The sequence below is a fragment of the Balaenoptera ricei genome, chromosome 17 (assembly GCF_028023285.1).
Source record: "Balaenoptera ricei isolate mBalRic1 chromosome 17, mBalRic1.hap2, whole genome shotgun sequence".
In the NCBI taxonomy this organism is placed as follows: Eukaryota; Metazoa; Chordata; class Mammalia; order Artiodactyla; family Balaenopteridae; genus Balaenoptera; species Balaenoptera ricei.
This window is the reverse complement of record NC_082655.1, coordinates 43875171-44019349: the sequence shown is the minus strand read 5'-3', so window position 1 is coordinate 44019349 and position 144179 is coordinate 43875171. Positions and strand designations below refer to the sequence as shown.

General features: G+C 37.7%; 1 long non-coding RNA gene across 1 annotated transcript; it reads right to left on the bottom strand.

Annotated features, from left to right (window-relative positions):
• Positions 1-52075: 52075 nt before the first annotated feature.
• Positions 52076-100387, bottom strand: LOC132352058 (uncharacterized). The gene is made up of 3 exons (XR_009498572.1): positions 100321-100387; positions 52850-52953; positions 52076-52133 (listed from the first exon to the last, which is right to left on the bottom strand). It is a non-coding gene; the product is annotated as an uncharacterized LOC132352058 (long non-coding RNA).
• Positions 100388-144179: the final 43792 nt, after the last annotated feature.

Below are 144179 nucleotides of genomic sequence, written 5' to 3'. Positions count from 1 at the left end.
AATATTTGTATATCAAATGTTTATCAAAGTTTTTATCTATAACCATAAAAAATTGGGGGACAACCACAATTTGAAAAATAGAAAATTGATTAAATTATGGAAATTAAGAAGCCATGAAAACCATGATCAAGGAAAACATTTTCTCATGTTTTAAACCAAATGAAATTTTATGTGAAATCCTAATATTGAAAGAATATGGAAGTTAAACTTCTCTGATTACAATGGCCCAGGGAACTCAATGTCACCAACTTCCACTGCCTAAACACAGCTCACAGTTAAAAAACTACTGCTTAGGAAGAATAATTGATGTGAAATTTAAAAAAAAAACCAAATAGTCTGTTATAAAATCCTACAGGAAATATGGGAAGACAATCTCATCTTAAAATATATAACAAAATATTATCAGTGTTTATTTCTGAACAATAGGATTATAGTTCATTTACTTTTTCTGCTCTTTTATAGTTTGTAAATTTTTGAAAACAAAAATATATTAACTTTGTAATCGTGGAAAAAATTATTTTAGATAATAAGTGTAATAATACTTTTATTTTCAAAGTCTAGCACTACTTAAAATATGATATTCCCACTCTTTCCCTGATGGTCATTCCTGCCAAGTGCTCTAAGGAACAAAAAGGAAAATATCTGCAATGCTTCTGTGGCCCTAATCCTAGGACTTTCCTTTTCAGATGAATTAATGTAGTCCAGGGAAATGAATGCCAATACCATGTTATAAGAGACACGATAATGATTATACAGAATTTTATTTTTGAAATTTTGAAAGAGTACATTATAAAGAAAAATCATTCTCCAAGTGAAACTCTTAAAACAAAATTAGCTCCTACAAATGTTTGGTTAAGCAGGTGCTATCTGAGTTTGCAAGTGTCAAATAGGTGGTGTTCTTTTCCAATATCAATTGTGGTGCTTTGATGTGTTTTCTCCCAGAATAAATAAATTTTCTTTAATACGGTCTCACCAATAAGCAATCAGTTATGCCTTTTTGGCATGTGTGAGAAGGATTGGCTTAAAGGGAGTCTGCCAGGCTATCCATTGCATCATCTTACACTCTTAGTCCACACTGAGGCAAAAGCAGAGGAGTGCCTCTCATGCTCACTCTAAAGCTCTCCTTTTGGTAGAACCTGCCCGTATCAGCCAGCTTTTTGGGCTGGATTTGCAACTATTGTTATAATTCTGCCTAAAAATATCCCCTTTCTGGACTGCCCCTGTGATTCACTCTTGTTTACATAACAATTTTTGTTAAACATATATGTGTTTTGCCAAAATGTTTTTAAAGATATTTTAATATCATGTCATGTATGGAAAACATATCAATTGCCGGGTGTAGGTAAAATTAGAATAAAGGTACCTCACCAAAGTTTGGTTAGGTGATGTTATCCACTACACCTCTGCCCAGAAAGGCTCGGGGCATTAGTCCTTGTCTCTTTGTAAAAAAGGGAGATTGGATAGTGTTACAGGAATGTTAGGGGTAGAATAGCTCTAAGACATTTTCCTAAACTTACCCTGAAATATTGAAAGAGAATTAAAGGGGAATAATTTTTTGATGTTATGATTCAGTGTTATTCAATACCATGCCTGTGGACCACCCAACAACATCCTTTGTGCTTTCAATGGTATTTGTCTCCTACTTTAGGAATTACTATTCTAGAATGATGCTGCTGTGACCATATGTAGTCACTAACTATCATCTTACCTAACATCTCTCAGGGTCTTTGCTTTAGCTCATTCACTCTTATCTCAGTTTTGTTCTCATGCTCAAGGGAAGGAATGAGATTCAGTATCTTTATGGCTTTCTCATACATTTTCTTGTGTGTCTCTGTAAGCCCTTTAATTTTTAGATTTTCTTGAGACAAACTCTATTTTCAAATTCTTCCAAGTGTTTTACTTGCCACTAAGCATGGTATATTTTTGAGGCACTAAATAACTAATAAATACTGCCAACTCTTACTTTACTACACTTATGTGCTGACAGTTTAGTATCTGCATGAGTGCCAGATGATGTCATTGCTGTGAGCTTTAAGAGTTTCTTTATTACAGCCATGCTAGCATTATTTTTAGCACAGCAGGTGTCAAAAAGGTTTATTTTGAAAGAAAGAAAACATAAAAATGAATTATTTATGTGAGTTAAATCAAAATGTACTTGATATAAATGTTTAATCAGTTTTTCACCAACTTCTTTCCATATGCTCTGCCCTGCTCGATGGTGCAGTTCTAATGGAATTACTAAATATATCTTAATAGCTCAGCATACAGCATTATGCAATGGTACTTACACAAGGGGAATTTTTCAACTTATATTAAACAGGTCAAATGATAAAAATTCCATAGAATGCTCACTGTTTTTCAGAAGATTATTATTCAATTGGCATAGAAAAATTCAGTAAGTTTGTGCTTAAAATGTGCTACGTTGACCATATTTAAAGTTTCTCATTCCTTAAAAAGGATGAGAAGATTAGAAAATAACTTTAATTTTGACTGTAATTGCAAATGTTTTTTTTTTCCCTTTGCTTTCATAAGTAATCAGCAGATTTGCTGTTGCTCCTGGAATATAAATGTTACAGAATTAAAATAAGGATTCCAAGAAAGACTACACCGTGACTAAGGACAACTTTTATATTATGAAAGAAACTGAAAACCTGAAGGCAAGACCCATATTTTGTAGTCTATGCCAACTTCTCAATTGACCTTGAACTAGTTGCTTCCGTATTTATTTTCTATAAATTACTTACTCCTTTGAGATCAGTAAAATTCAACTCTTTATTCTTATTATGTGCCAGTTTTTTAGCCAAATTAATGTCTGTTAAAAACTCCTTATTACTTTTATATGCAGATGCTTCACACATCAAAATCCTCCATTTTTTAGGGCTATAATCTAAGAGACAATCACTCAAGTAAAGGGTCAGTGTCCAAGTCAGACACTGATTTCATTAGAGGGTTCTCAAACTTCAACTGAGCTATTATGATAGTAATAGTCAAAATTATAACATTAGTGAATATTTCCTGAGAATTTTCTAGGTGCCTAGAAACCATTCAATATTCTCTACATGCTGTGCAAGAATTTCTCCACACGACCCTGTACGGTAGGTGCCAACCATAACCCTATTTTCCGAAGAAATACTGGGAACACTGAGAACAAAAAGTGAAAGTAAGAATATATATTAGAAATAGCAGTTGAGCTTAGGATATTGAAGACAATTTTGGTTTGGGAGTGAGCAGGTAAACCTACGGCATGACTGTGGGTGAATAATTCCAGTGATAAAAGCAATACAAGTACATGCATGTAGTCTGCTCACCACACTTAATAAAAATGGACCAGCAGCAGAGAAGTCAGGGAAAGACAGCTAAAATGATTAAAGGACTAGAGGCTTTCTCATGGAAATAGACTAAAGAGATTATAGACTTTCAGTGTAGAGAGATAAAGGCAAAGCAGGGATTTTTAAAAAAATAATAAAATGGAGAATGTGGATTCGATAGGTAAAGAATTCTTTACCAAATTCTGGAGTATTGGCTGTAGAAGGACCTCCTTGAAATTTGAAAAAAAGTACATTTAGAAAAAAAGTGGAAGCACTTATGGTGCTAATATATCCAATAAATAAACATAAAGTGCCTATTATTAGAGAGTGTCAAAGAAAAAGCAAATGAGTTCAAAAGGGTTTGGCAGAATGATCTAGCATCCAGCTGAACACTTTTTTTTTTTTTTTTTTAATGAAAGCTTCTTTCTTTCTTTCTTTCTTTCTTTTTGGCTGTGTTGGGTCTTTGTTTCTGTGCAAGGGCTTTCTCTAGTTGCGGCGAGCAGGGGCCACTCTTCATCGCGGTGCGCGGGCCTCTCACCGTCGTGGCCTCTCTTGTTGTGGAGCACAGGCTCCAGACTCACAGGCTAAGTAATTGTGGCTCACGGGCCTAGTTGCTCCGCGACATGTGGGATCTTCCCAGGCCAGGGCTCAAACCCGTGTCGCCTTCATTGGCAGGCAGATTCTCAACCACTGCGCCACCAGGGAAGCCCCAGCTGAGCACATTTTAAAGAAGTTATAAGAATATTTCCCTAATTTTCTGCAGTTAATCTCACGAAGTATCAAAATATCCTGCCACATAGCTGTGACAGCATCTCCAAACCCAAGAAATATGGAACCTGATTCCCCAAAGGGGATTTATGACAGAAACAAACTACAGAGACAGAGACTTTGCTCTATGGTGTGTACTGATAATACTGACACTGTTCACCATGCTGAGAATGATTTCTCCCTGACTCCCTGGCACCATGGACATGGTTGGGATTTGTGTTGATGGGAGATGTCTTGAGTAATCACGGTGGATGATATTAGCATGGAGAATCTGGTTTCCTGAGACTCTCTGAACATGGTTTTGAGCAGGAACACTTGTCCTAGACGTCTCTATTTCCTACTTTAATCCCTCTCTTCTTGTCTCTACAGTAACAGCAGTAAGTAATGGCTAATGGAGGAAATAACTGACAGTCTATTATGCGCTGAACACTGGGCTAAGGCTTTTCATACATTGCTTCTTTTCATCCACTGTCCACATGTAAAGAGCCTTTCTAGCTTTTGTCTGTTCAGCATCCAGCTGCCTCTTCTTCTGGTGACAGCACCCATATCAGACCCAAGGTTTTCCACTCTATTTATAGGACCCCAAGTCCCCCTGGCTTCCCAGGTGAGAATGAGTCCCAGGCACAGCTAGGTAGAATCCCATTCTTCTGAGCCTGGTGACAGGCTCAGAGACAGACAAATGTTCCAGGTCAATCTCATGATAATTTGTCAGGGGAGGTTTGGTAGAACAATTGGGAAAGAAAGGCTCTCATTCTATTGAGGTCAGTACGTTAGGGGTGATATGAGCCTAGAAAAACAGAGCTGGAGGCTGGAAGAGGAAACATGACAGTGAGAAGGAGAGCAAAATTGAGAGCTTCATGCATGTGTGTGTGTGTGTGTGTGTGTGTGTGTGAAAGAGAGAGACAAACAGTGAGCTAGAGAAAGAAAAGGCTGAGCCCTGATTTCAGCCCCTGCATCTAGATAAGCTTGAAGTTTACTGGAATGTCAGCCTCTGAATTTTTGTTTCAGCTTTCTTAAGCACTTTTGAGTTGAATGTCTGTTACTTGCATAGTCCTGACTATTAAAAAAAACTTTATAAAGAATGTATTATTACCATTTTACAGATGAAAAAACTGCCTTAGAAAGGTTCATTCAAGGACTCACTATTCTACCCGGTACTGTCTGGTCTCTAGAAGTTTTATTCCAACTTCTCAGATCTTGATTTTCAATTTTTATAATCGAATCTGTTCATTCATTCTTAGTTGCATCTATAACTTTTTCTAATTATTCTTAATGAAGAATTTTTAGATTATACAAGCAATAGACTAAAATCATGGTCATGAAATGATCTCTTGAAGGTTTTCGTTGTTCATTGTCCTGACTTACCTAGGCAGAAATCCACCTGAAAAATGGTTTGCATTCACAATTTCTTCATCTCATGGTTTGTAGAACACTTGTAAATGAGATGTGAATATTTATAGACATTTGTGACATTACTACTGCATTTAGAAGCTTTTATACCAAATTATAGATTCATGTAAAGGTTATAAATTAGAAGCTTTACAGAAAATGTCTAAATATTTATGAATTTAACTACATTTAGGAATAAATTTGCAAATTTTACATTTGCTACTTTTTTCACATTTATGAGCAAATATGAGTTTTCTAATAATCTGTCAAAATGAGTCGGCACTCAGAAAAGCACAAACCCCAGATGGAAATGTTGTCTTCATTTTCTCTGAGCGTCTCCCTCCCCCTCTGTCTCTGTCTCTGTCTCTCTCCTCACCTTCTCTCCCCCACTCCTTTCTCCACCAGAAATAAAATATGCAGAATCCACCAAGGAAATTTCAGTGCTTCCAACAATCCCTGGTATTTATGAGTTGTTAATCATATTAGCTCTTTATTTTTCACTCTCTAATCAGTCATGCACCAGCCATCAGCATCCAGGAAAAAAAAATGCACTCTGGAAATTTTGAAACATCATGACCTAACTATTTAAGTTATGCCATGTTCTGATTGAGCACACTTGGCTCAAACTCAGGAAAAGCCACCAGATTTTGTTGGTCACATCCCTGGGCAAGTGGACATAAATAGACAATCTCAAGGTTTTCTGCTCCTGCATACCTCACGGCTGGGAAAGAAGGGAGAGAGGAGAGCATCTCAACTTCTTGTGCTTCAGGTGAGACTGCCCCTCCCCCTCACTGTGCTGCAGCCCTGAGAGCCACATGGAGCTGAGCAGTGGAATCCAGGCCACCCACCACATGACCCGCTTGCATCCAGGGATTTTTCCTGCACCTCATCATGACCACTGGACCTGGTCATCATGAACAGCCACACCAAAACTGAAATCTCAACTACATGCATCCTAGTCTTTGAGACATCATTTCTTTGGCTTCTCTGAGACTTTCAATTCATGAAAATGACTGTCTCATCACCATCCTCAGTCTATCATATTACCACTTTCCTCCTTACTCAGCTAAGAGTCCATGGTCTGCCTTTATACTCATCTCCTTGCAAACACTGCTAACTCCTTTTATTCTCTCTCCCTTTTCCATCAGGCCAAGTTCCAACCTTGGTTAAACCCAAGTACCTAACAGGGTGGCTGAACATTACTGGAGACTAACATACCACTAGACTGACTTTAACTTCAGGAAAAAAAATCAAACTAGTATTCAACCGTGCCGACTCACACTAGCTGCAGAGGTTCCATCCTTCTCTTGCCATGGTGGACCAGTTTAGGTAACTCAGGCCAAAGTCACACAGTATGGACATAGCCTAATGGGGCTGGTTCAGGGATGGGCCTGAAATCCAGTGAAAGTGGATTAGACATAAGAAGAGATTTCATGTGGTTTCTCACTCATTTCACAGCGCAACTAGGACCTCACTCTCAACTTCTCCCTCTCCATCTTGATGATATGAATTGCAGGTATAAAGTCTAGATTGCTTTAGCCACTTTCCTGCCATCAAAAGAGCAATACTACATCTGCATGAGGCTAGCACCATGGAAGATTGAATAGATAGAATGAATGAACTCAGATCCCTTATATTTTCTAGTTGCTGAATCATTCAGTGCTGAGATTCACCTTACCTCCATATCTTCGAGTTACATTAGGCAATAAATACCCTTTATTGTTTAGCCTGATAAGAATTAAATTTTCTCTTACATGCTATAAATCCCAAACTGATAGATATCCTTACTATGATTACTTTCTTGCTCTCCCAAAACTCATGATTTTACAGTCTTTTCTTTCATCAAACAGGCACATAAAGGGTTGTTGAATTAACACTTGCTACATGTTGTTAAACGGTTCCTTGATAGTGTGAAAGTAGCACATGGGAAGTAGCCATCGACAGTGATTTTTATAGTATTGGGGATACACATTTTGAAGTAGCTCTCAGACTCAAAATTGTTCTTTTCCTTTCTGGAGCCAAAGTGGTCTCTAAAACTCTGCCCCCTTCATCTGGGAAGGGATGATACCCTCCTTAGCTGAAGTTGCCAACAGTGTAGAGCGCACATCAGAAAAGACCCACATTTAGTTATTTCATTAATATAAGTATGAATCTGTGTAGTAGACACTAAAAGAAAAAAGAACAAAAATTCTGCATAATAATAATAGCAACTACCATTCATTTAGGATCTATTACATGGTAAGCATTGTGCATTTTACCTAAGGTACTCTAATCCTCGTAACAGTTCAACAATAGGCATTTTAATCTCCTTTCTACAGATGGTGAAAACAAACTGAGGTTGATCAACGTTATGTGACTACTCAAGCCCACATGGGTAGTAGTGGGTTGAATGGTGTCCCCACAAAGATATGTCCATGTCCTAACTCCCAAAACCTGTGAGCATGACCTTATTTGGAAAAAGGGTTTTTGCAGATGTAATTAGGTTAAACATCTGAAGATGAGATCATCCTGGATTTAGGATTTCTAAATCCAATGGCAGGTATCTTTATAACAGAAAGGTAGAGGAAGATTTGAGTTACAGACACAGAGGAGAAGGTGATGGGAAGATGGAGGCAGAAATTGGAGCAATACAGCTAGTACAAGCCAAGGAGCGCCAAGGTTTGCCGGCAGCCACCAGAAGCTAGGAGAAAGGCATGGAATGAACTTTTCCTCAGAGTTTCCAGAAGGAACCAGCCCTGCTGACACTCAGGCCTACAGAACTGTGAGAGAACAAGTTTCTGTTGTTTTAAGCCACCTGGTTTGTGGCAATTTGTTATGGCAGCTCTGGGAAACTAATAAAAGCATAAACTCAAACCTGGCTCTTAGGAGTGCAAACTTTGGCCGAAATACTACATTGAATAAAAACTGCTTAAAACCTGTATTTTAGATGAAAACAGATAAGAGAATTGAGTATTAAGTGAAATTATCACAGAAGCTCTACAAAAGAAATGATCGTTCTGATGCATGCCGGTCCCAGCAAGACTTATAGAGGAGCCTTTAGTGCAGAACGAGAACAATACAAAACATAACGACCACGGGGTTTTCACAAGTTTGTTAGTCAAGAGAAATTGCAATTTAGCACCAGAAAGCACTTCAGCTGCATTATTATTCATGATGTGTGTGTGTTGTTCCTGAGTAAATAAGTATAAACAGACACATGTATGCTTAACTAGTTGATTCATATTAGAACATAGTATGACGTTAAGTATCAGCTTTTCAAAGTTCTGAGTGTAAACATTTATTTTTAGGAAGGGGATTAAACAGGTATTGAGCAACTCCTATACCAGGTACTTCATGGGTTATCTCAGTCTTCGTAGCCAGCAAGCATTGTTCCCATTTTCAAAAATGAGAAAGCTGGGCAGGCCATCAGTAGCTTATGTAGCACCTTTGTGCAAATTACGTGAGTGTGCCAGATGGCTTAGCAAGAGCAGCCCCACTTTGTCCCTTGGCTGCATCTACATTTGGACCTGTGCAGAGCAGGAGCTGCACAGCTGCCCACAAAGGCCCCCAAAGCTGAAGCCCAAAGAAGCAAGGTAACCATGCTCAGGTCCAAACTTTAGTAAATGTAGTTGCTATGGTTTGAACACACTTTTCTTTGAATCCAAATTCTGCATTTTCACTACTACATGATGACGTCAAGTAGCTTCAGATTTTACTACAAAAAGTATCTAAATGATCAATGGAAGTGACAACTGTAGTTAATATGCTGGGGCAGGCCAAGCGAGTCGTCCTTCTGAAGAATGGGACCAAAAGACAGACTCATATTCCCCAGGTGGGCAGGACCAGCTATGTAATTTGCAAAATTAATGTAGGACCCTTTTTAAAAAGTATTAAGAATTTCAATAGGGTAACAGCAGAACATTAAAACAAAGCACAGGGATTTTCTCTAAGTGTAGGGCCCTTAGGGCCCCGTCAGGTGGCACATCCATGAAGCTGGCGCCACAGCTGGGCCATGTGAAGTGGAACACCTGGGTTGTAGAGTAGCAATCAAAAAGACCTTGGTAGAGAACATCTCCTGCCCAGGACAGCACCTTTCTGAGAAGTTGGATCCAGTAATACTTTCTCAAGCAGGAAGAATCTTTAATGCCCTACTCTCAGTTCTTACACAAGTAGGCTATAGCAGTTTACTGGATAGATCCCTGCATTCCCTTAATGTTAGGGAAGTAGAAATTCAAGTGCTTCAACAAAGGTATTTTTATTGCAGTGATCTCAGAGAAATGGGTAAGAACCTCAATTGATTTATGTACATATAGGATCCAAGCTAATAACAAAAGTGATGCCTCAGATTTGAAGGATGGTGGAATGGGAAGGAGGAATATCAAATTCCACTGCCTCCGGGGAGGCCAGAACCTCTGTTTAAGTATACTTTTGGAAGTCTCAGAAATGCCACCTTTGGTTCCTGACAGATACCAATCGTATTTGAATGGTCTTTTAGATCAGTGTTTTGCAAAGTGTGTAAATGGTAATTGCATAAAAATAGCGTTACGGTCAAATAAGTGAGAGCTTTGTGCTAAACGGAGTGTTTTACTACAGGATGTTTCTGAGCCTTTCGAAGGCTCACTTGCTGGAGTGGGATAAGGGATGCGACTTCTGCATCGAGCATCTTGCAGGACTGTGTTCCATGAAACACACTTTATGAAGCGCTTCTTTATGTGAAGCTGCATCGTAGGCGGCGTGCCAGAGAGGGCATTTTCAAGCTCCATAAGTCCAGGCGCACTTGTGTAAGAGCTCGCTTACCTAGGAACTTCTGATTCGGCCATTCTTAGCTCATTGCTTCCCTTCCCCAGGTCCCGGGTGGAGGTTGGTACACCTGTTCTCACAGTGCCCTGGCACTCGGTGCTCAGCTTTCACCTGAGGAGCAGATTATGACTGTGGAGATCGAAAAACAGTCTGAGCTAATCTTAGCCGTAGGGTTTACACTGTTGTAGGGATCTTTCTGAAGTTTCTGCAGACGTGCGCTGCTCAGAGATCCAGCTAACACTCAGAATGAGGCTCCCGGAGTCTGCGCCCCGGAGCCGCCGTCGCCGGAGCTGGCAGCGCGCCCGGCTGCTCCGTGTAGCCCGAGGAGAGTGGCTGCGTTCACCGAGACACCGGCTGCTCTGCTCTTCCTAATTTTAAATCCGCCCACAGAGCGGAAAGGGACTCACAGTTCGATAGATAACTATTTAGTGTGCGTCAAGAGTAACTGAGCTTTCCATCCCGCTACACTTGAAAAACCCACCAGGCTGTCAGAGCAGCATTCGTGAGCGATCGCCAACCCCGCCGGCAGCGCCGAGCTGCGGGGACGTCTGTGTGCCCAGCGCGGGCATCTCAGCTCAGGGAGCCCAGGAATAAAGGGCGGAAATACCAAATACCAGTGTGGTCTCTGATGGGATCAATCACTTTGGGCATTGTGTGTGTGTATATCTGTTCATAGAAAGGGAAATTACAATCACAAGTGTGTTAACTAGGGGTTATCAGTGGGGGCGGGGCAATATACCGATGGGAGAGTGAGAGATACAAACTACTGGGTGTAAGGTCGGATCAAGGGTGTATTGTACACCACCGGAAATATAGCCAGTATTTTGTAATAACTGTAAATTGAAATTAACCTTTAAAATTGTATTAAAAATTTAAAAAAGAAATTGCAAGTGTGTTTTTACTAATACCTGGGCTGTGATAAAGGAATAATCAAGAAATTCAACATGTGAGGTTCAAACTAACTTTTCTTTCTTAGCCTCAAACTTCATTTTATAAATCATTTGAATGATTATTTACAACTCCTTAATCCTCTCAAATGAAAGCAGCAAAAAAAGCAACCAGATTTTATTCAGGAAACATTTTCTTACCGAAGGACCCATGATTTTTACTAGCATTGGTTTCTTGAATACTAAGAGCCACACTTCCGATGATTCCTGAGCAGCAGATATTGATGCTATAAACTTTAATCAGCTTGCAACTACGGTCACTGTTGAAAACACTATAGGACTTAAATGTTTGGAGTTGAAAGATCTGCATTTCTTGCTGCATTATATTATTCATTTGTTAATTTAACATCTATATTGAGCCTCCATTTTGTACCGAGAACTCTGATGGTCCTATGGGAATAAGTAGGGAACACAATAGACAAGGACCCCAACCTCAGGCTTCTAATTAACAGCTTGAAGTTGTTTGCTCCAGGGTATGATTTTGGAGGGGCTGCAGTGACCACTGCTGCTACTGGCCTCAGCTTTCCCTGGCTTCCGGCTCCCCAAGTCCTCAGAGCATCATAGCTCACATCCCGCTTCACTGACTCACACCTTCTCCAATTCCTCAGCCATTATGATTATGTCAAGAGTATATGATTATGACTGAGGCAGGAGTACATCATTTTTCTCAGTATTCTTCTTGCCATGGGTGGAATTATTTTAGGAGCTTGTGGTACTTCTTTTATTTTCATAGGCTTTGACCCTGGTCTTTTCTGGCTTATTGTTGTCAGTGAGACCCAGAGTATAGACATTTTTACAAATAACTCCTAGGTTCCTGGATTACCCCCTTCAAGTCACTATTCCTCTTGTCATGTCAACCCAAACTGTTGTATCATTTGACATTCCTCTTTAGTTCAGATCTGCTAGGTTACTCAGGTTAGTAATTCCATCCCTTTTTAGGCATAGATCCTTACCACCTGACCACCAACTGGACTATCTGCTGATTAGGAGCCTCCAATTGTGACTTCAATTGTTCTAGACTTTTGAACTTGACCACTGAAAGTCAGACTCAAAAGCTGGAACGGACTCTCCAGCCCAGAGTTTTGTCCTAAGCTTTGGTCCGATTGTTAGCTTTCAACTCCCTTCTCTTCCTTCTTGATTGGTGCTGGTCTACGCCGACCATAATAATCTATACCTGCCATCCAGACCTGGTGGGAGATGGGGTGGGAGAAAGCTTTTCTGGAGCTGGGAAGGTTCACGGCAGAAAGTTAATTCTTTTTTTTTTTTTTTTTTTTAAGGTGTAGGCTTATTTATTTGTTTTATTTTTGGTTGTGTTGGATCTTCGTTTCTGTGTTAGGGCTTTCTCCAGTTGCGGCAAGTGGGGGCCACTCTTCATCGCGGTGCGCGGGCCTCTCACTATTGCGGCCTCTCTTGTTGCGGAGCACAGGCTCCAGACGCGCAGGCTCAGTAATTGTGGCTCACGGGCCCAGTTGCTCCGCGGCATGTGGTATCTTCCCAAACCAGGGCTTGAACCCGTGTCCCCTGCATTGGCAGGCAGATTCTCAACCACTGCGCCACCAGGGAAGCCCCAGAAAGTTAATTCTAAGTACAGGGAACCCATATCCTTTATATTCTTCAAGCAGGCTTTAAGTTGTCACAGTATTTCATTCCTCCTAAGGAAAAGGATGATCACATAGGCAGAAAAAATTTACTAACACTGAAAAAATTTTCTTTGCTGAAAAGTATAAGAAAAAAGAGTGTGTATAGAGGAAGAAGGCAATTCTGTCTGGCTAGTTTTTGAAGACCAAGAAACAGAAACAGCTAGAAGCTATCCAATAAATGATACCTTGGCTGAAGGGGGAATAAGAGGAACAAGGAATGAAAGCAGATGAAAGTCGTGGTGGCTGTATTCGTTTTTGCTCAGGCTGCTATAACAAAATATCAGACTGGGTGAGTTAAATGACAGAAATGTATTTTCTCACAGTTCTGGAGGCCAGAAGTCCAAGATCAAAATTCTGTCAGCATTGGTTTCTCGTGAGGCCTCTCTTCCTGGCTTGCAGATGGCTACCTTCTTGTTGTTTCCTCACATGGCCTTGCCTCTAAGTAAGTACAAGGAGAGAGCTCTGGTGTGTTTTCCTCTTTTTATAAGGACAACAGTGCTATTGGATTAGGACCTGAAGCGTATGACCTCATTTAACCTTAATTACTTCTTTTAAGACCCTATCTCCAAATACAGTCAAATTGCGGGTTAGCACTGCGGCATATGAATTTTGGGGAGAGACAATTCAGTCTATAACAGTACCTAACAAATAAGCAGAATATAGACAGGCTGAGCGATATGGGGTCATGGGCACAGTGGTTAAAAAGACAGACTCTGGATGCAGACAGGAATGGGTTTGAATTCCAGTTCTCCAACTTCATTCATTTATTCTTTTATTCAATGGTTGAACAAATATTTATTAAACATATATGTATGAAGACCCTGTTAAATAGTTTAAGCACTCTGGGGTGAATAGAGGCATCAACAGATACAGTTCTGTCCTTATACAAGCTACAGTCCAAAGGGATGATCGTCCAATAACCAAACCATACAAACATATAATTACCAGCTGTGAGATCTTGTACCAGTTACTCAGGCATACTAAGGTTCAATTTCCTCATCTGTAAAATGTGTCAATAATAGTGTCAACATTATAGTGTTTTGTAGGGAAATGAAATGACAAAATGCATATAAGACACAACACAGTGCCTGACATATAGGTAGTGAAAACTACCTGTAAGTTTTCAACGAACAGTCACTATAGCATTCTGCATGTGAACACTAATTGAGAATAAAGATATGGGACAAATTTTCCTTTTCTAATTCTTGTAAGGCCACGTATCACGCGTCCAGAGGAGCGCTGGGGACCCTCGTGGAGCCTTGTGTGAAAGATGGTGTTCTTCAGTTCATCTGCTCTTCCCGACTTTTAAATCAAGCAATCTGCTCTTTGCGTGTTTCATCACATGATGAAGGGTGGAAACCAGGATGATTAAACGTGGCCCTACTGTGTTTTCTCCTTACTCAGCAGGCACAAGTTCGCACTGACAGCTGAGGCTGGAGGTGGCAGCCAGCCTGTTACAACCACTTCCCCAAATCCTTTAGAGAGGTGAGCATGAAATATATGGAAACAAGACAATCCAGTGTGGAAAAACAGTTTTGAATCCAGGGTAGGAAGTCAAGAAATTGGAGTCCCAGTCCCTGTTTTGTAGTAAAGAATGACATGACCCAGGAGATAGCTCGGTGAGTAATTTTCCTCTTCTGTTAAAAAATAAATAAATAAAAAAAGTTGAGGCGAGAGAATTCTAACTCTCAAAACCTTAGGCTTTAAATAAGGTTAATGATGAGGATTAGTAAAACAGCATGGGGACATGGCTTTCTTTTATTTGACATAAGGACCTTGATAATCAGACCAAAAACAAAACAAAATAAAACAAAAACTAATCCTTTCAAGATGGATTTAACATGCTGAAGTGGTGACTTGTATTTACCCCAAGTACGTTTTTCCTTCCTATCCATCTTCAAGTAGATAGAGCTCTAAAGCCAGTTGATCCTTGACTGCCCCATACAGCTGTTAAATGCAGGGGTTTTGGGTCAGGCCAGCTTGGTTTGGAGAGCTGCTCATAGGCCTATGCCTGGCACACAGTAAACTCAATAAATATGTGTTTAAATAATGTTGAATCCATAAGCCCTGACTCTGCTCTTCTCCAATTGTAAATCACTTAGCCTCTCTGTGCCTTGGTTTCTCCACTGTAAAATGGGAATCGAAACAGTGCCCATCTTGCAGAGTTGTTATAAGGGTGCAATGAGATAATGCAGGCAGAACACTGCACACAGAGAGTGCACGAAAGGTTAGTTGTTGCTGTCGCAAAGAGAATTAATTGTCTCAGTGATTCTCTGGCTTGTTTCCATTCAGCAGTTTTTCCAGAGTGGCAATAAACACAGGCCAATGTCCTTGCTACAAGTGAGATCTCTGGCCCTGATGAGAGAAGCTGTCAAATCCTGAAAAGAGGATTTTGTTAGCAAAACTGCTTGTCACTTCTTCACTTCACCTCAGGGTCCGCACCCTTTGTTTCTCTTTTCACTGCATACCATTCAGATCAAAGCATTCTTGCCCCGCTTATCCTCTAAAGCACATCATATCAGTAGGTTAATAGCTGAAGGTCACGGGCCTCCATCTCTCTGCACCTTGTCTGGCCCAGGCTTGGTAGCAGCCAAGGCCCCAGCTGGCTTGGGGGCGTTGCAGTGGGCGCACTGTTTGTGCACCCGGCAGATGTAAAAGGCTTGGTGCAGTGATCTGGGTGCACCTGTTGGTTTGTCACCATCTGTGAGCCAAAATGTTAAAGAGCCACACCCTCGGACGGCCAGTGGAGGAGAACTTAATCTCTTCCCCCACAGGCCTCCCAAGACAGGCTGCTGATCACATCTTACAAAAGAAGAGAGGCAAACACAAAGAAGAAACTGTCTGAACTCCGCCTGGGGGAAACCTAATCTTCTGTCATTGCTGGGTTTTATTTCTTTGCTAACAAGAAAGGCCTTTTCAAATAAACCTAGGTAGTTATTACCTGATAAGAAATCCTGTTATAAACTGCCAATTTTTTTGAAAAAGGAAGATATTGGTTTAACATGGATACTAACATTAAGCCAATTAAGTGGTAATAGTATTTGGATGACTACTTAGTGAGGTGGAGCTATTGCAAGGGGGCTAAGGGTTTGCCTCCTCTGAGGGAGATAGAACTGGATGTCAGGAGTAAAATGACTGGGAAACAAGCCCAGGATCAACAATTATCTAGGAGTTTAGGTCTTGGAGTCTTGAGGATTAGAGAAACAATTCTCTAAGTAAAACCAGGAATTTGTATGACCTTTATCAAATCATGGGGCGGGCTTCACCCACTCGTGCTTATGTCCCCCTGTCCAGATCTTCACTACACAGAACACGGCTTCACATTCCAAAAGGGTCAAGGACCACGGCAATTGAATAGTCTTCAGCCAGTGGATGTCATTTCAGAGTTAGTTGCCCTTCTTGATCAGTTAAGTATTGCTAAAAGCATTCTGAGGTGGCCAGGATCTTTTACGGCCAACCCAAATCTCATCAAAAGTTAAATACTCAGCTGGAATATGCATCCAGCCACTTTCTTGAATATATACCCTGGATAACTCAGAGTAAATGTTAGCATGTATACTTGTCTTTGCTGAAAATCAATAGGGAACAAGAATCGTGTTTCCATCCAAAGTTGTAAAATAAGGAAGGTTTATTTTGTAATTTATGATTTTAAAAAGAATTTTAAGTTAGAAATGACTTCATCTAGCTATCAAGATTGGCTTTTTTTTTGTGGGAAGGAGACCACTTGAAAATATATTGGTCACATATTTTGTATGGCCTCAAACTTTTCATGTTGATTCTCTATCCCTTTCTCTCTTTCCAAACTATCATTCAACCTAATCTTTAAGGAATATTGAACAGAGTTAACACCTTTATACCAATCCCATTAGTGTACTGTTAAATTAATGGGTTCATTTCTGCCCTCAAGCAAGATGCGGATTATAATCTTGAGACAAACTACCTTTAGGCAGTAGGCATCACTTTAAAAACCTGAAAGCAGGCAACATATGGCACACTACACAATTTAAAAGTGTTTAAGAGGTACATGTTTCCACCCTCCATGATACAGGCCTAGTTTTAAATAAAACATAGCGTCATCTGGTTCACGCTCAAACACTGAAATTGAAATTATTGGCCATACTGTCATTTTCAAAACAATAGCTAACGGTTTGCACATGTGCTGTTTACAGATCCACAGCCTGTAAACAGTCACCCACCACAACTTTGCAAAGGTAAATGACAGCTTGAAAAATTCCAAGTCTCCAGAAACTCCTGGGATTTCCTCATTTTCCCCCTTCTCATTCATCCTTTCTTCCCACCCCACCCCCAATTCTAATCACAGACACAACAGCACTTCCTCCGCCTGCGCATGCGTAGCTTCCTAACCATGTCACTGCCACCCCCACCCCCACCCCCCGCCCCCCATGACACATTTTCCTGCTGTTGAGACCAGCTGGGCTGTATTAGTCATGCTAAAGCACGTCATGTAACACAGCAAAATATCAGGCAGCCTAGTGTCATGGGAAAAGTGAATCTACTTCGTTATCTACCTACGGAAAGGAAACAGAACTATCACTGAAATGGGTCTGGTCTTCCCTTCCGTGTAAATATATATTCTATTACTATCATTGAGGATAGTCCAAGATCTTGGTATGGATGAACACGGTAGGTTAGGAAAGCATAGATGGTAATACTGTAGCACATACCTACGGTTTGGGGTCTTTTTCCACCCTTGTTGTTCACACACAAATTCTGTAAATGTTACAAGATTTTGATTTACATAAATAAAGGGGAAGAATACTGTTATCAAACTAGGAAGAGGTTGTGTGAGATACCGCTTTGGAGATTTATAGGGAAAACAATAACATGTTGTGTAGCACTACTTCTCAAACTTTAAGGTACGTTGGAATCACATGGAGAACCTATTAGAAATGCTGTTTCTGATTCTGGGGCCTGAGAGTCTGGCATGTTAGTCGTTATTAACAAGTTTCCATGTGATGCTACTGCTGCCGGTCCTAGGAACACACTTTGATTAGTAAGGTTGTAGAGAAAGAGCAACATTTAGAAAATGTTGACGAATACAGGTCATCCACTGGCTGAGCTCCTAAGGACTGATGTCAATTAGGAGTTTGGGATTAACAGATATACACTACTATATATAAAATAGATAAACAACAAGGACCTACTGAATAGCACAGATAACTATATTCAATATCTTGTAATAACCTATGTTAGAAAAGAATCTGAAAAAAGGATATATATATGATACATATATAACTGAATCACTTTGCCATACACCAGAAACTAACACAACACTGTAAATGAACTATACTTCAATTTTTAAAAAATGGTTTTAAAAAAAACTGATCTGATTGAGTTGGAAAACATCTAGACCTAGATGATGGTAAAGGGGAGGGGCTATCACAGGATCTCTGGGGACTCTTTGATGGGCATAAAGAGAAAGATCTGGGGAACAGGCATAACAAGAGGCAAGGAGGATGCTTAGGTTAAGTTTTCATTTTTTTATTCTTAAAGATCTGGGCAGGTCTGGAAACCCTCAAAATTCTTTTGAGGAGGTATATATTGGCATCTCATTTTTTTAAAGTAGAGAAGCAGAGGTGCAAAGTGGTTTTTCATAAAGGATATCAAAAGATATGTAAAAAAACAGAATTGGAACTAGATTCTGGCTTGGTAGCAGCATTCCTAGTAAAATACCTGGGGGGGAAAAATGAGAAAATAATTTATCCAACAGAAGACGGTTTAAGAAGTTATGGTAATGCAAAAAATTAGTTTTGCATTGTTCCTTGAAATAATTTACATCTCATGCCACTAACTATGGGAGCTTGAAAATACTTGACAGTTATACAATTATGTTATTTTTATAACAATAATATTTTTAAGAGAGAAAAAATTTTGAAAACCTTAAAATATCTGTAGGTGCTCTCCTTCACGACGCTGAGAAACATGAGAACTTTGACTCCCTACGTTAAAATTAGACATGAATTCTGGAAATTAAAAAAAAAAGAAACTGGTCATTCTTGTTTTTATTGTTTAAATTGCATTATGATGTTGCATTAGTTTCCTTGGACTGCGGTAACAAATTACCATAAACTTAGTGGCTTACAACAACAGAAACGAACTCTCTCACAGTTTTGGGAGCTAGAAGTCTGCAAGGGTCTAGAGAAGGATCCTTCTCCTCCTCTTCCTAGCTTCCGGTGGCTGCTGGGTGTTCCTTGGCTTTAGATGCACCATCCAGTCTCTGACTCCACTGTCACACAGTGTTTTCTCCATGTGTCTCTTCTCTTCTTATAAAGACACCAGTTACACTGGATTAGGGCCCACCCTAATTCAGTATGACCTCACGTTAACTTGATTACATCTGCAAAGACCCTATTTCCAAATAAGACCACATTCACAGGTATGGAGATTAGGACTTCAACATATCTTTTTGGGGGATAAAATTCCCATAACAAGTATTATAGCATACACTCTTTGCACTTTACAATGTAAATTCCTAGTGGTTTTTTTTGTTTGCTTTGTTTTTAATAAAGCAAGGGTGACAGTCCTTTTTGATACTGAAGTGCTATGAAGAGGAAAACAGTTGAAGAAGTTTCATTTTTAATGTAAAAAATATTAACTAATTAGACATGTAATAGATATTAGAAGTGTTTGCTTTGTTTTAGAGCTAATGCAATTTAAAATATTTATTCTTAAGATTTGTTTGTGTTTTTATTTGGCAGTTGTTCCTTTACTATTTATTGCTAGTTATGTCTGGAAATGTAATAAAGTGCTTTATACACTGTATAGTTAATAGATTGTAGGTTTCTTGAGGACAAATATTGTCCCATTAGTTTGATGTCTTCTCTGTTCCTAACAATGCACTCTTGGTACATGTTTATTGAATATGGGTTGAATATTTCTTATATCAAGTTATACTGAATTATTTTGAAGGCAAAATAGCACTTGCTTAATCATCATTAACATCTGAGTGCTGCTATTATCTATTGGACTTTGGGAAAAATGCTTATCAGGAGAGTTGAATGAGATTTTCATAAACATTTATTATGTATAACCTGTTATTAGCACTAAAATATACAATAAATAATCACAAACAATAAGTAATTGGTATTACAAGTTCGTCTTTAAGTCCCCAAGTCTGGAAGCTTAATATCTTACCCACAGGGTGTCCAAGTTACTTGAAAGTCATGGTGTTAGCTAATGTCCCGCCCAGCTTGCTTAGTTATAAGATATTAACTCAAACAAGTCACTTGCATACTGACTCTAGTCTATGATTTATAAGACAGAAGTGAAGAAATTTGAAATGAAAACTTTTCTAATTTAATAATATTCTCCCAGAATCCTTCTCATAACCTCTTTCCCTGGCCCAGCTGCACACAAGCAAAAATATTCAAAGAAGAATCTTTGTGGTTACGATTCAAAAACTCATCTTGAACTTAAAGCTAGCAAATGTCAGCAGTTTCTTGTTAGTTTGTCCTAATGTTCTCAGAAATCTAAACTATGGTATCTTGCCGCATTTAAAATTCTTCCCTGCTAGCTGCAGTCCCTAATAATATCCTGGCCATGTACCTTCATCTATATTCATGAGAGTGCAGATGCAGCCAAATTAGTGGCAGCAAAGCACATTTTACAGTGTAGAAAATACAATCTGGCTTCCTTTAAACATTTTTTGACAAAAAGTTTTATTAAAAAAAAAAAAAAAAAAGAAAACCAGACAGATTTAAATTCACCACCACCCATCGCAGGAGTCTGTTACAAATGCACAGCTGGCTTGATGATGAGTGACAAATCAAAAGTCAGAGAGAAACTTCCCGATCATCTGAGCCCTTGCCACCCGATTAGCAGAAGAAAAACAGGGCAGATGGAGGGAGATGCAGCAGTTCGGAGGGAACAGATGGCCACTACGAACTTGATATATGAAATTAATAACACTTTCTCAAATACAATTAGTAACAGGAATACATTACCTGAATTTTCATAACTGTGAGCAAGCTGACATTAAATGAGGTTTTTCAGATTAACAGTTGATGTGGCATTGATATTTGGAGGAAAATAAAAATATGTAGCAATAAGAGAAACCTCTTGCTTTTTGGTGCCATTGATCGGAATGTTGTAACATATGAAAGGAGAAATGCAATTCAAAGAAATTCCATATTTAATTTTCACTAATTGGGATTTTTTTTTTTCTAATGTAGCCATTTGGGCCACATAATGCATGAGATGCTTAAAATCCTCACAGATGTATGCAGCATCTACTGCCCTAAATGAATTATTCTTTAGGAAGAAATTAACCATTATACATCTCCCTACAGATAAACTTGGGCAAAAAACAAATAGAAAGGGACATGGGAGTAAAAAAAGTCAAGGTAAGATGAAATAAAGAGGTTAGCTTTTATATTTTTCAAATTTACTCATGGCAAAATAATTAATTCTAGGAAAGTCATTAAGCTTTCTCTGTTTTGATGCCCAGACTCTAGAATGAGCAAAATGCTGGTGCTAGATTCCTCATTCACAGGACTTCCAACAAAAAAACTCTTTTTATTCAAAACTCATAGGAGTGGTACTTTGGACTGTGTTAACCAGCCCTCTGGGAAGCCAGAAATCCTGTGAGCTCAGGAGGTCAGACTGTTGTGCGGAAGTTTCTGAGTCTCCCATTGAGGCAGACGTGATGGTGGTCGGGTCTTGCTGGATGAAGCCCAGCCCTGGTCCCTGCAGGAGGCTGAGGCAGCCTGGGGTGTTACAAGATGAGACCACAGCAGATGCACAGGCTTTCTGGTTGCAGCAAAGGGCACACCCACACCCACACCCACACTTATGGTGAGAGCTGCCACAGGGTCAAGGCCCACAGGACAGGTGGGCTTGATTGTCTCTGGAGAGGTGTAAAAACTGGGTCTGATACAGGGATAGAGCAAAACTACACAAGTACACCAGCCATATGCACTCATCTAGGGTGGCAAGAGGGGTCTCTCACGAGTCCCAGGAGGCAAATTATTAGCTCTACTACAACATGAGGGTGGCCGTTTCCACAGCTGGTGGCTGCAGAAATTGGCAGAGAGAGAAAGTAAGAACATCTTCTCTTCCCTGAAAGGAATAACCCTGGGTATTCAGGTAAACATAGAAATTACAAAAAGAAGCCTGTTCCATGTTAAGGGGCTAGTACGCTCCTGTATGTAAGGAGAATGGAGACCACAGAAATCAAGACAGACTTCCCTCTCCCAAACCATGCAGGAATACACACTTTACAAGACAGTCAAAACAGGTGCAACTGGGAAAGCCTAGAAGAAAGGAGGAACACAGGGCACTTGCTTAGGCATTAAGTAATTTTAAAGTTATATCTGAATTTAACCTGTGGTTTCAGCTGTAAAGCCAAAGAGCAGTGAAATCTTGGATACGTTACATCCCAAACTTTATACCACCTAAGGTGTTTCCATGTATGAAATAAAGGGCTTGGGTTTTATAAAAGGAGTATCAGATCTCAAAATATTTTATTATATAAAAATCTAAATGTTAACGTACCTATGAATATTTTGTTAGTTCTTTCAGGTTGCCTTAACACGTCCACTTGTAACCAAGAATAAGAAAGTTACTAAAAGGTTAATACTAAATTTTCCCAAAGGTTTATTTACTAAAGGAGAGGATGTGGTTTTTCAATGTGAACATGTTCCCCCAATATCTGAAACAAATAAAAGATCATCACACACATTTAAGTTAGGCTAGGGAATTAAAGGTAAGTATGAATTGGGTAGGCATGTTTCTGAATTTGGGTTTCCCCAGAAGCAGACCTTGACACAAAACTTGAGAGCAAGTAGTTTATCTGGGAGGTGAGTGGGTGGGTGCAGAGGAAGTAAAACAGGGAAGTGAAGACAGCCAATAAATGTCACCAACGCGGGTGACTGTTTCTTGATCTCACTGGGAAAACTCTGGAGGTCCTTGTCAAACACACAGCCCAGTGTTAACCCACTGGGGGGTGGGGGAGCTGGGGTATTTATGCACCAGCTCCTGTCAGCCATTGGTTAAGGGCCTCTCCTGGGGACTGTTAATTCCCATGCACTTCTGGTCTGTGCCAGTGGCCGAGCAGACTCCTGCAGCTAGAGAAACCCCTCAGGCAAAGAAGATAAGGTGCTGGCAGTTGGAAGTTGGGTTGTTGCACCTCCGAGCATTAAGGGCAAGTGGATGTGGCAGAGCATGGGAAGCATCTACTATAGCAGCAATGATAAAAATGCTGTCAATAATTTCCCCACCTAATGGCTATTTATTCCACTAGACTGTGTGACCCAAGACTGTATATCCTCCTCCTCTTCTCACCTTTGGGAAATGGGCAGAATCCACTGCGCATCCAGACATCAAGCAGCTACTCCTGGAAATTGCCCCCCTGCAGCCTCTGCAAATGAATGACAACCCTCCTTTCATTCCAACTCATCTGCGTATATATGGGTATTACCTGAATTGCTTCCAGCCTCCTGAAGGTAAGAATCTTCATTTTCTGAATGGTCCTCACTCCACAGCTGACTTTCCTCACTCTGAGAATGAGGAATGAAACCACAGAGGATGCAGAAAAGTTACTCTCATAATTATCTACATGCTAGCAATGGCAGGGGAGTGTTCTGACCTCCCCCATTTTTTCTTATTATTCCCCTGGAGACATAAATCTTGGGTGAAATTCAATTAGAATTTTCCTTTACCTTGGAGTACAAAAGGAAGTCTCTTCTTCTTTATTGAAATATGCCAATTGAGGAGAGCTAGTAAGAAGGATATCTGAATAGAGGGGCTTTAAACGGGGTATTTGCTTGTTTTCCATTCTCCTTTGTTGCTGATGGGCAGCATGCCTTTCCAAAAAGGTCCTAACAACTTAGACATGCCAGGTCCACATGCTGTTAGGCTCATCTGTTCTATGACAAAGAAGCCTTATTACACGGGAATGCTGGAGGACTTACTTGAGTCTCAAGGATCCCCCCTAAACTCTGATTAAAATTATCTCATATCATTTATTTTATTCTCTAAAATTAAAAAATTTTAACTTGATTCCTAATAAGTTATCTTCATTGGCTCAATTATTCAACAGATATTTGTTGAGCAGTTCTTATATGCTTGGCACTGAACCAAGGAAATATTTCAGATACAGCTTTCTGCCCCTGAGATGTTTACATTTTCCTGAGGGGAGTCAGACATTAGCAATAAAGTTATTAAGAAAATTAGGCAATATATAAGAAGGCAATAAGTTCTATAAAATAAAGACAATATATAGGGCAGGGGAAGAGGGTCTAGGAGTGACATGGTTGTCAGGAGAGACCTCGTTGGGAAGTGCATTCACACATAGACTTAAAGGAGATGAGAATACGAGTCTGAGTACCTGGTACACTTCTAGAACTAGCGATACAGCAGTAAATATGAAAAAATTCTTCCCTAGAGAAGCTTATATGCTAGCGGAGGAGCTCAATCATAAACAGGTAAATAAATATAAATTAATGTCATGTGATAATCATCAAGAAGAAAAATAAAGCAAACTAATGGGATGGAGCAGGGATTTGGCAAACTTTTTCTGGAAAGAGCCAGATAGTAAGTATTTTAAGTTTTCTGGCATAGCTTCTGACACAACTAACTACTCAACTCTGTCATTATGGTGTGTAAGCAGTCATTGATAATAAGTCAATGAATGGGCATGGCTGTGTTTCAATAAAACTTAATTATAAAAATACACAGTGGGCAAGAAGTGGCCTGTGGGTCATAGTTTGCTGACCCCTAGTCATGGGAAACTTTGAGAATATGATATTTTAGCAGAGACCTGAATTAAATGAACAAAAGTCATATGATAATCTAGAGAAGGAGTATCCCAAGCAGAAGGAAGCACAGGTTCAGAGGCCTTGAGATGGTAGCTTGATTGGCAAGTGCGAGTCTTGAAGTCAAGCGAGCAAAAGAAAGAAATCCAGGAAATTTGGATCAGAGTGTGTGGTAGATGGCGTTTTGGGTCACAGTACTTTACTCCTCCCTGTATGCACATCCTGTGCTGTGTGGTATTGTAATTTCTTCCTCTAAAGGGGAGTAGCTTTGACTCTGCATTTAGCCATACCAATAGAACAAAGTAGAAGTGACAATATGCCAGTTCTGAATCCAAGCCTTCCAAGTCTTTGCCTGTTTTTTCCTCTTGCACATCTGCTAGTGCTATGAGAAAAGCAGCTTTGGGATGTCCTTCCAGCCCCTAGAAGGGAAGAGCCACCCAGTCAAGCAATTCCAGTTGAGTCCAGCCTGGACGGGTCAACTCTTGGCCAAGCCACAGACACATAAGTAATAATAAGTGTTGTTTTAAGTCCCTGAGTTTTCAGGTTGTTTGTTATATAAAAATAGTTACGTGATATAGAGAAATAGCCAAGGGGCAGATTATGGCAGCCTCGTGTCTATGATAGGAACTTTGGATTTTATTCTGTGAGAAGGAAAAACCATTTCAATGTTGAGAGCAGAAGTAAGGCAAGACTTGGTTCATATTTTAGATGATATACTTGGGTTCCTATAGGAGAACAGACTGCAGAGGTGCTTAAGTGGAATATGGGAGACTAGTTAAAAGGGTTTCACAGCTGACAGATAATAGGAGCTAAAATCAAAGAAATGGAAATGATGGAGAAAAGAAGTGGTTAGATTTGGAATAGATTTTGAAAGTAGAGCCAGTGTGATGTTTTAAAATGGATTTGATGTGGTTTATAAGAGAAAGAGAGTAACCAAGGATGGCTCTGAAAATGTTGACCTGAATAAATGGCTGAATATTGGTACATTTGCAGAAATAGAGGGTATCTAGAGGATGAGTTGGTTGAAACTGATCAACAGAAAAGTGAAAAATATTTTAGCAATATTAAACCATTAAAACTAATTTTGAACAAGGATTTGTAAGTATACTGTGTGAGCTAATATATTAGTCAGTTTGCGCTACAGACCGGGTGGCATAAACAACATTTATTTTCTTACAGTTCTGGAAGCTAGAAGTCCAAGACCAAAGTGCCATCATTGTTGAGTTCTGGTGAGCCCTCTCATACTGGCTTGCAGAATTCTCACCTTCCCACCATGTCCTCATGGCCTATCCTTCATGTGTGCACAGAGAGAGAGAAAACTCTCGAATCTCTCCTTCCTCTTATGAAGATGAGGACACCATTCCTATAGGATAAGAGCCTCGCTCTTGTGACCTCATTTAACCTTAATTACCTCCTTAAAAGACCCCATTTCCACATACACTCATATTGGAGTTTAGGACTTCAACATATGAATTTGGGGAACACAGCTCAGTCCATAAAATCTACCTTTATTTGTAGTATGTATGATGAGATAAAGCAATTTGAATTCAATGCCAGTTAACATTAACTTTTTTGTCCCCTTAACAGAAAAACTTTTTGAAAGAGTTCCGTATATTTTCTTCCCAACCTTTCCAGTCAAGGTCCTTTTCCACCATTCCACTATTTCTTTCATTAGGGTCAGCACTGATAGCCATACAGTTCATCCTGTGGTCCCTTCTCTTCCCTCTGTTTTCTTGGCTCCTCTTCAGATTTGACACAATTGAGCATACCCTATTTAGAATACCCTCTTCTGTTGGTTTGGGTCACCCGACAGTCTCCTTGTTTTCTTCCAACTTCTCTGAGAACTGCTTGCAGTCACCTTTGCTCACTCTTCTGTGAGATGTTAGGATGCCTCAGAGCACAGGCGCAGACCCACTGTTCTTTTCTAGAGCAATCTGGCCCCAGCTCTCATCAGCTCTCAGGACTTTACATAAAACCTATATGCTATTAGTTCCATATTTATGTATTCAAGTGTGATTTCCATTTTGATTCAGACTTTTGTGTCCTAATTGCGTCCTTGACTTCTCCACTTAGTATTAACGGACATCTCAAGCTCATCAAGTCTAAAAAAGAGCCCTACACCAAACCAGCTCCTACCAGTTTTCTCCACCTGAGTGAATGGCACCGTCATCAGCTCAGCTGCTCAGGCCTAACACTTGTGAGTCTTCCTTATGTCCATTTGTTTCTCTTATCCCTCATGTCTAATCTACCAGCAAATCCTGTCAGCTTGATCTCCTTCTTCTCTTCCAGCAGCTTGCTAACATTTCCATTGCAACCACTGATTCGTTATTGAAAATAAAATTTGCAGTTTAATAATAAAGTTTGCCAGCATGTTTAGTTCAACTGTATGACTCCTTTGCAACCCTGTCATTAAAGTCTATGGCTAATACGGTGAAGAAATGAAGAAGAAAAAGAATACATGTGGTTTAATAAGCAAACCTTGCTAAGATCTTTTAAGAACCTAAAATACAAGTGTAAGGAATGGTATTTAATATCCCATGATATTTATTGACTTGTGGAAATCCAAGCAGAGCAAAAAATAATACATCTGGGAGAAAATTCCTTTTAGGGGAATTTCACTATTACTCAGCTGGGTCATAGGTTTTGAGATGAAAATCCTGTAGAAAGTCAACTCATGTGACACTCTATCCTTTGAAGTCTAAAGGAGGAGACCATTCATGATAACCAGGGACCGACCACTCTGTAATCAAACATCCAGGCCCTTAATGGAGGAATAGTAGAATATTTGGGGGGAGATGCTGGATTACTTTGTGGAATTCTTCAAATTTAACTCCTTCTCCTACATATGAGATGGACTATATCATTATCACTGCTGCAATAAGATAAACAAAAGCTACTAAAAAGGAAAAAAATTAAGAGAAACAGTCAAAAGTAAGCAGCACTCTTAAAAATCCATAAAATCATAATGCAGTTATAACCAATTACAGGTCTGCTTTCAGTTAAAAAAGTGCCAAGAGCCAACCACAGAAATGAATCAGAATGGAAATTTAATTGAAGACTGTTGGCCAGCGGCCATTGAAAGGACTCTTGAGAAAGCTGATAGAGATCAGTATTGAAGCCATATTTGATTTACCTCAGGAATTATTACCATTCAGACCAGTGAAACCTCCTGCTCTAAGGTAGGGAGAACAAGCTCCCTGTGCTGTGTTATTCGCTTCCACCACTGCTCAGAAAATTCTATCATCTAAGGGAAGTAGGGCTGGCTAAATAGTTTGCAGGGCCCAGTGAAAAACAGAAGTTTGGGGTTTCTTGTTCAAAATTCAGTGCTGCTAAAAGTACTCAAATTTTTCTTTTCTACCAAGGTTTCTCTCTCAACCTCTTATGATGTTTTCATTACCTTTTTAATGTTAAGTTAAACTCCCTCAGGCAGCTGAATGCAAAACAGGGTCAGTGCAGACCTTCACAGGCAGCTGAGGCCTCAGCCTGAGTCACCAGACCAATTTGTCAATCTCCCTTTTCCATGCCAGCCCCCCAGCCACGAGGGACAGGTGACCCTAAGGGACTCCAACCTCCATGGCAGGACATGCTGGGTACGTTGACCAGGAGTGGATGAGACCCCCTCGTCTGCAACAAGTCACTTGTCAAATGCCCCGTGGTGCTGATCAGCCTGGACGAGGACAGCCACTTCCATACCCTGCCCCGAGGCTCTGTGAGGTGCAGGCACACCTAATCCCAAACCTCCCCATGTTCATGCCCAGGCCCCTGCCAAGGGTGAAGGGCACTGGTGGAACGTGGGCCTTCCCCCACTTACTGACCCTGCCGCTGGTTGAGGGTGGCAATGGTAGCAGGGTAGGAGGGTGAAGTATGGTCGACTCAAGGCCCAGTGGGTGGGGAGTGGGCTGCCAAGAACCCCTACCAGGGAGGTGGGGAGGCAGCAGTAGGCTGCACCACATGTTAGCTGAGGCTCCAAGCCCCCCACCGCCCACCCCATGCTCCATTGTCCCGTCAAACTCCACTTACAAAACACAAATTCAAAGATAAAATTTTTAATAATTCCAAGACAGTGACTGTTGAACATGGATCCCGAAGCCCAGGTCCTTCTGAGCCCAGGTCCTTCTGAGCCCAGGACCATGGTCACACGCCCATGAAGCTGACCTGATGGGAAGTGGATTTGCTGGTGACATCACAGTGCCCTGACCCTGGAGGATCTTAAAGCAGCTGTGTACCTCCACCCACTCTGGTTCTCATCCAACATATACAATCTTTTTTTGAAAAAGAACTTTCTACCTTAGTGAGACAAGAAAGACAAGGCATTTTAGAAATTTTAAAGACAGTGTATCTTTTATTTTATGTGCTTATATACATCATATACAGCAGTATTAGAAGGCCTTGCTGAAGAACACAAATGACTAATTTAGAGTCTGCTCCTAGGCAGTGTCATTCTAATCAAAATGTAATTAAGGCATTGTTCCAAGCAGTCTTGGCTGGGTTCAGTGAGCTTAGACAGACATGGTTCTCTGAGTCCTTTACAGCCTGGACTGGATTAACAATCATCAAAGCCTCAGTGCGACCATATTTCTTCTTTTCTTTGTGGCTCCATTATCAGTATTGCTACTCAGACCACATCCAGCAGCCCCGTGTCCCTTCTGAGGAATCAGTGCACAAGTTTATACTGCTATGTTCACAATATTATTTTAGTTGATACTTTCCATTATGGTACATACTGGAAAAACCTAATTAAAAACTTTAACTAATAATTTTGAAATTCTTCATTGCTCTACACATACAGTCTACTAGTTTTAATATTTTTTTCTTTTTTTGTAGTGTGATATTGCTTTCTCGGGAGAGTGATCAGTTATAATCCATCATATTTAATTATTATAATTATTTATACAGTTACATATATAATTCTAAGTATAAATATATATAATTATGAAGATATATGTGCAATAGCTCTTTAATGCTTACTACCTCTTAACCATACTAAAACTTATTTAATCTTCAAAACAGTCTTGAGAAGTACTCTCATCACTATTTTACATATGAAAAAACTGAGTTTCTGAGTGATTGAGTAACTTGCCTAAATTCATACAGCTGGTTGGCAGTAACATTTTTTGAGGTCTTACTATGAGCCAGGCATCGTGCTAAGTATTCTACATAGTTTATCCATCATAGGTTATTTAATCCCCAAAACTATCCTCCGGGATTATACAAGTGTTACCCTCATTTTACAGATGAAAAAACTTGACATCGGTAAAGCTGCTTTTCTCAAGGACACACTGCTATTCCTACTGAGTAGAAGAGCCAGGATTTTACCACAGGCATTTGGACATCAGAGTTGGTGTTTTCATCCATGACACTGTTTGTGGAAGGTTGTATTTTACAAAAATGTTCAGAGCAATATTTCTGTTCCCAAATCCGATTCCAGAATCTCGCACTCCCTCATCAAGATATGGAGTCTATTTTCCCTCATCTTGAAGCTACGTGGGCATTTTGATTGCCCTGATAAGTAGCAGTGTGGGGGAAGTGATGCCGCATGTGTTTTGAGGCTACATTGTAAGAGGCACTACAGCATCTACCTGGCTCTCTCAGGGGGCTCATCCTTGGAACCCAGTCACTGTGGTAGACAGAGTAATGTTCTCTACTGATCACAGGACTGTTGCAAATATCATATTCTTTGGAAAAATTTCCATTTGTATGATTCCTGAGCTTCATATGAATAATTGAGGACATTGATTCCACATTATATAGCATACAGAACACACACAAAATCATAGAGGATCATCTAACAAATAAAAGTACTCCCTGGATTCCAATATTTTTCTTGAAGAAAGAAAACATCACAGATATACCATGATCATTAATTTGGCATTTATTTATTATTTTCAGCCATGCATGCTTTTTACACTTTTGTTCCATAAAGAAAAAATATTGTGTTGCATCTTTCTACACTTCATATATGTCATCATCAACCTGAAACTTAATTTTTGGTCACTAGCATATTTTTAAGATTTATTCATTGATACTCATAGGTCTGGCTTACTCATTTTTAATGGCATACACTTTTTGTTGTCAATGGACACTTATGTTTTACATTTTGTTTGTTTGTCTTAGCTTTTCATTTTAACCAAAAATGCTTCAGTCGGCATTCTTTACACATCTCCTTGGGCGTAGCCACTAGAGCTTGCTGTAGTACATATTGAGGGGTGAAGTCAATGAGATAAAGAAGATATATATCTTCAGTTTTTCTAGATATTGCCAGGTTGCTCCCCAAATGATTTTTATTTTCATCACAATGTATGAGAGTTCCACTGTTCTGTATTCTTGCTCACATCTGCTATCAAACGTTTTATGTTTTGCCAAACTGTGTCTGAAATTATTTCTAATTGTGGTTTTCCCAGATTATGAGGGAGGTTAGGCAAACTTTCATATGTTTCTAGGACAATTTTTTCCCTTTTCTGTAAATTACCTATTTATACCCTCTACTTATTTTTCTGTTGAGGAGTGTCTCTCTGTGTGTGTGTGTGTGTGTGTATGTGTGTGCATGTGTGGTTTTCTCATTTGTAAGCATCTTTAACATTTTTGGATAGTAACTTGTTTTGTTATATACTTTGCAAAAGCCTTCTCCCACTGTGGAGTATCTGTGGAGACACAGTGTTTATGGTGTCTTTTGTGTAACACTGGTTTAAATTTGAATATAGTCAGTGTTATATGTTCTTCAATAGTGTGTGCATTAGTATTTTACTCTATCTCAAGTTATAAATATATTTTAAAATACTTTCTTCTAAACTTTTCATGTTTTTTATCCATCAGAAATTTACTTTTTTGTGTATAGTGTGTGTAGGGGTTAAATTTTATTTTTTTCCACAGGGATATTTCATTTCTTAGCAGCATTTATTGAATAGTCACATTATCCCCATCAGTTTTTAGTGGAATCTCTGTCGTCTTAAGTTTTCATGTACATGTGAGTTGGAAATACGCTATTATACTTTTATGAGTTTTTAGGAGCTATCACCTGTTTGGAACGTCCTTCCTCTCTTGACTTGCAAATATTCTGCTCTCTAAGTCCTACTTTAAATGTCACCTACTTATGGGATGGCTGTCACCTTACTTCCTCATCTCTGTGTTGATTACAACCTCATTGCAACATGTATTGCACCATAGATATTTATGTGAAAAGAGTTTTTGCTGCCAGATTTTTAGCTTTCTTGAGGCCAAACACATTGTCCTGTCAAACACCTTGCAGATATTTAATAAGATTAACTAAATGAATAAATTAATGAGTGAATCTTCAAAACAGAACAGCTTGAGTGACACTTGGTAAATCTGAATAATTCATCTTCATATCTCTAGCCTATCTTTTCCCTTGTTTTGCTGACTTTGTTTTGTAGAGATTTTAACATATCATTATGGATGAAATTCTTCTTTCTAAAAATTGCTTCTTATGTCTATAATTTGTGGTGATATGATCTTACCTATTAGATTCTTTATTTCTGTTTTATCTTTGTTTTGTTTTGTTTTTTAGGAATGATATCTGAGGACTAAATTAGCAACCTCACCTACATGGTGATCCTGCTTTATCTAAAAATCCCCAGAGTTGCCATGTTGAGGTAGAACGCAGCTCTGCACTCTAAGCTGCTATTTGGTACATATAGCTAAAATCTATAAGGCAGCAGTAAACTCATCCAAGTTTACTTAATTATATTTGGATACTCTGTTGTCCCCTATAAAATGTAGAGACTCCAGAAACAGTTATTGGACATTTGCATGATAATAAACATATGTTTCTTCACACACCTACTCTTGAGAAGGTTTTGTAAGATCTAGGAACCCCACAGTCAATAAGAAGCATAGCTGATTTCTGTACATTCTTTCCCCAAAGCATACATATCCTATGAAGCAGGCTAGGCAACAGCATTGTCAACATGACCTTGAAGTTGCCACAGTTCCTTGTTTCTGACATTATTTAAAAGCAGATTGAGACCACCAATTGTTGATGTTGTTTTCACTTACAGGAAACACTCGAATGATTCTTTATTGTTGTCAAATTTGCTATTGGCTAAACTCCAACAACTCAATAGAGTGAAAAACACAGTCTACACAAAAGAGTGTGGTCATCAAAATCTCACACTCAGCAGTCATTTAGGCTGTAAGATTTACCTTAATCTGTGAGTGTGGAAGGTTGGATTTCACATGGTTACAGGTCAGCAAATCATGCATAGTTATCTCTGCCTTGTTTAAAGAAGTCTGATTACAGCCTATTCCCACACTATTTCTTTACCAAGTTAAGCTGTGTCTCTGATATCTCTAATTCCCTTAAGGAAAGAGCAGCTATTTCCAAGATTTCACCCAAATTATTCTTTTAAGCCATCCTTAACACCCTGAGCTTTTCTCTAGATCTTTCTTTTCCTTATCCCTAGAAATATCCTTTTCATCATTGGCTTTTCAAGGTGTTCAGCCAACACAATTTCTAAAATGTTTCCTTTCAGTTCCTGCCCTGGTTAATCTATGAAACCCTTTAGCTTTCATTCTTACCTTCTTAAGTGTTTTCTGATGAACTTCCTTTCTGAGCATTCCTTGCCTCTACCCTCCTATGCTTCCCTTTCCCTCCCACCACACACAAAGATTTTCCACTTCCTCCTCAGCCATATGGGTTCCAAATTTTTTTATTCCCCTCTGTTCATTTCCCTGTAAAAAAAATCTGTTTTATCTCAAATTAGTGGTTTAAGTACCAAATTTACTTCTAAAGAGCATAAATAACTCTTATCTACAACCTCTGCCAGACTCTTCCTCTCTTTAGAGTTCAGTTTCCTTGTCTGTAAAATGAGATGGTTGGAAGAGATCTGTAAGATCTGTTTCAGCATAAACATTATGTGACTCTATGCATCTAAGAAAATCTGTCTTCTTTGGTACCCCTCAATTGACTATGGATTATTTACCATAGAATAGGCTACCTTTGTCACATGTAATGTCTGGAGCACTGTGGCTATCAGCACATTAATTGTAAAAGTGGATCATGAAAAAGAAGAGCTGGCCAGTTCTAGCATCACAGCTGTATTTGTCTCAGTGAAGCAGGCCTGGCTGGGAGACTAAGAAGCAGCAAAAGCACTCAAAGCTGCTAAAAGCTGAACTGAAATAGATAGTCACAGGCAAAGATGCAAGTTGAAATATCTTTATGACATCCCAGAAGACAATAACCCAAGGAGCCAGGGCCAGCATCAGGGCTTCAGGGAGAGAGTTGACAGAAAAGAGCAAAAAGAAATTTACAACTTGGTCATCAGAAAGATGCTTTCTTTCTTTAATAAGACATATCCTCAGATTGTGAGTTTAGGGTCAGTGAGACAAAAACACAGGTAACTGCAAAGTCTGCTAATGGATGCAGAGTCAGATTTAAAGGTGTGGGGCATGGAAGGGAGCACAAGCCCAGAGTCTTCAGTCTTTTTGTCACCTGCTCCCCCACCCCCTCCCCAAAAGGGCACAATTCTGAATGTAATGGGCAGAAATAGATGGACTTTATTTTAGGATAAGATACCTGTTAGACTGCCTCTCACTTATTATATTCATAATCACATGATGAGACTATTATGCCATTTAGGTGATAGAAGAAATACAAGTATATTTCCTCCATTCTGTTTGGTTGACAATACATCAAGAGACTGAAAATGATTGGCTTTAGAAGAGCAACTCTTTCTAAACAAATTTTTGAAAAGAATTTTCTATTTCTTGAAATGAAAATTGGTAAGGATTATACCTTCCAGAAGTTTGATTTATTGAACAGCCTTTTTCATTTTTCAAATAAAGTAATAAACTTTTTTTGACTCAAGAATATGCGTGCTAAAGTCCTGGAAAATGAGTGATTGGATTGAAAAGCTTTAAAGTTAAAAAAAAATTATATAGCTCCTCTATACAAAGTAAAGTAGCCATTATTCCTAGTTACATTTTGCAGATGAGGATATGAGGGTTCAGAATGATTAAGTGAATTGAAGCTGGTCACAGAGCAAGAAATTGAGCTGGGACTTAAACCTAGCTCTTTTGACTTTAAGCCCTATGCCCTAATACTACACTCCTAGCAGCTTTCACCAAGACTGCAATGTATTTAGAAGGGCATATTCTTGCACATCCTTAACTTGCATGTGCTTAGTAAAGTAGTCATGAGACTGTAACAGACATAATGGACATCTCAGCAGAATCACCAGATGACCACCCATCCCTGTCCTCCAGTGCTTGCATCTCCCCTCTCCAACCCCTGCTTCACATTCAGCATAAACTTTACGTGACTCTTTTTCCTTCCTTTCTCCCTCCTTCTCTCTCTCTCTCTTTCCTTCTTTTGTAGTTTGCTTTTCAGGATTTGTGTTGGCAATGGTGCCATTTATACCAGAGCTCCCCGAAGAAGGAGGATCCATTCATTGACTCCTTGATTCAGTTTCTCCCTGTGTATTAAATGAGCAATCACTCCTTGCAGGCCCTTGTGAGAGGTTCGTAACCGGGCATCACAGAATGTTTATGTTAATGGATATAACAGTTTAATCGCCTTTGCCTTTTGTAATTGGAAAAGGTTTCAGATGGTTGAGGTTTGGAGGAAATTAAGAAAATGAATCTCAGTTTAAATAATGAAAAAGTCCTGTATGAAGAAGCAGCGCTGATTCTCATTTGGCTCTAAAATATAGCCAAGCTCCCTAAACACATGCTTTCAAAGATCCATGTGGAATGAATGCTGCAAAACCCAAAGTCAATGTTAGCTGGTGCAGCATCTCCCCATCAGAGTAAACTCACCCAAGACTGATTCTTTCAGCCTCACCTCTTCTTCTCGTCCCTCCCTCTGCTTGCAGGAAAATGCCTGCTGATGGCACTTCCTGGCACGACGGCCATTCTGATATTTTCAGTGCACTTTGCCTTTTGGTGCTCCCTTAACTTGGTGACCCGCCGTGCTGGCCAGAGCTGCATTAGCCAGATCCCGCCCGCGCAGGAGAAATTCCTTTCATTCATCAGCAGATAAGGAGTTCTGACAAGCCTCTCTGAGGAGCGAAAGGGGGAAACATGCACACAAAAGATTGCCCTGTAATACTGAGAAGCGCAAAGTGAAGGAACCAAAGAGAGACCAAAGGCAGCTTGGAGGCAGCCAGGGCAGACAGGGAGTCTGCTATCAGAATTAAATGCGATGCAGTCCAGAGCTCCCTCTCTGTCTCTACCTGTTTCTTCTCAATGTCACTATCGGCCAACAGTTTGATACAAAACAGATCCCCAGAAGGATTCCAGTAACTCCTCAGGACCACCAGGGCAAAAACAAAAACATTCAGGGCTTGACACTTACCAGGGCAACTTGCCAAGCTTATCACACGTGAAAAGAGCTGCTGGGAGAGAATAATCTTGCTCATGTTCACAAGGCTGGGTGTTAAGTCTCTGAGAACCCAGTGTATTTTCCATCCAGGGCAGCCCAGAAGGGTGGGGAAAAGCACTTTTCTAGGAACTGCCAGAAAGGGCAATTACATGTTTTATGGAAGTAAAGGCTGAAGGAGAACTTGAAAGGTCATTTGGGGGGAAATGGGGAGAATTAGTCTACCTTCTTGCCTTCAAGTCTAACTACACTGGAACAACCCCACCTTGCAAGGATATTTCACACATTCTTTATGTAAAACTTTACGTAAATCTTTTCTGCAAACCTGGCCTTGCGGGATTCTGACACCTGACCTAACACTTTCATGATGCGTTTATTTCTCTCCCTGCCAGCTTCGTCGGAGACACCGCCTGCACACACTGCTAACCTCCCTGAGTGTTGCTTACTGCATGCAATGCGGTCCTAGACTCCTAACATGATCCTCATAAACGCCCTGTGGGGTGGATGCCATTACTGTCCTCCTTTCCGTATGAGAAAACTGAGGCCCAAAGAATAAATCTGAGGTCATATGGTTAATGAATGATAGAGCAGGGATTTACTGCTCTATCCATGATATCCATCTTCTCATTGGATATTCATACTTTTAAACATTTTTTTCATATGGGCACTTTCTCCCTTTCTCTTCTCAGTCTTCTCTGTTGGCTAAACAATCTTTTAGTCTCTAAGCCTTTCACCGCCTATGACTTCATTCTGATGTCTCTTCTCTGGGTTTCCATCTCACTAAGAATTTTTTCCCCCCCAAACTGTGCAAAACGTCTAATGTGTATTGTTTTAAGTTTAAATATAGGTCAGCTTGTATATGTTATATAGTATATATGCTATATCACATTGGTATGTATATTTTTTAGGAGAATCATCTATCTAACCTGCATTCTTTATAATTCTTTATAACTGTTATCAAGTTTCAAGTTTCTGGTCTATTAAGATAAACCCCTACATCTCAAATTGGAACCCTACCCCTCAGAGATGGTTTAATACATTAGCAGCTACACCCATGCATTCCATCCCTTACGCAAATTTATTAAGAAGCTTTGCAGGGCTTTGGATTTTATGCTGTTGCTTCTTTCCTTGGGCCGCAGGCAGCCATCACTGTTTGTTAGGATCATGGCAGAACAGGAAAGTCTCTGTAACCTACCTGGATGGCAACCAGGTCCATTTCTTCCTCAACTTTGAGAGGTACCTGGTCCATGATCTGACGAATCACACTCTAATCAAGAAGATGATAAGCTGGGCTTTCCACTAGACAAAACTTTCATTCATTGGTCCAACTACTATGTACAGAGTGCCTACTACTATCCAGGAGTGTTCCAAGTGCCAGCACTTCATCAGTGAACAAAACAGAAAATAAAATCTCTGCCTCTGGAATTTTAAACTCTAGTAGGGATTTATAGATATATTAATATCTATATTAATTATGCTAAAGAATTTGGTAAAGGAGAAATAGGAAGTTCACTCAGGTAAAACTGATTTAAAAAGTCTTTGTTACATACCTGATATATGTTGTACAGTGTTGTCAGGTGGTGGGCTGGGGATGAAGCAGGGGCCAGACAGACCTACTTCCAGCCCTCATGTCACTTATTTTCTGGTGAACTGTGGCTATCATTTAATTCTTTGCTCTCACATTCATTCCTTACCCTTTCTTTGCTCCTCAGGAGGTGGGAGTGCGAAGGGGGATAGTCCCTTCAGCTTGTACCTCCTAGGTTAACTTGTCAGAAGACTTTTGACTGGTTCTTCCAAGCGCAGGCACTGGCTAAATTTTGAAGGAGGTTGCTGGCAGCCCTGCTTCTTTCTCGTTCTCTTTGTCTCAGGAGACAGCTGCCTTTCCTACGGACTCCAACTCCTGCTAGCCATGATCCTAAGCCTTGACACACACTCCTTGTTTCTGGGCTCTGGTAAAACCACCTCCTCCTGGGTCCCTCCATCTCTTGAGTGGGAGTGGCCTCTTATTCTGGGTTGCTTCACCGCCTGCTATTTAACTTCGCTTTTTCATAATCTGTGTGACCAAATCTTTGTATAAAATTCCCTCTCTTTGAAAGACCTAAAATGGTTTCTGTTTTCCTCATGAGGACCCAAGTAGAGAAGAGAGTTTTGATCAAGATATTATAAATGTGATTAGCAGAACAAAAGGGGAAGTGTGGGCTACTATGGACCAGACAGGAGGATATGCTGATTGGTTATGAGTTCACAGGGTTGCCACAGCAAAATATCACAGACTGGGTGGCCTAAATGACAGAAATTTATTTTATCACAATTCTGGAGGCTAGAACTTCAAGACCAAGGTGTTGGTTCTGAGGTCTCTCTCCTTGGCTTGCAGATGGTTGCTTTCTTTCTATGTCCTCACATGGCTGTGTCTCAGTACATGTGTGCCCTGGTATCTCTCATAAGGATATCAGTCAGATTGGATTAGTACCCACCCTAATGGCCTCATTGTAACTTAGTCACTTCTTTAAAGACCCTGACTTCAAATACAGTCACATTCTGAGGTACTGGGGGTTGAGGCTTCAATATATGAATTTTGGTGGGGGGGAATACTTCAGTTCATAACACTGACCTAGTTGAAAAACATCAATAAATAGAGTAGCAAGGAAGCCATATATACATTTATTTGATTTTCACATATTTGACATCCTTTATGAATACAATGTGCTAGCCACTGGATATGCAGGCTTGATTAAGAGGAAGGCTCTCTCTTGCCCTTAACATCAGGTAGGAGAGATGAACAAGGAATAGAACAATTAAAATATAATGTAATTCATCTCAGGATGGGTTAAATATGGGGAGTAGCTGGAGAATAAAAGCAGGATCATCTCACTCTGTTAAGAAGGTCAAGAACAACTTCCTCTGAGTAGATGTCTTCTAAGATGGGTCTTAAAAAACTAAAGTGTTAAGCAAGGGAAGAGAAAACTGAGAATGGGAAGAAAATTCCAGGCAGATGCAAAAGCATGTTTTCTAGAGATTAGACCTGTGCGTGGAGACTAGCATAGCATAGCTGTGCATCCTTCATGAAAGTGAGAGGACAGACTTTTCTTTGTAGCTTTGTGAGAACTGAGAATACTTCTCAATATTCATTGAAGTAGTGCTCTTCATGGCTCTTTTAAAAAATATTGGGAGTTGATCTCCAAATACGTTTGAGCTAATGTTTTGCTTCCTTGTATTTATTCTCTTTGATTGGTTTCCATCTATGAGAGAAGGTCTTGGCACTATTCCTTGACCATGTGTCTCTGACTTTGATGTGGCCATCTCCCCTTTGGCCCCTGTGATCCTGGGGGCCCAGCATAGTGCAACTCCCAGGAAATCGCTGGGGGTGTTTATTGGAGCAATGGAAAGGACTGGGAAGGCTTTAAAAACTTTGCTTTGTAACTTTATTGCATCTACATCTTTAATGAGGATGTTTATTCCTTTCTTAGCCATATCTCTGCAGTTAATATAGTATTACATAGTATTGAACACACATGGTTGGCCCAAAACCAATGTCAGAAATAAAATTTAAAAAATAAAGTTTTCTCTTGCTGCTCTTTTTTTAGCTTTTTCATTAGATCTCTTTCCTCACTGCCTGAGGGTATTATTCTAGAAAGTTCAAATTCACTCTTATGTAGGTTTCTGGCTTGAAGAATAAGCAACTTGTCCAATGACATTATGTAGGAAGGAGAATAATTGAAAAATAATGTTCATAATGTTATAAAAAAACCTATGGACATTTGAAGATTTTGTACTTTATCACACATGCCATAGATAAAAGTCTTACAGAGGTTCCCCTAAAAGACTCATTAAAATTCTCAGATGGAGACTTTTTCTTAGGAAACGCTTTGGTTCAGTAACTCTAAAGAGGTTTTCTCCACATATTATTTCTATTCAGAGCAAAAGGACATTTAAATATTTATTTAATCATTGTCTACTAGTAGTAAATTTAAAAGTAGATCCCTTCATTTTTCATTGGGACTAAACAACATGCTATTGACAAGAGATACAAATTATCACATGCATCTTACTAGCCATTAAGATTTAGAACAGGGCTTCCCTGGTGGCGCAGTGGTTGAGAATCTGCCTGCTAATGCAGGGGACACGGGTTCAAGCCCTGGTCTGGGAAGATCCCACATGCCGCGGAGCAACTAGGCCCGTGAGCCACAACTACTGAGCCTGCGCGTCTGGAGCTTGTGCTCCGCAACGAGAGCCTGCGACAATGAGAGGCCCGCGCACCGCGATGAAGAGTGGCCCCCGCTTGCCCCAACTAGAGAAAGCTCTCGCACAGAAACGAAGACCCAACACAGCCAAAATTAAATAGATAAATAAACTAAAAAAAAAAAAAAAAATTTAAAAAAAAAAAAAAAAAAAAAAAAAAAAAAAAAGATTTAGAACATTTGACTTGTGGATTTTCTGGGTCATTAGATTCTTTTACAATTCCACCTCTGAGGAGGAAATAGATTCTACATTATAGCAAGAAAGCATTGAGTTAGACGTAAAGAAGAACTTTGTGTGTTAGGCTGATTAAACACTGGAGCAAATTAGCAGGAAAGCTTATGGAATTGCCATCTGTGGAGATATTTTAAAAATAGAATTGAGAATTTTCTTCTTTGGATGATTTAGGAAATGTCCCTACTGGCAAGGAGATGGACCAAATGTGCTCTTGAAATCCATTTTGTTTTTTCATTCCTAACAGTCTTTCTATACAGTTCTTGGAAGTATTTATTTCCTAAATAGAATGAAGAACAGAATGCTTTTAGCAAAGGTGGTATGTGTGTGTGTGTGTGTGTGTGTGTGTTTGTGTGTGTGTGTGTGTATCCATGTCTTTAGGTAGAAGAATGGAAGGGAAGGGAACACTGTTTTATTTAAAAAAACAAAGCGATCATTTCCTAACCCGTCATTTTTACTTATGTCAAATAAAAGGGGCTTTCTTGGACTTCCTAGAAACTTGCCACTTTCCTGACCATTCCCTGTCTTTACTATTCCCACACTTCAAATGTAGGCTTAATCCAGTGTCCTACTCTCAGCTCTCTTTCTCTCTCACTCTCCTTCTCTTCTGAGGCAACTCTATGTATGTTCTCCTGAGACTTCTGCTCTTGGATGACTTGAAAAATCTGCTTCCACAGCTATGACTACTTCTCTGGATTTGAGACCTGCATTCCAACATATATATACATATACACACACATACATAAGAAGACCTCTCAGCAAATTCAACTTGACATGTTCCAGGCTGAAGTGCTGGTAGAAGAAGAAAGGGTGCTTTTAGAGCCTTAACCTCCACCCTACCCTCTACTGTTCCTCCTGTGACCTCTTCAACCCCACCCACCCCCCGCCCCGACCATCCCAGTAGTTCTTCCTCCCATGTTCACCATCTGGATCCTCTTATCTCTTCAGCTCATCTTGAGCAGTGACATTCCCACAACTCATGATCAAATAGTCACAGAAAGTCATCCCAGATCCTTTCCTCTAACACCAGGCTGTCCTCACAGCTTACAGCTCTGTGAGCCCATTTGCCTTTCTCAAGCAGGCTTATTCCTCTTTACTTACAGTATTTCTTCTTCTCTAAATAACCTTCCTATCTTGTCTGTGGAATTCTACCTCTCCAGTGTGGCTCATATTTCCAGTCTTAGCTCATCTTCTTAGGAAGTCTTACCCAATCCTCCTTGATGTGCATTTATTGTCCCCCTGTCCAAGAACTCTGAGCACATTCTTTATATGACTATGGAAAAGACATATAGCACAAGGGGTGGACCACTTAGTATCTGGAGCTAGATTGTCTACATCACATCCCAGCTATGAGACCCCGAAGAGTGACTTAACCTCTTAATGCCTCAATTTCCCCAGCTCTAAAAATAAAGATAAAACTAATACTGCCCCATAAGAGTGAGGATGGAAACATTCAGCTGGCTACTTGGGAGAATAAAGAGCTGAATGATCCCTCAATCAAGGAGCTTATAGTTAATTGCATATATTGAATATGCAATAATATTCAAATAACTGTAATAAGCTGTGAAAGTGATGATCATCATTATCACCATCATCATCACAAATACTTACCAACCTGCCCAGCACCGTTCTAATCTGAATGAATTATTCAGTTGATATACATTAGCAGATACGTAGTAAAAACTCTAATAATAATTAGGCAAAGCAAGGTCATTTAGATTGGCTGACTTTTCATCTTGCTAGGGCAGGGTAATTCTCTATAGCATATTTTTAAGTGTTTAATTAGTTTATTTTTAAATGACTGAACTTCTTTGGCTCTTATCACATCCCATGAAGGACTGTTCTACAATGTACAAGATGTACAAGAAGTTCCAGGAAATTTCTTTTTCTAAGATTTACTCTTTCTCCAATCATTTCAACAAACCCTCATATCCCATAATTTCATTATAAAGAAGTATTCTCATTGTGCAGTAATTGTGTCTAGTACTTATAGTTAGTCATCTCATTGCTTCTAAGTTTTTTTTCCTTTAAGATGTTAAACCACATGCATTTACTCCTTTATTGTTCTAAGACATTAGTCCTAAGTAGTCAAATCATAGTTATCTTTGAATCTTTTTTTGTCTTCAAATTTCCTCCCATTTGTTTAAAGTTCTGTGGTAAACTCTCAAAAACTTAAATATCGCTTTATTTGGAGATAATAAAAACGTAAAAATAATAGGAAGTAAAAGAAGAGGAATATAAAAATAGTGATGCCTTATATCAGTTTACTACCTTATCATGTACAAAACACTTTTTACATCAATTACAGTGGAATTTCATCTTACATGGAGATTGGGCTTTCAAACCAATATGTAAGATGAAGATTGTCTACTGTGAAATTACCTTTAAAAATCTCTTAGGAAGTGCCACATTCTATATCAACATACCATTTCCCAATAAGTCCAAAGATTTCTTTTTCTTCTGCCATTGGAACAGATCGCTGTTTCTTTGGTTGAGCTCCAGATGAAGCAGTTGGCTTGCATTTAGGGACCATGTTGCATAAAAAATAAGTATCTTTAAACACTAGAATCACACTCTTGCACCATCAGGTGCTCACATTATGAGGAGCAGCCTCAGGGAGACAGAGGACCGAGCAGAAACAGCCCCCCATGTCACTCTCACCCCTGACATGTGCTCAGGCACTGGAGGGCTGGGTGGATGGTCCATGCTATTTCACATCTCCCTCTCCATGTTGCAGTCTCTGTTTATCTCTCTCTCTCTCTGAGTTTGATTCCCTCTCTCTTTCTTTTTTGGAGATATCAGGGGATAGGCATAGAGCTGAATATGTTTAAGTCAAAAAAGGTTCATGATATGCTTTCACTGTACCCCATTTGATTATCTTAACAGCCAGATGAGATATCTATGTATTATTATCTTATTTTACCCGTGAAAATACACTAAAGCTCAGAGTACGGTTGCCAGGTTTACCAAATAAAAATATGGGGTGCCCTGTTATATGTAAATACCAGATAAACAATGAATAATTTTGTAGGATAAGTATGTCCTGTGCAATATTTGGGTCATACTTGTTCTAAAAATATTTTCTGTTTACCGGATAAATTACAGAATCCCGTATTTTACCTGAAAACCTTAGTTCAAAGGCATTACTTGGCCTCAAGTCTTCTAAATTCTATACCCTCGCTAAGCTAATGCATATTTTGTATGCATTCATTCTCTGTTTACACATGAACAACTTATTTGTCTACATTGTGTTTATGTTGGGAATGACTTTCAATTTGTTCTATAAAATTACTTAATAGAAAAAGCAACACACAAATATATGTTCTTTTAAGACAGTCCATAAATCGACTCAGATTTGAGCTGTATTAGTCCATTCGTGACAAGAAATCGAGTATCTCTTTGGTTTATACTTTTAAAGATGAAACACCCAGTGAATTCGATTTTAGGGAATGATGTGAAACCCAGGGAGGGAAAAGCTGTAATATAATTAAGACCTTTGCTGCTCAGATGGAATGGAAAATGTTTAAGCCAAAAAAAAAAAAAGAAAAAAGGTCATATTCACATGTCTAATATATTGGGCTTGCACTCATTATGACATCATTAATAGCCAGTTAGAAAGTTCTCTTGGTGTTCAGCCTTCTGAGTCCATTTCAGAATAATTGCTATTGATAGCATTTTATTGCTGCTGTATACTTTGCCAGCACCAAGACCAGTGGATTCGGATCGAGTCTACAAGGGATGCTTTAACAAGGCAAGCACATTGTTATGTTATTTTTACTATGCCATGTTACCTGGCAGGCAATTATGGTTCTGGACTTTAACATGGTTTTCCAAGAATAACAGTCATCTAATGTTTTGTTTGGCTAAAGCAGGATTTGTGATCAGCCACCTGTTAGAAGAAAAGTAAGGCGTTTCTGTAGATGGAAGGTTTTAGGTGTATCATACAAGCTTTTAAGAAGGGAGAGCATGTTCTGTTGGTTACACTAGTAACAGAGTAGTAGTTTAAGTAGTACAGATCTTTTGATTATCTTTAAAACACCACCAAAATGCTGTCACCTGTGGGCAAGGGTGGAAGGCTCTGACATTTGTGACATTTAAATTGGAACCCCTCTAGCATTGTATCTTAAATTGGTGGTCAGATTCCCTGCAGAAGATTAGGGAAACATCCCAAGGGGGTCATGTGGCCATAATAGCTGACTTGAAAGCAGCTATTTAATCAAGAAGCAAATGCAGAGTAGTGTAGTGTTTATGAGCTTGTGCCCTGAAGCAAGCACACCTGAAATAATTATTAGTTCTGCTCCTTACTAACTCTGTGCCCTGGGAAAGCTTGCCTCTCTAGCCTCAGTTTCCCCATCTGTAAAATGGGAATACAAATGCTATCAGGTTGTTTTGAAGGAATTAATGTAACAAAAAGAATAAAGTACATACCATATAACAAATACCTATAAATGAAGTTTTATTATTAATGATAAACTATACAGGTAAGGAGATTAAGACTTTTCTGTTTGCTTGTCAACTCTTTTATTCACCAAACTTTTAGTGCTGTGTGACACTGCTTTATGTGTTCCAGGCTGATGTTCTGTCCCTGGCACTTTTCCACATCCTTTCAACCCGATAAGCTACTCCCTCACCAAGAGGTAGAAGGATATACAAGATTGCAAAGTAAGTGATAGTAGGAAATAATGTTCCTTGTGTCCCTAACTGTATACCTCATTTTATATTGTTTAATACGTACAACATCTGTGTGGGATAGCATCTTATTTCTTTGTTATAGATGAGGAAACTGAGGAACATAGAGTTCTAATAGCATACCTAAGTTAGTGGACGGCAGAGCTGGGGTTTGTGCCGAAGTTTGCATGACTGAAATGCATTCCCTTAACCACATGTACAGTCAGAAGAAAATGTCTAAGGGCCTCACCATCCTGACTTGTGAAAACAAAACAGCCAAACCTTTTGTCATTTCTTTAGTCCCTAAAAATGATCTTATTTTGCATCAATCTGATAACTGAAAGCTAATTCCTATATCTAAGTGCCATTATCAATTCCCTAGTTCTCTGCCATGAATATGCATTCATTAACATTTATGTAACTAGTCCCTCTTATTGCTGACGTGATCAGAACCAAAGGGTTAATGAACTAAATCACCCTTGATAAAATAATCTCTGCAAAGACCACATGTGGTAATTCTAATGAGCTATGCTCTTTCTGAAGAGTGTGAAGGAAACAGAGAAACAGAGTTCTGGAAGTCAAATTAAAAATCAGTATTAAGAAAGCCAATCCAGGGCCATCACACTACATTTTAATCCTACACTATTTTTTCACCAAATATAGCAATTTATCAATGGATAGTCATTCTTAAATATCTGCAGAGCAATTAGATTTAAACTTTCCTAAAGGGAAACTGTGTTACCAAAGGACTTGCAATTTCTGTAATCTTCAAATTGTGACTTTAAATCAATTATAAAAGTCAAAAATCTTGTCTCTCCACCTGTTTCTGAAGATTTCAAATATGAGGTATTCATTTCCCCACTTGTTAACATGGGAATTTCTCAATATCTTTTGTTTTGAAATACTAAAATATTTTATGAACTACTTTTCATAATTATAATCATATACTTTGTAGCCTAATGGGGAAATACAACATGCAGTGCTCAACCGTGAAAAGAAACACATGAGATTCCAAGTGAAAAAAAAAATCTTTCGGCTCAGGAGTGTTCATGTCAATCACAGCCTGAATCTTCTGATCAGTCCTTCTGTGTTGGGGGCGGCATTTGTAAAAACATTGGACATACTTAGAGGAATGCCTCGTTAATATACTTCTTTAAATGTTATTTAGAGAAATAAAAAGTAAAGAAGAAATTGGAGATCTGCATGTTCACATTATACCTACTGAGGCTTATTATCAATAGAGTAGCTAACACATGCCTTTCCCTGTGCCCCTGTACCTGAAACAAAATATCATTTACACAGTCAACAAAATACAAGCAAGAAAGGAAAGCCATTCAATTGCCACAGTAGGGATGAGGTCATCACCAAGAGGACATTCGTGTCAATGAAGAAATTCTCACCTTATAACAGGATCCCAGGTGGTCAGAATTCAACCCTCACCTCTTTCTCCTGCACCCTGTTCCCTTCAAGGAGCAGCCTTATCCATTCTCTGTCCTGTCAACTATTCTTCCAAGGGCCTCTCTTTCCATCCTCTTGGATATCCATTTACCACCCTAATCAACCTTTTATGACCTCATACCTTTTTTTCCTTTTAAAATCCTCCAGCTTCCTCTGTTTTCACTGCTCCTAGTTCACACCCCATAATCTGCTCAAAATGCTCTAGAATCTTCAGCAAGCATACACATTTTTTTTCTCACTCTCTGGTATGTGCTGGAGAGGCCACAGAACATTCGAACGGCCTTTTAAAAGCAGTTGGTAGCCCTGAGGAAGGGGGATACTGGCATGAGATTCAACACCTAAAGACACTTGAACATGGCATGCCCTTTGTACAAGAGAGAGGGGTCCTTATTGTGTAGTACCAGATGCGTTTAAAGTCAGAATATTGTATTTGACAGCCACTTTTAGGTGTGGTACCATAAGCAAGTCCATTCTCTTTTCTTGTGCCTCAGTGTTTTTAGCAATGGAATAAGAATGAAGGTCTAGGCTTTCTGAAGCAGGAAAAGGACAAGCACTGAAAAGGTGAAGAAACAGAGAGGGTACAGTTAATTCTTTCTGCTAAAAGCAGGACGTGCCATATTACCGAAGAGTCAAGTGTATGAGGAGGCTCAGTAACTATTTTTAACTTTGGTTTGGGCCAACAGTTTGAGTCATGTTTTCTTTTCTAGGTTAACTTTGGATTTTTTACTCTATTTCTCTTTTCTAGTGGACACTGATATGCTGTTATCAACACCAAGGACTTAAATCTTACCTAGTTTCAAATTGAGAGGATGATGATTGAACCACTCTCTGGTAGCGAACGAAGTGTTCTGAGAGCCAGCTAACATTCTGAAGTTGACTTAACAGGCAAACCAACCCAAATGGAGTGCACATAGGCTGACCATGATGACTGACAGTGAGAGGGAGCAGAGGAGAGAGGGGTGAAGGAAAGAACAAAGCAGCAGATTGAAGAAAGAAAAGAAAAGAAAATACGTTACCATAAAAATGTTAAAATATTAAAACAATCCGTTTAGGACTAAAAACGTGAAACAGCTCTCATCCATCAGAAACACAGCTGGTAGCACCTCTCACTGCAGGGCTTAGCCAGGGGGCATCACTGTGTGGAATTACTTTAGAATTCTGTTGATTGTTTAACATTGACCAATAGCTTCTGGGAAGGCTTTAGAATATTTCAGGAATCTTCCAAGGAGGCAGCATTTAGGAATATTTTAATCTACCTGAATGTAAAGAAAACCGACAGAGACTGAGCTGAATTTTGGAGATTAGTAAATATACATTAAAATTAATATTGAGTGATAGCAGCATAGCTTCAAAGAATACACCGTTTTGAATTGAGGAAAAAGTTAACTTGATCAGTGTCTGGAAGGGCATATTATCTAACAGCGTTATCATTTGGTTCAGTTTCACTTGCAAACAGAGAAATAACTCCCTTCCTCCCTGTGAAGAGCTTCTGCAGAGAGAAGAATTTTCAAGTTGGTCTTAATAAGGATCACCAGCATACAATTTGCTATTCCTAACCAGTAGTTTCCAGCAATGTTATAACATACTATGTATTGTACCCCAGGAAGAGGAATGTTTTCCTGGGGTACAATACATAGTATTTCTAACTGAAGGATCATCACACAGGGAAACTTTGTTCTTTTCTGTATTGGAGTACAGTACACCAGTACTTGAATTTTCAGAGTGATTTGGAGAAGATAAGAGCTTTCCAAATAAAAGTAAATTTATGGGATTTAAAAAAAAAAACATTTTTCTTCCCTATGAAAAAGACAAATGGGTGATATGAGCTCATATTGAGGCAGAATTTCATAGCTACAAATTAATGTCTTGGGTTTTCATTGACTTTTGTTTAGCCAAGTGGCCCTCAGACTATCCTGGATTGTGGGCATCTTCCATGAAGTCAAAAGATTTGTAGGTCACATTTATCACTTTCTCTAAAAATATTTCAGGAAATACTAGAATATACAAATACGTGTATACTTAAAAATATACAAATATATACGCTTAAATAGTGAAGTAATTTTGAAGAATAGTGTGCCTCAATGTATCATCAATGGACTTATAAATAAAATGTCAGAAATAGAAATTTAGACAATTACATCCTAAGTTGTCAATATAAACAACGGCTTTAAATTATAACAATACCATTCTGAATGGACCTGCAGAAATCCTTGGTTTTGTGGCTGAGTTGTGCATTGGCTGTGCTTTGATAGTAACTGATATCAGGGTTTGAAGTGTGAATTATGTTGAATGATTTTATAATCCAATGAAAAAAGCCCAGAGTCTGGAGTTAGAAGCTCCATGTCCAAGACCTGGAAACACCAATAATAGGATGTACGGTCCTGAACAAGCCTCTTAACAGTACTGAGTCTCAGTTTTCTTATCAATAACTGGGACTATTTAATAGGTTAATGCAAAGATCAAAAAAGAAAATATACATTAAAAGTATGTATATAGCATGAACACACTGAGAAAATAACTATTTTAATTGCTAACAATAAGTAATAACTTATTTTATTAAAGGAAAGTGGTAAAAAGAATATCTCCACCTCCTACTCCACTGCAAAAATGCTTAGTATTAATGTCAACATCTTTGTAAAGAGAAGAAAGAATCTAAGGGAAAATTTTGAGAATTTTTTGCTGACTATAAACATTTTTTTCTTTATGGAGATATTAAACTGGTTAAGATAGTAAAATACGTAAAATTTATTTTCTTTTTCCCCAAAAAAGAGAAAGTATTTTAGTAAAACATGTAAACATCTTTCCCTCAAAAGCATCCTAAGATGTGAGCGAAGTAGCATAGTCAAATACATTAGCAATTGTTTTGAAAGTAACAATGCAACTTAAGCATAGAGCTTCTCAGAGTTTGAGAGCAGCCTGGGTCACTCTGATGATTTGAGGCTTCCAGATATATTAAGAGAATATGGGTGTCATAACAGGGTTACAGAAATTGTAGTATATTTTAGCTCTTTATGTTTAGCCAAGTAATACTTTTAAGAACCACAAAAAATACAATGACTATGTGTTTACATCTCTTCAGCACCCTCGATGACCAAGAGGTACAGCATAAATGATTTTTCTGCCCTCTTTCCAACTGTCTCCCCATCCTGTAGTAACCCGGAATTAAGCACATTATTTTCAAGAGGTAGCAGCTGTTTTTGAGTATGGAGTATGTACTGGGCAGCTGCAAATCTGCTCCTTAGAATGGATAACAGTGTTGCTCCAGATAGTCTTATCCAGCAAGAACGATCTGGGTTCAGTAGAAAAATTCAGTGTATATGAGTAGCATCCTAGACGTGCCTCTATTTTTATCATCCTCTGCAAGGATGAATACATTTCTTTTATTTCAGAGAGTGTGCATTGAGTCACTTCCCTCATACATATTTTAAAGCAAAGAATAAACTAAGGCAGCCTGTACATTTGCCTTCCATATATATACAGATGAAACAACTTCCACATGGGCTTTTAATTATGTTGTCCCAAACTAATATTCTTTGAAAAAGCAATTTTCTCTCCATGGAGTTACCCCTGTAAATTGGCACATGACGGGAACAAGGACTCTTTAAACACTAATATTCACATCCATTCTAACCAACCGCAATGCCAAGAAACGCTCTGAATCTTTCAACGGACCTCCCACATTCTCAATAGGATGTTTTCTGTGCATGGTGATCCACAAATATTATCATTTCATGACAATGCAGTTTCATCAAGGTACGTCTCAATCCATGGGATACGAGTCCCACACAACAGACGGAGAATTTGGCGCGCCCGGTGCACGCTGCGTGTGTTACTTACTGGTTATATTGCAGTGGTCACACTGAGTCCCGTATGGCGCCGTATTAACGAATGGCATGCAAGCACCTTCTGTTGAAACATCTGCGACAGGGAAATTTCAGGCATTTTTCCAGATAATTTTTGTGCTCTGGACCAAATTTCCATTAGGACTATAAAACCTGGCAAGCAGTCCTGTTGTGTATGATTTTTTAATAAACTGGGACATGCCTTTGTTAAAGGAGTGAGGCTCTTCGGAGACTCCTTTCTATTATAAAAAGTTCAGAAAAACATATGACAGATCACAAAACAACATCTCTTAACTTTTTTTTTTTTTTAAGTGCAAGGTTCCAGGCTTTCATCGACATATAAATAAATTCACAGCTTTGGATGGAAAAGCAAAAATGCTGATTTTCACATCTTGGAGTAGATGATTCCAGTGGTGGTTTTCCTTAAACACATGTTTGTTAAGAATGCATACGACCAACAGAGATTTTTTTTATGTATTTAATTTTTGATGCTTGCTGCCAAAAAAATATCCATGCTAGAGTTTTTAGTTGTTTTAGAAGACCCCATGTCTCACAATTAGAAAAAAAGTGAAGAGTTCGGGCACATGCTAATTTGTACTCATAAACAATGTGAACTTAACAACTAGCATTGTTCCTTTTTTTTCACTACTTCAAATATGAGTGTTTCCATTTCTTTGCTCACTGCCAATAACCACCCTACTAGAGTAATGGAGACTAGAAAACCTCCCTTTTGTAATTCTTTAATTCCCAATGCCTTGCCACAAACACTAATGCAAAACAAACATGCTTGGCAGTAAATACGTGCATTATCATTATGTAAATAGGCATGTTATCATTATACTTCAGTGAGGCTGTTCTTTGTAAAGGCTTTTTTTCTTTCTAAATATATCATCCGGTTTAAGTTATAATGCATATTATACCACTGGGGCTATCAGGGAGAATTTGTAGAGTGTATATAATATAAAAAAATGTTTACCACCTATGCATATTGTGTGTGATACAAAGACTACTAAACAAACAGACTAATGCAGCTGCACCTCGTGCAATTCCACCCAGCAGTGCACAGAACCTTTGAGATTAATATCCATCTTGCTGTTCAAATTGAGTACCACATTATGACATTTTATACTGACAACATTATAAGCTGAGATGATATATTTTAAACTCAATGAGATGAATGATCTAGTACTAGCAGAAAATAGTCTGCATATCTGAACCTTATATGAACTAGGAACGACTCATGTCACAGTCTGTTTGAAAATGTTACAATGTTTGCATAAATCCATTGTTTATGCATAAGCACCAGGGAACTGGAATCCTGAGGCAGGCAGTAATCTGTAAAGGTCTTCTGGCGCTTGATAAGCATGCAACATGCATCTCACATTCTCCTTGGTGAATTGCAAATGTTTATGTAAGAAAGTGCATATAGCTGCATATTATATGAAAAGATCAAGGCAGATTTCTTCATTGGGGTTTGGAAAAGAGCATAGAGAGAATGGGCATAAGAAAAGGAAGGGTCTAGTACATATCTAATTTACTTAAGCCCCTAAGGACAAGCAAAACTCAGCTGAAGAAGTAGATTTTTAATCCCGTTATTTGTCTTCACATTCCATAGCTGTCAACGTTATTGGACCTATCAACCATTTATTTTATTTTACCTATGAAGATACAGCAGTGAAAATAATTAAAACAAGGATGACGGTCTTCCTTTTCTTCCATTATTTTCTCTTTTCTGGAGCAAGTAAGCTGTTAACTCTGAAACAAGAAGACAATTATAATAGTTATTCTTTGTTTAATATAATGTTGTTAAAGCTTTTTCTTTTTTTAAAGTCTCCTAAAGGAGTATGCCATTTGACACAGAGTTAAAATGATAAGAGCTCAAACAGCTTGAAGATTTGATTTCTGTAAATTTAAAACTCATTAGCATTAGAATCTGATTTACAGGGCTTCAGAATAAATAAATTAGGTGATGTTTTTCATTTGCTCACCTCACCCTGTACTAAGCACTTGTTCTGTGTAAAGTCTTTTTCCTTTTTATATGCATTACCCAATCTTAGTTATCATGCACAGTATACCACTGGGGCTGGAGACAACACAAGGATGGCTTTGAAGAGTTTCAAATATTCACCACATGCATCAGACTTTCTGCTTTGATCCAAGAAAAGACCATTTCTATTCTATCATAAGGTTAAAAGGTGGGTAGGATTTGAGAAGTTGGGCCCAGGAGCAGATATGGCATAGGCACTAACATGATGTGCCAGACAGTGTTTGCTGTCTTCATGGGAGAGAACAAGTCTCCTTCCTCACTCCAGGCCTTTGTGCTTGTTCTCTCCACTTCCTTCCCCCCTCCACCCTAAATCTTCCCTCTCCCACTTTATCTGGCTCATTTCAAGTTGTGTTAGTCCTCCAGGGCTGCCATACCAAAATACCACACACTAGGGAGCTTAAACCACAGAAATTTATTTTCTTACACTTCTGGAGGCTGGAAGTCTAAGATCAAGGTGCCATCAAGGTTAGTTTCTGTCGAGGCCTCTCTTCCTGGGTTATAGACGACCACCTCCTTGCTGGCTTTCCTCTGTGCACACAAATACAGTTACATTGAGGGTTAGGGCTTCAACACACGAATTTGGAAGGGACACAATTCAGTCCATAGCACTAGTCATCATTCAGGTCACAGCTAAGATCAGCTTTCCTCCCAGAGGTCTCCCCAACTTTAAACTCAGGGTCAAGTGGCAGTTTCAAATTAAGCGAGAGGTCCAGTACTATTTTGCGTGTCACAGTAGCAAGCCTGATGTTCTTTCTACCTTATGACAATTGGACTTAGTTAAGGAGCTATGATATGTGTCTTTGAGAGTGTCACGGTAAAGATGCTCCATGAGTCAGAATCGTGTGGATCAAGGTCCCTGACCAGGGTGTGAGGAACTGATGAGAGAACCCCTCTTTGAAAGTGGACCCACTTTTTGCATTTGTGAAAGTAAAAACTGAGGATTGGAAGACTTAAAATTAGGGAATGATAATCCACGAAAATGGGGTTTCAAATGTTGACAAAAATGTTAGCTTGGCGTCTGATGCTTATAGCCTGATTGGGTTGACGGAGAAAGACTTAGCATTCTTAAGGGTTAACTTGCCTCTGACTGGGAGCAGATTGAGGGCAGTGTCTTATCCACAGTTTATTCAAGATTCAAAAAGTCAGTCACATGTTGTTTTACCTCTTCCTTGGTTTCATAAACTTGAATGTGTAATTATGTAGCCATCACCATTAGTTTCATTTTCAGGAATCCTATCTGGCTTTTGCAAGCTTCCTGGGGAGGGTGGTAATCACTCAGGTTTATGGGCTTCTCCACAGGGCCTCTCTGAGAAGCCATTGCTGCCTCTTCCCCAGATCATGATTGAGATTGTATCAGTGTCCAACAAGCCTTGGTGACCTAATAGAGCTTTGTCTCGATCAATTAAATTACATAGATAGCTGAGAAGATCTCTGTCAGCGAAAACAGGTAGAGCAGTGGTTTTCTCCTCTAGGAGGCATTTGGCACTGTCTGGAGAATTTTTTAGTTGATACTCGTTTTGGGAAGGGGACAGGGAGAGTGACACTGATATCTAATAGGGAGAGGTCAGGGATGCTGCTAAACATTCTACAGTGCACAGGACAGGTGCCACAACAAAGGATTATCTGGCCCCAGATGTCAATAGTTCCAAGTTTAGAAACCCTGATGTAGAGGTTAATAAAAAGGGGCTCTGTATTAAAATAGTTACATGAATAGTTTTCCTAACCAAAGTTAAGTTCACTCACCTGTAAAATAAAGATAAAAATATGCATTTCTTAGCTCTGTTATAAGGATTAACTGAGATAATATATTCAAATATTTATTTTTAGTTTAGCATAAACCAGGTGGTGGACAAACTCTAAAGTGCTTGGTGCAATGACATACACTCAGAAAGCAACAAGGAAATGTCAGAACTATTGTGATACATTTCTAAATAAGTAAACAAGCGTTGCAAATAGATAGCATTGACTAGATTATGGGGGGTATGTGTTGGGGTTGGTGGATGGGTAGGTGTGTTAGACTGGGAAATTATCTGTGATTGCCCCGTTGCTCTGAAAATGAAACTATCGGATGATAAGTGAAAAAAGGGAACTCGATTCACCAGCCAAATCTCAGTCACATCCATCTCTTGAGAGATCAGTGAGCCCTGGGGACAAGGAAGCAGCACTGTGAAAGCAGTAGAAGGCTCAGGGGACACAAAAAGACAGGGACAGGGATTGAGGAATCTGAGTGAAAGTGAGAGTCCCAGAAAGTACTGGGAAAAATTACACATGTGGGAGGATGGGAGGAGGCTGGGTTGGAATTCTCAAACCAGTTTTGTCTATGGCTACAACCTTGACCTTGATGTCAGAAGGATCTGATCTTTCCAATTGAAAAAGAACTCATTTTCCTTCTATGAAAACACTTGGGACACAGTAGGTCTTCAATCAAGGCTCTACTATAGTTACACCAATCTCTCCAGGAGTTTTTCTTCACATCAGGAAACTGTCCCGCACCCCTTCCACATTTTGGATTACCTCTGTGACGTAGCATCCCTCCTCCTGGGGCTGTGTGAAAGAGAAAATGATGGTTGCATTTCTCGAGGGATATTAGCTTGGTGTGGGACATTGGTCTATTGGTGTCTGGAGTTATATCCAACATGAATTGAAAGTTAGAGGAAATTTAATTGTTTTTAAAATAGCAAATATAAAAACATTTGAAATTCCTAAAAAAACCACTGGCTAATTGAGCATAGTAATGAGATTAATGAAAAGCTGGAAAGTTCTTGCTGTTAATTTCCTAATCAGTATAATCATAAAATGACTAGCTTTTTAGGAGACATATCCATTTACAAAAATTCTACGTTAAGAAAGAAATTTTCTTCTCAGAGGGTTGTTTTCTTTTTTTATGAACTGAAATGTATTTCTGACCCCCTTTTAACTGACGAGCTCTCCCAGAAGTGGGGGCCCTGAAGGCAAGCAGAACTCAATTCCAAATCCACAATGGTCACCCGGCGCCTGCATTTCCCCTAACTCCTTTCAAGTTGAACACACTTTTCAAGAAAGGGGAAAAAAATACAAATGCTGGAGAAGCCTTTTATAAACAAGCCATTTAAACTTCAGAGACAATTAGCCCCCTGCCCATTTTTAACCTCTGGGTTTCATAGCCTCAGCTTTCCTGATAATTTACTTTTGAAATTCTCAGGCCTGTTCTGCTGGCCCGGCCGAGCCCTGCCTTCACATGTGTCGGCTGCATGGAGATGTCGAGCTGCCATGGTCAGTCTGACGAAGTATACATAAGCTTTTGGCACCATGTCTCTGCAATATCAGGGACGGTCAAGGAGGCGCCTGTTATAAAAATACACAGTGAAACACAAGTGAAGGACTGCTCTTTCTCAAAGACAAGCGTAATGCATTCCTTCTGTTTAGGCTCATTTTCCAGCCTTTCACATTCTTTGTGAACAAGAGTTATAAAACAACCCTGATGCAGGCCAATTATTTTTACTTTGAAGACCATTAATCAAGATTGACTAAGAAAATGAAGACAGCTAAGCAAAATTTCATATGTGACTAGAGTGAGATTAAAATAAAACCAGATGGGATGGACAGAGACGCTAAGCATGTTTTTTTCTAATTTTTGGACTCATGTAATAAATGTCTTTTACAAATTACAGCACTCATTTTCTTACAGTAAATCAAATCAGGCCATAATGTACAAGTGGTCTCATTGCTGAAATGTCAAAAATAGAACCTGCCTTGTTCTTGCAGAGTAATTCCTCAAATGTAAACCAGCAGTGCGGGCTAACAGTCTATCAGCCATCTACCTGTGTGCAATCAGACGGTACCTGATGGATGTGATTCTCATGGCCTCAGAGCAAACCACACAGTGAATTCACAGGAACCTCACCGTGAAATGATGAGAGTTTTAAATCAGAGTCATCAAGTAGTCCAGGGCCGTATTTGTTCAGAAAAGGCAGGTTCAAGATCTTTTAAATATCCAGACTCTCTGTCATGAAAATGACTAGGAAGGCCACAAACTACCTATTCAGAGACTTTAAAGTGATTTTCTCTCGATCTTCAGGATCTGCCACTGCTAGTAGATTGATTATTTTAGTCACATGAACACACGTTTTGAAATACACATTTTATGAACAGAATAGTAAAATGTGTGTGTTTAAAAATAAAATGGAATCCTTCTCCTGAAATTTTCGGTGCCTTTTTCCCCCTAATTTTGCAGGGATAACAAGGTTCTATTTCCCTTACTTCATACAGCAGCAGTATCTTCCCCCAGTGAGGAAATGACTGAAAATAACCAGCTGTTTCAGGATCTTTATCAAAACACACATAATCCTAAAGAATTCTTCGCCATTTAGCATTGTCAGGTTAAAAAGTCTGCCTAGAAAATAAGACTAAACTTTCTTTTCTCAGCACTCAGTGCACCATTTCCACAATATATTTAGAGAGGACACATGCATTTCTTAAAGCAGATTCAAAATAATCTGTTAAAAAAATGAAGTAAATTTCAACTATGGTAAATTTTCTCAACTCCTCAATGCTTCCTTTCTGAAATGAAGAAAGCGATTTTGAATTCTAAAAAGGACTTTTAAAAAAAAAATTATTTTCCTGACAAAAACAAAATAGAAAATACACAAAATACAAGAACCAAAATACAAAAAATATCTACCCATGAGAATGCAGAGGGTGACCTACCATTCCCCCTTTACAAATTTCTAAACAAATCTGGAAACATTCGTCCAAAATTCCTCAGAAAACAATACAATTCCCTAGATATTTATGATGATGGGATCCTCAAAAGTCACATTAACACTGTGTTTTTCTAAGTGGGCTCACCATTTAATTGCTTCCTATTTAAAGCCTGCTGGTGAATACTTTTGTAAACAAAGTTTCTTATTGATAAATGGAGCTAACATCAAGGAATTAAATTGGCACAAATAAACTTCTAAAAATTATTTATTTTTAAAGTTCAAATTCTTGTGTGGATTTCTTTATCAGTGACTCTAGCAACCAGATTAACTCTCCATAATATGCTTATTTGTAAATCTAGGAATAAAGGACTCCACACATTGATATGTCCCTAACTCATGCAGAGTATTATTATGAAAATTTTCTGCCTTGATTTTTTTCTTTTTTTGTCAAAAAGAGCTACTTTTCTCAATGTCTAAATGTCTGTCAATTACAACTTCATTCTCCAAACCTAAACCTTAAAATCCCCCAATTTTAACATCTTGGAGTTCTTTTAATATCACTAACCCCCATGCTGACTTGCCTCACTAGTCCCCTCCAGTCACCAAGCGCTGTCTCCAAAGTCAGCCCACACAGGCAAGGCTTCCCAAAGTCTAATAAAGAGCAGCTGGCCATCTGGGGGAAATATGTCAAAGGGGTGGCGGTGTTATTAAGTCATCAGCTTTCTATGCAAAGAGGAGCAAGTGTGCCTAAAACCTAAGAAATGGAGCAGAATAGATGAACTTACCACACCAAGAGGATCCTTTCATTCTCCCCCACTTTACTCTAAGTATTTTAGCTATTCCTAGTTCCATCATTCATCCTGAAGTCAAAAATCTAGACATTATTCTAGATTCTGCTCTTTCCTTATCCACATCCAATCCATCATTAAATGCTACCAACTTTGCCTTCAAAACACATCCCAATTCTCAACATTTCTTACTACTCACTGTTGAACTCCTAGCCAAGTCCCCCCATCATAATCTCTTACCTGGAGTATAGCAATAAACTCCTCCATGATCTTCCTGCCTCTCCTCTTGCCCTTGTGATTAATTGTCAAGAGAGTAGGCAGAGTGATCTTTTCAAAGTAGAAATTAGGTCTCATCTCACATTCATCTTAAAAACTTTCCAATTGTTTCCTTTCCCAAATATGCACCCTAATTCATAGCAATGGCGACACCCTAACTTATTACAGTGACCTAAACAACCTTATCTTGTCGGTCTCTACCTACCTTTCTTCCACTTCCACTGTGGCTTACCACATTCAAGCCTAACTGGATCTTTCTGGTTCCTGGAACAAGCCAAGTTCATTTCTATCCTGGGGCCATTGCACTAGTTATGTCCTATATGCAGAACACTAAAGAAAATATATTTTGCCAATATTTTGTATGGCTGTCTGCTTCCTGTCATTTAAATCTCTGTTTAAATGTCACTTCCTCAGAAGGGCCACTTTAATAACACTCTGCCTAAATTTCCCCCAGTCATTATCTGTCACATCACCTTATTGTGATTATCTGCCCTTTTTCTTGTGGATGTGTTCATTTATTTGGTCACTGTCTATCAACACAAGGATATGAGCCCCATTATGGCTGAGGCCTTGTCTCTCTCATTTACTGCTGTATTTCAAACAGCATTAGATCTGTGACTGGTCTTTAACAGGAATAAGTTTGTTGAATAAATGAAGGAATGAAAAATGGAAAGGAAAAAGAGATATTAAGTCAGAGCACACACACAAAAAATAGAAGTGAACAGGTTGAAAATGAGGTATACACAGCTGAAGTTTCCTTCCGAGTTGAAACCCACAAATGTAGGGCCTCCTCAGCAGCCTCTCCTTTACATGGAGAGTTTGTTTTTAAAGAGGCAAAGTTACACTAAACATAGTAACTCCATGGGAATGACTTTTTAAATCCTCCCCTTCTTGACGGAAAATTTCTAGCTCTATCCGCATCACCTTTTCCCTCAGTTCTCTATGCTTTCCTGGCTTCACCACCTTGTTCTGATCTTCCCTATTTGCAGTCCTTTCAGTGCACTGGTGCCAAATCAATCTAACTAAAAACAGTTTGCATGACGTCACCTCTCAGTGCAAAACACTCTTCAAGTGGTTCTCATTATCTAAGGGTAAAGGTCAAACATTTTAGTTTAGCACATAAGACCATCGAACTCTACCCAGACATCCTTCCCAATCGAATATATCCCCTAGTCCAGCCATAGTCCTCAGCCCCTTGAACTCACCTTGATCCTGATATTGGTCACATAATTCCTGCTGATTAAAATTTTTTCTTTCTCTTCGACTCAACTTTTAACAAGTGATCATGATCCAAACAGAATCCCAAAGGATCTTTTTTACATCCTAATATGCTTATTATTATTTACTATATATTTACTATATCTTTGGCCATTATCATACATTACTTTCAAATGATCGTTATTTTCTCATTTACACAAGTCTTGGTTTTCTTGAAGGTTGAACATATGTTTTTCTTTACTTTCTCCCTGCACCTGAATTCAGCTTTGACAGTGAATATGTTATTGGAAATCTTAGAGACGAAGTTTCCTCATCTGGAAAAGGGGAATAATAATAATAGCCTTGTAGATTTTCTAGAAAAAATAAATGAGATAGTGCATTTAATAAGTTTAGCACAGTGTCTGGCATATATAAAGTGTTACTCTTTTAGCCCATCACAAAGAGGCAGGTTAACAAACATTAATTAGCCAAATGATTTTTAGAAACCACATAAAACACAGCTGATCATGACATAGATTTATTTATACTGCAAATGTACCTCTCCAAAACATACATCTAGTAAACACCAATAAGTTAATCTTTTTTAAGAGGATATGACATCTGATTTCTAATACCACCACTGTATTTAGTAACCCAATGCTTCTTAACCTACTTTAGAACTGAAACCCTACTGAAAATCTGATTAAAGCTCTTGATTCCCTCTCAAGAAAAATACATGTACGTACAAAATTTGGTATAAAATTTCAGAGAAATTCATGTCCCCTTACAGACCATGAATGAACTTCTGGGAATCTATTGGACCCTAAGCAAGTTGTGAAATCCAGTGTCAAGACTGATCACTCTTCCCATTCCTTGCTGTTGAAAATGCTGTGTTGAAAACCAAACACCAATCTATAACAGAATCATAAACTCAACTTTAAAAAAAAAAAAAAGACAAAATTAAATGAGCTAAAAGAAAACCAAAATAAGGACTTCCCTGGTGGCACAGTGGTTAAGAATCCACCTGATAATGCAGGGGACACACTTTCGAGTCCTGGTCTGGGAAGATCCCACATGCCATGGAGCAACTAAGCCTGTGCACCACAACTACTGAGCTTGAGCTCTAGAGCCCTTGAGCCACAGCTACTGAAGTCCGAGTGCCTAGAGCCGGGCACCGCAACGAAGAACAGCCCCCGCTCACCGCAACTAGAGAAAGCCTGAGCGCAGCAACAAAGACCCAACATAGCCAAAACTAAATAAATAAATTTATATATTAAAAAAAGAAAACCAAAATAATGAAGAAATAATAAATATGTTTTTAGTAGGTGTTGGGACTAGGCGAAATGAGTGAAGGGAATAAAGAGGTATGAATGTCCAGATATATAATAAATAAGTCACGAAGATGTAATTAATGTACAGCATGGTGGCTATAGTCAATAATACTGTACTGCATATTTGAAAGCTGTTAAGAGGGTAAACCTTAAAAGTTCTCATCACATACACAAAAAAATTATAACTGTGTGGTGACAGATGGTAACTAGACTTATTGTGCTGATCATTTTGGCAATGTATACGAATGTCAAACCATTATGTTTTACACCTGAAACTAATATAATTTTGTATGTCAATTATACTGCAATACAAAAATCAGGTTGAACTTTAAAAATAAATAAATAAATATGTTTCTCTCAAGACTTTTTGCAACAAGTGCAGTATGATGTCTTTATATTGCGTTTCAAAAAACATGGACCACTCACTTTAGGTTGCTTCCTTTTTACATATGAAATAGAAAGCTATGAAATCAAAGGAGAGTCCAAGTTTAACTTGAAATTTGAGATTCAGTTCTCATCAGCTTCCTTCCTTCCTTTCTTCCTTCCTTCCTTCCTTCCTTCCTTCCTTCCTTCTTTGAAGTAATTTAATGCTTTCTACTCTAACAGATCTTATAGTCTTGTGAAAAAGGTAACATTATTAAATGCTCATATGAATATATATATGCAGTCACAATATAATATGTGCCAAGAAAGACAATCACTGGAAGCTATAAGAGTATATAACTAGAGGAGATGACCTAATTTAGGGATCAGAGAAACTATCTTGGAGAAAGACATATTTTAATTGAGATTTGAAGGCTGAGTAGGATTTAATTAGGTGAAATGTGCAGGGTGGGCAACTGCATTATGTAATAGGAAAATCATCAAGTCAGGGAGGAACATTTTAGGAACTCAGAGAATACCAGTGTCTCTGGAAGGTGGGAGAATTATGGAAAACATTGTAAGCCATGTATTTCTATTAGGGATACTCAATTTCAAGTAACAGAAGATCCTACTAACAGGGGTTTAAAAAATGTGGGTTCAATAACAAAAATTTTAAAGGTAGGCAATTACCAGCATTGGTTTAGCCTTCCACTGATGTCACTGAAGACCCAGAGTTATTGTTTTTCCTCCATCCACAATTAGTGTGTTGTCTTTCATCCTCACACTTGCCATCTCATGGTCATAAGACAGCTGCTGAAGCCCCAGGTATCACAACCATATTCAAGGCAGGAGGAAGTGAAGAAAAGGTGGCAGCACCAGCTACATCTTTCTGAAAAAGCAAAAGCAAGTCTTCTCAGTCCCCAGCAGATTTCCAGTTATACCTCACTGGTTAGAAATCTGTCACATGCCTGCCTCTAACTGTAAGTGCAAGGAAGTCTGGAGAAGTGAGTATTTAGCTTTTCCAGCTTTCTGGAGGAGATGGGTCAGGGAGAACTGAAATGGGGACTGATGTAGGGGTGCAGACAATTATGCCTGCCACTCATGTAAAGGGTTTTATTCTTTATCTTAAAAAACAAAATGAGGGAAGCCAGTAAATGTTCTAATTTAAAAATGCATCATCATTTTAAAACATGTCTCTCAGCTGTCAGGGGGAAAATTGATTGGAGGGGACAAGAGATGATCTGAAGTGATGTTAGAAAGATATTGATTAAGGTGAGAGAGGGCTGAGCTCTGAACTGAGGTGGGGGCGGCAGAGAGAAGAGGGACTCAGGATGTAGTCAGGAGGTTTAGGATGGCCTGGATTATTCATAGGAGTTTTGTGTTGCTAATGCAATCATATGTGTGAATTCACTGTGAAACTATAAAGTTTTATACCAAATTGACTCATTTTAAAGTCAGAATTTTACTAACTTGTTAAGATACATGTTGTCCTTGAACTTAAAACTCCTCTCCATTAGTGAAACTCTTGGGAGATATAAAAGCTGGTTGATTTATTTGGCATGTTAAACTTACATTCTGATCCTCTTTCCTTACAGAAGTCAAAACTGCACTTCTATTTAGTGATGTAGAAAAGACAGAAAACATCCCTAGGCCACTGTATTTGCTCCCTCCAGCTTAATAAATTAATTGTGCTTTTGTGTTCATACCAGGGAAAATCCAAATGCAGTAGATGAAGGATATCCTTAAAGGCATGAGGAAAAACTTCAGTCTCCCTTAAGTAAGGCAAATCATTCAAGAGAAAAAAAAAATGTTGGGGGCAGAGAGGCAGGGAATTAAACCCACATCCTAATATAAATCTCATGGAAAAATATTAGAATTTCTCAGCTTGTCTATAACTGCTATTAGAATTCATTCCTGGGCTGAGATTTTTTATTTCAACTTTCACATTAACAGTCCAAATAAACCCCTGATTAAAGAAAAAGGATTACATTGAAAGGGCTGAAATAAGCTTAATTGTAGAGGTGTGATTAGTGCCACAGTGACAGACTCCCAGGTAATGATTTTTAAAATTTTATAGGAAATCTTTAACAAGATGATTGCCTGACTATAAAATGTCTCTGTATAAGAAAATAGTCTTTGAAAGCAGCATTGGGCCCTGTTGCACTAATATATCCATGAATGGCAACATTTCTTTTACAGTTTTGATGAATGCTAAAGTAAAAACTTTATTATAATGATTTTGGACCCAGAACTGTGAAAATAGTGGGCAGAATATGAACACTTTACCAGATCAATCAATTTTCATTTAAAATTCTACTTATTGTGTATGGTATCAAACTATGAAAATGTAACATTTCAAACCAGTGATTTCTGTCTTACCAAAATTGCAGTACTTTTTTGGGTTTTGAAGTAGCTAGAATCAGTGTTAGAAAAGGCATGGTATAACCAAAAAAAAAAAAAAAGAAGAAGGAAAAGTTTTAAACCTGTGTTCCAGTATCTTCTATCTATTCATTCGAACTGCAAAACATTTACACATGGACAAAAGAGTGCAAAGACACTGAAATAGAAAGACCCCAGATATTTCCAGGTATTCTCCTTAAGAAATGCTCAGGCTCAACACGACCCTGTGCCCATTTGTAATGAAAAGCATATAAGTTTGTGGGAACAGAGGAGAATTCATCTTATGTGGATGTGGATACAGGAAGGGGCTTCGGGAAAAGGTGACATATTAACTAGGCCTTAGAATCTTCTTACAGTGGGATTGAGGCAGTTCAAGGGGAAAAAGAACATTAGGAAACAGGGCTCCTTTAAGGGCTCAAGCTATGTGATGTTGCCAAAGTACAAAATGTGATAAGCGATGAGACAAAACAACACTGATCAACTTTGACTCCGGCTAACTTGAGTAGAGAAACAAAATGCTGGAAGGGTAAAGGATGGCTCATAGAGAGTCTATATCACTCATTAAGGAACCTGGACTTAATTCTGGAGACAATGGAGAACTTTGTGGAAGGTGCTATGGTCATATTTAGGTTTGAAATAATTCACTTGGATGACTCTGTGAAGGGTAGATTTAAAGGAGACTATTAGAAGTCTCTTGCTGGTGAGCTGGGAGAAAGGTTTGAGAACAGCCAAGAAATACTTGGGAAGTAAAATCTGCAAAAATAGAGACGAGCCAAGGATACAAGGTCGAGGACTCACTGAATCTGACCCAAGAATGGTGGAAGCAAAGCTGGTGTGATGGGAAAGGTGACAAGTGTTCAGGTGTGTTGAGTTTTAGGTTCCTATGGGATATCCAGGTAGAGACGCCAGCAGAAAACCAGATGCTTGAGTCAGAAACTCAGGGGAGGTTTCTGGGCTGAAGAGAGTGATTAAGGAATCATCAGCAAGCAGCATACAAGAGGAGGGCATTAGGCTGTTGGAATTTTGATTGTTAATAATAGCACTCGGGGAGAGCTTGTGGCATGAAAGGAGCAGCAGTTCCTGTCTATATTGTGGGATTCCTGATTCCTTGAAGATCAAATGAAAGAGTATATAGAAAAAGAGTATAGAAGAGAAGTACGTTATGATTATTCTTGAATTTGGACTCAAATCCTTAAATTATATACATTAAAAATACTACAAAGTTGTAACCATATTAACATAAACACTCACCAAAATACTTTTGTGCTTGTGAGATAGATAGATATTAGGAAGAACAAAAAAATATTGCTAAGAAAATTATATAATTCCATTGAAAATCTATCCTGATGAAATTATTGGGAAAAAAGTTGATGATGAAAATAATACCTTATATTTGAATAATGATTTCAATTTTTCAAAGGCGTCAGGTTTCACTTCTTCCTTGTGTTTTTGTATATGTGCCCTCAAGAACAAATCAAAATAATTAGAGAAACACTCTTTAAGGTTAAAATTTCCAGGGCATTCCTCAGGTGGAATTGGTCCTTAATAATTTTAGAACACTATTGGATTTAAAGAACTGGAGAGGGGAAAAAAAGCTCACAATATTTTGGAAACTAAGCCCAGTGATTTTTGAAACTAATTACTGGCCTTTAGGTTATATCAAAGGAGAAGGTAGAGGTTTAAGATCATTTTCTTTGCTTATGCACCTCAGTATTCAGTTTTAACTCCATCTTCTCTTTTCTACAGTAAGTGACCCAAATGTCATCTTTTCCACTTTCCCCAGAAATAATTTTAAAGTTGGTGTTCAGTACTGAAATCAGGATTTCAGTAAGATTGTGCATCATGTAAAGGGGAAAAATGAACCAGTTGAACTGCACTCATTTAGTGTGTAAAGGCTTCTTGTCCATTTTTATAACAGAACAGAGGAAGGTGCAGCACTCCCTTGGGCTTTGTTGAAGCCCATCAAAAGGATTTTATTAGTTTAGTATTTTTAAAAAGAGACATCTTGTTGGTTTTAGTGTAGTTAGGGTTAGAGTTAGAGACTAGCAGAGGGGCATGTTGTTTGGAATCAACTGTAAGAGCCTATGGCAAGCTAGTTACCCATTTCTTTGAAACTCAACTGTGAAGTTCACATAATGACACCTATATCCTTGTACTTTAAAGAGATAAATTAAATGATGTATATAATGGGCTTAAAAAAGCAGCTGGTCATTTTTTCTCAATAAATTAATAGACATTCCTATAGCTAATAATAATAAATAACTTTCACTATAAGACCTCCTTCATAATTCAGTGACATTTACTTTGACTGCCCAGCATGTAAATACCTTTATAACTTGCGAAGAGTCGTAAAATAGGTGAGAGATTGGGCCATACTTCCCACTATGGAAACTTATGTTAATACATTGTCTCCCTCTGACCAGCTAGATGTTCCCACTCAGGACTTAGAGAAAATTGGAAATCACAATGTATAGCCATGTACGGCCAAACAGGATTTTTAAAAATCTCTGGGTAGCTAGATACTGATTCAGATTGGCATTCTCTTTTAGTACTTTTAAAGTATTGTTTTACTGAGAATCTGAACATTGAGGTAAATATTTACTCAAAGCTATTTTTAATATTTTCTTACAAATTTGTTCATTTACTGATTAATTCCTTTTAATTTATTTTCGTATATTATATGTAGTAGGTTAATATTCATAATTTATAAATACATTTAATTTTTATTTATTATTTATTCTTCCTGTAAAGAAAGAATCAGTGACCTATGAGCTGGTGCTCATTTTGCTAAGCACTTCATAATATAGAGAAACAATACAGAAGGTGAGACGATAGAAAGAATATTAGATGATATTAATACATATGAGAAAGTCAAATGTACACTTGATGTGCCTAATGTCTGAAAATGTATTGAAAATTGTATCATTCCAGTTGTATTGAATATAGTGGGAAAATTCTGCCATATTTCATTTTTTTAGTACTATTTGTGCCTTTAAAAACTCATTGAATATTTTGTTTTCCTTCCTAACTTTATATTTCTGAATTCAGGAGATTAGGATTTACTACAATGCTTAGTTTTTATAACATTCACATAAAGGCCAATACTTTTCCCATTCTTATTTAAAAGTTTATTTTCTACTGTATTTCTTTATTCTCATTGCCAAAACGTTTTAAACTTATGTTCAGGAAACACTGGGAACCACTAAGAGATAACGTCTCCAACTCAGTTATAATGTAGATCCACTTTTGTCTGTTTTAGGGTCTTGGTTTCCAAATATCCCAAACATTGTACAAATGTTAGTCAGGAGTCCACTTCTAAGCACACATTAGTCACTCAGTAATTTAAGATTTATTGGTTCTTTTAGTTCATGTATTGGCCTGACCATAATAAATCAATGTTTGGACTCTAAGCAGAAGATAAGACACATTTCTATTTTGGAAATCACTGGGCAAAATTACTAAAGGTGGCAGATTTTTATTATATCATTCCACTCCCATAGAACCATGGAGAAAAAAAGTTTGCCATAAAAGCAGTAGTCCAATCCCTCTCTCCCATAGAACTTCCATCTAGAAATGAGATTGTAATGTGTAGTAGGCAAAATAATGCCCATGCTCCATCCCCCAAGACGTCTATGCCCTAATCCCTGGAAACTGTGAATATGTTATGTTACATGGCAAAGGGAGATTAAGATTACAGATGGAATTCAAGTTGCTAATAAGATAACCTTATAATAGAGAGATTATCTTGGATTACCTGGGTGGGCCCAATTAATCACAAGAATCCTTATAAACAAAAGAGGGAGGGGGAAGAAACAAAGAGATATAAGGTCAAAGAGATGCAGCATTGCTGGCTTTGAAGATGGAGGAATAAGGCCATGAACCCAAGAATGTGAGCAGCCTTTAGAAACTAGAAAAAGCATGCAAATGGCTTGTCCCCTGGAGCCTCCAAAGGGAATGGAGACATGCTGACACCTTGATTTTAGCACATCGAGACCCATGTTTAACTTCTTACCTGCCTAACTGTAAAATAATAAATATGTATTGTTTTAAGCCACTAGGTTTGTGGTAATTTGGTATGGCAGTAATAGAAAATTAATAAACTGCACTTATTATCATATAATTTTCTAAACTAAAGCTATTGAGTGAAATACCTGCAAGTTGAAAAATGAGGAATCTGCTCTAGCCTAGAAATTCAAGTTTCTTCCCATTAAAATGTGTGCTGTTACAACTAAAGTGGCCCCAAATCATAAGGTGTTTGATTTGACAGAGGGTGGTCAAGGATCCCCTCTTTCTTTCATTTCCCTCTCCAACAATTTCTCTTTTTCATTCTCCTTATCCATTTGACTTTATCAGACTTCTATACCTAGAAAATGTATTTATTTGGGGAAAAGTATATCATTTATGTCAATTATTTATTATCAACTTTAAATTTTCAGTAAACACACTTATTTATTGGTTACCTAGTCTTGGACCTATCTGTTAGGATAGGATGAATCTCTCATTAAGATTGAGGAGACCAGTACTTACAAGGCCAGGTGATGAAGTAACTAAATAGAAATCCTTATTATCACTAAAGGCCAAAGTTATCTCAGGAAGGGATTTTTCTTTCAGTAACACGTTCTTGACACAGCTATTCCCATCATCCCACAGTATTTGTTGGCCATATTACCAAAGAAAATACCTAAACTGAAATCATCAGAAGATACAGGAGATAGATAGTAGGCTTTATGAATAGTCTATCAAAATATAGTTTGGGGTGTGACTTGGGTGGCCTGGAAAGGCTGTAATGGAGTCATCGCATCTTCCTAGAAAGTCTTTAGCAAAAGTAATTTGTTTTCAGTTTGAATGATTATATACTAAAAATTATAAGTCTTAAATGGTCTCACCAAAAAAAAAGAAATGGCAATTTTGTGACAGGATACAGTGTTAGCTAATGCTATGGTGATAATCAGTTTGTAATACATAAGTGTATGAAATCAACATTGTACAGCTTAAATTTACACAATATTATAGGTCAATTATACCTCAATAAAGCTGGACAAATTTTAAATTAAAAAATTTATAATAAGAAGTTTCTTCTATATTGTTATTGTTTTGTTTTGTTTTGTTTTCTTACCAAGTCTACTAAGTAGAGCATTCAGCTGGTAAGAATTAATTTTGCCTAAATTAAATATGGAGGGGTAACTAGAGCCCATTCAACGAACATCTTGAACTATTTTTCAAGCATTTGGGATCTGGCAAAAAAATACTTCACTCAGTAATTTTCTGCTTAATTTTTAAACCCTTGTGTTTTTAAGGGGAATTTAATCCGCATGTTTCTGATCCATTTACCATTAACTGATCAGGCTGTTTTTTTGTTGTCATTTTGTGGTGGGGGGAGGTGTTTAGGGACACTTTCAGAGACTGACAAATTTCTTGAAAAAAGTAGGAAAGCTCTATTCTGCCAGAGAGGCAAGCAAGTGTCAAATCAAAAGAACTGAAAGAGGTTCTGGATTCATGTAAGCAATGCAGCCTGACTCAAAAAGAGAGAAACTATTTTCTCACAGTTTTACTGCTAAGGATTAAAGACGTTATGAATTCAGAATCACAGACATGAGTAGGTGCTTGCAGAACTTGGATTTACTCACCAGTCTGTGCCCTGGTCTCTGGTTCTGAGAAAAAAGGCAGCTCCTTACATCAGGGGCAGAAAGAAGAGCTAAAAAGAGATGTTTCTAGCAGCCAAGAAAACGATTATTTATGATTAGGTACACAGTGAAGAGAGAAAAAAAAAAATGAGTGGGTGAAAGAGAAAAACAGGGAGGAGAAAAATAGAGGGATATTTCTGAAAATGTTAAATTGTGTATGATTTCCTTTTTGCTCCTAGATCAGGGGTCCCCAACCCCCGGACTGTGGACCGGTACTGGTTCGTGGCCTGTTAGGAACCGAGACGCACAGCAGAAGGTGAGTGGCGGGCGAGCAAGGGATGCTTCATGTGCCGTTCCCCATGGCTCCCCATGGCTCCCCATGGCTGGCGTTACCGCCTGAACCATTCCCCCCGACCGCTTGCATGGAAAAATTGTCTTCCATGAAACCATGTCCCTGGTGGGGACAGCTGTCCTAGAGGACTGTTGGCTTTAGACCTCATGGCTGCACAGACCCCCAAATACCTAATCACTCACTGAGAGTGCCCTCTGACCCTTGATAAATTTGGAATAGAGAAACTTAACCTATACTGTAACCACTTGTAATAAACTGATTTTTTAATGAAACAATCAACATTACTTGTTCTATTTTCATCCTTTCCTCAAAATACTGATTTACAGAAACTTTTAAAACACACCTTTTGTCATCCTTTTTAATTTGACTTTGATTCTTTCTAAACTTTTTGCATTACTTAGCCTATTTTGGAAGCAAGAAGTGCTAGTTTAAAAGAAAAGGTATTGCATTATTTTATATAAGTTTTGTTTTATGTACAAAGCTTTATACAGGTGTGGTGTGTGTGTGTGTGTGCGTGTGGCCACACACACATCAGATTTTTAGCATCAAAATCATTTACCTATTTTCAGAACTTTGTTCTTTCTATCATTCATTAGTATTGCAGCTGTACTGAGTTGAGTAGAAAAATACCATGCCTGAGTCATAACAAGTTGTATAACGAAATTCTATTATCCGTTCAACAAATATTTATTGAACACTTTCTATGTACACAATATTGTGATAAAGAATTAACACACTGGAGCACAAAGTAGGTTCCTGAACTGAGGTGTTTAACAGTTAGAATATAATTTTAGAAAATGGGGACTAAGATGATAGTAAGCTTCCAGTTCACAATATTTAACTGCAATAAAATACATATTTTGTGTGCGTGTGTGTGTGTGCATGTGTGTGTGTAAGGAAACCGCCTTGGAAGCAGCACTGAATTGTATATATAGAAATTAAGATTTTTTAAAATTCTCAACCTCTACAGCTCTAGATCCCAGTATCTTAGTAAACATCTCTTAGTTTATATCAAACTATTTTAAATCATACCTTCCAGTGAGATGCCAACCATGGCAGTCAATCTATGAGCAGTCCTGCCATTTCATGAGAATGACAAGTCAACCGTGAAAATGACAGAGGGGAAAATCATGAAGAACTGTTTTACTGCCTAAAAGCGGTCTATCATTTTCAATGTTTTTAGGTTTTTGTCCCAATTAAAATTTTTGAAATGAAATACTTGATACACAGAAAAGATTCAGATTTCACAAATCATTAATGCGTAGAAGAATGACCTTATTTTTCTACATGTCAGAGTAGCACGCTTGAATTTAACACATGTCCAGTGGCCAGCAGATAAGACCATTCCTATAAAAGATCTGTGTTCACTCCCCCTTAAAAATGGGATGGCAGCTCCTTCTAGAAAAAAAAACGTTTGATTTAAAAGTTAACAAGGGACAGTGGTCAGAAGGGAAGTAAGTAGGCATGCTACTTCTTTATTTAAAGTTTGTGTGGATCTTCAAAATGGATCAACACTGCTAAGGTCTCCTAATGTGGTAAGAGAGACAGAGTAGTAGAACAAATATCTTTGTAAATAGAACAAAATTACATGTCCTATTTCCAAGAGTTCGAAGAGGTTAAATGAGTTTACAACTATTTCCTGCCACAAAGTCATATATTTTATTTACTCTTAAGCTTTCTCATATAATCCATTGGGATGTCGAAATTCTGGATGAGCTGAGGTATTTTGAAATTTTTAGGTGTTTTAATTTAAAAATTACAAATGTAATGCAAGTTTAAAAACATCAACAATACAGATGTGTTAACCTCCTAATCTCTTACATGACATAATCAATGTGAACAATTTGGTATCTGTTCTTCTATACTTTATCCAATGCATGAAAAATCATAGACACACCAATAGAAATACAGACAAAGGTCACACTTTTTTAAGGAAAAATAGGATTAAATTATAGCTGGTACTATTCAACTCCTTTTAAAAAAATTAACATCATATCTTGAATAGCTTTCTAGACCTTACGAATATCTATGTAATATTCCATGGTGTGGATATGTATTTCATTCAACCATTTTCCACTGATGGGTACAAAGGTCATTTCCAGTGGTTTGCTGTGACAAATTCTGCTTTGATAAATATCCTTATATTGTTATGTTTTTATTCCAGTAGACAATTTGTAGAAGTGGAAGTTCCTAAAATTGTAAAATATTTCCTTTTGAGTTTTTCTGATGAGGACCACTGTGATGCAGTGCTTCACCATCTTATATTTTTTCCCTTGACCGCTTTCTTCACACACTAATCAAACTAATTCTGTTATATATGCAAAGGGAGAACTGTTCTTTTATAAACAGAATTTCTGTTACTTTTCTACCTTCAGAAAATTTCTTAAAATTTTAGCAGGTGCTAAATAATTGTTAGTTAAATAAATTTGCAAGCATTCCTTCTTCCTCAGATGAAGGTGTCTAAGTGGATATGTCTTCAACATTCCAGTCCTTTCCCCTAAAACAGGGTTTGAAAAAGTTCTGGCAGGGGTGGAACTGTGGAGAGGAGGGGTTGGGAAGGACCAAGGAAGCTGATAGTGAGTCACTCATCAGAACACAAAGAACAAGAACAGCCCAGAGGAGAAATAGAGAGCGAATCAGACATCTGGACAAAAGCCATGCCCGTGGATTTGGCAACTACAGAAAAGGACTTAACCAGGAAAACCACCGTAGTTTGACGGACTGAGAGGTGTCTGAAACTCTTAGAACTGACTTCATGTAACTGCACTGCTAGCAAATCTTTTTTTTGCTTGTTTGTTTATTTTATTGAGATATAATTGACATGTAACATTATGTAAGTTTAAGGTGTACAATGTGTTGACTTGATACAGTTTGGAACACAATGTGATCACCATCATAGTGTCAGCTAACATCTCTATCATGTCACATAATTATTTCTTTTTCTGTGGTGAGAATATTTAAGATCTGGTCTCTTAGCAACTTTGAACTATATGATACAGAATTGTACCTTATTGCAGCTTTAGTGAGCAGGACTGAATCAGGAACAGGATCTTTGCCTGAGCTTGTAAGTTAATATTTGTCAGTCCCTTAAACAGGATGGCGAAGGAAAGGGAGGAGAAAGCAAAGACTGCTCTGGCCAAACTGCACATTCTCAGCCAGGCTCCAGGCAGATCCCTGAAGAGGAGGAATGGAGCTTTTAGGGGAAACTTTTGTTTTGTTGCAAAGGGATCACTATATTTGCTCCCACCATCGGGGTGAAACCAGGACAAATGGCAATCCTGTTTTCCTGTTTACAAAATATCTCGCTTCCTTAGATTGTATTTGAGTTTTATGGCTATCTATAGAAGTGGAAATTGAACCAAAGCCAAACAGGACTGGCTGTATTTCCCATGGGCCCCTGCACAGTTGAGCAGGCTCTGAGAGCAGGCAGAGGCCCATCATCCACAGCAAAGCACATGGTGACACAATTATAAAGCCTGTCAAAACACCTAGAGGCCTTGGGGCAGGAAGGAGCTATCATGTGACCTTTCACATGGGTTCACAATGTCCCTAGAGTGCTGCTCCAGTTCTTATTTTAATTATTTCTAATTCTCAGGGGTTCTTCACTATTAGCAGTGATGTTACAGCGAAGGAGTTACACATTTTTCTGTGTATCACATATATGACTCCTTTATCAACCCATTAATATATATTTACTGATGCCTGTCATATACCAAGCACCATGTTGGGTGTCATGGAGGATTCAAAAGGTAGCAAAATAATATTTATTTTTCAACACTTGTATCTTTCTTTTCTCTCGTCTCTCTCTACTTCTCTTCTTTTTTCTTTTTAGTTAATACAGGAAAATCTCAAAGAATTAAAAGCCTATACAATTGCTCATGTCTTTTCCTGATGAGCTGGAAACAGGCAATGATTCTTCGTTTCTTTCTATTATTTATTCTTTTAATTTAACTTTTCTTGTAATTTTGTAATCATGTATATTGCTATGTGATATTCTAGAGTGCTTGAATTTACTACTGAATCTATATTTATTCTTCAGCCATAGAGTGAGCCCACTTTATGTGTATGTGCTGGCCAATGTGCACTCAAATTAAATTTTCAAGGAAGTAAATAGTCTGATTAAAAATTATATGTGTGTGTTTTGTGTAGAAATAAAAGGCAATCTAGAGCATTTTTAAGAAATCATTGAAAAATAGTTCCATAGGAGTACAAATGGTGATAAAGAGAGCTCTTGGGACTATTTTTAGGGAAAGTTTCCTACTTTGAAGAGAGAGATGAACTCATATGTATGCTCTCTCTCAACCTTGTCCTCTTTATCTACCAACTTATTTACATGTACAAAATTAAATCTCTCCTCTTCCTGTTAGTCTTACAGAGTAAAATGGTCCTGTCCCTTCCAATTGCTGCATTGAATCAATTCTCTTTTACCTGTTTTTATGATTTCCTCCATCAATTATCTTCTCTGTCCTGGGCCTTCAGCCTCATTTTTCTATTAGAGTAACATAATAGCTTAGAAACATAAATAAATAAATATCCTGCATCTTAAATAAAAATCCTCCCTTGACTACACACCATTCTTATATCAGCCCTTCTCTCCTCTTCCTTGTAATTCTTATTTCTTGGGATTGAGTTATTGCTACTTAGCCTTATGCATTTCTTCATGGACTCAAGTCTGGCTTTTACTGCCAACACCCCGCTGAAACACTCTTGAAGAACAATCCTAATTGTAATGTTCAGTGGACATTATGAGACAGATGTCTCTGTTTCATCTGACAAGGTTCATTACTCCCTTTGTCTTGAAACTTTCGACTATAGGTTTCCATTACACCACTCTGCCCCTCTGTCTTTAATCAGTTTATGCATCTCTGAGCACTCTTTCTTAGCCGTTTCCATGAATTTTGCTGTCATTCTTTACTTCTTAAACGTTAATATTCCTCAAGGTTCTGCCATCAAATCACATTTCTTCCACTTCCTGCAATTTCTTGAGCAAATCCACTTTCAGACTATTGATTGCTAGCAAAAGTGGTAGCACACTCTGGTAGTCCTGATGGTATTATGTCAGCAATACTCTAATATCTCTCTCCAGCTCTGAAGGGGTCCCAGAACCTGCTGGTCACCTCCACCTGGTTGTCCTATAGGAACTTCTAGTTTCATGCACTGCCCTAAATTCTTTGGAACAAGTCAGGATATCAACAAATAACTTAAAGAGATGTGCTCATTGTCTAATTCATTATTTCCCTCCCTCAAACTTTCTCCTTCTTCCTATAATTAATTCTTGACCGAGTCAGGAACACACCATTCACCCAATCACAGCAAATAGAAATTGGGACTTGAGGGCTCATCCTTGAATCTTTCTTTTCCCTAGTCTCTTATATCCGAATAATCACCAAGAGCTGTGCATTTCACCTCTTAAATAAACTTGAGTCAGTTTCTTCATCCCCATAGCTACTTATATACTTATTTAGCAAGTCCTAGATTATTGCAATGGTTTCCCAGCCTCTAGAGCTATGTGCTCAAACCCAGCCTCACACAGCGGACAGAAGAATGCATTCAAATTCAATTCTGACCATATCACTTCCCTAACAAAACTTGCCAATGGTTTCATATTGTTTGCTTTATTTCTTTGTTCTAATCTTACATGACCACCTGTCTCAAGCTTTGCTCTCCCACAATACTGAGTTTTTGGTAATTTCAATCATATGCTATACTGTCTATCCTGTCGGTGTCTTTGCTCAGGTTGACCCCTCCATTTAAAATGTCCCTATTCCCTTCACCTGGTTAACTCTTCCTAATCCCTTAAGACTCTTCTAGAGCATAACCTCTTTCAAGAAACCTTCCTTGAGCTCTACTCATATTTCTTGTTGGATTGGGTAACTTTCTCTCTACTTCCACAGTAGCTTTTATGTATCTTCAGTAGATTTGTCATTTTATGTTGTAATTATCTGCTTATGTCTCTCAATGAGTGAAAGCACTATATTTTGTGTATTTATTTTTTATCTCCACCACTTAATTCACTATTTGTCACACAACAGGCAAAAGACAACTAATTTTGTTAAGTTGGGGCTTAACTTGAGTCTTAAATTATGAGCTGTATTTAAATAATTGCAAGAAAGGAAGGATTCCAATGGAAATAAGACTTTGAATAAAGATTTAGACACAAAAAGGTCCCTGTACTTCCTGGAGTGTGAAGCTCCTGCATGCGTGTGTGTGTGTGTGTGTGTGTGTGTGTGTGTGATATCGGAGTCAGGGCTGGGAAGACACCTGTTAGTAGGCTGGCTGGCTGGATTGCAGAAAATATGAAAGTGCTGGAGTGTATACATTTTGGACGTTGTAAACAACACAGAGATTGTTTTTTGAATGATGGAACAATTGATGAGAATGGTGTGTTAAGAAGATACTTTCAGCAATAGTGTGTTAATTAGGGCTAGGAGCAGGATGAACAATTATAAAAATAGTTCAAGAATGAAGTGATAGGATTGGTTCAAGATGGCAGAGTAGCTCACTCAGTAGCTCATTCAGTGAGCTCACATGCGCTCACTCCCTCTTGCAAGAGCACCAGAATCACAACTAACTGCTGAACAATCATCAATAGGAAGACACTAGAACTCACCAAAAAAGATACCCCACACCCAAAGACAAAGGAGAAGCCACAATGAGATGGTAGGAGGGGCGCAATCACAATAAAAATCAAATCGCATAACTGCTGGGTGGGTGACTCAGAAACTGGAGAACTCTTATACCACAGAAGTCCACCCACTGGAGTGAAAGTTCTGAGCCCCACATCAGGCTTCCCAACCTGGGGGTCCATCAACGGGAGGAGGAATTCCTAGAGAATCAGACTTTGAAGGCTAGCGGGACTTGGTTGCAGGACTTCAACAGGACTGGAGGAAACAGAGACTCCACTCTTGGAGGGCACACACAAAGTAGTGTGCCCATCGGGACCCAGGAGAAGGAACAGTGACCCCATAGGAGACTGAACCAGACCTACTTGCTAGTGTTGGAGGGTCTCCTGCAGAGGTGGGTGGTGGCTGTGGCTCACCGTGAGGACAAGGACACAGGCAGCAGAAGTTCTGGGAAGTACTCCTTGGCATGAGCCCTCCCAGAGTCTGCCATTAGCCCCACCAAAGAGCCAGGCAGGTTCCAGTGTTGGCTTGCCTCAGGCCAAACAACCAACAGGGAGGGAACCCAGCCCCACCCATCAGCAGACAAGAGGATTAAAGTTTTACTGAGCTCTGCCCACCAGAGCAACAGCCAGCTCTACCCTCCACCAGTCCTTCCCATCAGGGAACTTGCACAAGCCCCTTAGATAGCCTCACCCACCAGAGGGCAGACAGCAGAAGTGAGAAGAACTATAATCCTGCAGCCTGTGGAACAAAAACCACATTCACAGAAAGACAGACAAGATGAAAAGGCAGAGGGCTAGGTACCAGATGAAGGAACAAGACAAAACCCCAGAAAAACAACTAAATGAAGTGGAGATAGGCAACCTTCCAGAAAAAGAATTCAGAATAATGATAGTGAAGATGATCTAGGACCTCGGAAAAAGAATGAAGGCAAACATCAAGAATATGCAAGAAATGTTTAACAAAGACCTAGAAGAATTAAAGAACAAACATACCGAGATGGGGGAGGAGAGAAGATGGCGGAAGAGTAAGACGCGGAGATCACCTTCCTTCCCACAGATACAGTAGAAATACATCTACACGTGGAACTGCTCCTACAGAACACCCACTGAACGCTGGCAGAAAACGTCAGACCTCCCAAAAGGCAAGAAATTCCCCCCGTACTTGGGTAGGGCAAAAGAAAAAAGAAATAACAGAGACAAAAGAATAGGGACGGCACCTGCACCAGTGGGAGGGAGCCGTGAAGGAGGAAAGATTTCCACGCACTAGGAGCCCCTTCGCGGGCAGAGACTGCGGGTGGCAGAGGGGGGAAGCTTCGGAGCCACGGAGGAGAGCGCAGCCACAGGGGTGTGGAGGGCAAAGCGGAGAGATTCCCGCACTTCCCGCACGGAGGCTCGGCGCTGACCAGCACTCACCAGCCCGAGAGGCTTGTCTGCTCAGCCGCCGGGGCGGGCGGGGCTGGGAGCTGAGGCTCGGGCTTCGGTCGCAGGGAGAGGACTGGGGCTGGCTGCGTGAACACAGCCTGAAGGGGTTAGCGCACCACAGCTAGCCGGGAGGGAGTCCGGGAAAAAGTCTGCAGCTGCCGAAGAGGCAAGAGACTTTTTCTTCCCTGTTTCCTGGTGCGCGAGGAGAGGGGATTCAGAGCGCCGCCTAAATGAACTTCAGAGACGGGCGCGAGCTGCAGCTAACAGCGCGGATCCCATAGCAACAGGGGCGCAGAGGGAAAAACGGAGAGATTCCCGCACAGAGGCTCGGCGCCGAGCAGCGCTCACCAGCCCGAGAGGCTTGTCTGCTCCCCCGCCGGGGCGGGCGGGGCTGGGAGCGGAGGCTCGGGCTTCGGTCGGATCGCAGGGAGAGGACTGGGGTTGGCGGCGTGAACACAGCCTGAAGGGGTTAGCGCACCACAGCTGGCTGGGAGGGAGACCGGGAAAAAGTCTGCAGCTGCCGAAGAGGCAAGAGACTTTTTCTTGCCTCTTTGTTTCGCGGCGCGCAAGGAGAGGGGATTCAGAGCGCCGCCTAAACGAACTCCAGAAACTGGCGCGAGCCGCGGCTATCAGCGCGGACCCCAGAGACGGGCGTGAGACGCTGGGGCTGCTGCTGCCGCCTCCAAGAAGCCTGTGTGCGAGCACAGGTCACTCTCCACACCGCCCCTCCCGGGAGCCCGTGCAGCCCGCCACTGCCAGGGTCCCGTGATCCAGGGACAACATCCCCCGGGAGAACGCACTGTGCGCCTCAGGCTGCTGCAACGTCACGCCGGCCTCTGACGCCGCAGGCTCGCCCCGCCTCCTGTGTACCCCTCCCTCCCCGCGGCCTGGGTGAGCCAGAGTCCCCGAAGCAGCTGCTCCTTTAACCCCGTCCTGTCTGGGCGGGGAACAGACGCCCTCAGGCGACCTACACGCAGAGGCGGGTCCAAATCCAAAGCTGATCCCCAGGAGCTGTTCGAACAGAGAAGAGGAGGGGAAATCTGTCCCAGCAGCCTCAGAAGAAGCGGATTAAAACTCCACAAACAACTTGATGTGCCTGCATCTGTTGAATACCTGAATAGACAACGAATCATCCCAAATTCAGGAGGTGGACTTTGGGAGCAGGATATATTAATTTTTCCCCTTTTCCTTTCTTTTTTTGTGAGTGTATATGTATATGCTTCTGGGGGAGATTTTGTCTGTATAGCTTTGCTTTACAATAGCTTTATTTTACTTCACTATATTATAGCTTCTTTCTTTCTTTTCTTTCTTTCTTTCTTTCTTTCCTTCCTTCCTTCCTTCCTTCCTCCTTCCTTCCTTCCTTCCTTCCTTTCTTTCTTTCTTTCTATTTTTTCTCCCTTTTACTCTGAGCCGTGTGGACGAAAGGCTCTTGGTGCTTCAGCCAGGCATCAGGGCCGTACCTCGGAGGTGGGAGAGCCAACTTCAGGACACTGGTCCACAAGAGACCTCCCAGCTCCACGTAATACCAAACGGCAAAAATCTCTCAGAGATCTCCATCTCAACATCAAGACCCAGCATCACTCAATGACCAGCAAGCTACAGTGCTGAACACCCTATGCCAAACAACTAGCAAGACAGGAACACAGCCTCATCCATTAGCAGAGAGGCTGCCTAAAATCATAATAAGGCCACAGACACCCCAAAATACACCACCAGACGTGGACGTGCCCACCAGAAAGACAAGATCCAGCCTCATCCACCAGAGCTCAGGCACTAGTTCCCTCCACCAGGAAGCCTACACAACCCACTGAACCAACCTTAGCCACTGGGGACAGATACCAAAAACAACGGGAACTACAAACCTGCAACCTGTGATAAGGAGACCACAAACACAGTAAGATAAGCAAAATGAGACGACAGAAAAACACACAGCAGATGAAGGAGCAGGGTCAAAACACACTAGACTTAACAAATGAAGAGGAAATAGGTAGTCTACCTGAAAAAGAATTCAGAATAATGATAGTAAGGATGATCCAAAATCTTGGAAATAGAATAGACAAAATGCAAGAAGCATTTAACAAGGACGTAGAAGAACTAAAGAGGAATCAAGCAATGATGAAAAACACAATAAATGAAATTAAAAATACTCTAGATGGGATCAATAGCAGAATAACTGAGGCAGAAGAAAGGATAAGTGACCTGGAAGATAAAATGGTGGAAATAACTACTGCAGAGCAGGATAAAGAAAAAAGAATGAAAAGAACTGAGGACAGTCTCAGAGACCTCTGGGACAGCATTAAACGCACCAACATTCGAATTATAGGGGTCCCAGAAGAAGAAGAGAAAAAGAAAGGGACTGAGAAAATATTTGAAGAGATTATAGTTGAAAACTTCCCTAATATGGGAAAGGAAATAGTTAATCAAGTCCTGGAAGCACAGAGAGTCCCATACAGGATAAACCCAAGGAGAAACACGCCAAGACACATATTAATCAAACTGTCAAAAATTAAATATAAGGAAAACATATTAAAGGCAGCAAGGGAAAAAAAAACAAATAACACACAAGGGAATCCCCATAAGGTTAACATCTGATCTTTCAGCAGAAACTCTGCAAGCCAAAAGGGAGTGGCAGGATATACTTAAAGTGATGAAGGAGAAGAACCTACAACCAAGATTACTCTACCCAGCAAGGATCTCATTCAAATGTGATGGAGAAATTAAAACCTTTACAGACAAGCAAAAGCTGAGAGAGTTCAGCACTACCAAACCAGCTTTACAACAAATGCTAAAGGAACTTCTCTAGGCAAGAAACACAAGAGAAGGAAAACACCTACAATAACAAACCCAAAACATTTAAGAAAATGGGAATAGGAACATACATATCGATAATTACCTTGAATGTAAATGGATTAAATGCTCCCACCAAAAGACACAGGCTGGCTGAATGGATACAAAAACAAGACCCATATATATGCTGTCTACAAGAGACCCACTTCAGACCTAGAGACACATACAGACTGAAAGTGAGGGGATGGAAAAAGATATTCCATGCAAATGGAAATCAAAAGAAAGCTGGAGTAGCAATTCTCATATCAGACAAAATAGACTTTAAAATAAAGACTATTCCAAGAGACAAAGAAGGACACTATATAATGATCAAGGGATCGATCCAAGAGGAAGGTATAACAATTGTAAATATTTATGCACCCAACATAGGAGCACCTCAATACATAAGGCAAGTACTAACAGCCATAAAAGGGGAAATCGACAGCAACACAATCATAGTAGGGGACTTTAACACCCCACTTTCACCAATGGACAGATCATCCAAAATGAAAATAAATAAGGAAACACAAGCTTTAAATGATACATTAAACAAGATGGACTTAATACATATTTATAGGACATTCCACCCAAAAACAACAGAATACACATTTTTCTCAAGTGCTCATGGAACATTCTCCAGGATAGATCATATCTTGGGTCACAAATCAAACCTTGGTAAATTTAAGAAAATTGAAATCGTATCAAGTATCTTTTCCGACCACAACGCTATGAGACTAGATATCAATTACAGGAAAAGATCTGTAAAATATACAAACACATGGAGGCTACACAATACATTACTTAATAATGAAGTGATTACTGAAGAAATCAAAGGGGAAATCAAAAAATACCTAGAAATAAATGACAATGGAGATACGACGACCCAAAACCTATGGGACGCAGCAAAAGCAGTGCTAAGAGGGAAGTTTATAGCAATACAAGCCTACCTCAAGAAACAGGAAACATCTCGAATAAACAACCTAACCTTGCACCTAAAGCAATTAGAGAAAGAAGAACAAAAAAACCCCAAAGCCAGCAGAAGGAAAGAAATTATAAAGATCAGGTCAGAAATAAATGAAAAAGAAATGAAGGAAACAATAGCAAAAATCAATAAAACTAAAAGCTGGTTCTTTGAGAAGATAAACAAAATTGATAAACCATTAGCCAGACTCATCAAGAGAAAAAGGGAGAAGACTCAGATCAATAGAATTAGAAATGAAAAAGGAGAAATAACCACTGACACTGCAGAAATACAAAAGATCATGAGAGATTACTACAAGCAACTCTATGCCAATAAAATGGACAACCTGGAAGAAATGGACAGATTCTTAGAAATGCACAAACTGCTGAGACTGAACCAGGAAGAACTAGAAAATATGAACAGACCAATCACAAGCACTGAAATTGAAACTGTGATTAAAAACCTTCCAACAAACAAAAGCCCAGGACCAGATGGCTTCACAGGTGAATTCTATCAAACATTTAGAGAAGAGCTAACACCTATCCTTCTCAAACTCTTCCAAAATATAGCAGAGGGAGGAACACTCCCAAACTCATTCTACGAGGCCACCATCACTCTGATACCAAAACCAGACAAAGATGTCACAAAGAAAGAAAACTACAGGCCAATATCACTGATGAACATAGATGCAAAAATCCTCAACAAAATACTCGCAAACAGAATCCAACAGCACATTAAAAGGAGCATACACCATGATCAAGTGGGGTTTATCCCAGGAATGCAAGGATTCTTCAATATACGCAAATCAATCAATGTGATACACCATATTAACAAATTGAAGGAGAAAAACCATATGATCATCTCAATAGATGCAGAGAAAGCTTTCGACAAAATTCAACACCCATTTATGATAAAAGCCCTGCAGAAAGTAGGCATAGAGGGAACTTTCCTCAACATAATAAAGACCATATATGACAAACCCACAGCCAACATTGTCCTCAATGGTGAAAAACTGAAACCATTTCCACTAAGATCAGGAACAAGACAAGGTTGCCCACTCTCACCACTATTATTCAACATAGTTTTGGAAGTCCTAGCCACAGCAATCAGAGAAGACAAAGAAATAAAAGGAATCCAAATCGGAAAAGAAGAAGTAAAGCTGTCACTATTTGCAGATGACATGATACTATACATAGAGAATCCTAAAGAGGCTACCAGAAAACTCCTAGAGCTAATCAATGAATTTGGTAAAGTAGCAGGATACAAAATTAATGCACAGAAATCGCTTGCATTTCTATACACTAATGACGAAAAATCTGAAAGTGAAATTAAGAAAACACTCCCGTTTACCATTGCAACAAAAAGAATAAGATATCTAGGAATAAACCTACCTAAGGAGACAAAAGACCTGTATGCAGAAAATTATAAGACACTGATGAAAGAAATTAAAGATGATACAAATAGATGGAGGGATATACCATGTTCCTGGATTGGAAGAATCAACATTGTGAAAATGACTCTACTACCCAAAGCAATCTACAGATTCAATGCAATTCCTATCAAACTACCACTGGCATTTTTCACAGAACTAGAACAAAAAATTTCACAATTTGTATGGAAACACAAAAGACCCCGAATAGCCAAAGCAATCTTGAGAACGAAAAATGGAGCTGGGGGAATTAGGCTCCCTGACTTCAGACTATACTACAAAGCTTCAGTAATCAAGACAGTTTGGTACTGGCACAAAAACAGAAATATAGACCAATGGAACAGGATAGAAAGCCCAGAGATAAACCCACACACATATGGTCACCTTATCTTTGATAAAGGAGGCAAGCATATACAGTGGAGAAAAGACAGCCTCTTCAATAAGTGGTGCTGGGAAAATTGGACAGGTACATGTAAAAGTATGAAATTAGAACACTCCCTGACACCATGCACAAAAATAAACTCCAAATGGATTAAAGACCTAAGTGTAAGGCCAGACACTATCAAACTCTTAGAGGAAAACATAGGCAGAACACTCTATGACATACATCACAGCAAGATTCTTTTTGACCCAGCTCCCAGAGAAATGGAAATAAGAACACAAATAAACAAATGGGACCTAATGAAACTTAAAAGCTTTTGCACAGCAAAGGAAACCATAAACAAGACCAAAAGACAACCCTTAGAATGGGAGAAAATATTTGCAAATGAAGCAACTGACAAAGGATTAATCTCCAAGATTTACAAGCAGCTCATGCAGCTCAATAACAAAAAAACGAACAACCCAATCCAAAAATGGGCAGAAGACCTAAATAGACATTTCTCCAAAGAAGATATACAGATGGCCTACAGACACATGAAAGAATGCTCAACATCATTAATCATTAGAGAAATGCAAATCAAAACTACAATGAGATATCATCTCACACCGGTCAGAATGGCCATCATCAAAAAATCTAGAAACAATAAATGCTGGAGAGGGTGTGGAGGAAAGGGAACACTCTTGCACTGTTGGTGGGAATGTAAATTGATACAGCCACTATGGAGAACAGTATGGAGGTTCCTTAAAAAACTACAAATAGAACTACTATACGACCCAGCAATCCCACTACTGGGCATATACCCTGAGAAAACCATAGGTCAAAAAGTGTCATGTACCACAATGTTCATTGCAGCTCTATTTACAATAGCCAGGACCTGGAAGCAACCTAAATGTCCATCGACAGATGAATGGATAAAGAAGATGTGGCACATATATACAATGGAATATTACTCAGCCATAAAAAGAAATGAAATGGAGGTATTTGTAATGAGGTGGATGGAGTTAGAGTCTGTCATACAGAGTGAAGTAAGTCAGAAAGAGAAAAACAAATACAGTATGCTAACACATATATACGGAATCTAAGGAAAAAAAAAAAAAAAGGCCATGAAGAACCTAGTGGCAAGACGGGAATAAAGACACAGACCTACTAGAGAATGGACTTGAGGATATGGGGAGGGGGTGGGGTGAGATGTGACAGGGTAAGAGAGTGTCATGGACATATATACACTACCAAATGTAAAATAGATAGCTAGTGGGAAGCAGCCGCATAGCACAGGGAGATCAGCTCGGTGCTTTGTGACCACCTAGAGGGGTGGGATGGGGAGGGTGGGAGGGAGGGAGATGCAAGAGGGAAGAGAAATGGGAACATATTGTATATGTATAACTGATTCACTTTGTTATAAAGCAGAAGCTAACACACTATTGTAAGGCAATTATACTTCAATAAAGATGTTTAAAAAAAAAAAAAAAAAACATACCGAGATGAACAATACAATAACTGAAATGAAAACTACACTAGAAGGAATCAAGAGCAGAATAACTGAGACAGAAGAACGGATAAGTGACCTGGAAGACAGAATGGTGGAATTCACTGCTGTGAAACAGAATAAAGAAAAAAGAATGAAAAGAAATGAAGACAGCCTAAGAGACCTCTGGGACAAAATTAAATGCAACAACATTCGCATTATAGGGGTCCCAGAAGGAGAAGAGAGAAAGGACCAGAGAAAATATTTGAAGAGATTATAGTTGAAAACTTCCCAAAAATGAGAAAGGAAATAGCCACCAAAGTCCAGGAAGTGCAAGGAGTCCCAGGCAGGATAAACCCAAGGAGAAAGATGCCAAGACACATAGTAATCAAATTGAAAAAATTAAAGACAAAGAAAAATTATTGAAAGCAACAAGGGAGAAATGACAAATAACATACAAGGGAACTCCCATAAGGTTAACAGCTGATTTCTCAGCAGAAAATCTACAAGCCAGAAGGGAGTGGCATGATATACTTAAAGTGATGAAAAGGAAGAACCTACAACCAAGATTACTCTACCTGGCAAGGATCTCATTCAGATTCGATGGAGAAATCAAAAGTATAACAGACAAGCAAAAACTAAGAGAATTCAGCACCACCAAACCAGCACTACAACAAATGCTAAAGGAACTTCTTTAAGTGGGAAACAAAAGAGAAGAAAAGGACCTACAAAAACAAACCCATAACAATTAAGAAAATGGTAATAGGAATGTACATAGATAATTACCTTAAACATGAATGGATTAAATGCTCCAACCAAAAGACACAGGCTCGCTAAATGGATACAAAAACAAGACCCATATATATGCTGTCTACAAGAAACCCACTCGAGACCTAGGGACACATACAGACGGAAAGTGAGGGGATGGAAAAAGATATTCCATGCAAATGGAAATCAAAAGAAAGCTAGAGTAGCAATACTCATATCAGATAATATAGACTTTAAAATAAAGAATGTTACAATAGACAAGGAAGGACACTACATAATGATCAAGGGATCAATCCAAAAAGAAGATATAACAATTATAAATATATATTCACCCAACATCGGAACACCTCAATACATAAGGCAACTGCTAACTGCTAAAAAATAGGAAATCGACAGTAACAAAATAATAGTGGGGGACTTTACCACCTCACTTACACCAATGGACAGATTATCCAAACAGAAAATTAATAAGGAAACACAAGCTTTAAATGACACAATAGACCAGCTAGATTTAATTGATATTTATAGGACATTCCATCCAAAAACAGCAGATTACACTTTCTTCTCAAGTGCACACGGATAGATCACATCTGGGGTCACAAATCAAACCTCAGTAAATTTAAGAAAATTGAAATCATATCAAGCATCTTTTCTGACCACAATGCTATGAGGTTAGAAATCAATTACAGGGAAAAAAATGTAAAAAACATAAACACATGGAGGTTAAACAATACGTTACTAAATAACCAAGAGATCACTGAAGAAATCAAAGAGGAAATCAAAAAATACCTAGAGACAAATGACAATGGAAACACAGTGATCCAAAACCCATGGGATGCAGCAAAAGCAGTTCTAAGAGGGAAGTTTATAGCTATACAAGCCTACCTCAAAACAAGAAAAATCTCAAATAAACAATCTAAGCTTATAACTAAAGGAACTAGAGAAAGAAGAACAAACAAAACCCAAAGTTAGCAGAAGGAAAGAAATCATAAAGATGAGAGCAGAAATAAATGAAATAGAAACAAAGAAAACAATAGCAAAGATCAATAAAACTAAAAGCTGGTTCTCTGAGAAGATAAACAAAATTGATAAACCATTAGCCAGATTCATCAAGAAAAAGAGGGAGAGGACTCAAATCAATAAAATTAGAAATGAAAAAGGAGAAGTTACAGCAGACACTGCAGAAATACAAAGCATCCTAAGAGACTACTACAAGCAACTCTATGCCAATAAAATAAACAACCTGGAAGAAATGGACAAATTTGTAGAAAGGTATAACCTTCCAAGACTAAACCAGGAAGAAATAGAAAATATGAACAGACCAATCACAAGTAATGAAATTGAAACTGTGATTAAAAATCTTCCAACAAACAAAAGTCCAGGACCAGATGGCTTCACAGATGAATTCTATCAAACATTTAGAGAAGAGCTAACACCCATCTTTCTCAAACTCTTCCAAAAAATTACAGAGGAAGGAACACTCCCAAACTCATTCTATGAGGCCACCATCACCCTGATACCAAAACCAGGCAAAGATACTACAACAAAAGAAAATTACAGACCAATATCACTGATGAATATAATGCAAAAATTCTCAAAAAATACTAGCAAACAGAATCCACCAACATATTGAAAGGATCATACACCGTGATAAAGTGGGATTTATCCCAGGGATGCAAGGATTCTTCAGTATATGCAAATCAATCAATGTGATACACCATATTAACAAATTGAAAAATTAATCCATATGATCATCTCAATAGATGCAGAAAAAGCTTTTGACAAAATTCAACACCCATTTATGATAAAAACTCTCCAGAAAGTGGGCATAGAGGGAACCTACCTCAACATAATAAAGACCTTATACGACAAACACACAGCAAACATCATTCTCAATGGTGAAAAACTGAAAGCATTTCCCCTAAGATCAGGAACAAGACAAGGATGTCCACTATCGCCACTATTAGGCAACATAGTTTTGGAAATCCTAGCCATGGCAACCAGAGAAGAAAAAGAAATAAAAGGAATACAAATTGGAAAAGAAGAAGTAAAACTTTCACTGTCTGCAGATGACATGATACTACACATAGAGAATCCTAAAGATGCCACCAGAAAACTACTAGAGCTAACCAATGAATTTGGTAAAGTTGAAGGATACAAAATTAATGCACAGAAATCACTTGCATTCCTATACACAAAAGATGAAAAATCTGAAAGAGGAATTAAGGAAACACTCCCATATAACATTGCAACAAAAAGAATAAAATACCTAGCAATAAACCTACCTAGGGAGACAAAAGACCTGTATGCAGAAAACTATAAGACACTGATGAAAGAAATTAAAGATGTTACAAACAGATGGAGAGATATACCATGTTTTTGGATTGGAAGAATCAATATTGTGAAAATGACTCTACTACCAAAAGCAATCTACAGATTCAGTGTAATCCCTATCAAATTGCCAGTGACATTTTTTACAGAACTAGAACAAAAAAATCTTAAAATGTGTATGGAGACACAAAAGACCCCGAATAGCCAAAGCAATCTTGAGGGGAAAAAATGGAGCTATAGGAATCAGACTCCCTGACTTCAGACTATACCACAAAGCTATAGTAATCAAGACAATATGTTAGTGGCACAAAAACAGAAATATAGATCAATGGAATAGGATAAAAAGCACAGAGATAAACTCACACACCTATGGTCAACTAATCTATGACAAAGGAGGCAAGGATATACAATGGAGAAATGACAGTCTCTTCAGTAAGTGGTTCTGGGAAAACTGGACAGCTACATGTAAAAGAATGAAATTAGAACACTCCTTAACACCATACACAAAAATAAACTCAAAATGGATTAGAGACCTAAATGTAAGACTGGATACTATAAAATTCTTAGAGGAAAACATAGGAAGAACACTCTTTGACATAAATCACAGCAAAATCTTTTTTGATCCACCTCCTAGAGTAATGGAAATAAAAACAAAAATAAACAAATGGGACCAAATGATATTTTAAAAAAGCTTTTGCACAGCAAAGGAAACCATACACAAGATGAAAAGACAACCCTCAGAATGGGAGAAAATATTTGCAAACGAATCAACGGACAAAGGATTAATCTCCAAAATATATAAACAACTCATGCAGTTCAATATTAAAAAAACAAACAACCCAATCCAAAAATGGGCAGAAGACCTAAATAGACATTTCTCCAAAGAAGACATACAGATGGCCAAGAAACACATGAAAAGCTGCTCAACATCACTAATTATTAGAGAAATGCAAATCAAAACTACAATGAGGTATCACCTCACACCAATTAGAATGGGCATCATCAGAAAATCTGCAAACAACAAATGCTGGAGAGGGTGTGGAGAAAAGGGAACCCTCTTGCACTGTTGGTGGGAATGTAAATTGATACAGCCACTATGCAGAACAGTTTGGAGGTTCCTTATAAAACTAGAAATAGAATTACCATATGACCCAGCAATCCCACTACTGGGCATATACCCATAATTCAAAAAGACACATGCACGCCAATGTTCATTGCAGCACTATTTACAATAGCCAGGTCATGGAACCAACCTAAATGCCCATCGACAGACAAATGGATAGAGAAGATGTGGTACATATATACAATCGAATATTATTCAGCCATAAAAAGGAACGAAATTGGGTCATTTGTAGAGACGTGGATAGATCTAGAGACCGTCATACAGAGTGAAGTAAGTCAGAAAGAGAAAAACAAATATCGTATACAAACACATATATGTGGAACCTAGAAAAATGGTACAGATGAACTGGTTTGCAGGACAGAAATAGAGACACAGATGTAGAGAACAAATGTGTGGACACCAATGGGGGATACTGGCAGGGTGGGTGGTGGTGTGATGAATTGGGAGATTGGGATTGACATATATACACTAATATGTATAAAATGGATAACTAAGAAGAACCTGCTGTTTAAAAAATAAATAAAATAAAATTCAAAAAATCAGAATGAAATGATAATAATTTGGGGCTAGAATAGTGGTATTGGAAATAGTGGGGATGGAATATATACCAAATCATTCCAAAAAAATTACTATGATGGCTAAATGGCGGGTTCAAGAAGAGCACTGTGAGTTCAGGGATAATGTTCATTTTGTTCAACACTGCATGCTCACTGCTTAGCACTGAGCTTGGCATACAGTGGGTGGTGAATAAGTGTTTTTTAAGTAGAAGAATTAATGGATAAATGAGGTTTAACCCTTTCACATGCATATGACAGCATAGAATTTTTTGTTGTTTTGTTTTTGATTTTTTGGACTCCCACCAACACAAATACAATGGTCTGAAGTAGTGGATTTAGAGTAATGATGGAGTTATGTGACTTTGTTGTAATTTAGATCACTTTCATTCTCTCCCAACTGCTACAGGAGTCCCAGGCCTTAGCATGATTAATGCTACTGTTTTGAAATCAGCTTTAGAACTTTGATCTCAGGTTCTAAATATGCCCTTGTTGTAAACAAGCAACATATCTAATAATAACCATATCACCTGTTCATCTAAAGGGTTTCATGTGTGTTTAATTAATAATTTAGAACAAGTGTCACCATCGTTGCCTCAGTCTAGACAGGGGACAATTATATCATCTACTATTTCTTCTGCTTGAGGAATATATAAAGCTTTCAGAAAAGGTTATTAAGGGTTCAGATAATTAAAGTTGTATTTTTTTGCACATTAATGACAATTTATATTTGAAAACAATTAGCATGAGTTACTTGTATGTTCAAAAAATCAATTTCATAGAAAAACCTTTATAATGGTGTGAAGATATGTATTCAGGGATATTAACTGCAACACTGTTAACAATAGTGAAAGTGTGGAAATTACTTAAATATCCATCATAAATTATGATACACGTTCTAGGTAGAATCCTAAACGATTTTTTTTTTGATGGAGTATATTTATATGTACTGATGTAGAAAAATGTCCCAGATACATTGTTAAGTGGAAAAATTTCAGAATTATGGAGCAGAATATTTAGTGGGAAAGCAATTCATGTGAACAATAAATACAGATCATGTAACTATATGTGTATACACACACATACACTCACACATTATACCACTAGTGACATTAAAATTACCTGAAAGGATTCCTAAGAAAATGTTAACAGTGGTTAATTCTGGGATTATTTTAAGTATTTTATAGCATTTTTACAATGATCACATATTTATTGACTGAAAACAATAGTCACTTCTGTGTTTTCCAAGTTATGCTGTGGCTTTTCCTTGCATTTGAACTTCTAGAAATTAATATTAAAAACAAAATAAAAGAATCACCTTTTTGTCTAGGCTAAAAAGTAGTCAAAGAAGACATACAGATGGCCAATAGGTACATGAAAAGATGCTCAACTTTGCTAATTATTAGAAAAATGCAAACCGAAACTACAATGAAGTAACACCTCACACTGGTCAGAAAGGCCATCATTAAAAAGTCTAAAAACAATAAATGCTGGAGAGGGTGTGGAGAAAAGGGAACCCTCCTACGTTGTTGGTGGGAATGTAAATTGGTACAGCCACTATAGAGAACAGTACAGAGGTTCCTTAAAAACCTAAAAATAGAGTTGCTGTATGATCCTGCAATTCCACTCCTGGGTATATATTTGGAGAAAACTCTAATTTGAAAAGATGCATGCACCTCAGTGTTCACAGCGGCACTACTTACAACAGCCAAGACATAGAAGCAAACTAAATGTCCATTGATAGATGAACGGAAAAAGAAAATGTGGTACATTTATACAATGGAATACTACTCAGCCATAAAAAGAATGAAATAATGCCATTTGCAGCAACATGGATGGACCTAGAGATTATCATACTAAGTGAAGTGAAAGTCAGAAAGAGAAAGACAAATATCGTATGATGTCACTTATATGGAATCTAAACTATGATACAAATAAATTTATTTACAAAACAGAAGCAGACTCACAGACACAGAAATCAAACTTATGGTTACCATAGGGGAAGGGATAAATTAGAAGTTTGGGATTAACAGATATAAATTACTATATATAAAAGAGATAAACAACAACATTATACTGCATAGCACAGAGAACCATATTCAATATCCTGTAATAAACGATAATGGAAAAGAATATGAAAAATAATATATCTATGTATATACATATATAACTGAATCACTTTGCTGTACACCAGAAACTAACACAACATTGTAAATCAACTATACTTCAATTGAAAAAAAGTAGTCATTCAAATGAAGGGTTGCCGTAAGTCTCCTACATATGAACGAGTTCCATTCCAAGAGCAAGTTCGTAAGTCCAATTTGTTCATAAGTCCAACAAAGTTAGCCTAGGCACCCAACTAACACAATCAGCTATATAGTACTGTACTGTAATAGGTTTATAATACTTGTCACACAAATAATGCATAAAAAACAAACAAACACAAAAACTGAAGAAAACATTTTTAATCTTACAGTGCAGCACCTTGAAAAGTACAGTAGTACAGTACAACAGCTGGCATACAGGGGCTGACATCGAGTGAACAGGCAAGAAGAGTTACTGACTGGAGGAGGGAGAGGAGATGGGAGATGGTAGAGCTGAAGATCGTTGGCAATAGGAGATGGAGGGTAAGCTTCAATTTCACTCATGCCTGACGCTGATGGCAGAGGTTCTGGTTCCTTGCTGGATTCAATTCTATCTACCCTCTTGAAAATATGATCCAATGATGTCTGGGTAGTAGCCCTTTTTTTTCTCATAATAGATGACATGGTAGCACTGGACTGCATTCTGAATGGCTGCTGCAACCTTCGTGTATCGTTCTACATTCGGGTCCTATGCTTCAAAAACTAACAGTGCCTCCTCAAATAAAGAAAATCCCCTGCCATTTCCTGCGTCGTGAATGTCTTCAGTTCTTCAGTTACTTCTTCCTCTTGTCCCTCTTCGTCTTTTCTCTGGGCCTCCTATTCCATTAGATCTTCATTAGTAAGCTCCTCGTGTTGCACAGCAAGGAGTTCAGTGAAGTCGTCCTCTTGCAGATTTAGCTCCAGCTTCTCACTGAGGGTCACTAAATGCTGAAGACCTGTTTGGACTCCTCATCCACTTTCTCAAATCCACGAAAATTGTGAACAAACTGTGGGCAAAGGTTCTTCCAAACACGATTCATGGTGACAGCTGTAACATCATACCAAGCAAAGTCAATGTTTTTTATGGCCTTGTAGATGTTATAGTCCTCCTAAAATTGTCACAAGGTTGTTCCTGATTCATCACTTGCCTTTACTGCCTGGTGAAAGTGTGACATAAATAATATATCTTGAAAGTCGCTATAACTCCCTGGTCCACAGATTGAATAAGTGACATAGCATTTGGTGGCAGATGCACCACTTTGACATTGGGATGAAAGTCGTCCATGAATGGGGTGTGGCCTGGAGCATTGTCAAGCAGCAAAAGAATGTTGAATGGGACATCCTTCTCCAAGCTATATTTCTCTACCTTTGGGATAAAGTGGTGGGAATAACCAGTCCTGGAAAACGGCCTGTGTAACCCAAGCTTTGGGGTTACTCTTCCACATAACAGGAAGAGAGCCCTTGGCTATGTTTTTAGGGCTCTTGGGTTCTCTGAATGATAAACTAAGAGAGGTGTCAGCTTCATATTGCTGGAAGCATTGCCACCAAACAACACAGTTAGCCTATCTTTGCTGCTTTATAGCCTGGCATCAACATTTCCTCCTTACTGATGTAACTTCAGTCTGGCATCCTCTTCGAGTACAGTCCTGTCTCATCCACATTAAAAACCTGCTTGGGTAAATACACACCTTCATCAAGAATTTCTCAAAGTGTTTCAGGAAATTTCCTGGCAGCTACTGTATCTGCACTTGCTGCCTCGCCACTTACTTTTACGTTATGAATGTTGGTTCTAGCTTTGAACTGATGAAACCAGCCATGGCTGACATTAAAAGATGCACCTTCTGATTCTTCACTGTGTTTCTTCTTCAAGTCTTCATAAAGACTTTTAGTTTTCTCTAGAATCAGCATTAAGCTGAATGGGACTCGATGCTGATGTTGATCCTACATCCACACACTGAGAAGTTTCTCCATCTCCTTCATCACTTTTCCATGCTTCTTCTGTATTATTGTTGACATCATCGGCAGAGCAGACTTCACATGTTCCATGATCTTGTCCTTGTTCTTTAGAATCGTGCTGATGGTTGAACTATTCATGTTATAAGAATGAGCGACATCTACCATCTTTTCACCTTGCTCCACTCTCTCAGTTATTTTCACTTTTGTTTCCACTGTTATTGCTTGGTGCTTCTTAGCAGTACCAGCTACATCACTGCTGCTTTTACTCTTGCTTCCGGACATCCTGTGCTTGAAATAAAGTTACTGTACTATTGTACTCTATACAGTACTGTAAAGTACACAAAAGCACAACCACTTGTAAAGGATGCATACACGTGACAATGTACGCCAGACATGTGAACTAACTTAAGTGATTGGACATGCGAATGCACGTTCGCATCTTTGAAAGTTCACAACTTGAAGGTTTGTATGTAGGGGACTTTTACTGTATAGGGATAAACGTAGGTGTATATCTGATGTCAATTTACATGTCAAATATTAGAAGTAAGAAAGTAAAATAGCACATTCCAACAACCTATACTCAAGGATGATATTCAACTATTCAATAATCCATAGGATAATACTGACCAATCAGAAGCGGCACAGGTGTTAGTCATGAAGACTCAACCCTTTAGTTGCTGGATCGTGGGAAAATCTGGGGTGTTTGGAAGGTCCTAGGGTGGGCCAGGCTGAAAATCTTAGGTAGCATCTTGGAAGCTTGGGAGGCAACTCCATTCTCCACTTTCAAGTCTATGCCTAGATTCTCTTCTTGAAGGTCTATCCTTCAGATACTAGCTCAAAGGTCACCCTCTCTGTGAAGTCTTCATTGGTCCCTCTTCTTCTCTCCCAGGGAGAAGGGAAGTAAACTGTTCCCTCTGGCTGTGAGTTGCTAAAGAGTGCTGTTTATTCCAATGTTGCACCTCTTCTTCCCCACCGCATACAGCTACAATTTGGCTCCATGAGAACATAGATGTGTCTTATTAATGTTGCATTCTTGGTAACTAACCTAGTGCCAAGGACATGATGAATATATTTATTACATGAATAAATTAATAGTAGTAGAGAGAGGAGACATGGCATTAATCACTACCTTCTTTATGCTAGATTCTAGCACATTACATGCATCAACTTGTTAATCTTCCTAACACACAAATGTGCCACTATTTCACCATTTATCAATGAAAAAACTGAGGTACCAAGAGGGCCAGAGACTTGTCCAAGGTCCACAGTCATAATGGCAGAGGCAAGATTGGATCCAGGTAATGTTGCAGACATCATGAATGATGAAGCCTGTACTAAACACAAACCTATCCAATTACTCAGATAGCTTCATGGGATTTTGACAAGCAAGCCACTCTCAGGTACTAGAAATCTTGTCACATGACAGAAATCTGTGGTCACAAAGTGATGTGTCAGTCCATGACAGGCAATTCAATGCTGGATATTAAATGTGCGCAGTCCTGGACAAGGGCTAGAATACTATTCAATATAACCAGCGGGGCTGCAGAGTGAAAAGCAAGAACATTAGCCTTAGGAATAAATTAACTCAGAAAGGAGATAATGAGTATGCTGGTAGAGGACACAGACCAGGGTGAAGTGAACTTCTAGCTCCCTGCTAAGTTGCTAATAAGAGAATCTCAGAAAATATGTGTGTATGTGTATGTGTGTGTGTATACATGAATATGTATGGACACATGAGTGTGTGTTAAAATAATAATAAATGAAAGTAGCCCTATATAGCCTCACTGTATAGCTTTACATATACTAGTGCATTTAGTCAAAGAACAATCTTAGGGAAGCCGTTACTGTCTCCCTATTATAGATGAGGAACCCGGAGACGTAAGTAATTTGCCCCAGTTCACAGAGTTAGGGAGAGACAGAGCCAAGATCTCAACCTAGCAACCTAATTATCATAGCCTTTCCGCTTAACTGCCACGCTATTCTCTATTTTAAAAATCATAGCCAACCATCACAGAGCCGTTGTTATGTACCTGGCACAGTTCTAATCTGTATTAATAATAAAAATGTATTATGTAGTAACAAGCATAAAGAAAGCACTCAATAAATGTAAAAACGCAGTGGCACAGGTATTACTTGTATCCACATTTTCAGAGAAAAAAGCTGAAGCCCAGAGAGGTTAATTAATCTAATGCAGTTTCAAATAAATTACGTAGCTAGGAAGTGATGGAGTTACTATTTAAATACACTCCAATGTTTCAGTAGTAGAGGAAAATTTCAGGGTTCATTATGGAAGCCGCATACCTTAAGTCTGAAAAACAGATCAAGAACAAGGCAGGAGGCAGCTGATATCTGGCTGTTTGGCTGGGTGCTAATGGGTGTCCCAGGGTAGCGTTACCATCTTGAACATCCTGAGATGCACAATCATGTCATCAGTCTTTGATTTTTTTTCCTATACATTTATAATGATATATTTTAACTTTCATAAACTTTAAAAAATAAAAATAAAAATATTGATAATCAATGCACTTGCCCTCAGCCATGTTAAATCTTAACAGTTTTACATATGTATATCATTATGATTTAGATCATACAGATGTAGATATTTGTATATGCCTCATCTCAGTGAAGTATCCACCCACATTCCCACTCACCTCAGGATAGTAACCTCCACCTCATTTGTTTGGTGTTTGTAATTCTCAGGAATTTCTTTATATGTTTACTATTCATGGGTGTATTCATAAGCAAAATGTAGTATTGCTTTTCAAATTTTCAAATATCATTCTGCATTGACCTTTTCTCAGCATCTAAATCATGCGATAGAATATGTAAATTTTTTTGATCAAATAATGAATGGATTTTTAAAATTAATCTATGTTGAATACAAAGAATGCTGATATCTTCCTTTTAACTGTAGTATATTGTTCCATTTTTAATGCATCAACATTTATTTATGTAATAAGTATTCATATTAAATGTAAATACTGATAGTTCTGAATTTATTTCTGTTTCTTATAACATGTGTTTCTTTTCCTTGACAATGCATTTATTCACTGTTTGGTAGGAAAAGACAATGGGAATCTTTATCTTGTTTCTTACTTTAGAGGAAACGGTTTCTAATATTTTACATGAAAATTTGTCATTTTCTGTACAATTTTGATCCATATCCTTTATCAGGTTAAAAACTTTCTCATTTATTCCAGTTTGATTATAGCTTTCTTAACAAAGTGATGCTGAATATTATCAAATGCAAATATTTCTATATCCATTGAGATGATTTTGCACATTTTTCCCTTTAATCTACGTGAGTTGCTTTAATAAATTTTCTATTATTGAATTATCCCTCTGTTCTTGAAGCAGACCTCACATAGTTGTTATTAATGAATGGATCAATATTTTTAAAAATATTGCTGGGCTCAGATAGTGTACATTTTATCTCAGACTTCTGAGTCTGTAGTAAGTCAGAAAAGTCTAGAACCTTTCTTTCTTTTATTCTTCTAATCTGATTTTAGAATCAAGGTTATTCTAGCTTCATAAAATAAGTTACTAAGTATACTAATGAGTATGCAGAACAAGATGTTCTAAAAATAAAGTAAAACTCACAGCGGCACAAACAAAAGAGCGGCAGTAAGCAGGCTTCTGGGCTTCACAAGATTACCCAAGGACCAAGGTTCTTTCTTCTATTTTGTGGCTCGCCCATCTCCTAAGCTTTTGCCACCATCTGAAAGATGAAAGCTGATTTATCCACACCAGGGCTGGACATTTCAGCTCATGGGGATGGGGTAAAAGAGGAAATTGATGGCAGATTATATCATCCTGAAAGGATGTGACCTGGAAATCTCACACATCACTTCCATTCAGATCTCATTAGCCATAATTTGGTCATAGAGCCACACAAACTTCAAAGGTCACTGGAAAATGTGATCTCTCATTGGGTGTCCATAGTCAGCTAAAATTTGAGGGGGATGATAGATATTGGGGATAATTAGCAGGCTTTTCCGCAAGGAACAGTCAGCATAAGATTGGAATGATCTGTCCTTCAAATATGTGTGAGAATGAACTTCTAAAACTTGTGCAAATTTCTTTTTGCAGAAATATTTATCTAATTATTTTAAAGAAAAGATGGGTTTACTCAGATAATCATTTCTTTTTGTATTAATTTTAGGGTATATTCTTCAAGAAAATTGTCCCTCATTGAAATGTTCAAATTTATTGGCATAAAATTGTATATGGAATTAATTTAAGATTTTTAAAAATATTGCCATATTTGTAGTTTTCTTATTTTTTTCTAATACTGTTAATTAATGTTATCTCTCTTTTTACTTGATTAGCCTTGTCAGAGGTTTGTGAATTTTATTAATCAATAAAAAATAAACACAGATTATCATTTTGTCTGTCCTATCACCTATTTTTTCCTATTTCATTATCTTTATTTTGTTCCTTTACTTTCTATATATTAATTTTTATGCTTTATTATATCTCTACTTCTATTTTCTTTTGTCATACTTTATTTTTATAATTTCTTGAACTGTTTAATTTGTTAGTTGGTTTTCAAATTTGTCTTAAGTAATTGCAAAAATATGCTTACAATTTCCTTCTAAGAACCAGTTTGATTTCATCTTGCAAATTTTGATATGCAATATTTTCTTTATCATTAATTCTACATATTTTCTAAGTTCCATCATAATTTCTTTTTGACCTATGAGTTATTTAGAAGTTTTAGACTCCCCAAATGTGTGAGTCTTTTAAAATTATCTCTTCATTATTTAAAATTTAATTGTATTGTAAACAGAGAATATGGTATCATCCAAATTTGTTTTCTTCTGTTTGTTGTCTGTTTTAATAATATAGAAGTGCTTAAAATGTTTTTTTTTTCAATTATGAGAGTCTCAGTTTCTAAGAGATCTTTTTATTGTTTTCCTTTATAGCATATACACTACTCTAATAAAGCTATAAACTTTTTACTACAAAATATATTAACAAAACGCTTTCCAAACAGCCATTCTCAATGGTCTATTCTTTGGCAGAAAAAATGCCTTTCTCTTGCATGGCCAAATGTGGGTGCTGTGACAGGTAAAACTCTTAATTTCAAAAATAAGGCTGAAATCTTAAGACATCTTCTTGTAATTTACAAATGATAGGTTTTATTTATTTATGTGATCTTCTGGTTTTATGGTTTCCATTTCAATTGATGGAAGAACTCCAAGAAGGTTATTTTCTGAGAATTCCCTTGTGGCTAAGGGAAAGGAGAAGAAGCATTGATGATAATGGTAACCATAGAAGGATTTGAAGAGAAATAATGTATCAGGTCTGTGTTTACAAGTGATTATTCTAGCAACACTGAAAGATGGATTGGAAGTGATAAAGATACAAAAACCAGTTAGGGGGCTGATGCATCTGTCAAGGATATGAACTGGAGGAGTGAGAGGGAAGTGGGGTCCAACAATGCTGATTGCTCAGTAGATAGTGAGACTGCAAAGTAGGGGCACCAAAAATATTTTTGGAATAGTTTGACATCATAGAGTTCAAAAAAGACATGAAGCTTTTCTTTATGGGAAAAATCCAAATTTTGTTGGACTTTCATTTAATCTGATCTTACTAGAAAAAAAGTTCTACCTTATGGCAAATAAAGCATGAAATTGTGTAGTGCATCTTCATGAATTAAAAGCATGGGATTGGGAATCCCATTGGCTGGTTCAAATATCAGCTTCTCCTATGACCTGCTGTATGACATTGGGCATGCTATTTAACTTCTCTGTGCCTTAGTTTTGCATATCAAAATTAAGTCTAATAAAAATACCCACTTCACAGTAAAACTGAGATAGTATATATAAAGTGCTTATCATAGAAGTTGTCAAAACACGTTACCTTATGTATCATTACTATTATTTGTATAACTCATTAATGTTTCCTATTTTTAAATGCATACATAGAATTTCATTTGGATCAATGGAATTGAACAAATTCAATGATGTTTGCATACATTCTAAAAATCAAATCAAATCAACTGGAGGTGTGTTTGACCATTCTGCTAATGAAGTTCCATATTCTACAAGAAAACTAAAAAATCATAACATGCATATTGCAATACTTGTGGTGGTGGAAAAAAATACACTTGTTTCCCCACTAATTTTTGTAACATTCCAGTGAGAATCTCATTTAGAATGGAGAACTGAAGTTTAGAAGAGAGAAAAACCATGGTTACTTCACAGCTTAAACTCAATTGAAGACAGTGGTGTGTGAGACAGGCATCATCATCACCTCACAAATTTTGGTTCAACAAATATTTGTGGAATAACTACTACTTGCCTGGTACTGTGTGATTTGAGTCCTTTTTGGGTTAATTGGTCAAGCTTTTTTCTATGGGTTCAAACTGTACAATGAACTCTAACCAGAAAATTTACAAACACATGCTTCTCATAACAAAAATGCCTAGGAAACTGAGTGGCACCTTTCTGATTCACAACAGCCTGTAAAATCTTAAATCTTCCCAACCTAAATTATTCCAAAAATATTTTTGTTGCCCCTATTTTGCAGTCTCACTATCTACTGAGTAATCGGCATTATTAGACCCAATATCCCTCCCATTTTCCCAGTTTACATCCTCAACAGCTGCATTAGTCTCCTAACTAATTTTTCTACCTTTATTTTCATCACTTCCAATTCATTCTTCACAGTGTTGCCAGAATAATCTCTGGTAAACACAGACCTAATCATATGTCATTTCTTTTCCAAGCTTCCCATCAACATCAAAGATAAAACTCTTAATTTCTTAGCAGGACACTCAAGGTCCTTCCTAAATTTGGTAACGAAATATTTTCTTGAATCATTTCCAGATATTTCACTCCTGTCCCTCCTAGCCTCCAGATCTCTAGCCAGAGGACTCATCATATGTGCCATGTAGTTTTACATCTCCTTACCTTAACTCTTGCTGCATTCTCTGCCTTTTCCCCATTCTCTTTCACTGACATTATGTTTTGTCATTTCACTAATTTGTTACAGTTGCTTTTGTCCTTCAATATCTTACTCAAATGTCTCTGATTTAGCTATTTCCAACTACCCTCACACTCATAGCAGAAACAATGACTCCCTCTTTGGATTTCCTGTGTAAGTTAGTTTAAAAACACATAAATCACTTTCTACACAGTATTATGATTAGAGCTTGTTTTCTTGTTAGATCTGAGTCTTTTTGAAAACAAGAACTGTGTCTTCTACCCTTCCCCCTTTCCAATTCTATGGAGTTGAATTAAGCATGTTTTCTATGTGGTGCCGCCAGTCTCTGGACAGGAGAGGAGCTCTAAGCACCACTCCATTTCCATTGGAGCCTCTTTTCCTTCACTCCCTTTCTTGTCTTCCCCAACTCCCAAACTCTGTTCAGAGAGAAGGTGGAGCTAATTTGGTTGGTCAGAGGGAAACACTGATGGAGTCAAAGGTACCACTTCCTTGTTGATAAAGACACTACAAGCTGTGCCCTCCAATCCCTCCTTCACTGTAAGTACCAGGTCTGGTCCTGGTGGGCAGCTGTAGCTAAGATGGAGACAAATGGGTCCAGAGACTCCTCTTGATTCTTGAGACTGAGCCAAGTCCTCAGCCCAGCTGTTCAGAGAGCTTTGTGACAGGACACGGGGGGCCAGCCGACAGGAATTGAGGCATGTTTAAATTTAGCATTTGTCATCACCTCTGGGTACATGGTTTCTTGGGAGTCTCATGTGGAAAAAGAGGTGGGGGCCAGAAATAGAAGTTGGAAATTCTAGGTCATTTGATTCTAGTATCTTGTAATGCCATCAAAACTAACCCTGATCGCTAACAGCAGAATAGGGCAACCATATTTTGCATACTGAGATTATCACACTAAAAAATTCCTCTGTTCTCTGACTTACCTTGCGAGGTTCAATTGGTTTAATCCATAAGCCTCCTTACCGCAGAACTTTTCAGTGTGTAGTGATTAGGTGGGATACCAATTGGGATGAGGTTGATAATAATAAAATCATGTTATTTAATAACTTTTTCTTAATCTTCCTGGAATTTTTTGGGTAATTTTAAAGAAATTGCACCCTCATTTTTTTTCTGCTTGTGCCTATAGAGGTTGTTTCTTAGCAATATTTCAAACCTATCGTCTGTTGACCCTTACTTTCTCACACGCTCATGAGGGTAGAGCCAGTTCTTACTAAGTCAAGTCTAACATAAGGTGATCATTCTTTCCCAATCTGCATGTTTAAAGGGTGAAGTTATAGTCTCTGTTCAACCTTATATATAATGCTTGACTTGATCTCAAATTTATCACATTTCAAGCAAGGTGCCACCTAATTTTAGTGGGTACTCGAAGGGAAAGTGGGTCATTCACTTCAAAGCTGAAGCTATAAGCTATTCATGTACTGCACCAAGTCACAATCTCTTTTCATGTTCCATGTTAAAACTGTAAGCAGCCACATGTACGTCATTGTAATTGATACTACAGCACTGCTCTGCCTCGGCTCTTTCATCTTCAAATGTATATAAACATTCCCCTGGTCTCACAAGTTTCTATTTCTTTCATTGATAACCGATGTTTATGAGCTGGGCATGCTGTCCCTAGTAATGAAAGACTGCAGGCTGCAATGAAAAGTACCTGGGCTTCTTTTTTTACAATACAGAACAAGAGCATTTGTTGTTGTTGTATTATTGTATTTCTGAATAAAGTCTCTCTTCGCACTGTAAACAAATCAAATGAGCTTGTGTTGGATTTTATTCATCTGAATTGTGGTTAATGCAGTCCTCAGCTATGGCATTACTTATGGCCTGCCCAGGACTGCTCAAGAGCTGGCTTTGTGATTTACCTGACTCAGTATGTGATCAAGCATCTCCATTATTGTAATAAAATGAGAACTTTCAAGATCATGGTCATGCAATAGAGAAAACAATTTTACCTCAGCACTCAAGCTCAAATGCTACACTAATCTACAGTAATTCTGTTACTGCATTTGGAAGCAATTCCTTCTATTCACTCAGAGATAACGGTTAAGAATACAATAGGCTTCCTCCTGTCTTTTCCCCCAGTGAGCAAAATATGCTGTTCATTGCAAAGAAACCTAGCAGTAGTAGGCTGTAGTGTTTGCTTCTATGTGAATTAGCATGTGCTTGAAGACCATCAGGAGGCTTGGTTTGTATTACGAGGTTACTGTGGAACATGTACTTGGGGTATAGGACACGCAAGCAAAATATGCACAGGGAGGAGATTATTACCTTCCTCAGATTTTAGAGAGGAATCTTAAAAAAGCTTCTTTGACTCCAGAAGTCCCACCAGTGCAACTCTGGCTCAAGAACTGCGCTGCCTGGTTGGTTTTGGAATCATTATGCAAAGGAAATTATTTGATAAACAAACATTACACATTTGCTCTCTGTGTTCCAGTATGTATTGGACTCATTGATTATTCGTTTTGTGTTTTATGTTTAAACCTTGCTTGCAGATTTAAATAAATCACCTTAGGTAGAAGAACATGAATTTCACTTAAGAAAACATAATTCTTAACTTTCTAAACTCACATTTTTGGTATTAACAGTTTTACATCAGAAATGCTCCCTTCCATGTCTGTCTATAAACTGTCATGTAGTGATTTCACATCCTTCCCATCCACCTAGAGTGAAAGAATAGCAACTTAATAAATAACAACAAATATGAGCTATATAGTAATTTAACAATACTTCTCTTTTTCTACTAAAATCAAATTTAAAAAAATTTTCTGTTTTATCAATCTTCTTTGACAACTACATTATGGGAAAACATCTTTTAAAAAACATAATTTTGGACTTATTGACCTTTACTCTAATAAAACAAAGCAGATCATCTAGAAATGACAGGTTATTTTACAGTTGGTATCATTGGGTCTCTTAGTTAAAATCTCTGTTAAATGTTAAGCATTTAGGCTGGGAATGTGATTCTCATCACCGTATGGTGTCAACTTTCACACAAACAAGCTAAAATAAACATGAACGATGTAAGGCTTATAACTGGAGAAATCAACAATATCTGGGGAATGTAAAAGAGGAGGAGTTGGATATCCATAGCCAAAAGAATTCAAGGAATGAAAATCCCAGGCTAATCACCCCAGACATCTTTGCTTGATTTGGTGAAAACATGTTTTAAATGATGGGATGTGTAGATTAAAAATAGGAGCAAGTCAAAGTACAACTCAATCTTTTCTAAACTGGGGAAATGAGGTCACAGTGATTATTCAAAAGAGAGAGCTAACAAAGGGTATTACAGAACCTACTTTTTCCAACTCTACCTCTGTCTTTCCTAAGATTCTCATGTCATATGATAGCCATTTTTTTCAATTTTACTGATATGATTGACATATAACACTGTATATGTTTAAGGTGTACTGCTTAATATTTGACTTACACATATTGTGAAATGATTACCACAATAAGTTTAGTTAACATCCATCATCTCATATAGATACAAAAAAATGTTTTTTCGTGCAATGAGAACTCTTACAAATTACTCTTTTAACAGCTTTCAAATACACCATATGGCAGTGTTAACTACAGTCATCATATTGCACATTACATCCCTAGTACTTATTTATCTCATAACTGGAAGTTTATACATTTTGACCACCTTTGCGTTAGCTGTTTCTGAAGTGAAATGACATCATTGTATTTAATGTAACAAAAAAGGAGGGGACTTTGCATATTTTACAATAGGAAGAGTAGTTTATTTTTCATACAACGTGAAACCAAGAACATTACTGACTTTTAAAGGCTTAGTTTCACAGGATAAAGCCATCAGATTTCTTTCCTGTCTGTGTAAGAATAGCTCAAATCCTTAGATTTTGCTGCAAAGCTTTAGTTTAAGAAGTACTGAGTGACATCCATTTGCCAAAAGCTGTGCTTGTTTTTAATATTCAAAGAAAGTACAAAGGAGTAAGACTTGAAGTATTGAAAGTATTCTCTCCATGTGTCCTTCTCTTGTTAACTGACACACATGCAGATATGTTTCCCCATCCTCTAGGAGTAATAGCTGTTCCTTTGCCTATACCTTTATATGTAATTTCCTCCTTTCTGTTCAATTACAGTTCTGAATATGACACCTAGGAGAGACAGAAGAGGTTCACTTTCTAAAGTCACAAGCATGGAAGTAGATACTGGAGGTTTAATGTTGTGCCATAAACCAGCAAATAGTGTAACATGTCACTCAGACATCTATACTTCTAAACTCCTGACATTCTTCCTTTTGAACTTCTCTTGTACAAATGCAAGCAAGCAGGAGAGACAGAATCGCCTCTTTAGGAATATCATTACAACATTTATCTCCATTCCTTGCCTTCTCTACTCCACCCCACCCTAACTTTTTAGTTAGGAAAGTTGAAGCTTTTAAGTAAAGCTTGAATACTCAGGGAAACAAGTTCAGAGGATTCTTTCTTGACTTTGCAGTTTCTCAGCTTGAGCTGATATTAGGTATCCCTGACTACTGTCAGCCTTAGAAGATCTGTCATCCAGTCCTTACTTCCTGGATGAAACACCACCAGCTGTACCTTTGAAAGCCTCAATGCTTTATAGTCTCAACATTTGGACTTGCTTCTCACAGACTGTTATCTGCCTTGAGTTCATGCTCTTAGAAGCATATATTCTAAAGGATTTCTCACTAACATGAAGACCCAAAGCACTGAACAATATAAAAATGCTGCTTTTCCTACCTTTACAAATATCATTTAAATAGTTCTCTCATATGTAAATATAACTTCCCTATCCAAACTCTTTTTGGGGAACCATCTGTAATAATATGGAAATGTTCATGTGGGATCATATGTTTATCCCCCTTCCCTTTCCGCTGACAGTTTTGGCATCTATATCCAAGGTAAACCTGGGGGTGCTTCCCTCCTACATTCATCTGTACTTTCTTAATTCAGGTTATTAACTACATGACAACCACAGAGATTTTAACAAGTATAATAAAGACACTGATGTATTGAAAAGGTTATTTTGAATAGTGCTGAAAATATTTGTGATGACAAGATTATTTTATACACCAAATGTATACTTTAGGAGAGAGGTTCTAAATTCAAAATTCTTGATGAAATGTCCAGGATATATGCAAAGTATAAGAATAAGAATAACCCAAGCAGTTTTCTTCCCTCCAGTTTTGGGTGAAGGTGACACAAGAATCTGGTCTTCAACTCTCAGAAAAAAAGGGGATATTCTAGTTTGCTGGTGTTTGGTATTCTTTTCTTAATTAAGTCAGGTTTTGAGAGGTAAACATGCTACATGTATATGTTATCAGTCATTCAGCCCCCATGACCTGACTCATCCCATGTGTGCACAGCCTGTGATATTCATTGTCCTGACAGACACTTTTCTCACAGGAAGGGGCAGGGAGAGGAAAAGCTGAAACATCCTTGGTAGTTTCCAGAAGGAGCATGTTTTTCTCTTCTTCTAGTAAAATCCTTAATATTTGCTAAGAGCCAGTAGCAGGAGATGCAGGTTTTGTAGGGTCTAAAGCTACAATATTGGGGGATTATTTCCTTAAAAAGATTACAAAATTCATAAGTAATGTTAATTTTTGTTTTCCATGAGGAAAATAAATCACAACAAATTATAAATTTTAAAGTGCTCCTTCATAGGACAATGTGCAATCATTTTCTGTAGAGAGAGTAGAAAGATAATTCTGTTTTTCTTCCAGCAATGTTGATTGAAATTTCTTTTTATTGTCTTTATATTGCTAATAATTTAGAATATTTTCTTTTAGGGTCAAAATCATTATAATAACATGATGTAAATCCTATGGGAAACCTCTATCAATTTTTTTTTTACATGTGAGCTATAAGATTTGTAAGGATTTTCCACAGATGAGCTTTCTGCTCAGTTGTCTTGTTCCTCCTCCATTACCCTCTTCTTTCTCGGTGCCTGCTACATAGGACTCATCCATTTTGCAATCTGTATCTGGCTCTGTGCTCTGGGTCATGACACAGAGTAAATTAGGCAATTCACAACAGGAGTATTCCTGGAAGCCATTCATATACCAGGAAAGCAACAAGTACGTTACTTAGAACTTATGTGACATTAATATTCTTCTCTAAAATCTCAGGCCAATTGTAGCCTGTACATAAAGCAGTAATATTTATAAATTAAACTCTCTTTTAGCCTCATCTCCCAAACCTTATATCTATGCCAATGCCACTCAACACAAGGAGAAGGAGTTGAAGAGGGAACTGTAGTGGAAAGGGACTGGTCTTAACCAATTGCAGCTAAATATCTTACTTTTGTAAACTTTACAAAAACTCATGACTCCTTGAATGACATCCCCTTATAAGGCCTGAGATGGGCCCATGCAAGTGAGGTGTCCTGAAGCCTAATTACTTTGATGCAAAATCCAGATCTGGAGGCAAATGGTATTTTAATGTTTTTTTTTTAAATTGAAGTATAATCGACTTACAATATTACTTTAGTTTCAGGTGTACAATGTATTAATTCAATACCTATTTCACTCAGACTTCTAGACTTTTCCCCTCTAGCAACCACCAGTTCGTTCACTGTATCTATGAGTCTGTTTCTGTTTTGTTTGTTTTGCTTTTCAGATTCATTTCAGAAATCAGACTGTATTTGTCTTTCTCTGTCTGATATATTTCACTTAGCATAATACCTTTTAGGTCCATCTATTTTCTTGCAACTGGAAAGATTTCATTCTTTATATGGTTGGGTAATGTTCCATTGTATATATGGAACACAGATTCTTTATCCACTCATGTAGGTTGCTTCCATATCTTGGCTATCATGAATAATGCTGCAATAAACATTGGGGTACATATATCTTTTCAAATTAGTGTTTTTATTTTCTTAAAATACTCAGAAGTGAAATTACTGGATCATATGGTAGTTCTATTTTTAATTTTCTAAGGAACTTCCATACCATTTTCCCTAGCGGCTGTACCAATTTACATTCCCACCAACAGTGTATGCGCATTCCCTGTTCTCCATATCCTCACCAACACTTATTTGTTGTCTTTTTGATAATAGCCATTCTGAGAGGTGTGAGGTAATATCTCATGGTGACTTTGATTTACATTTCCCTGATTGTTAGTGATATTGAGCATCTTTCAATGTGTTTTTTGGCCATCTGTATGTCTCCTTTGGAAAAAATGTCCATTCAGGTCTTCTGCCCACTTTTCATTTAGGTTGTTTGTTTATTGATGTTGAGTTTTATGAGTTCTTTGTATATTTTGGATATTAACCCCTTGTTGCATAGATTATTTGCAAATATTTTCTCCCATTCAATAGGTTGCCTTTTTGTTTTACTGATAGTTTCCTTCAATGTGCAAAAACTTTTTAGTTTGGTGTAGTCCCATTTGTTTATTTTTGCTTTTGTTTCCCTTGCCTGAAAAGACAATATCCCCCAAAATATTGCTAAGACCCATGTCAAAGGGCATATTGCCTGCTGTCTTCTAGGAGATTTATGGTTTCAGGTCTTATATTTAAGTTTTTACTCCATTTTGAGTTTATTTTTGTATACGGTGTGAGGAAGTAGTCCAGTGTGATTCCTTTCCCTGTAACTGTCTAGTTTTCCCAGTATCATTTATTGAAAAGACTGTCTTTACCCCATTTTATATTCTTGCCTCCTTTGTTGAAGATTTATTTTTCATATGTGTGTGGTTTATTTCTGGGCTCCTTACTGTGTTCCATTGATTTATGTGTCTGTTTTTGTGCCAGTGCTATACTGCTTTCATTACTGTAGCTTCAGAGTATAGTTTGAAATCAGGGAGCATAACACCTCAAGCTTTGTCCTTCTTACTCTAGATTGCTTTGGCTATGGAAGGTCCATACAAACTTTAGGATTATTTGTTCTAGTTTTGTGAAAAGTGCCATTGGTATTTTGATAGGGATTGCATTGAATCTGTAGATTGTCTTGGGGAGTATGGTCCTTTTAACAATATTAATTCTTCTAATCTATGAGCACAGTATATTTTTCCACTAGTGTGTGTCATCTTCAGTTTCTGTCATCAATGTCTTACAGTTTTCTGAGTACAATTCTTTTACCTCCTTGGTTAGATTTATTCCTAGACATGTTATTCTTTTTGATGTGATTGTAAATGAGATTGTTTTCTTAGTTTCTCTGATAGTTTGTTGTTAATGTATAGAATTGTGGATATTAATTTGTATCCTGCAACCTTTACTTGATGAGTTCTAAGAGGTTCTTGATGGCATCTTTAGGAGTTTCTTTAAATAGTATCAAGTCATCTGCAAACAGTGACAGTTTTACTTCTTTCTTTCCAGTTTGGTTTCCTTTTATTTCTTTTTCTTGTCTGATTTCTATGGCTAAGACTTCAAATACTATGTTTAATAAAAATAGTGAGAGTGGGCATCCTTGTCTTGTTCCTGATCTTAGAGAAAATGTTTTCAGCTTTTCATAGTTAAGTGTGATGTTGGCTGTAAGTTTGTCATATATGTCTTTTATTATGTTTTGGTATGTTCCCTCTATACCCACTTTGTTGAGAGTTTTTAATCATAAATGGATATTGATTTTATCAAAAGCTTCTTCTGCATCTATTGAGATCATCATGTGATTTTTATTCTTCAATTTGTTAATATGGTATTTCACATGGATTGATTTGCAAAAACTGAACCATCCTTGCATCCCTGGGATAAATCCTACTTGATCATGGTCTATAATCCTTTCAATGTATTGTTAAACTTGATTTGCTAATATTTTGTTAAAAATTTTTGCACTTATATTGACCAGTGAGATTGGCCTGTAATTTTCATTTTCTGTGGTGTCTTTGTCTGGTTTTGGTATCAGGGTGATGCAAGCCTCATAGAATGAGTTTGGAAGAGTTATCTTTTCTTGAAATAGTTTGAGAAGGATAAGTATGAACTCTTCTTTAAATGTTTAGTAGAATTCACTTCTGAAGCCATCTGGTCCTGGACTTTTTTAGGGGAAGGATTTTTTTTTTTATTACTGATCCAATTTTATTACTGGTAATTTGTCTGTTCATAGTTTCTCCTTCTTGCTGATTAAATCTTGGGAGACAGTACATTTCTAGAAATTTATCCATTTCTTTTACTTTGTTCATTTTATTGTTCATAGTAATATCTTATGATTCTTTGTATTTTTGTGGTGTCACCTGTAACTTCTCCTCTTTCATTTCTGATTTTATTTATTTAGCTCTCTCTCTTTTTTTCTTGATGAGTCTGACTAAAGGTTTATCATCTTTTTAACTTTTCAAAAAAACAAGTTTTAGTTTCATTGATTTTTTTTTCCATTTTCTTTTAGTTGCTATTTCATTTATTTTTGCTCTGATCTTATAATTTCTTTTCTTCTACTAAATTTGTGTTTGTTTGTTGTTCTTTTTCTACTTCCTTTAGGTATAAGTTAGGTTGTTCATTTGAGATTTTTCTTCTTTCCTGAGGTGGGTTTTTATTACTATTAACTTCCCTATTAAAACTGCTTTTTCTTCATCCCATAGATTTTGTATCATTGTGTTTCCATTTTCATTTGTCTGCAAGTATTTTTTTTTTAATTTTCTCTTTGATTTCTTTAGTGAGTAACCCATTAGTTGTTTAGCCTCCACATGTTTGTCTTTTTTGCAGTTTTTCTTGTAGGTGATTTACAGTCTTATAGTGTTGTGGTAAGAAAAGATGCTTTGTACAATTTCAGTCTTCTTAAACTTACTGAGACTTGTTTTGTGGCCAAGAATGTGATCTATCCTGAAGAATGTTTCATGTGCACTTGAAAAGCATGTGTATTCTGCTGTTTTTGGATGGAATGTTCTATTAAATTTATATGTTCTAATGTGTCCTTCAAGGCCAGTGTTTCCTTACTGACTTTCTGTCTGAATATTCTGTCCACTGATATAAGTGGGATGTAAAGGTCCGCTACTGTGACTGTTATTTTCAGTTTTTCCCTTTACATTTGTTAAATTTACTTTATATATTTAGGTGCTCCTATCTTGGATGCATACATATGTAAAACTGTTATATCTTCTTGTTGGATCCATCTCCTATTATTATGTAATATCCTTATTTATGTCTTGTTACAGTCTTTGTTGTAAAGTATATTTTGTCTGATGTAAGTATTGCTTCCCCAGTTTTTTTGTTTGTTTCCTTTTTCATAGAATATCTTTTCCATCCCCTCACTTTCAGTCTGTGTGTGTCTCTTGTAGGCAACATATATATGTCTTATTTTTGTATCCATTTAGCTACTGTATGTCTTTTGGTTAGAGCATTTAGTCCTTTTACATTTAAAGTAATTATTGATAAGTATGCACTTATTGCCATTTTGTTAATTGTTTTTGGGTTGTCTTTGCACTTCTTTTTTCTTCCTTCTTCTTTTGCTCTCTTTCCTTGTGATTTGTTGACTGTATGTGGTGTTGTGTTTGAATTTCTTTCTCTTTTTGTGTATGTGTATCTATCATAGGTTTTTTGGTTTGTGATTACAATGTGGCTCACATAAATGTATATAAATATAATAAATATGTGATTATTTTAATTGATGACCTCTTAAGTTTGAATGCATTCTAAAGACCCTGCACTTTCACTCCAATGTAACATTTAATGTTTTTGACATCACATTAACATCTTTTTGTTTTGTGTATCCCTTAGCTACTTACTGTGGATATAAATGATTTTACTACTTTTGTCTTTTAACCTTTCTACTGTCATTAAAAGTGGTTGATCTATTACTTTTACTGTACGTTTGCCTAAACCAATGAGATTATTTCCTTTTGTAATTTTTGTATTTGATTGTGGTCTTTAATTTTTCACTTAGAGAAGTCCCTTTAACATTTATGGTAAAGCCCATAGTGGTACTGAACTCTTCTACCTTTTTCTTGTCTCTAAAACTATTGATCTTACCTTCAAATCTGAATGATAGCATTGCTTAGTAAGGCATTTTTTGTTTTTGGTTGGAAATAAATGTGTTTATTGTATGAAAATGTTCTTACTGTTTTTAAACTCTAAACTGTTTTGAACATTTTTTTTAATTTTTATTTTTATTGGACTATAGTTGATTTACAATATTGTATAGTTTCAGGTGTACAGCAAAGTGATTGAGTTATACATATACATATATCTATTCTTTTTCAAATTCTCTTCCCATTTATGTTATTACAGTATATTGAGCAGAGTTCCCTGTGCTATAGAGTAGGTCCTTGCTGGTTATCTATTTTAAATATAGTAGTGTGTATATGTCAATCCCAAACTCTCAATTTATCCCTCCCTCCTTACCTTTCTCCTTTGGTAACCATAAGTTTGTTTTCTAAGTCTGTGAGTCTGTTTCTGTTTTGTAAATAAGATCATTTGTCCTTTTTTTTTAAGAGTCTTCATATAAGCAGTATCATATGATATTTATCTTTCTCTGACTTACTTCAATTAGTATGATAATCTCCAGTTCCATCTGTGTTGCTGTAAATGGCGTTATTTCTTTCTTTTTCATGGCTAAGTAATATTCCATTGTATATGCAACACCTATCCTTCTGAAACTCTTCCAAAAAATTTCAGAGGAAGGAACACTCCCAAACTCATTCTATGAGGCCACCATCACCCTGATACCAAAAGCAGAAAAAGATACAAAAAAAAAAGAAAATTAAAGGCCATATCACTGATGAACATAGATGCAAAAATCCTCAACAAAATACTAGCAAACCAAATCCAACTATACATTCAAAGGATCATACACCATGATCTATCCTTGGATTTATCCTAGGGATGCAAGGATTTTTCAATATCTGCAAATCATTCAGTGTGATACACCATATTAACAAATTGAAGAATAAAAACCATATGATCATCTCAATAGATGCAGAAAAATATTTTGACAAAATTCAACACCCATTTATGATGAAAACTCTCCAGAAAGTGGGCATAGAGGGAACATACCTCAACATAATAAAGACCATGTATGACCAACCTATAGCCAACATCATACTCAACAATAAAAGCTGAAAGCATTTCCTCTAAATTAGGAACAAGACAAGGATGTCCACTCTCGACACTTTTATTCAACATAGTTTTGGCAGTCCTGGCCACAGCAATCAGAGAAGAAACAGAAATAAAGGTCTATAAATTAGAAAAAAAAAGAAGTAATACTGTCACTGTTTGCAGATGACATGATACTATACATAGAAAATCCTAAAGATGCTACTAGAAAACTACTAGAGCTCATCAATGAATTTGGTAAATTTGCAGGATACAAAATTAATACACAGAAATCTGTTGCATTTCTATACACTAACAGTAAAAGATCAAAAAGAGAGATTAAAGAAACAATCCCATTTACCATCACATCAAAAACAGTAAAATACCTAGGAACAAACCTACCTAAGGAGGCAAAAACTTGTACTCTGAAAGCTATAAGACACTGATGAAAGAAATCAAAGATGACACAACAGATGGAAAGATATACCATGTTCTTGGACTGGAAGAATCAATATTGTCAAAATGACTATACTACCCAAGGCAATCTACAGATTCAATGCAATCCCTAACAAATTACCAATAGCACTTTTCACAGAACTAGAACAAAAATTTTAAAATTTGCATGGAGACACAAAAGAACCCAAATAACCAAAGCACTCTTGAGAAAGAAAATCGGAGCTGGAGGAATGAGGCTCCCTGACGTCAGACTATATTACAAAGCTACTGTCTTCAAAACAGTATGGCACAAAAAAAAACAGAAATATACATCAATGGAACAGGATAGAAAGCCCAGAAATAAACCCACATACTTATGGTCAATTAGTCTATGACAAAGGAGGCAAGACTATACAATGGAGAAAAGACAGTGTCTTCAATAAATGGTGCCAGGCAAACTGGACAGCTACAAGTAAAACAATGAAATTAGAACTTTCTCTAACACCATCCGCAAAAATAACCTCAAAATGGATTAAAGACCTAAATGTAAGACCGATACTGAGTAGAGTATTTGAGGTTGCAGTTTTTTTTTTTTTTCTTTCCTTTCATCATTTGGAATATATTGTGTCACTCCCTTCTGGCCTGCAATGTTTCTAATGAAAAGTCAGTTAACGGTCTTACTGGGGTTCCCTTATATATAACTACTTGCTTTTCTCTTGTTTCTTTTAAGTTTCTCCCTTTAATTTTTGTCATTTTAATTTTGATGTGTCTTCTCTTTGGGTTCATCTTGTTTGGGACTCTTTGTATTTCTTGGACCTAGGTTTTCACAGGTTACAGAAGTTTTCAGGTATTATTTCTTCGAATAAGTTTTCTGCGCCTTTCTCTCTCTCTTCTTCTGGGACCACTATAATGTGAATATTACATCACTTGATGTTGTCCCAGAGGTCTCCTAAACTATCCTCATTTTTTAAAATTCTTTTTTCTGTTAAGCTTGGGTGATTATCACCACTCTGTCTTCCAGATCACTGATCCCTTCCTCTGTACCATCTAATCTACTCTTGATTCCTTATAGTGTATTTATTTCTGTTATTTTACTCTTCAGCTGTGTTTATTTCTTGTTTATTTTTTCTAACTGTTTGTTAAACTTCTCACTGTGTTCATCCATTCTTCTCCCCAATTTGTTGAGCATCTTCATGTTCATTACCTTAAGTTCTTCACCAGGTAGATTGCTTATTTCCACTTCTCTTAGTTCTTTTTCTGGGTTTTGTCTTGTTCTTTTTTTGGAATATGTTCCTCTGTCTTCTCATTTTGCCTAATTATCTGTGTTTATATCTATGCATTAGTTAGGTAGGTTATGTTTCCCAGTCTTGGAGAAATGGCCTCATGTAGGAGACATCTTATGGGTCCCAGAAGCACACTTCTCTCTGGTCATCAGAGCCATATGCTCAAGGGTGCCCCTTGTGTGTGCTGAGTGGGTCCTTCTGTTGTGGTTGGGCTGACTACTGTGGGAGTGCTGGTATGCAAGACTGGCCCCTGGACAAGTTGGCTGCCAGGTCCTGCTTCCTGTGGTTGCTGCTGGTCTGTTGGTGCTTTGGGTCAGGCCCTGGTATGGCTGGCTGCACAGCCTTGGAGGTCCTGGGGCTGGCGCTAGCCTACTGGTGGGTGGGGCCTGGTTCTAGTGCAGCTGGCTGCTCAGTTCTTGGTGTCCCAGGACTAGTGCTCACTGGCTTGTGAGTGGGAGGACTAGAGGGAAGACTCCAAAATAGTGCTTGCTAACACGATTGTCCTTATGGTAGAAAGAGCTCCCCCAAAATGTTGTCACTAGCATCTATGTCCCAGGCAGAGTTCCAGTTGCCTTCTGCCTCTCTGGAAGACTCTTCAAGATCAGCGAGTGTGTCTGACGCAGACTTCTTTTCAAATTACTGCCTCTGTGCTGGGTCTCAGAGCTTGTGAGATTTTGCGTGTGACATTTAAGAGTGGAGTGTCTGTTTCCTATGGTCCTGTGGCTCTCCTGTATTCAAGCTCTGCTGGTCTTCAAGACCAGATGTTTTGGGGGCTTGTCTCCTTGGTGCAGGACTCCTGGGTTGGAAAGACTGATGTGAGGCTTGGACCCATCACTCCTTGGGAAGAACCTCTGCAATTATGATTATCCTCCTGTTTGTGGATCACCTACATGGGGATGCACGTCCTGACTATACCACATCTCTGCCCTCCTACCCATCACACTGTGGTTCCTTCTTTATATCTTTAATTGTGGAAAATCTTTTCTGTTAGTCTTCAGGTCATTCTCATAAATAGTTGCTCTGTAAATGGTTGTAATTTTGGTGTGCCCATGGAAGGAAGTGAGCCCAGGGTCTTTCTACTCCACCATCTTGGCCACACCTCCTACTTTAATATCTTTACTTAATACACATTTTTCAAAAATTTATTGAGATAAACTTATATACCATAAAATTCTGCATTTTAATATACAATTCAGTGGATTTTACAAGGTTGTGCATCCCCACTATCTAATTCCAGAACATTTTCATCACCCCAAAAAGAAACCTTGTACCTGTTAGCACTCACTTATTTCACCCTCTCACCAATTCCTTTGAACCACAGCATTAGTCATGTGCTCCAGATGAACAGAACCAATAGGATATAGATAGATAGATAGATAGATAGATAGATAGATAGATAGATAGATGATATAGATATAGAGAAAGAGATTTATTATGAGAGATTGGCTTAAGTGATAATGGAAACCAAGATGTCCCACAATATGCCATCTGCAAGGTGGAGGTCTAGGAAAGCCAGTGGTGTTATTGCAGTTCAAATCTGATGGCTGAGGATTGGAGGGCTGATGGTATAAGTCCTACTCTGAATATGAAGACCCAAGAACCAGGAGTGCTGATGTCTGAGGGTAGAAGAATATGGATGACTCAGCTCAAGCAGAGAGAAAATTCACCCTTCCTCCAACTTTTTGTTCTATTCAGACCCTCAAGAGATTGGATGATGCCCACTTGCACTGATGAGAGCTATCATTACTCAGTCTAATAATTCAAATGCTAATCTCTTCCAGAAACATGCTCACACACACACTCAGAAATAATGATTACCAGCTATCTGGGCAACCCTTAGCCCAGTCAAGTTAACACATACAATTAACCATTACAACTACTAATCTACTTTCTATCTCTATGTATTTGTTGATTCTACACATTTCATATGGATGAAAACATATAATATGTGTCCTTCTGTATCTGGTTTCTTTCACTTTGCACAATGTTTTCCAGGTTCATCCATGTTGCTGCATTATCAGTACTTCATTCCTTTATATGGCTGAATAATATTTCACTGTATGAATATGCTACATTTTGTTTATTTGTTTCTCAGTTCATGGACATTTCTGTTGTTTTCTACTCTTTGGCTATGATGTATTATGATGATGAACATTTTGGTACATGACTCTTTTTGAATTATGGTTTTCTCAGGGTATATGCCCAGTAGTGGGATTGCTGGGTCCTATGGTAGTTCTATTTTTAGTATTTTAAGGAACCTCCATACTGTTCTCCATAGTGGCAGTATCAATTTACATTCCCACCAACAGTGCAAGAGGGTCCCTTTTCTCCACACCCTCTCCAGCATTTATTGTTTTTAAATTTTTTGATGATGGCCATAGTGACTGGTGTGAGATGATATCTCATTGTAGTCTTCTGCCCATTTTTGGATTGGGTTGTTTGTTTTTTTTGATATTGAGCTGCATGAGTTGCTTGTATGTTTTGGAGATTTATCCTTTGTCAGTTGATTCATTTGTAAATGTTTTCTCCCATTCTAAGGGTTGTCTTTATGCCTCATTTATGGTTTTCTTTGCTGTGCAAAAGCTTTTAACTTTCATTAGGTCCCATTTCTTTATTTTTGTTTTTATTTCCATTTCTCTAAGAGGTGGGTCAAAAACGATCTTCCTGTGATTTATGTCATAGAGTGTTCTGCCTATGTTTTCTTCTAAGAGTTTTATAGTGTCTGGCCTTATATTTAGGTCTTTAATCCATTTTGAGTTTATTTTTGTGTATGGTTAGGGAGTGTTCTAATTTCATTCTTTTAAATGTAGCTGTCCAGTTTTCCCAGCACCACTTATTGAAGAGGCTGTATTTTCTCCACTGTATATTCTTGCCTCCTTTATCAAAGATAAGGTGACCATATGTGTGTGGGTTTATCTCTGGGCTTTCTATCCTGTTCCATTAATCTATATTTCTGTTTTTGTGCCAGTACCATACTGTCTTTATTACTGTAGCTTTGTAGCATAGTCTGAAGTCAGGGAACCTGATTCTTCCAACTCTGTTTTTCTTTCTCAAGATTGCTTTCGCTATTTGTGGTCTTCTGTGTTGCTACACAAATTGTGAAATGTTTTGTTCCAGTTTCGTGAAAAATGCCACTGGTAGTTGGATAGGGATTGCATTGAATCTGTAGATTGCTTTGGGTAGTAGAGTCATTTTCACAATGGTGATTCTTCCAATCCAAGAACATGGTATATCTCTCCATCTATTGGTATCATCTTTAATTTCTTTCATCAGTGTCTTATAATTTTCTGCATACAGGTCTTTTGTCTCCTTAGGTAGGTTTATTCCTAGATACTTTATTCTTTTTGTTGCAGTGGTAAATGGGAGTGTTTTCTTAATTTCACTTTCAGATTTTTTGTCATTACTGTATAGGAATGCCAAAGATTTCTGTGCATTAATTTTCTATCCTGCTACTTTACCAAATTCATTGATTAGCTCTAGTAGTTTTCTGGTAGCATCTTTAGGATTCTCTATGTATAATATCATGTCATCTGCACACAGTGACAGCTTTACTTCTTCTTTTCCAATTTGGATTCCTTTTATTTCTTTTTCTTCTCTGATTGCTGTGGCTAAAACTTCCAAAACGATGTTGAATAATAGTGGTGAGAGTGGGCAACCTTGTCTTGTTCCTCATCTTAGAGGAAGTGCTTTCAGTTTTTCACCATTGGGAATGATGGTGGCTGTGGGTTTGTCATATATGGCCTTTATTATGTTGAGGAAAGTTCCCTCTATGCCTACTTTCTGGAGGGTTTTTATTATAAATGGGTGTTGAATTTTGTCAAAAGCTTTCTATGCATCTATGGAGATGATCATATGGTTTTTCTCCTTCGATTTGTTAATATGGTGTATCACGTTGATTGATTTGCGTATATTGAAGAAACCTTGCATTCCTGGGATAAACACCACTTGATCATAGAGTATGATCCTTTTAACGTGTTCTTGGATTCTGTTTGCTAGTATTTTGAGGAGGATTTTTGCATCTATGTTTATCATATGTTTATTTGTTTATCAGTAATATTGGCCTGTAGTTTTCTTTCTTTGTGACATCTTTGTCTGGTTTTGGTATCAGGGTGATGGTGGCCTCGTAGAATGAGTTTGTGAGTGTTCCTCCCTCTGCTATATTTTGGAAGAGTTTGAGAAGGATAGGTGGTAGCTCTTCTCTAAATGTTTGATAGAATTCACCTGTGAAGCCATCTTGTCCTGCGCTTTTGTTTGTTGGAAGATTTTTAATCACAGTTTCAATTTCAGTGCTTGTGATTGGTCTGTTCATATTTTCTATTTCATCCTGGTACAGTCTCAGAAGGTTGTGCATTTCTAAGACTTTGTCCATTTCTTCCAGGTTGTCCATTTTCTTGGCATATAGTTGCTTGTAGTAATCTCTCATGATCCTTTGTATTTCTGCAGTGTCAGTTGTTATTTCTCCTTTTTCATTTCTAATTCTATTGATTTGAGTCTTCTCCCTTTTTTTCTTGATAAGTCTGGCTAATGGTTTATCAATTTTATTTATCTTCTCAAAGAACAAGCTTTTAGTTTTATGGATCTTTGCTATCATTTCCTTCATTTCTTTTTCATTTATTTCTGAACTAATCTTTATGATTTTTTTCCTTCTGCTAACTTTGGGTTTTTTTGGTTGTTTTTTCTCTAATTGCTTTAGGTGTAAGGTTAGGTTGTTTATTTGAGATGTTTCTTGTTCCTTAAGGTAGGCTTGTATAGCTATAAACTTCCCTCTTAGAACTGCTTTTGCTGCATCCCATAGGTTTTGGGACGTTGTGTTTTCATCATCATTTGTTTCTAGGTATTTCTTGATTTCCCCTTTGATTTCTTCAGGGATCTCTTGGTTATTAAGCAGTGTGTTGTTTAGCCTCCATGTCTTTGTATTTCTTACAGATTTATTCCTATAATTGATATCTAGTCTCATAGCGTTGTGGTAGGAAAAGACACTTGACATGATTTCAATTTTCTTAAATCTACCAAGGCTTGATTTGTGACCCATGATATGATCTATCCTGGAGAATGTTCCATGAGCACTTGAGAAGAATGTGTATTCTGTTGTTTTTGGATGGAATGTCCTATAAATATCAATTAAGTCCATCTTGTTTAATGTATCATTTAAAGCTTGTGTTTCCTAATTTAATATCATTTTGGATGACCTGTTCATTTGTGAAAGTGGGGTGTTAAAAGTCCCCTACTATGATTGTGTTACTGTCTATTTCCTCTTTTATGGCTATTAGTATGTGCCTTATATTGAGGTGCTCCTATGTTGGGTGCATAAATATTTACAATTGTTATATCTTCTTCTTGGATCGATCCCTTGATCATTATGTTGTGTCCTTCTTTGTCTCTTGTAATAGTGTCCGTTTTAAAGTCTATTTTGTCTGATATGAGAATTGTTACTCCAGCTTTCTTTTGATTTCCATTTGCATGGAATATCTTTTCCCATCCCCTCACTTTCAGTCTGTATGTGTCCCTAGCTCTGAAGTGGGTCGCTTGTAGACAGCATATATACGGGTCTTGTTTTTGTATCCATTCAGGCAGTCTATGTCTTTTGGTTGGAGCATTTAATCCATTTACATTTAAGGTAATTATTGATATGTATGTTCCTATTCCCATTTCCTTAATTGTTTTGGGTTTATTATTGTAGGTCTTTTCCTTCTCTTGTGTTTCCTGTCTAGAGAAGTTCCTTTAGCATTTGTTGTGAAGCTGGTTTGGCGGTGCTGAATTCTCTTAGCTTTTGCTTGTCTGTACAGTTTTTAATTTCTCCGTCGAATCTGAATGAGATCCTTGCTGGGTAGAGTAATCTTGGTTGTAGATTTTTCTCTTTCATCACTTTAAATATGTCCTGCTACTCCCTTCTGGGTGGCAGAGTTTCTGCTGAAAGTTCAGGTTTTATCCTTGTGGGGTTTCCCTTATGTATCACTTGTTGTTTTTCCCTTGCTGCTTTTAATATTTGTTCTTTGTATTTAATTTTTGATAGTTTGATTAATAAGTGTCTTGGCATGTTTCTCCTTGCATTTATCCTGTATGGGACTCTTTGTGCTTCCTGGACTTGATTAACTATTTCCTTTCCCATTTTAGGGAAGTTTTCAACTATAATCTCTTCAACTATTTTCTCAGTCCCTTTCTTTTTCTCTTCTTTTTCTGGGACCCCTATAATTCGAATGTTAGTGCATTTAATGTTGTCCCAGAGGTCTCTGAGACTGTCCTCAGTTCTTTTCATTCTTTTTTCTTTATTCTGCTGTGCAGTAGTTATTTCCACTATTTTATCTTCCAGGTCACTTATCCGTTCTTCTCCCTCAGTTATTCTGCTATTGATCCCTTCTAGAGTATTTTTTATTTCATTTATTGTGTTTTTCATCTCTGTTTGTTTGCTTTTTAGTTCTTCTAGGTCCTTGTTTAATGTTTCTTGTATTTTCTCCACTCTACTTCCAAGATTTTGCATAATCGTTACTATCATTATTCTGAATTCTTTTACAGGTAGACTGCCTATTTCCTCTTCATTTGTTAGGTCTGGTGGGTTTTTGCCTTGCTCCTTCATCTGCTGTGTGTTTCTCTGTCTTCTCATTTCACTTAACTTACTGTGTTTGGGGTCTCCTTTCCGCAGGCTGCAGGTTCATAGTTCTCGTTGTTTTTGGTGTCTGTCCCCAGTGGCTAAGGTTGGTTCAGTGGGTTGTATAGGCTTCCTGGTGGAGGGGACTAGTGCCTATGTTGTGGTCGATGAGGCTGGATCTTGTCTTTCTGGTGGGCAGGTCTATGTCTGGTGGTGTGTTTTGGGGTATCTGTGGCCTTATTATGATTTTAGGCAGCCTCTGTGCTAATGGATGGGGTTGTGTTCCCGTCTTGCTAGTTGTTTGGCATAGGGTGTCCTGCACTGTAGCTCGCTGGTCGTTGAGTGGAGCTGGGTCTTGACATTGAGATGGAGATCTCTGGGAGATTTTCACTGTTTGATATTACATTGAGCTGGGAGGTATCTTGTGGACCAGTGTCCTGAATTTGGCTCTCCCACCTCAGTGGCACAGCCCTGATGCCTGGCTGGAGCACCAAGAGCCTGTCCTCCACATGGCTCAGAATAAAAGGGAGAAAATAAAAGAAAGAAACAAAGAAGAAGATAAAATAAAATAATCTAAAATAAAGTAAAATAAAATAAATTTATTGAAATAAAAAATATTAAGAAAAAAAATTTTTTTAAGTAATTAAAAAAAAAAAAGGACAGACAGAACCCTAGGACAAATTGTAAAACAAAGCTATACAGACAAAATCACACACAGAAGCATAAACACACTCATAAAAAGAATAATGGGAAAAAGTATATGTATCTTTGTTCCCAAAGTCCACCTCCTCAGTTTGGGATGATTCATTGTCTATTCAGGTAATCCACAGATGCAGGGTACATCAAGTTGATTGTGGAGATTTAATCCACTGTTCTGGAGGCTGCTGGGAGGAATTTCCCTTTCTCTTCTTTGTTCACATAGCTCCCGAGGTTCAGCTTTGGATTTGGACCCGCCTCTGCCTTTACATCACCTGAAGGTGTCTGTTCTTCGCTCAGACGGGATGGGGTTAAAGGAGCAGCTGATTCGGGGGCTCTGGCTCACTCAGGCCCGGGGGAGGGAGGGTTACAGATGGGGGGCGAGCCTGTGGAGGCAGAGGTCAGTGTGACGTTGCATCAGCCTGAGGCGCGCCATGTGTTGTCCCGGGGAAGTTGTCCCTGGATCACGGGATCCTGGCAGTGGCGGTCGGCACAGGCTCCCTGGAGGGGCAGTGTGGATAGTGACTTGTGCTTGCACACAGGCTTCTTGGTGGCTGCAGCAGCAGCCTTAGCATCCCATGCCTGTCTCTGTGGTCTGCGCTGATAGCCGCGGCTCATACCCATCTCTGGAGCTCCTTTAAGTTGCTCTTTTAATCCCCTCTCCTCATGCACCAGGAAACAAAGAGGGAAGAAAAAGTCTCTTGTCTCTTCGGCAGCTCCAGACTTTTTCCTGGACTCCGCTAGCCGTGGCGCAGTAGCCGCCTTCAGGCTGTGTTCACGCAGCCAACCCCAGTCCTCTCCCTGGGATGCGACCTCTGAAGCCCGAGCCTCAGCTCCCAGCCCCCACCTGTCCCAGCCAGTGAGCAGACAAGCCTCTGGGGCTGGTGAGTGCTGGTCGGCACCGATCCTCTGTGCGGGAATCTCTCCTCTTTGCCTTCTGCATCCTTGTTGCTGTGCTCCCCTCCGCGGCTCTGAAGCTCCCCAGCTCCACCACCAGCGGTCTCCGCCCACAAAGGGGCTTCCTAGTGTGTGGAAACCCCCACTCACTCACAGCTCCCTCCCCCTGGTGCGGGTCCCGTCCCTATTCTTTGTCTGTTTTTTCTTTTTTCTTTTGCCCTACCCAGGTACGTGGGGAGTTTCTTGCCTTTTGGGAGGTCTGAGGTCTTCTGCCAGTGTTCAGTAGGTGTTCTGTAAGAGTTGTTCCACATGTAGATGTATTTCTGTTGTATTTGTGGGGAGGAAGGTGACCTCAGCATCTTATTCTTCCGCCATCTTGAAGCTCCTCTTGCCTAGTTTTAATTGGGTTATTTGTCTTTTTATTATTGAATTGCAAGAGTTCTTTACATAGTTTGGATACTTGTGTCAGATACATGACTTGCAAATATTATCTCCCACATAGGGGTGGTCTTTTTACTTTATTGAGAGTGTACAAGTTTTGTACTTCTTTGTTAAATATATTCTTTTTCATGCAATCATAAATTAATTATTTTTTAAATTTTATTTTGAGATTGTCCAGTGCCAGTATATAGAAATTGAATTAATTTTTATATATTGGTTATGTACCTTTAACCTTGCTGAACTATTTTATTAGCTTTAATAGTTTTGGGTTGTTCGCGTGCGGGTGCACGGGCATGTGTGTGTGAATTCCTCAGGATTTTCTCTCTATAAAATCATGTCTATTCTGCAAATAGAAATAATTTCCTCCTTCTTTTCCAATCTTGGGGTCTTTCATTTCTTTTTCTATGTTAAATAGAAGTGGTAAAACTGGATGATCTTATTCCTTATCTTTGAGAGAAAACATTCAGTCTTTTACAATTAAACATAAAACTAGCTATAGGTTTTGAGTAGATGTCCTTTACTGGATTGAGGAAGCTCATTTTTATTCTTCATTTATTGAAAGTTTTTATTATGAACATTTGTTAGATTTTGTTGAAAATCTGGAGAATTAATATTTTTATTTGACTTTTTTTTTTAAAGGAACTAATTTTTTTTTAAATTTATTTATTTTTGGCTGCATTGGGTCTTCGTTGCTGCCCACGGGCTTTCTCTAGTTGCAGCGACCTGGGGCTATTCTTGTTTGCAGTGAGCAGGCTTCCCATTGCAGTGACTTCTCTTGTTGCAGGGCACGGGCTCCAGGTGTGCAGGCTTCAGTAGTTGTCACACACAGGCTCAGTAGTTGTGGCTCAAGGGCTCTAGAGTGCAGGCTCAGTAGTTGTGGCACACGGGCTTAGTTGCTCCGTGGCATGTGGGACCTTCCCAGACCAGGGCTCGAACATATGTCCCCTGCATTGGCAGGCAGATTCTTAACCACTGTGCCACCAGGAAAGCCCTTTACTTGTATGTTTAAAATTTGTATGATTTATTGAAATACTTCTTTCATTTATTTTTAACTCATATTTTAAATTTTATTTTCTTAGTCTATTAGCTTTAGCATCACAAATTTTCTTAAGCTTACTTATCTTTATTTTCTTATACTTGTCTTCTTTTCTTCTTGAATTTTGTGATGTTTTATTAATGCCAAAACATAATGTTGTGTACTCGTGTATTATTTAAAAATTTACTCATATTTTAGCCATAATTTTTATCTTTGCTTAGAATAGTTACTATGTGCTCAGATAATACACAAACAAAAATAATAAGTCACAGTTCCTGACTTCAAGATGTTTACTCTCCATTGGCAACCAGATTTCAATTGTTCTTTGCATGTTTCATTTTAACCTTTACTCTTACAGTATTTTTTATTATTTTTACTCTATTAATGAAGTTGTATATTAATGATAGATAACATTTTTGATGCCTAATAATATGTGAGGTATTGTGCTTAGCCTGTTTCATAATTCATCTCTTATACACCATCGTGAGTTAGATACTATTACCACCTTAATTTTGCACATAATGAGATTAAGGTCCAGAAGTGCCAGTAAATTTACATAAGTTATATGGCAGCTAAGAACAAGATCTGGGATACAAATTTGCTCTTAATCATCATAATTTCCTGATTAACATTTCATTTTAAAGCCAAGTATGGTTAACTTCTTAAAGCCTAATTCCAGAGAAGTTTTGTAACAGACTGTACCAGGCATAACAATTCTAGAATTCTTGGAATAAATGTGTCTTGGCTTGCGGTAATGTTATGTCAAGTAAGATAAGACACAAATATTTTTGGTTCAAACAACCACATTAGAAGTAATTTCCCTTTAAACTATGTGTTTCTAAATCTTTCACATACATAAAGTCACAATGATCAAGAAAAATAACTAATCCAAAGAGAGTCTTCCATGATTTGTCTTCCCATGAACATTCTGTCATAAATATTAAGCTATTTGGCCAGGGATCCAAATATGGCATAATTAATAGCATTGCAGCTTAATTAGAATATTTCTATGCAAAACACAAGAAGACAGGAAAAACAATTTTATATTTTCAACTCCAACTTACAGCCTGAAATCTAGACCAATATTTGTAAACCCATGTATCTCTAAAACTCAACAAGTCCTGACCAATCTCATTCCCTTCATCCAAATGTTTTCCTTTTTCTGTAATCATTGTTTTAGTAACTGTTATTGCCACCCAACCAATTCCCAAGCCAGAACCTGGAAATCATGTACTTTTCTTTTTATATTTTAACCCCTATCTCTTCTGCTAAGCACATTCAACCAGTCCATGTCCTTTTAATTCATACTCCTAAACAGTTCTTATTTTATTCTTTCTTTTTATTTCCACAGCTACTGCCCTATTTTGAGGTTTGTCATCTCTCCCACATGCTATTCCTTCCAGTCTTCTGTCTCTTCAGAATTTAACCCTCAAATTTGACTTCTCTTCTCCTCTCCACTCATTCTCTACACTGCTGTCATGATTATCTTTTAAAAATTTAAATTTGTTCAGAAAAAATTATGCAAAATGATAGACAAAATTAAGAATTTTCAGTATGGCACATACAGTCAACTATAATTTTGTCTCTAATTAACTGTCCACCCCCACTACCTCTGGTTCTCACTTTGTGTGTAATTTTTAGATTATGTCTTCCTTCAGGCCATAACGGCTTATAAGTATGAATGAACTCACATTTTCAGTAATCAATGGTTTTAACCATCTTGCTAATTTCTATTCCCTCTAAAACCTCACTATTTTTCATGTATCCTTGGAGCTGTTTCATATGAGTTCATGGACATTCTTCTCAGCTGAGACTACCCTAGGGAAAAAGTTCTGTTGTTTTTATCCTTCACAATGGGAAAATTCTCTTGTCCATAACAGGAATTCCATTTCCTAATAATTCCCAATCTGCCACAGAGAGCCACTGTGAAATTTGTTTTCTTAGTGGTCCTCCATAGACCGGTAGTTTGTTATTTAGTCCTGGGGACATGTTGTAAAGTCTCGTTCTGTTATTCTGGCTTGCAATTTTATCAGATAATTTATCCATGTTCTTTCTTCTTCTTTTTTTAATTTTTTCAATTATTTATCTATTTTGCTTCTATATTTTTTCTTTTTTTGAATGTTATTTATTTATTTACTTTTTATACAGCAGGTTCTTATTGGTTATCTATTTTATGCATATTAGTGTATATATGTCAATCCCAATCTTCCAATGCATCCCACCACTGCCACCACCATCTCCCCCACCCCCACTTTCCCCACCTGGTGTCCATACGTTTGTTCTCTACATCTATGTCTCTAATTCTGCCTTGCAAACTGGTTCATCTGTACCATTTTTTTAGATCCCACAGTATGCGTTAATATATGATATTTGTTTTTCTCTTTCTGACTTAATTCAGAAATTTTATCAGATAATTTATCCAGTGTTCTTTCTCCATTTTTAAAAAGTCTCCTCTAGGAAGCCACCTCTCATGCCTCACCCTTTGTGCACTCTATGAAAACCTGTTCCTTAGTACGCTTACTTCATAGTCTTCATTATTTCACTTGTTTTATTTGATTTCACCACAAAGGCTACAGATTGTGTTCTCTATTTGTACTCCAGCATCTATCATAATGCCTGGAACATAGGTTGAACTCAATGTTAGTTCAATGTACAAAGAATATCCTTTCCAGTGTACACATAGAAAAGCATGATTTTGGAAACAATTTACTAACTTAAAAAATACTGCTTATTTTCCTACCTTTGTTTCTATCAAGAAAATTTTTTATGAATTTTATCAATTCATTATAAAAATTATATGCATTCAAATATCATTTTTAATTTTTAATAATTTAAATTTTCAAATATCATTACTGTGTGTCCAATTACAAACTGCAGAAAAAGTTAATTTAGGTGACTATGATTATGAAGAAAGAGACTCTTCAGACTCAGTGATGTGAGTCATTAATTAGACATCTCATTTATCACAAGACTTAACTAGAAAAAACAAAGAACAAGAACTAACACAGGATTCTGGTTTTGTTAGAAAAAAGTTCAAGGAATCTGTATTTAATCAAAACATACAAAACAATCTCCAGATACCGTCTGGCAACAAATTTAGAACTTGCAGAGCTGAAATGTTGATTTGCTTAGCTATAAATATTACCTTGATGAAAGACAGTCCTAACTCTGTCTTCTATCACTTTACCTATGATAAGAAAGTTACCATTGCATGTGTTTTCTTAGGAACCCATTAGATCTAACCTTTCTGGAAACATCCAGAGAGACATAATTATTCACCATGAAAAGAGATATCAGATTTTACAAAAAAATGCCTACAAAACAAAGGTGCAAAAAGAAAATGAGAAATAGAAAGAACAAGAGTGAAATTTTTATTCAAATCTAAGGACTAATCCAGCAGCTTTATGAAAAAAAAGAAAACTCCTTTTGATGTAATGAAAATTCTGAATTCTCAAGTTTGGGCACAGGGCCTATTCTGTGATATGTTAACTAAAAGAAAAATTTTCTTTTCCAAGCATCTGCTTTCCTTTTTTCCATTTCCATGGCAAGCTGTTTCAAGGTGCTTCATGAAAAGCTTCTCAAAACCAATGTGTTCTAAAAGCCACAAGTTTGATGACTGATAAAAGAGTCATGAGAGAGTTTTTGCATCTCTTCTTTAATAGAGATCTTGAAAAGCCAAATGACTGAGAAAGAGCATGATTCATCCTCTGCAAATGCTGAAGCGTATGTTTAACTGTCACCTACTGCATTTTGCAGCGGTACCTATTCAAAAGCTCCCCCAAAATATACAAGTACCGTTCTGAGAAGGGAGAAAAAAAAACTGAGTCATGATTAATCTCATACCGAACGTTCTTTCATTTATGGAGATTGTGAGTGTTTAAATGTTACAGATAGTCACAATTCTATTCCCATTATGTTAAAACTCATACAGTAAGTCCTCGGCTATATAGAACTCCCTGGAAATGAGTTATTCTGAACACTGAATGTTCCAGATGGCTTGGGGTTAACTCACTAAGTTCCAGCCAGAATATAGCATTTATCTCCAAAACAGACCAGGTTTTATCCATCTAAAATTTTTCAGAACATAGACCATGCTTAGAGATTCGTTAAAATTTACAAAGTTTATTCTATAAGTGTACACAGGTGCAAAGTATTTGGTAAAGTTCTCTGCACAGAGTAAATAATTCAAGAAGTAATAGTAACTGTTGCTACTGCTTCTTTGACTACAACTACTATTCCAAGATTCTTAATCTTTTTTGGCAAACATTGTGGTAGAGATAGACAATTCTTTGATCATTTGGCTGAAGACTACTTATAACAGAAAAGAATTAGATGGTCTAATTTGGATGGATGGATTATGCCATAGACTTTTATGTTCCCTCAAAATTCATGTGTTGAAACCTAATCCTCAGTGGGATGGTATTTGGAGGGCGGGTTTCTGGGAAATGATTAGGTCATGAGGGCAGAGCCCTTATGAATGGGATTAGTTCCCTTATGAAAAGAGACCCCAGAGAGATTCCTCACCCCTTCTGCCGTGTGAGGACACAGTGAAGAGATGAACCAGGAAGCAGGCTTTCTCCAGACTGAATCTGTGACACCTTAAGCTTGGATTTCACTGCCTCCTGAACTGTGAGGTGTTTTTTTAAGCTACCCAGAATATGGTATTTTGTTATAGCAGCTCAAACAGACTAAAACAGACTATATGGTGTTACACCATAGCTTTGTATAACTTGGCATCTACCAAAGAATTAGACAACAATACTCAGTAACTCGTATTATACAGGGCATATTAGCCATTGTTACATTGATCCATCAGCATGTTACAGAAGTCTTCCTGTACGTGAATGCTTGTTTCTTCCTTTAAGGTTATCATAATTTTCAAGGTTTCTTTCCTTTATTATTTGAGAGAATTATGTCTACAGCTTAGTGGAGTGATTGACATATAGTAGGCACAAAAATATTTGCTTAATAATGAATTCTGGAATGTCCTCTGATGCGCTGTGTTTGTACTTGACATTGCATAGGTTTCCATACTTTCCTCTCTTCTGTCTTATTTTGTAACTTCACTAGATTGGTAAATTGAATCATCTCTCAAGTTGTTAGACCATAGTGATTTGTATATCTTCAAAAGCTTCATAGTTTTTATAAATTCATTGTGATGTGGGACCATGTTATAGTCAACTTTATACAGCAGAGTCATTGTGGATTTTAATCTAGCCATCCAATGTTCATGAACAAAATAAGCATAATACTGGTGGTATTTTCTAATCATATTCTCCTGCTTCACTCCCCATCATAATTATTTCATTTTTCTACTCTAAGAGACTACAACTGTGTGGTTCAGGCAGATTGCTATTAGCCCATCCAAGTACTTTCTCTTCTATGATATAGGTAATAAACAATTATCATTCCCTCAATAAATTGTTACAACCTAGTGGTTGAGTGCAAGAGCTTTGGAGTGAGAGAAACATGGTTTTGAAGCCCAGCTCCACCATTAACTACTTTTGTGATCTTGGAAAATTGACATAACTTTCCTTATTCCCTGTAAACAAAGTTCATAAAAATCTATGGCTGTCAAATGGATCAAGTGAGTTAACTTCCAGACAACTTTAGGACAATGCTTGACACTTAGGTGCTAAGTACGTCAATGGGCCTTCAGATATCTTATGTATTATTCCTATGTGAGCCATGTGAAAAAAATTGAGGCACTGCTTTAGTCGTTGCTAGACATTGCAGCACTTTCTTTTTACACCACCATTTGAAATGATAAAAGAAGGTTTTGGCCGTTTTTGGCTCTTTGTTCATTGATCTTAGTTATTTCTTTATCAGCAAAGAGGTTTTTTTGTTTTGTTGTGTTTTATTTTGTTACTTTAGAAAGGGAATTGTTCCTGGAGCCTGAGAATTCTGGAAAGCTAATCTCTGGATAGTTGTAGCTTTAATTCACTAATATTGTACAAATTTAATGACCTATAGTTTTGAGTAGTGTGGTTTTTATGTATTATTTTATCAATCAATGCTTCTGATTTCTTTTTCTTTTTTTTTTTTTACAAATAAGTACAAAAGAAGTTTATTTCATTTTTAAATTTCTTCAAAAGTTAACATATAGTTTCTTTTTTTTGGAATTTTATTTAATTTTTATTTTTTTATACAGCAGGTTCTTATTAGTTATCCATTTTATACATATTAGTGTATATATGTCAATCCCAATCTCCCAATTCATCACACCACCACCACCACCCCCCTGCCACTTTCCCCCCTTGGTGTCCATATGTTTGTTCTCTACATCTGTGTCTCAATTTCTGCCCTGCAAACCGGTTTATCTGTACCATTTTTCTAGGTTCCACATATATATGTTAATATAGGATATTTGTTTTTCTCTTTCTGACTTACTTCACTCTGTATGACAATCTTTAGATTCATCCACATCTGTACAAATGACCCAATTTCGTTCCTTTTTATGGCTGAGTAATATTCCATTGTATATATGTACCACAACTTCTTTATCCATTCATCTGTTGATGGACATTTAAGTTGCTTCCATGACCTGGTTATTGTAAATAGTGCTGCAATGAACATTGGGGTGCATGTGTCTTTTTGAATTATGGTTTTCTCTGGGTATATGCCCAGTAGTGGGATTGCTGGGTCATATGGTAATTCCATTTTTAGTTTTTTAAGGAACCTCCATACTGTTCTCCATAGTGGCTATTATCAATTTACATTCCCACCAACAGTGCAAGAGGCTCCCCTTTTCTCCACACCCTCTCCAGCATTTGTTGTTTGTAGATTTTCTGATGATGCCCATTCTAACCATTGTGAGCTGATACCTCATTGTAGTTTTGATTTGTATTTCTCTAATAATTAGTGATGTTAGCAATCAATACTTCTGATTTCTTAATATTATCAACTTGGGTGAAGGGGAGAAAGAAGGAAAACATTCTTTTCTTTATAGTTATAAATTTTATGTTTGGTTAAACATTTCCCTGGGGTTATACTTGTAGAAATGTATGTATCTTGCTTTCCATATTTAAAAATGGGCTAATATATCTGAGGAGAAGCACAGTTTATTAGGAATGAGGCAAGGCACAACAAGCTAATCATAGAAAGCCATAAATGTTCTACTGAGCATAAATGATCACAGAAAAATACTGCAAGCATCTGAGGTCACTTTTATTAAGGTCACATAGGATTTATGTAAAACAGTAAAAAAATACAATAAAAAAACTTCACAGACTTTTCTGATTATGAAAACATCTTAAATTTCTAAACGAACACATAGATTCACATTTTAGTCTTATGCTGGAGTGTTCCAAGGCTCCATCCTGGGACCTCTTCTTTGTTCTCATTTAATCCATAGATGATTTCATAAAATCTTATGGGTTTTAAAGACCTGAAAAAATACTTCACAAAAGCCAGTAAGCAGAGGAAAAGCTGTTTAATTACATTAGGAAATGCAAATTAAAAACCACAATAAGATACTGCTCCACACCCAATTAGAATGGCTAAAATCAAAAAGACTGGCAACACAAAAAGTGTTGGTAAAAATATGGGCTAACTGTAACTCTCATACATCCCTGGAAAACAGTTTGGCAGTATCTTACAAAGTTAAATATACAGATAATATATTCAGCAATTCTACTACCAGGGATCTTCCCAAGAGAAATGAAGGTGTATGTGCACAGAAATATTGGTATGTTCATATCAGTTTTATTCACAATAACACAAACTGAAAATAACCCAAACGTCCATCAGCTGATGAACACATAAACAAATTGTCATGTATTTATACAATGGTATACTACCTAGAAATAAAATGCATCAAACTCTTGATATTTAAAAACATGAAAGAATCTTACAGATATAATATTAAGTAGAAAATGTCTGAGACAAAAGATATATGATTTCATTTGCATGAATTTCTAAACAGGCAAAATTGAGTGAGAGCAAAACACTTCAGATCACTGGTTGCAGGGTGAGGAGTATTGACTGGAGAGGAGCATGAAGGAACTTACTAGGGTAAAGGGAATATTTTCACCTTGAGTGGGATGATGAGTACATGGGTGTTTACACATTTATCTAAATTCTAACTGGACTGTAATATTGGGACATATTGCATATACATTATTTGCATTAGAATTTGCCCTAAAAAGATCAATTAAATTCATTTTAGTTCATTCATTCATTCAAAATCTGTTTCATACTAGGGATAACAATAACCGAAAGAGAGGTATTTTCTTCTTTTTGACTTCAGAAGCTTACAGATTTGTAGGAAAAGCAGATGTTAAAATATTAAAAAATAAGTATATAATTACAAACTGTGATGTGTATACTGTGAAAAAGACATACTGAGTTATATGGTAGCCTATAACAGGGATTCTCAGTTTAGTGCAAGGGTGGGGGTTGGCAGGGTGGGGAGGATGACGATGTCAGGGGGGAATTTTCCTTAAAGGAGGTATTTGTACTATCTAGTTAAGAATGCAGAACTTGGAGTCAGACTACCTAGGTTGGAGTTCTGGATCTATCATTCACTACGTGTGCAACCTTGGGCAAACTCTCTAAGCCTGTTTCTTTATCTGCAGAACACATATTAACAGTACCTATGTTAGAATTTATTTCAAGTATCTAGCATGACCAAACTGAGTGGAGGTTGTGGTGGACACAAACTGGTGCTTTTTTCAGTGGAAGGAAGGGAATAGAAGATAACTTTGAGTCGTCTGAAGGGAAGATGGAGGTGAGAAAATAGAGACACTTAGCATAAAAACTCTTTCAAGGAGTTTTGATGTGAAGGTGAGCAGAGAGAAGGGACAGTGGTTGGAAGACCTCAAGAGACCAAGGGAGAATTTCACTTATCTCTTTTTAGAATGAGAGACACTCTGTTATGCTTCTAGGAATGACCAATTTCTGAGGGGAAAACTGATGATGCAGAAGCAGGAAGGTATAATTGTGAGAATGAAGTCCTTATGTAGGTGATCGATGCTACAAAACAGTAACCAACAGATAAATTGGTGGGTATAAGATGAGTTCCTCACCAGCATTTCCAAATTATGCTGAGTAGGTGGAAGAAAACAACATAAACCGTGTTATCACATGGTGTTAATTTTCACTCAGAAATATTGGGAGGGGAAGATGAATTATGGCCTAAAAAGATTTATAAAGATTATGTGTGAATATAGTTTACACATACTGACCTTGTTTTGAGTCAGGAGACACTTATCTAAACAATAAGTAGCAAGTCTAGAATTTAAAATCATTTCTCATGAACATTCTAAAAAACAAACTTGCCATTTAAACTACTGCCATACATTATCTTAAATTTGTCAGACATTTTCAGAAATATAAAAAGTAATTTGAAAGATTCTGGTCAGAACCAACAAAAAATAAAATAATTCAGAATATTCCCAAGTTCTACTATCAGAAACTCAAGACTTGTAAATCAAATCAAAAGTACTTTAAAAATGAGAAAAAATAAAGAGGAAAAGTTAACTTTAAAAAAATCTGGTTGGAGAAATGTTTTTCTCATCTTCTTAATATCAAACACATACACACATTCTAAATTTTGTTCAAAGCTCCTCTTGTATCATATTTCCAGTGATATACATGGAATCAAAGAACTATAGCAACACAATACTTACAGTTTTATGCCAATCTATATATTTTAAAGCTTGAATATATATCTGCTACTTTTACTGGTATTAAAGAATCTACCATTTAGTCATTCAATTCCTTATTAACAATGCTTTCTCTGGGTTTAGTGTAGTGCAATTTACCAAGATTTTTTCACTGAGACTATTGTTATTGTTGATTGGAAGGATTCGGTCCTGAGTTTAAACCACAGCTCTGTTGTATAGAAACTGTGTGGTCCTGAGCAGTTGATTCAGCATCTCCAATTCCTCCTGTAAATTGTGGATAGTATTTGAACCTACCTGATAAGATTATTGTGAGTACTAAATAAAGTAAAATATTTAAAGCATGATTCCTGCCACATAGAATAAATAAATAATAGCTGACATATTATTGTATTATTCTGTATAATACACACAAAGAAAGCCCTATTCAGTGATGTTATTACTGACATATTATATATGAGAGGAAAGTGAAGATGAGTTAAGAAGAAATACGCAAGATAACGAGGGGGCAGAGTCAAGATGGTGTACTAAGAGGATGCAGAATTCACGTCTCCTCACAACTAGGGCACCTACCAGGTACCAGTGGGGGACCACGGACACCTAAGGAGACAGGAGGAACCCCCAGCAACCGGGTAGAATGTGGGGCGTGGGGGGAGTGAAGGAGCAGGAGAAGTGGAGGTGGGATGGGACTGGTGCCCCTGAGGGGTGGCTGGGGGAGGGGAAGGGATCCCACGCCAGAAAGAGGAAATTGTGGAACCATTGGGAGGGCAGAGGATAAAAAGGGAGCATGGCCAGGTTTCCCCTGCCCACTTGGGCCGCCAGGAGCCTACTGAGATCCCGGGCCTGATCCTCTGCCCACCTAGGCCGCCTCCAGCCCTGCAGGTCCTGAGGGAGTGTGAGGGGGGGAAGGGGGAGCAAAAATAAAGGTCAGACCTCTGGGACCAGCACCCCTGAGGGGTGGCTGGGGGAAGGAAGGAGTTCCTACACCCAGTGGGACCCACCCGTGGTTAGGGGTCCAGCAGCGACGGGGGAGACCCTGGGGGAGAGAGTGGGGGAGAGGCAGGAAGGAATGAAAGGGAACAGGGCAAGTCCTCTCCCTGTCTACTTAGGCACCGGGAAGCCTGTTGGGCTCCCAGAACTAATCCTCTGCCCTCAGAGCCTAAGCCCCTCCCCTACACCCCACCAGGGCCCCACCTCTACACTCAGAGACCCTCTCCAATGAGCTGGGCCTAAACCCCACCCACACACACTCACTCAGGGCCCCACCTCCTAACTCTGGAACCCCACACTCCACAGCCCTCCTTCCCACGTGCTGCCTCTCCCCTTCTGTGCAGGTCCAAAGCAGAGGCCCCGCCCCACGCTTGAACATTGCCCTGCTGAGGCCCCGCCCCATGCTCGAATGTCACACCCCCACCCACCTAGGTCCTGTCCCCCAAACCCCACCCCTGCCTAAGTTCCATCCCCCACCCCCTACCCCCGCCTAAACTCTGCCCCCATAACCAAGGCTTTATTCTTTTCTTTTCTTTTTTCCTCTTTTAGACTGGGGTTCTGTTTTATCTTGTTGATTCATTGCTGTTGATTCTTTTAAATTTTTATTTTTCCTAATAAATCTTTTTCCTAATTTTATTTTATTCTTTATACTTTGTTAGTGATAGATCCTTTTGGCTTGTTCCCTCCCCCCCTTTTTTTTTCTGTTGTGGTTTTATTTTACCTTGTTGCAGTTGTTTCAATTATAGCTTTATTTTTCCTAATATATTTTCTGTCTTCCTAATTTTATTTTATTTTTTATTCTTTGATATTGTACTGTTCCTTTTTTTCTTTCAGTCTTCAATTTTTTTTTTTTTTTCCCCACAACATGAAGCTTGTGGGATTTTTGTTCCCAGGCTGGAGTTTGGGCCTGGGCTCCTGTGGTGGTAGCTCTGAGTCCAAACCACTGGACTAACAGAGACCCTCAGATCCCAGGGAATATCAATCAAAGTGAGAGGTCTCCTGGAGGTCCTCATCTCAGCACCAAGACCCAGCTCTATCCAACTGCCTACAAACTCCAGTGCTGGACGTCTCAGGCCAAACAAGAAATAAGACAGGAATACAGCATGACCCATCAAAAAAAAAAAAAAAAAAAAAAAAGAAATGACAAAAAAATATGCTACAGATGAAGGAGCAAGGTAAAAAGCTACAAGTCCAAATAAATGAAGATGAAATAAGCAACCTACCTGAAAAAGAATTCAGAGTAATGAAAGCAAAGATGATCCAAAATTTCAGAACCAGAATGGAGAAAATAAAAGAAACATTTAAAAAGGATCTAGAAGAACTAAAGAGCAAACAAACAGTGATGAACAACACAATTACTGAAATTAAAAATACTCTAGAAGGAATCGATAACAGAATAACTGAGGCAGAAGAACAGATAAGTGAGCTGGAAGATAAAATGGTGGAAATACTGCCAGGGAGCAGAAGAAAAAAAAATGAAAAGAATTGAGGACAGTCTCAGAGACCTCTGGGACAACATTAAATACACCATTTGACTTATAGGGGTCCCAGAAGAAGAAGAGAAAAAGAAAGGGTCTGAGAAAATATTTAAAGAGATTATAGTCAAAAACTTCCCTAACATGGGAAAGGAAATAGTCAAGTCCAGGAAGCACAGAGAGTCTCATAGAGGATAAACCCAAAGAGAAACACACCGAGACACATATGAATCAAACTATCAAAAATTAAATACAAAGACAAAATATTAAAAGCAGCAAGGGAAGAGCAACAAATAACATACAAGGGAATCCCCATAAAGTTAACAACTGATCTTTCTGCAGAAACTCTGCAAACCAGAAGGGAGTGGCAGGACATACTGAAAGTGATGAAAGGGAAAAACCTACAACCAAGATTACTCTACCCAGCAAGGATCTCATTCAGATTCGATGGAGAAATTAAAACCTTTACAGATAAGCAAAAGTTAAGAGAAATCAGCACCACAAAGCCAGCTTTACAACAAATGCTAAAGGAACTTCTCTAGGCAGGAAACACAAGAGAAGGAAAAGATCTACAATAACAAAACCAAAACAATTAAGAAAGTGGTAATTGGAACATACATATTGATAATTACCTTTAATGTAAATGGAATAAATGCTCCAACCAAAACACATAGACTGGCTGAATGGATAAAAAAACAAGACCCATACATATGCTGTCTACAAGAGACCCACTTCAGACCTAGGGACACATACAGACTGAAAGTGAGGGGATGGAAAAAGATATTCCATGCAAATGGAAATCAAAAGAAAGCTGGAGTAGCAATTCTCATATCAGACAAAATAGACTTTAAAATAAAGACTATTACAAGAGACACTACATAAGGATCAAGGGATCAATCCAAGAAGAGAATATAACAATTGTAAATATTTATAAACCCAACATAGGAGTACCTCAATACATAAGGCAAGTGCTAACAGCCATAAAGGGGGAAATTGACAGTAACACAATCATAGTAGGGGAGTTTAACACCCCACTTTCACCAATGGACAAATCATCCAAACAGAAAATAAATAAGAAAACACAAGCTTTAAATGACACATTAAACAGGATGGACATCGTTCTCAATGGTGAAAAACTGAAACCATTTCCACTAAGATCAGGAACAAGACAACGTTGCCTACTCTCACCACTATTATTCAACATAGTTTTTGAAGTTTTAGCCACAGCCATCAGAGAAGAAAAAGAAATAAAAGGAATCTAAATCTGAAAAGATGAAGTAAACCTCTCACTGTTTGCAGATGACATGATACTATACACAGAGAATCCTAAAGATGCCACCAGAAAACTACTAGAGCTAATCAATGAATTTGGTAGAGTAGCAGGATACAAAATTAATGCACAGAAATCTCTTGCATTCCTATACAGTAATGATGAAAAATCTGAAAGAGGAATTAAGGAAACACTCCCATTTACCACTGCAAAAAAAGAATAAAATACCTAGGAATAAGCCTACCTAAGGAGACAAAAGACCTGTATGCAGAAAACTATAAGACACTGATGAAAGAAATCAAAGAAGACACAAACAGATGGAGAGATATACCATGTTCTTGGATTGGAGGAATCAACATTGTGAAAATGACTATACTACCCAAAACAATCTACAGATTCAATGCAATCCCTATCAAACTACCAATGGCATTTTTCACAGAGCTAGAACAAAAAATTGCACTATTTGTATGGAAACACAAAAGACCACAAATAGCCAAAACAATCTTGAGAAAGAAAAATGGAGCTGGAGGAATCAGGCTCCCGGACTTTAGACTATACTACAAAGCTACAGTAATCAAGACAGTATGGTACTGGCACAAAAACAGAAATATAGATCAATGGTACAGGATAGAAAGCGCAGGGATAAATCCATGCACCTATGGTCACCTTATCTTTGATAAAGGAGGCAAGAATATACAATGGAGAAAAGACAACCTTTTCAATAAGTGGTACTGGGAAAACTGGACTGCTACATGTAAAAGAATGAAATTAGAACACACCCTAACACCATACACAAAAATAAGCTCAAAATGGATTAAAGACCTAAATGTAAGGCCAGACACTATAAAACTCTTAGAGGAAAACATAGGCAGAACACTCTATGACATAACACTTTATGACACTCTATGACATATGACAGAACACTCATAAACATAGGCAGAACACTCTATAACACAGCAAGATCCTTTTTTACCCACCTCGTAGAGAAATGGAAATAAAAACAAAAATAAACAAATGGGACCTAATGAAACTTAAAAGCTTTTGCACGGCAAAGGAAACCATAAACAAGATGAAAAGACAGCCCTCAGAATGGGAGAAAATATTTGCAAACAGAGCAACCAATAAAGGAAAAGGATTAATCTCCCAAATATACAAGCAGCTCATGCAACTGAATATCAAAAAAACAAACAACCCAATCCAAAAATGGTCAGAAGACCTAAAGAGACATTTCTCCAAAGAAGATACACAAATTGCCAACAAACACATGAAAAGATGTTCAACATCACTAATCATTAGAGCAAAGCAAATCAAAACTACAATGTGGTATCACCTCACACCAGTCAGAATGGCCATCATCAAAAAATTACAAACAATAAATGCTGGAGAGGGTATAGAGAAAAGAGAACCCTCTTGAACTGTTGGTGGGAATGTAAATTGGTACAGCCACTATGGAGAACAGTATGGAGGTTCCTTAAAAAACTAAAAATAGAACTACCATACACCCCAGCAACTGCACTACTGGGCATATACCCTGAGAAACCATAATTCAAAAAGAGTCATGTACCACAATGTTCATTGCAGCACTATTTACAATAGCCAGGACATGGAAGCTACCTAAGTGTCCATTGACAGATGAATGGATAAAGAAGATGTGGCATATATATACAGTGATATATTACTCAGCCATAAAAAGAAATGAAATTGAGTTATTTGTGGTGAGGTGGATGGACCTAAAGTCGGTCATACAGAGTGAAATAAGTCAGAAAGACAAAAACAAATACCATATGCTAACACAAATATATGGAATTTAAAAAAAAATATGGTTCTGATGAACCTAGGGGCAGGACAGGAATAAAGACACAGACATAGAGAATGGACTTGAGGACCCGGGGAGGGGGAAGTGTAAGCTGGAAGAGAGTAGCTTTGACATATATACACTACCAAATGTAAAATAGCTAGGTAGTGGGAAGCAGCTGCATGGCACAGAGAGATCAGCTTGGTGCTTTGCGACCACCTAGAGGGGTGAGAGGGATATGCAAGAGGGAGGGGATATGGGGATATACGTATGCATATAGCTGATTCACTTTGTTACACAGCAGAAACTAAAACAACATTGTAAAGCAATTATATTCCAATAAAGGTGTTTAAAAAAAAAAAAAAAGAAGAAGAAGAAATATGCCTCCCAGGCAGTTTTATGGCCATAGACTAGAGCTTGGATATGAGGCCAGTATTAGACTCTTTGATTGAAGATTGTACATGTGGAAGCAATCTATTGACTCTGTAGAATGGTTGTTGTGATTTTTAGCATCAGATCTCCTAGGATAATGTTTTAAAAGAAAATTTATGCTGAAAGAATTAAAACATACTCAAAAATAAAAAGAAAAGTACAATGAACCTCTTTATACTACCATCCAGTTTCAATAATTGTTAAAGATTTGAAAATGGCAACTTTTGAAGTTCCTTCTTCTATGACAATGTTTCTCCAAGGAAAAAATACTCACAACTTCTAAAATGATATGTGAGTTAAATGTCACAAATTAAATACTAGTCATGTATTATTCAGCAGATATTTACTAGGTTTCTTAGATGTACCAGGCACCATGCTAAGTGTTGGCATGAAATGGTAAAAAAGACAGACACCTCTCTGTCTAGGGAGAGATCTATTTGCATCATCACAACCAAGTGCATCTCAGAAAGCTGTAATTCTTTCATTTATGCAACTCACCAATTGTTTCATAGTTACTGAGGGGAAACATGGAACACAGTAAGAGCACCTGACATCTAAACCTAAAAATGTATTATGAGAGCTGTTATTGCTAAAGATTAATTCTATCAGTTAGCTAGTGTTAACTTCACTTTTGTGATTGCTTTTTAAAAAATCTACAGCATTCATAGCCTATTCTGCTTATATATCAATAATAAATCCAATTAGTTAAATCCGGTTAGGGTTAAATGATTCCAAATTTCCAAAAATCTATTCAGATTAACAATCATATTGTTATCTTACTGAAAATTAACAATCATATTGTTATCTTACTGAAAATCATATTGTTATCTTACTGAAAATCTATTCAGATTAACAATCATATTGTTATCTTACATTTGGTAGTGTATATATGTAAGCTTTATTAGAGCACAGAAAAAGTTGTTGTAGTAACACTAATAAAATTAGAGAAGTATCATTCACTATCTTTCATTTATTTCTTTAATTATAGTTACTAAAATACCAAAGACCATTTCAAGCTAGAGATCCCTCCTACAGTTCCTCTGTTGTATTTGGAATTGCCACACTGTCTCCAGAGGAAAGTTCTCTGGCTTAATACTGGTGCCATATTGTCTGTTGCAAAGTCAGCGCCATTTCTCTTCATCTTAGCGCTTCCTTGTGTTGCACAGGCTGGAAGCTTGAGAACTAGATTTCTCAGATTTCCTGTCAAAAGAGTTCTAGGTATGATTCTTCTAATGAGAGGTGAGAGGCAGTGATGAAACTTGAAAGGCGGAAAGGAAGCAGAAGCCATGTCATCATTCTGGCTGCAATGGGACTATATGTGGGTTTGGGCAGATGTGACATATTTGCAGCAACCTCCAGGTATTTTCTTTTGAAGCATTGGCTTCATTGCTGGAGGGAATGGTGATCATTGCCATAAGCTCTTGGCAGTGTCTGTACCTTCCTGCCTCCTTAGAGAGGTACTGAGATCTAGTGGTAGCTGTTCCTTATCTCTGTTCCTTATCTCTTTCAATAGTTTGATAAACATTAATGCTCTGTATCAAATCCTTTTCTACTTACTTCAAGTAGACAGAGAAGTTTCTGTTGGACAGACAAATTATTTCTATCAGAGGAGATGATGTAAATTGAAAAAATAGTAGACCTAAAACTTTTTATAAGTATTTTTATGATCACGTTATGTTCATGTTATGCTGATCTTTCATTTAGGCCAAAAGTAGGTATATAATATGCACTCCTTGAATCAATTTTAACTGACTAAAGAAATAGTATTTGGATAAATTCAATATGTGGGAAAGAAGAGGCTCATAGAGAAATAAACGATTTTTTAGAATATCAAAACAAGGACATATAATGTTTTCATTTTGGTATTGTTCAAATAAAAAAAGTTGATAAAAATAGAAATGTCAACTTATAAGTAAACTCCTTTTTATGTTTTGTTATTTCATACTAAAAGCAGATTTTCTAATATTGACATGTTTTTGTGGATTTTTAAAAATATTTTTTCCAGATTGTACACCAACTAAATAAATGATAGAATGTCTAACTACCACCCAGACTGGAATATTATCAACTTAAAATAATTTATTCATCTAGGTATACTATTGTTTTATAAATTAAAAAATTCTGGTCATAGGTGTGATCAAATCTAGATTATATTTTGTTTGTAGAGAGGTTCTATTAATTGAAATTATTCTTGCTCACCCTCCTGAATTAACAAAATGTTACTGACAGTCATCACAGTCTTACAGGTCACAGTTGTTATGAAAATATGGTTGCTAGGATACCTTCTTTATTTCATTGTCATGTTACACCAGTCTATCAATTAATAAAGAAACACTCAAGTTAATTCTCAGGCATATTTATACACATTCTTAGCATATGATTTCCCTTATCTCCAAGTGGTATTTCTCCCTCTAGCATTCACCTTTCACTCCATAAAATATTAAACACGAGGTTATCACACCAGTTTACAAATTACAGCAATGATGCACGTCTTCTACTTAACCTTTCCATTCATTTTCCAACATTGTGAAGTTCTTACAGCAAATACCCATGCGTAGAGTAAATTATTCTTTTTACTTCTCAGATTTATTTCCAAGAACATTGATGCCTGGAAAAAAAATACACGTATGGAATTGATGTCTTTCGTTCTTTCTAAGGGAAAAAGCAGAACAGGAAATCACTTGAAAGTCACTCCCGCATCTTTAGGTATTCACAACTCTTCCCAGGTTATTGCTTTACATTTTAGGGTTTGATTCACAGATGTCTGATGTGGGGTCTCATAAATACATTTTTTATGACTATTACATTGCAGTCAGAATCACCACATGCTGCCTTGAGTTGCCACTTGACACGGCATTCATTATACAATTAAGAATAACAAAAATCTTTGATATGATAAATTCATCTCTTTTACACCTGTTCAGTTCAGTGCCTACTGACCCCAGTTTACGCTACCAAAATAGAATAAATTACATTATATTAAAAAAAAAAAAGAATGCAACATGTAATGAAAATTGTCTGGCAAAAGGGAAAATATTGACTCTAATTATAGGCAATATATAAATATAGAAATCTTCTCAAAATTTCACTTAGTTTTTATATCTTCCTTAAAAATTCCAGTAAATAAGAAGTTATTAATCTTACTATACAAGGAAACCGAGTAATATATGGATTAAGTATTTACAAAGTATCCTTTAGTAAATTCAACAGTCAAGGATAGAATTAAGATTTCTTAATGTTTACAATAGTTTTATCACTCCTTCAGGTTTAATATTTGCATTTGAACAGTATTATTCAATTGTGTACCCAGTAGAATGCAAGAAAAGGGAGAAAAAGAGAATACTGAATTCAAGGAGTGGATGTCTCAACTTTTAAAAATGTTTTTAAGCAGTTCAACATATTTTTATATTTATACATAAATCCATTAATGGTGATTTTATCAAAACCCAAACTGACCATACAGATGTAATCTTTCAGAAAATTTGCCTGTGCCAAAGACTGTACACAGCTGTTTTCAATTCACTGAAGTATATGTGTGGTCCTCCTTTCAGGTCAAAGAAAAATATCTTTCTCTGTTTAAATTTCCATGTGTGGTTTGGCAAATTATATAGTTAATATAAGAATATATTCATGTAAAATAATATTTTTTACCAATTTTGGTGTCCAGTGAAATGGGTTGAAACAGTCTTCTGATGAAATTTACTGATGTATTTGATGCTTTATAAATGTCTCCCAAGTGTTACTTACATGTTTGCTAAGCATAATGCAACCAGATATTTTAAACTGTGAGAATCAGAAATTAAAGCAATATAAGCAATAAACTAAAGTCCAGGATTTTTTTTTTTAATTTAATTAATTAATTAATGTATTTATTTATGGCTGTGTTGGGTCTTCGCTTCTGTGCGAGGGCCCTCTCCAGCTGCGGCAAGCGGGGGCCACTCTTCATCGCGGTGCGCGGGCCTCTCTTGTTGCGGAGCACAGGCTCCAGACACGCAGGCTCAGCAATTGTGGCTCACGGGCTTAGTTGCTCCGCGGCATGTGGGATCCTCCCAGACCAGGGCCTGAACCCGCGTCCCCTGCCTTGGCAGGCAGACTCTCAACAACTGCGCCACCAGGGAAGCCCAAAAGTCCAGGATTTTTGATGGAATAATTCAATTCAGAAATTTATGTGCTTCATGTTGGTGTCAGTTTCCTTTTTAATCATAGATCATTGTTTTTTCCTTAGCAAAATATTATCACACTTCATTTCTCAGAAAAAGTTTTCCTCTGATTCATCTTCATCTACACTTTGTCAGGTTCAATACATTTTAAATAGTATCTTAGGGCATTATAAAAACATTTTTCCCTAAAACCCAAAAAAAGGCACTGGGTGTTGACTATGCTTCTCTACAATTTTGGTAGGCTTAAGAAAATCTAAATAGATTTTCATTTTCTTGTAGGTTCCATACCTTGTTTTAAATTCATCATGAAACCTTTGCCTGAAAATATTATAGTGAGGAAAACTTCAAAATGACAAATTTATGTTTTTATCTATACATTCCTTTCCATTTTTAAATATAAAAATTGGAAATTAGGGTTCAACAAATGGTTATTCTACAAGGTCATAACATGAACATAACTTTTCTCAAATTTTCAAATGGCTTCAACTGTCATTCTCTCTAGATGCTGCAAGGATAGATCTTTTTGTTTGTTTGCTTTTTAAATTAAAGTATAGTTGACTTATAATATTATATTAGTTTTAGGCATACAACATAGCAATTCAATATTTTAATAGATTATGCATCAAAGTTATTATATTATTGAGTATATTCCCTGTGTTGTACATTACATCCCTGTGACTTATTTATTTTATAACCAGTAGTTTGTACCTCTTAATCCCCTTCACCTATTTTGTCCATCTCCCCAACATTCTATCCTCTGGCAATCACTAGT